The sequence below is a fragment of the Salmo trutta genome, chromosome 32 (assembly GCF_901001165.1).
Source record: "Salmo trutta chromosome 32, fSalTru1.1, whole genome shotgun sequence".
NCBI lineage: Eukaryota > Metazoa > Chordata > Actinopteri > Salmoniformes > Salmonidae > Salmo > Salmo trutta.
In genome coordinates, this window is record NC_042988.1 from 2,829,855 (window position 1) to 2,974,033 (window position 144,179).

Consider the following 144,179-nt stretch of genomic DNA (forward strand, 5'->3'; position numbering starts at 1 on the left):
ATCATCCTCTTTTACCACTTTACCAAATCTTTCCCAAACATGACTTTTCTGGCCCTCCCTTCTCTCTATTTTTAACTCTCCATTTGCAGCTTTTCTCTTGAATGAACCACTGACATTGTCCTTTTTGCCTCAGTGGATGACATTAACTTTTTCTAACCATTGCACAAAGCATTTGGCGATTGGGTAGGCTATTTGGCACTTGTAAGCCTATGTCAGGCCCTAAAGCTTAGGCTTACCGCACTAATGCAAGATAGCCTAAAATAATGAACGAAAAAACTATAACCCGTAGCCTATAGATATATTTATTTATTTAAGGAATTGTTCTCTCTTTATTCCATCCTCCCGCCACCCACCCACCCACCCTTCATCAACACAATATTTTATGACCCTAAATCTGCCGCCCTGCGGATATAACCTCGGGGACTGCGGGTTATGAGTCAAGTATGCAGGAAAATTATGACTGGTGTGCAACCACCTATTAATATGTGAAGTGTTCCTTATTGTTCTCACACTGTGCGAAAAAATGAAATTGGAATGATACAGAGAAGATAGGATGGTAGTGAAGGGAAGTCGGGAATTTGAACAATAAAAACAATTTCCAATTCTTGAAGTATTACTGAAATAGTTTTTTATTACTTAAATAATGTAATGTAAAGTATTTTTGGTTATTCAATGGTTCTTGCTACATTCAAGTTTAAACAATCTCTTTCTATCCACATCTTTTTCTTACTTTCTCTCACTGCCAGAAATGTAAGAATTTGATCCAAGGAGATTCATGCAGTATCGTTTCACCGCGCATTTTCTGACCCTAAGGGAGATAGGAGCAACATAAGTCTATCCCTTTGATATTGACTTTTATATCTGTAAAATGAGTGAATAATGAGTCATTCAAGTAGCAGTTAATCAATGTGAGATGTGGATGTGTCTATGTGAGCATGTGTATGTGTTATGTTATGAGTTTTTGTGTTAATGTAGGAGTGAACATTGTGTTAATGTAAGTACTGATGATGTAGCTGAAATTGTGTGTGCCTGCATGTGACTGTGAATGACTGTACTGTATGTCTAAGCTCTGTGTGTATATTAACGTCTGTCTGGCGTTCTCTCTCAGACTAGAGTTTACGGTGGGCAGCAGGGTAGTGAGCTGTTTCGTCTGATAGAGAGGCACGACTTCAGAGACCTGATCCTCAAGACCTTTTGACTTTGAGATCGGCTACTGCAACCCCTACAGCAGGAACACCTGTGAACACATCTACAGTCTACCTGACCTGGAGGCAGACATGGGTGAGTACACACGCACATTATATGCATGCTCACTAGAGATGCAACGGTACACAGTATGTTGTCAAACGGTTCGGTACGCCCCCTACGGTTCAATACGCACACGTGAACCGTGGAATTACGATATGCCTGTCATTTTCCTATAATTACCAAAATGTGTTTATTGCGTTGCAGACTACACGCACGTTGTACATTCAAATCCACATAATTAGACTTGCAGCTTGTGAACAGGCTTGGCAGGCAACTGCTTGGGGCACCAGGCCGTTATGGGGCTCCTGAGGGCTGACAAACTTTAATCCACAGCAATGTCTCAAAATGTGGCAACCCCCCTTAAACCCCCCTTAATTAAACAACCAATTGACGATTTGCAATGACATCTCAGTAGGAAACCTCCCTAAATGGGCCCCATGAAGAGATGGGAAACTAAAAACGAATATTCTCTCAGCTACAAGGTGATAATGTTGAGCGCCAGCGAGACCGAGAGAAGCAAATTTGAAGAAGCACTGCCGTCTTTCAAATCCGCTGTGTGGGAACATTTTGGATTCAGCGTTCAATACGATGACGAGGGTAAGAAGACCGTAAACAAACAAGGTACAGTCTGCAAGCATTGCTTTGCCACTGTCGGCTACTCGAGTGGAAACACTTCTAGCATGATGTGTCGTTTACGTCGCCCTCACCCGGCCATATCCTTTGCAGGTGGAGTTGGAGCAAGTAGAGTCCACTCGTTAGCGAAAACACAACACTCTCGCTGCTGCCTTCCAACAACAAAACATAAAGAAATAACAAAAGCAGTGTGAGTATTCATAGCCAAAGATTGTATTGCCTATACAAGTATGTACCCTGTTTATTTAAAATAGAGAAGGCAAAGCACCTACAGGTTGTCAAAGCTAAGAAGCACTTTTAATTTTGTTTGTTTTCTCCCCTTGACTCCCCCCTAGCCAGTCACGCTGCCATCTTCTGAATGGAAAGTTTTATTTGTCTATAGGAAAAATAAAAAGTTCATTGTTTAAAGGGTGATGTGTTTTATTTATTTTTTCTTAAATATAAAGATACCGTACCGTTACCGTGGCCCACAAATCGTGATACATACCGAACCGTGAGCCCACTGTACTGATGCATCCCTAATGCACACACATACACACTGCTGTGCTCTAGTCAGTGGCATAGGAGGTCGTTTTTTTTATCCCTAAACATAGCACACCAAACCATCAAGTCACCTGCCCGAGAGTTCAGTAAGGTACAGTACATGGAAATCAAATTATATGCATAAAGGTGGTTGATTCTTATTCCAATTAAAATGTTCCATTTGTGTTCTAGAATAAGATATTAAATACAAACACACATGCAGACTGGCCTAGCTAACTTAGATTTTCCATTTGGTTGTCTGGTGTGCTGTTGCCAAATTTCTGCCCTGCTAGAGCTGCCCCAGTCAACTGTAAGTGCTGTAATTGTGACGTGGAAATGTCTAGGAGCAACAACGGCTCAGCCACGAAGTGATAGGCCACACAAGCTCCCGGAATGGGAGTGCTGAAGCGGGTAGCGGGTAAATATCATCTGTCCTCGGTTGCAATACTCACTACCGAGTTCCAAACTGCCTCTGGAAGCAACATCAGCACAACAACTGTTCATCTGGAGCTTCATGAAATGTGTTTCCATGGCCGATTTGCCGCACACAAGCCTAATATCACCATGCGCAATGCCAAGCGTCGGCTGAAGTGGTGTAAACTCACTGCCATTGGACTATGGAGCAATGGAAACAAGTTCTCTGGAGTGATGAATCACGCTTCACCATCTGGCAGTCCGACAGACAAATCTGGGTTTGGTATTTTATTAGGATCCCCATCAGCAGCTACTCTTCCTGGGGTTCACATAAAACATAATACAGAATGACATAATATAAAACAGTAATAGACAAGAACAGCTCAAGGACAGAACTACATAAAAAAAATTAAAGGCACACATAGCCTACATATCAATGCATACACAGAAACTATTTAGGTCAAATAGGGGAGAGGCGTTTTGCCATGATGTGTTGCTTTATCTGTTTTTTGAAACCAAATTTGCTGTTTATTTGAGCAACATGAGATGCCAGGAGAACGCTACCTGCCCGAATGCATAGTTGCAACTGTAAAGTTTGGTGGAGGAGGAATAATGGTCTTGGGCTGTTTTCATGGTTCGGGCTCGGCCCCTTAGTTCCAGTGAAGGGAAATCTTAACGCTACAGCGTACAATGACATTCTAGACGATTCTGTGCTTCCAAATTTATGGCAACAGTTTGGGGAATGCCATTTCCTGTTTCAGCATGACAATGCCCCGTGCACAAGGCAAAGTCTATACAGAAATGGTTTGTTGAGATCGGTGTGGAAGAACTTGACTGGCCTGCAGAGCGCCATGACCTCAACCCCATCAAACACCTTTGGGATGAATTGGAATGCCAACTGTGAGCCAGTCCTAAACACCCAACATCAGTGCCCGACCTCACTAATGCGCTTGTGGTTGAATGGAAGCAAGTCCCTGCAGCAATGTTCCAACATCTACTGGAAAGCCTTCGCAGAAGAGTGGAGGCTGTAATAGCAGGAAAGGGGGGACCAACTCCATAATAACCCATTATTTTCGAATGAGATGTTTGACAAGCAGGTGTCCACATACTTTTGGTCATGTAGTGTATGTATTGCGTTCTCTCCGTAAATCCCCAGCTGTCTTCCTCTGTTTTAATCTTCCTTATAAACATCCTCTATCTAATCTATTTTTAGAAACACAATACTCAACAGGTTGGAATTCTCCCCGGGGGGTGTCAAACATCAGTCCCAGCAAACAGGAAGGAGTGGAACCCACTGTTTCAGGACCTCATCACCCCCCGCTTTCCATACTTTGCCCCCATTCATATCCTCTCTCAGACCCTCTATTGATTATTTATTACATTCCATCCCTCCTCTCTCCTTCATCTTGTCTGGCCCTTTACAGCGGTGACACAAAAAGATACACATCTCTCTGCTTTGAATGAAAAATGCGTGGTGAATACTGTTACTGTCTGTGTCGTGGGTTCTGCTGAATTCATGTGGGTATGTGTATGACACAGGGTCAGTTCTCTTGCCGGTTTGCCGTTGCCGCTGTACGCCGATGATATCATCGTTTGACATCAATTTGGACATACTCTATGAAGACGTTTGAACTCTTGAACTTATCATCCCCAGATCAGAGGCGGGGTGTGGGTTCGATGCAGTGTGGGACAGCTCCTTTTCAGGATGGGGTATATAGAGCAATATACAGGACAAGCTGTTTACATGTCCACCTTCTAAACAAGTGCTCTGCAGAGTGAGAGGAAACAGAAAGTGTATGTGTGTGTGTTTACCAGAATGGAGTGGATGAGAAAATGAACCCAGAAAAAAAGGGTGGGGTGGGGCTGTTGACTATAAGTGCATCCTATTGATCTATACAGTATGTCCATCCATGCGCAGGCCCAGCCTAGTCTCAGGGGATGTTGCAAGAGAAAAACAGACAGAGACAGAGCTCTGCTAAAGAAGCATCTTCAACTATTCTGAGGAACTGTTCTCCATCTTGTGCTTTCTCTGCTTACTCCGGAAAAAGGTTGTTTATATCTATTTATTTATTTATTTGATTCATCAGAGTTATCCAGAGAGCTGCAAAGGTTTCAGGTTGAGTAGCCTACGAGAAGCCAGCGGTCATGACTGCTTAAGTGGTCACACACACTGTGGAATGAAACGGACATCCTGTGTAGCCCATCTTTATGAGAGGTCGTGGTGAGCAAACGCATTTTCAGGTTAGTTATGTGTTATAATCGTCTGCTCTTGGTGAGCGGAGCAGGGCTCCTTCTAACAATCTCCATCGGGCTGTGTGCCCCAACAGCTGACCAGTACTCTCGTGGAGTGGTAAGTAGGAAACCCTGCACTCTTTTTCCAGTCCAATAATGACAACCAATTTAGTAACCTTCATTATTTGCATTTATGACATTCCCTCAGATTCATATGACATGTAAGATGTACACATTAGATATTAAATACGTTTTTATACATAGGCATTGTTCAAATATCCAGATTGGCATACTATGTTCAATGCTAGTATTGGGACCCTACTAATGATTTACACTAGATCCATACTGCCATTTGCAATGAATTATTTGACTGTGGTGTTGCCCGTAAATGTTATGTTTCAGTTATGTATTTTAAATGTAAAGAAAACTCATGTTAGTTATGTGTTTTAAACAAAAGAAAAGCTCATTAGACTCAAATAAATGTGGGCTGGCTAATGTTTAGCAATAAATTGCATAAAGTTATGCATGTTTACAATATTCCTTGGAACTGAGGCCAGTGTATATGCATACTGGAGATAGTTTCACAGTGTGTGTGTGAGAGAGTGTGTGTACAAAGTGTGCACATGCATGTGTGTGTATGGTGTCATTCTTGAGCTGTCTTTTTGCACAAACATTTGTGTTTCTTCCACATATACACACACAAACGCACTCAATCACTTCTTTTAAAAAAATGCTTTCTTCACATTATTGTGAAAAATCTTCTGTAATATATAAAGGAATTAGGAATCACTCTGTGCATGTGTGTGTGTCTCTCTCTCTCTGTGGAGGACTGGCTGAGTCGGTATGGGTACCTGCCCCCTCCGGACCCCCGCACAGAGAGGCTCCAGACCAGGGAGGGCATCCAGAAAGCTCTCCGCCAGATGCAGAGGTTTGCTGGGCTAGAAGAGACAGGAACACTGGGTAAACTCTTTAGCATACTTTTGCATCCCTGAGTCTAATTATGTTTAATTGGAGAAACATTTTTTTTATTGCTAAATGGACAAAATACCTAAATGTTATTAAACAAAATATATATATATCGGACTGCAAAGTGAATAAAAGCAGCCAAAAGGTGCTCAGCATATGTGGGAACTCCTTCAAGACTGTTGGAAAATCATTCCAGGAGAAGCTGGTTGAGAGAATGCCTAGACTATGCAAAGCAGTCAAGGCAAAGGGTGGCTATTTAAAGAATCTCAAATCTCAACACTACTTTGGTTACTACATGATTCCATATGTTCTTTTAAAGTTTTGATGTCTTCACTATTATTCTACAATGTAGAAAATAGTAAAAATAAAGAAAAACCCCTGAATGAGTACATGTTCTAAAACTTTTGACCAGTAGTTTATATACTGTATATATATATATACACTGTATATATATATATATATATATATATATATATATATATATATATATATATATATATAGAGTGAGCCTGGATAACGTCATCTTTGTTTCTCCACCCTAACTGTTATTGTACACACTGATGAAAGAATAGAATATAAATATAAAAATATGAATGTCCTCTATCTCTCCCTCTCTTACTGGCCCCCCTCCCTCTCCTCCCTCAGACCATGCTACTCTTTCTCTGATGAAGACCCCTCGCTGTTCCCTGCCTGACATTGTCGGAACGGAAGACCTGAGGAAGAGAAGGAGGAAGAGGAAAAAGAGATATGCTTTGACCGGGCTGAGCTGGAAAAAGAATGATATCACCTGGAGGTATGATGTCGCTGAAAAATACTAGTTATAAACTGGTTGGTTTGATCTCTGAATGCCGTGGTATATCAGACCGTATACCACAGGTATGACAATAAATGACTGTTTACTGTTCTAATTACGTTGGTAACCAGTTTATAATAGCAATAAGGCATCTTGGGGGTTTGTGGTATATGGCCAATATACCAAGGCTAATGGCTGCATCCAGGCGTTGCGCCGTGCATAATAACAGCCCTTAGCCGTGGTATATTGGCAATATACTACACCTCCTCTGGTTTTATTGCTTAATTATACACCATGTTCTTTGACAATGTCTAGAACACCAGTTACCAGATTCCGAATGAATTTAGTTACCAGATTTCGAAACAACTCAGTTACCAGCTGTTTACGTGGCACATACTAGGCCATAATAATCTCCACTTGATTTAACATTTAAAAAACAGATGTGCTAGTTAAAAAGCTAAGATTTAAAGTGGGCTTCTTTTTTTAGAAATGGGTCTTGCCTGTCTCTAAATAGCAGGAAGCCAATTGTACAGTACATTCAACTTTCCTGCTAGTTCTTGACTATTGTGACACCATTCACCAGAATGCAGCAGCCATTACTCATAAACCTTTGGATACCATCTACCATAGTGCCCTTCATTTTATCAGAGGTGACTGTTTTAATGCTCATCACTGTATCCTGTATCAAAAGGTTGGCTGGTTCTCATTATTAAAATCCCGTAGATCACTTCATTACTCCCTTTTTGTTTCCAAAGCTCTACTACTAAGCTTCCGACTTACCTAACTTTTTAAAGTATAAAAGCATGAGATACCAAACCCGTTCACAGGATTGGTTAACTCTTGAGGTTCCTCAGGTCCTCACCGAACTAGGATAATCCTCTTTTAGTTTTAATACACCTCATTGCTGGAACCAACTACAAAATACAATATAATTGGATGTTCTGGTACAGCTCTGCAATTTAAAATATTGCTTGGGGACCTTCTTACTGAAGAATGTAACAGTTTTTCTAGAATATTTGTGTTGTGCTGTATTTTAGTTTGTTTTACATTGTATCGTATTTCGATTGATTTTGTCTTATGAACTGTACTATATTTGCAGGCAGGGCCGTTTACCAGGGTTTGAGTTTTAGTGAGGTCCGGAAAGAGAGGGATCTACAAACATAGCCTATTAGCTATACAATTGTAATGTTATACCCCTAAAAGGGGGGAAATATGATTCATTATTCACAATGACACACAGAATCAGCAACTGTTCAGTCAGTTGTAATGATGAATTGTATAAAAGCATCAGCCCTTCACATAGATATTTATTTTCTCAAATTACATAGCGTTCACGTTTCTATTCCTAGGCATTACTAATCAAGCTCCGCACAAACAGACATCAATGGAGCACACAGTCATTGCATTATCACATTCACATGAAATATTACAATATTAAGATTTTGTATTAATATCAGTGATGTAGTGGTAAAAAAAGTGGGTAATTAGTAAACTATAAACTCCAGTGGGCGATTGAGATAAGACGAACAACCATCGATACAAACTTCTGGAACTGTATTTTTACATTTTCATTTCATTTTAATGTAAACCCGTAGGGAAGATAGGCTATGTGGAGATGATCATATTGAAACATATATTCTTTTTTAAGTTCCTAATAGGGGTGTATCGGTTCACCAAACCCATGTTTCAGTAGGTATTGTGGTTTTGGGGTCACAGTTCGGTTTTGGTACAGAGGGAAAACAATGTTCAGCATTCACAATGTTCCTTGCATTGTCTGCTCTGACCGGATTGTTATATTGGGCAATGTAGGGCCCTCGAGTGGCACAGCGGTCTAAGGCACTGCATCTCAGTGCTAGAGGCATCACTACAGACACCCTGGTTCGATTCCAGGCTGTATCACAACCGGTTGTGATTGGGAGTCCCATAGGTGGCACACAATTGGCCCAGCGTCATCCGGGTTTGGCAGGTATAGACCGTCATTGTAAATAAGAATTTGTTCTTAACTGATTTGCCTAGTTAAATAAAGGTACAAACAAAAGTAACACTTTCACTCTGATGCTGCCTCGCACCATATGCGAGGTTGAAATTTACCAGTAGTGAATTTGTAAATACCAGTTGGATGCATTCATGTGATTTGAACTAGTTGAGAAACACAGATTGGCTAATGGCCAACAAGCTGTGTCAACCATAAACTAAAAGTACAGCTTTCAAGCTTGTAAACAAATTATAGAGTTTAAAAACCACGAATAGATTTATTTTTATAAATAATGTTTCGTTAATGCATTTACAGTGCCTTCAGAAAGTATTTACACCCATTATCTTTTTCCACATTTTCTGTTACAGCCTGAATTTAAAATTGATTAAATTGAGATTTTGTGTCACTGGTCTACACAAAATATCCCATAATGTAAAAGTTGAATTATGTTTTTAGAACTTTTTACAAATGAATACAAAATTTAAAGCTAAAATGTCTTGAGTCAATAAATATTCAATTCCTTTCTTATGGCAAGCCTAAAGAAGATCAGGAGTAAAAATGTGCTTAAAAAGCCACATAATAATTTGCATGGACTCATTCTGTTTACAATAATAGTGTTTAACATGTTTTTTGAATGTACCTCATGCGTAAAATAAGGTCCCTCAGTCGAGCAGTGAATTTCTAACACAGATTCAACCACAAAGACTAGGGAGGTTTTCCAATGCCTCGCAAAGAAGGGCCCCAATTGGTAGGTGGGTAAAAATAAAATAAAAAGCAGACATTGAATATCCCTTTGAGCATTAATTACACTTTGGATGGTGGATCAATACACCCAGTCACTACAAAGATACAGTCGTCCTTCCTACGTAACTCAGGTGCCGAAGAGGAAGGAAACCGTTCAGGGATTTCACCATGAGGCCAATAGTGACTTTAAACCAGTTACAGAATTGAATGGCTGTGATAGGAGAAAACTGATGATAGATCAACAATATTGTAGTTACTCCACAATACTAACCTAAATTACAGAGTGAAAAGAAGGAAGTCTGTACAGAATATAAATATTCCAAAACATGCATCCTGTTTTAAGGCACTAAATAAATGTACTTTATGTCCTGAATAAAAAGTGTTATGTTTGAGGCAAATCCAACACAACACATCACTGAGTATCACTCTTCATATTTTCTAGAATGGTGGTGGCTGCATCATGTCATGGGTATGCTTATTATCGGCAAGGAATAGGGAGTTTTTCTAGGATAAAAATAAATGAAATAGAGTTAAGCACAGGCAAAATCCTAGAGGAAAACCTGGTTCAGTCTGCTTTCCAATAGACACTGGGAGACATTCACCTTTCAGCAGGACAATAACATAAAACACTGGAGTTGCTTACCAAGACGACATTAAATGTTCCTGAGTGGCCTAGTTACAGCTTTGACTTAAATCGACTTGAAGGTCTACAGCAAGACTTGAAAATGGCTGTCTAGCTATGATCAACAACCAACTTGACAGAGCTAGAAGCAACTATTTGTCCAATGCCGTTGTAATCTACTGGGAATCCAAAATATCTTTATCAACTTGCTCTTTAATAGTGTAATGTTTTACACAATCGAAAGTCTCTCAGGCTATCACACAATGTTATGCAAATGAGTTGCTGTATGTGAGGATGCTGGAGCATGCTGAGGGAGAGTTTTTGGTGAGGCGATTGTGCGGCGGGTCAGTGCTGGGGTGCACTGTCTGTGTTCATCCAAATAAATTACAACTTGGTTATTTATGAGAAATCAGTGTCCTAGGACTGTTTACGCTAGTCAACAAACTACGTGTGATTTTTGGTGGCTTTACATGCTCGTTACAAATTGGTGGCAACGGTGGGATCAGCACGTGAACTAGCTAACAACTTACGAGCTTGGCTAATTTTAGCTGGTTAGCTGCATTGGAAAATGGAGGGAAAAGTTGAACAACCCGGGAACAGCAATCAACAACCACTGACCGACCAACAGCCGGTGGTGGATCACCCGGGTGCCATGGACAGTCGGATTGACCAGCCGGTGTTCATGTCAGAATCTTTCGAGGGGAAAGAAGATGAATGGACTGTTTGGATTTAACAATTTGAGTTAGCAGCGCAAGTGAATGGATGGTGAGCGGTAGATCGTTTGAACTTTCTCATGCTGTTGCTGAGGGGAAATGCGCAGAGATTTTGTAGTACTTTACCTCAGGATACCAAGAATGATTAGAACAGTGTGAAAGTGGCTTTGCAGAAGCACTTTGAGCCACCGGAACATGCTGACTGGAATCATGCATTTTTTCAGGACAGAAAAGGTAAAGTCGTTGAGTGCATTCATGACTTTGGGCATGATTTAAGCAGGCTAGCTTCAAAGGCTTATCCAGATTATAGCACGAGCACATGTAATTCGCTGGCACAAGATCATTTTATTACACACATTGGGTGCAGTGATCTGCGTATGCACCTGCGCAAGGCAGTACCAGAAACGTTGGAAGAGGCAATTAGTATAAAGCAGCAAGAAGATCAGATAAAGCAGCAAGAAATGATGGACAGTGAAGACACTGCACAATAAAAAGTGAACATGTGTGAGACAAGCAAGGTTACTCTGCCTTCAGTTGGAGACAATGTCAGAGTTCCAAAAGAGATGTTCGAGTCATTGTGTGAGAGCGTTGCACAGTTGCGGACTAATGTGCAGTATCTGGCAGCGAGGCAGCCACATGAGAGGCAGACATACCAAAGCAGCGGAGCGTTTCCAGAGTCTTCTACAGTAGCAACGACAAACGCCACGGGAGGATACAGACCGGACCAGGGAGAGGGAGATCTAGCTTCCCCGGGAGCGACAGAGGACGACCTACGTCGACCAATAGCAGGGCCTGCTGGAAATGTCATTGCACATGAAAAAAACTGTCCTTTCCTTTTCCATGTCAGCGCAGCATCGGATTCAACTACATGCACAGCTGACCAGTCCACAGCGAGAATTACATCAAGTGTGGTGGAGAGTGTGGTTTACCTGGAGTGCAAATTTGCTGACTCCGAGTATGAGGTCATGGTGGACTCGGGGTCCAGGTTTCCATGGTACACGAACAGGTATGGAGAAATACTACTGGAAATAAGAGTGGTACATTGCAACCATACCACAGCATGGTTAAAGTAGCAAATGGACAGTTTCTCTCAGTCTTGGAGACCTGGTCCACAGTCATGAACATTGAATCTGACCTGGGATTTTGTCATTGTTAGCAACGCAGACCAGTGTGTACTGATAGCGACAGACTTTCTGGTAAAATATGGGGCTGTACTTGACGTGAAAAAGAAAACGTGTTTTGGGGAAGCAGATTCCCTTTATTTTCAGTGGAGGGGCAGGGGGAGTGTGTTAAGTGGTGTTGATGAATGACACGATTATCCCCTCTAGAAGTGAAATGTTTATAACTAGTGAAGTTGAGGGTACAGTAAACAATGACAAAACTGAGGGTCTTCTTGAGCCCTGCGTAAAAGTCACTGATACTAGTAACCTGTTGGTAGTGTCGTGGAAATTCTACACTTAAATGAATAATTATTTATTATCAGCGCGCTGGAGATGTTCCAACCAACCCAATGCACCAAGTACACATGTCGATCAGGAGCTCTCCTGGGGCAGTCTCTTTAGGTATCTCATATAGATTGCAGCCAGCTAACTGAGGTGCAGCTGAGAGCTGTAAAGGAAATGGTGGGGAGGTATGTGGGAATGTTTAGCACTGGTGATTTTGACTTGGGCTGCACTAAACTAGTCCAGCATAGGATTGACACAGGGGACACCAGGCCTATCAAACAAGCATTGAGGCGGGTGCTTGTTCATCTGCAAGCAGAGTTTGACAAGTATTTGCAGGATATGTTAGAAAGGGGAATAGTTAACCCATCCAGCAGTCCATGGGCAGCACCAGTGGTGTTAGTAAGAAAGAAGGACGGCTCAATCAAGTTCTGTGCGGATTACAGAAGGTTAAATGAGAACACTGTAAAATATGCGTATCTATTTCCTAGGATCGATGAGACCTTGGACTCGCTTGCCGCTGCTCAGTGGTTTTCCACTTTAGACTTTGCCAGTGGTTACTGGCAAGTCGAGATGCACCCCGAGGATCGTTGCAAAACTGCTTTTATGACAATGAGAGGACTTTTCGAGTTCCAGATAATGGGGTTTGGGTTGACAAGTGCTCCAAGCAGGTTCCAGGGTCTCATGGACCTGGTTTTGGCTGATTTACAGTGGACAACATGTTTGGTGTACTTAGACGACATCATAGTGTTTGGTCGTACATTCCAAGAGCATGTGAAGTGTTTAGACAAGGTTTAGAGCATGCAGGACTTAAGGTGAAGCCATCTAAGTGCCATTTGTTCAGGTCACAGGTGAGCTATCTAGGACACATCACCTCGGCTGAGGGAGTGTCAACTGACCCCATGAAAACAGAGACAGAAGCTTTTTACGCCTGGCGTCATACTACAGGAGGTTCATACCAGATTTTGCAGCTATGGCGGAGCCTTTGTACAGATTGACAGATAAGGGGAAAATGTTTGAGTGTAACGCAGCATCTGAAGTTGCCTTTAACAAATTAAATTCCAAGTTTACCACATCCCTATACTTGCTTTCCCTGACCCAAATCTAGATTTCATAATGGATACTGACGCATGTGACACAGGCATAGGGGCAGTCCTCTCCTAGAAACAAGAGGGTAGATAGAAAGAGTAGTAGCATATGCCAGTCGGTCACTGTCAAAACAGGAGAGGAAGTATTCACCTACCAAAAAGGAGCTTCTAGCTGTGGTAGTGCTTCTTAAACATTTCAGACAGTTTTTGCTGGGGAGGAAATTTATAATGAGAACTGATCACAGCTCACTGAGGTGGCTGAGTAACTTCAAACAACCTGAGGGACAGTTGGCTAGATGGTTAGAGAAACTGGATCAGTTTGACTATGATATTGTCCACAGGCCAGGGAGACTGCACAGTAATGCAGATGGTGTGTCACACAACACACACAGACAGAGAGTAGACACAGCCGACTCATAGGAGGCCACTGTCAATCTGAGAGGCATCGTAAACAATCCTTAGGGTGTCACAATTGAGCCTGTAGGTTGGAACTCAAACAAGCCAGGCAGTCCCCACAAATGCAGCTTTCCTTTTGGATGCACAGGATAGAGACCCAGTGGTCTCCCAGTTAAAGACATGGAAAAACAGGGTAGAGCAGAGCTCCCTGTGGAGTTGCAATCGGAGCCAAAGTTCAGGCCTTTCAAACAACTGTGGGGGACATTACATGTGAAGAATGGGGTGTTATGCCTTGAGAGTCAAAACTATGAGACAGATGACACCATCTGGAGATGGGTTGTACCTAGGGCTGTTGCGGTCACGAAATTTCGTTAGCTGGTGATTGTCAAGCAAATAACTGTCGGTCTCACCCTAAATTGACCTTTAATTAACATTAACACATTCAGCATCTCCTGGCTTCCACACATAGCGTACAAGCCACTGATGCAGACCTTTGGAACATCTACATATTAAAAGTCTAATTAATCCATGTAATATAGCCTACACCTTCACAATAAATTCCATTATTTCAGAAGAAAATAATGGCATACTTTGAGTTGTCCTTATGTTAGGTCCTGATGTGGTTATGCCAAACAGCTGTGGGCTACACTAGTTAATTTAGCAGACAAGATTTGCTTAGAATTCATGTGGCATTCTTTTATATTATTTTATAGTATGAAGAAAACAATTGACCAAATATTTTCTCCAAACGATTTGAGAGAGTGCGCACATACGGCTATTCTGTGTTGAGCGGTTAACAAAGAAATAGGTTGTCACGTGAGATGACGCTGGAGAGACGAAGCAGGTACGGGGAGTAAAACATTTAATAAAGACGGACATGGAACGAGACAGGAACAGCGTCAGCAAACTAATACTAAAGACAAAAAACAATACAATGCAGCAGCGGGGAACAGAGCTGGTGTCACGGTTGTCGTCGGTGAAGGAGGACCAAAACGCAGTAGGTACGTGTATGCTCATCTTTGAGAATTTATTAACTTAAAAAAAAATGAACGTACAAAAATAACAAACAAACGAAACCACGAACAACAAACAGTCTGGCTAGCATAGGCTCAACACAGAACAATCACCCACAAATACCAAACACAAACACACCCTACTATATGGGACTCTCAATCAAAGGCAGATAGACAACACCTGCCTTCAACTGAGAGTCCCAACCCCAATTAACCAAACATAGACATACACTTACTAGACTCCACATAGAAATACTTAAACATAAACCAAAACCCGGAATTACTAAATCAACCACCCTTTTAACAAAAACACACCACCCTGAACCACATAAAACAAATACCCTCTGCCACGCCCTGACCAAACTACAAAAACAATTAACGTTATACTGGCCAGGACGTGACAGTTGGGGAACTGACAAATATAGGGGAGGAAATTAACAGGTGATAAGTGAGTCCAGGTGAGTCCAATAACGCTGATGCGCGTGACGAGGGAAGGCAGGTGTGCATGATGGATGGCAGGAGTGCGTGATGCAGGGCCCTCAAGCACCAGGGGGAGGGCAGAGCGGGAGCAGACGTGACATAGGGCGGGAGCAGACGTGACATACACCTAATATTCTTAATTTAGAGTTATTAATGTAACTTTAGTTGTTCTACAAACGTTGGGCTTTATGTTTTGATTTTTAAGACATTGTAAGGCTGAATGATGAGACTAATGATGATTTGAAAAAAGTCGCTTGAAAGGCATGAACTCTGCTTTGTTTTTTTGCGCAGGCTGTATTCACTCCAATAGTCTCTCATTCACAATTTGACAAGCACTTGATAATGCCTCAAATTTCACAGCGGCATCCCCTTTGTCGTAATACACCCTATAAAAAATCCATGCCTTTTGAGGCCTGGAGTGATGCGTTGTGCCCTTCTCCCTGAGTGCTGTGCAATCCAAAGTGCCTCTCACTCACATGGCTCTCCATCAGGTCTTTCTCACAGGCTACAAGTGAAGACAGACACATCGGGGACACAACTGTGCACGTCCTTATCCAATTCCGAGGTGCATATTGAAGATATTGGAAGAACTGTCTATCATTTACTTATCGTCAGCCAACAAGATGAGTAGGGCTAACGCACAGCAAAAGCACTAGCCTACTGTCCCCCATAGTACAAAAGTTGACCTATTCTGTGCGATAAATAAATATTCCAAACATAGTCTGGGACAGGTGTGGGGTGCAATAGATCCCAAATTAATACAGCCACTAGCATTCAAAAAAATGTGGCTGACGCAATAGATCAGAACGTTTAGCTTAAAATGTTGATTAACTATTAGACTATTTCTTCACATTATAAGCGCAGTAGGCTATACGTGTGAATGTTCCATTAGCGAGAAAACACCATTATCAAAAGTGACCTCAAATGCGATTATGCACATAATGCTTTCATTATAAAAGGTGCATTTATATGGTGAAAATGATCTTTCCCAAACTTGAAACTCATGCTCTGCTTATGTAAGCCAGTTAGGCTCTAAACCCCTTGTAAAGCGGATTAATTTTAAGAAGTTATTTGGCCACATATAGGCCTATGGGCTAGGCTACATGAGGTGTGCGAATATGAATCTAAAAAGTTTAGGAAAAAAAGCAGTTTCTTATGCTGGGCATCATTCACAAGTGATAATATATAATTCACATATAACAACACAGGGCGAGACCCAGATGCCGACACAGGAGGCAGATGGTCAGAGTCTCTGATATTTATTAGAATACAAGGGGCAGGCAGGTCGAGGACAGACAGAAGTTCATTAACCAGGTCAGAGTCCAAATGGTGGCAGGCAGGCTGAAGGGTCAGGCAGGTGGGCTCAGTGTCAGGGCAGGCAGAACAGGTCGGAACCGGGAGGGCTAAAAACAGAGAAAAACACGCTGGTAGGCTTGACAAGACAAGACGAACTGGCAACAGACAAACAGAGAACACAGGTATAAATACACTGGGCATAATGGGGAAGATGGGCAACAACTGGAGGAGGTGAAGACAAGCACAAAGTCAGGTGAAACAGATCAGGGTGGAGTAGAGACAAGCACAAAGACAGGTGAAACAGATCAGGGTGGAGTGGAGACAAGCCCAATAGTCACTCACCTACAAAAGGCCCAACAGACTATTCTTGATTTAATCTTTACATATACTAAATAATATATGTGTGAAATTTGTTTTGATTTAGAATGGACCATTATCATGCACCTGTCTCAAAACGGGCAGCGGGAAAAATATGCACTTAAATAGCGAATGGCATTTTTTATGACATCACAAAATAACAACCAAAATGACATTAGTGTTCTTTAGATCACCTCTGACCATTCCCCACGTTCTATGTTTGAAATATTGTTCCAATATTCGCTTTAGAACGTGTTAGAGTTTCGGTGGGAAAAGTCTGTTGAAACAAAGGCACATTCCTTTGGAGAGTGAGACCTGAATCTTCTACCTTGATTTACAAAAGGGCGTGAGTTTAACCACCATCAGTTTCCTCCTCCCCCTTCTGCGGGTAAGAGGGCGTGTGGTTGAAGTCATTCATTGCAAAACTGATCTGACCTATTTGGATCTTCACAGGACAGTCATGACAAGATAAACAATGTGCTTAATATTAGGAAAGTTGAGAAAAAAATATAGTAGGCCTAGTCTATAGAAAGCTGATGGGATCCTCCTTTTTTTATTAGGGGCCATCACTTTGTTTTCTCATGCAACTGCATATCCTATAGAAATATTGCACAACGTGAGCTCATTGGCTCTCATTAAGTGTTTGATTAGATTTTTGAATACATTTGCATTGATGTCAGAGTGATTAGAGGGACAATAAAGTGCTGAGTACCAAGCAGTTAGCAAATTTGATCAGCTACTAATCACCATCAGCAGCATCAGAGCTTGGAGAAGCCTAATTACCGTGACTAAACGGTCACATGGAATTTGACTGCCTTCATGACTCGTGACCGCCGGTGTGGCGATAATACGGTCACCGCAACAGCCCTAGTTGTACCAGATGAGCTCGTACATGAGATACTTACCCTCCGTCTGGCCACTCTACTATAATGGCTTGATTGGTGGAGTGCTGCAGAGATGGTTGTTCTTCTGGAAGATTCTCCCATCTCCACAGAGGAATGCTGGAGCTCTGTCAGAGTGACCATTGGATTCTTGGTCACCTCCCTGACCAAGACCCTTCTCCCCCAATTGCTCAGTTTGGCCCGGGCGGCCAGCTCTAGGAAGTCTTAGTGGTTCCAAACGTATTCCATTTAAGGATGATGGAGGCCACTGTGTTCTTGGGGACCTTCAATGCTGCAAAAAAATGTTGGTACCCTTCCCCAGATCACAATCCTGTCTCAGAGCTCTATGGACAATTCCTTCGACCTCATGGCTTGGTTTTTGTTCTGACACCCTCAACTTGGGACCTTTATATAGACAGGTGTTTGCCTTTCCAAATCATGTCCAATCAATTTAATTTACCACAGGTGAAGATTGATCAATGGAAACAGGATGCACCTGAGCTCAATTTCAAGTCTCATACCAAAGGGTCTGAAAACGTATGTAAATAAGGCATTTCCTTTTTATGAATTTGCAAAAATTTATTAAAACCTGTTTTTGCTTTGTCATTATGGGCTATTGTGTGTAGATTGATGAGGAAAAGTTTTTATTTTATCCATTGTAGAAAAAGGCTGTAAAAGTAACAAAATGTGGAAAAAGTGAAGGGGTCTGAATACTTTCTGAATGCACAGTAGGTTACCTTTCAGGGTAAGCTCCGCCCCTTCTATCTTTCAGAGGATTATGGAAAATCTGATGAAGGATCTTGATTGGATGGAATGAAAAGGAGCACCCTAGGAACCTACAAAAGGTCCTGCAACGTCTTCAGGAGAACGGACTCCAAGTGAAAAGTCCAAATGTCAAAAAAAGTCCAAATGTATCTAGGTCATGTGTTGGATAACAGAGGAATCCACCCATCCACAGAGAAAATCAAAGCTATCCAGGGGGCACCTGACACTACAAACGTGAAGGAGCTGAAGGCCTTTCTAGGTCTTGTTAACTACTATTGACGTCTTGTGCCACAGCAGAGCACAGTTCTAGCGCCACTGTACAGGTTGCTGAAAGACCAAGTGACTTGGCGTTGGAAACAACCGGAACAGGATACCTTCAACAAATGAAAAGAACTGTTAACGAATTACATTGAACCAACATGGAATAGACATTGAATTGACATCTGTGCCTCGTGAGTACCTCTTTTTTTGGCTTGTGACACATTGTACGGTATTGAAGCCATCATGCAGCACATTATGCTAAATAGAGATGCCCCAGTTGAGAAGAAATACTCACAGATTGAAAAGGAAGCCTTGGGACTAATCTATGGAGTAAAAAAGTTCCATCAGTATCTGTGGGGGAGACAATTTAACTTATTGACTGATCACAAACCCTTACTTACCTTGTTTGGGGAGCACAAGAGCCTCTCTACGATTGCATGCAGTGGTAGGCCCACATTTTGTTAGCGTGTGACTACTACCTGAGACCAGTGATGCCGGAATTGTATCAGCTCACATCCACACACTGCTAACAGAGCACTTCGAGGAAGCACCGCTGAACGCTACACAAATAGCCAGAGCAATACACATGGAGAGTGAGCTCTCAAAAGTCTACAAATATATCATGGAGGGTTGGCTTGAACAGGTTGACGAAAACTTGAAATTCTACACACGGAGGAATGAGCTGTCTGTTGAACGAGGGTGTTTCTTATGGGGCAATACACACAGGACACCAGGATATTGTAAAAACGAAAGCACTTGCTCGCAAATACTTTATGTCTGGTGGCCAAAACTATACGGAGAAGTGGAGCCGATCTGCAAGGAGTGTGAAACCCCATGACAGGTCTCGTTGCATCCATGGGAGTTCCATGGTGAGTGTTAAATGTTTACACAGACTGTGCCAGTCCATGTTTATGATAGTGGTTGACGCACACTCTAAACAGTTAGAAGTGTTCAGAATGTCACAAATCACTTCACATGCTACCATAACCAGACTGAGAAGTCGTTCTCATCATTCGTAATGGACAATGCGAAAACCTTCATGTCAAACGAATTCCAGACGTTTGTGAGGTAGAACGGAATCCTGCACTCCACCAGCACGCATGGACACCCAGCTTCAAGAAGGCTGGCAGAGAGGTATGTTCAGACATTCAAAAATGGTTTAATAAAGCTTGCCAGTACCACTCTGGACATAGAGGACAAGATCTCCTTGTTCTGACTGCAGTACCGCAGAACACCGGACTGCACAACAGGACAAATGCCTGCTGACCTGTTCTTGAGCAGACATGTTCGCACCAGACTGGATTTCATCAAACACAGCACAGCCAAAGCTGTGCTTCGCAGGAAGCACTACAAGCAAAAGTGAAACACAATTAAAATATTGTCACATAAATCGGATAGGTGCAGTGAAATGTGATGTTTTACAGGGTCAGCCATAGTTGTACGACGCCCCTGGAGCAAATTAGGGTTAAGTGTCTTGCTCAAGGGCACATCGACAGATTTTTAACCTTGTCGGCTCGAGTAGTCAAACCAGCAACCTTTCAGTTACTGGCCCGATGCTCTAACCATGACCAACGTACAGTGGAAAGGTCATTTGGAGTGGATGATGCTGTGTACCTGCGAAATACAACGGGAGGAGGACCGAGATGGATACCTGAGTTTGTCACACAACAGACAGGTCCAGTATCTTACAAAGTGATAGGCAGAGACACTGACAGTCCACATATGACACGTGGATCAGTTGAGAGCATGAGTTGCTACTGAAACACCATCTCAGGTGGTAACTGACTCTTTGACAGACACAACTGACACTGTACAGGTGAGACAAGAACATTTGATCGCAGACACACAGAGCCTGCGTTGCCCTTAAAGACTTTTACACACACGCATTCACACTGATGAGGTTGAAAAAAAGAGAAAAAATTGTTATGATGTGAAAAGATGTATGGACAAAGGTTGTAAGAAAAAGAAACATATATGATGTCAAACTGTTCATTGAAATGTTGAGTGTAAAAGATATGCTCTTTTAGTTGTTTACAGTAGAAGCATTTTTTTAACCTTCATTTAACTAGGCAAGTCAGTTAAGAAAAAAATCTTATTTTCAATGATGGCCTAGGAACAGTGGGTTCACTGCCTTGTTCAGGGGTAGAACGACAGATTTTTACCTTGTCAGCTCGGGGATTCGACTTTGCAACCTTACTAGTCCAAAGCTTTAACCACTAGGCTACTTGTCCCCCATTTAATAGGGATCATTTGTTACTGTTTCTCAGACTAAAAGGGGTAGATGATGTAGTGTATTAATTAGCCTATAACAACTACATGGTTCAATTATGGCATTACATTATAGGGTTGATAGTAATATTGGTACACACAGGTTGCCGTACCATAGTCAAGGTCAAAGTGCATTATGAGAATGCACATGTCAATTCATTCTGTTATTAAACTTGATGCTAAACAGCATGGCTGCATCTTGCCTCGTTAATATACCACAGATAGTTTACCAGTTACCGGAATCTTGTTTTTCAAAACTGCCGGCAGCTTGTTGCCAAAACATTGACAACAAATACATACTGACATAGTAAAATAAATAAAAGTGTGAAAAAATTATTAAAAAATTATTATTTCATTCTGATGATTGCCGGAGATCAAGGCTGATGTTTTACGTATTCCTAACCAATCGTTTTTTTTTTCTTTGCGTTGTTTGTAACTTTATTTTTTAACTTATTTTGTACATAATGTTGCCGCTACCGTCTCTTATGACCGAAAAGATCTTCTGGACATCAGGACTGCGATTACTCACCACGGACTGGCAGAATCCTTTTTTTCCTTTAACGAGCCCGACGTGAATGATATACTACTTCCCCGGGAACAGGCCCAGTTCCCCCTCATTTGCGTGAAGAGAAGGCGGAGAAAAAGGGGCCAAAGTGCGGGCTGCCTTCTGAGAATTCGTAGGTGATCGAATAAACCCCTACTTCCTTCCATTCTGCTAGCAAATGTGCAGTCTTTGGAAAATAAAATCGATGAACTATGCGGAAGATTAAACTACCGGGACATTCAAAACTGTAATATCTTATGCTTCACGGAGTCGTGGCTGAGCGACAACATTATCAACATACAGTTGACTGGTTATACGCTGTATCGACAGAACAACAGTGTCTGGTAAGACAAGGGGCGTCGGATTATGTATTTTTGTAAATAACAGCTGGTGCAATATATCTAAGTAAGTCTTGAGGTTTTGCTCGCCTGAGGTAGTATCTCATGATAAGCTGTAGACCACACTATCTACCTAGAGTTTTCATCTGTATTTTTCGTAGCTGTCTACATACTACTACAGACCAATGCTGGCACTGAATGAGCTGTACTCCGCCATAAGCAAACAGGAAAACGCTCAACCAGAGGCAGCACTCCTAGTAGCCGGGGACTTAATGCAGGGAAGCTTAAATCAGTCTTACCAAATTTCTATCAGCATGTTAAATAAGCAACCAGAGGGAAAAAACATTGGACCACCTTTACTCCACACATGGAGACGTATACAAAGCTCTCCCTCACCTACCATTTGGTAAATCTGACCATAATTCTATCCTCCTGATTCCTGCTTACAAGCAAAAATGTAAGAAGGAAGCACCACTGACTCGATCAATAAAAATGTGGTCAGATGAAGCAGATGCTAAGCTACAGGACTGTTTTGCTAGCACAGACTGGAATATGTTTCGGGATTCCTCCGATGGCATTGAGGAGTGCACCACATCAGTCACTGGCTTCATCAATAAGTGCATCGATGACATCGTCCCCACAGTGACCGTACATACAGGTACATACCCCAACCAGAAGCCATGGATTACAGGCAACATCCGCATTGAGCTAAAGGCTAGAGCTACTGCTTTCAAGGAGCGGGACTCTAACCCGGAAGCCTATAAGAAATCCCACTATGCCCTCCGACAAACCATCAAACAGGCAAAGCGTCAATACAGGACTAAGATCGAATCGTACTACACTGGCTCTGACGCTCGTTGGATGTAACAGGGCCTGCAAACCATTACAGACTAGAAAGGAAAGCACAGCCGAGAGCTGCCCAGTGACACAAGCCAACCAGATGAGCTAAACTACTTATATGCTCGCTTCTAGGCAAATAACACTGAAACATGCATGAGAGCACCAGCTGTTCCAGAGACTGTGTGATCACACTCTCCGCAGCCGATGTAAGACCTTTAAAAAGGCCAACATTCACAAGGCCCCCGGGCCAGACGGATTACCATGACATGTACTGCGAAGTGTCTTCACTGACATTTTCAACCTCTCCCTGTCCGAGTCTGTAATACCAACATGTTTTAAGGAGACCACCATAGTCCCTGTGCCCAAGGACACTAAGGTAACCTGCCTAAATGACTACTGACCCATAGCACTCACGTCTGTTGCCATGACGTGCTTTGAAAGGCTGGTCATGGCTCACATCAACACCATTATCCCAGAAACTCTAGACCCACTCCAATTTGCATACCGCCCCAACAGATCCACAGATGATGCAATCTCTATTGCACTCTACACTGCCTTTTCCCACCTGGATAAAAGGAACACCTATATGAGAATGCTATTCATTGATTACAGCTCAGCGTTCAACAACATAGTGCCCTCAAAGCTCATCAATAACTAAGGACCCTGAGACTAAACAACTCCCTCTGCAACTGGATCCTGGACTTCCTGACGGCCCGCCCCCAGGTGGTAAGGGTAGGTAACAACCCAGGGGCCCCTCAGGGGTGCGTTCTCAGTCCCCTCCTGTACTCCCTGTTCACTCATGACTGCACGGCCAGGCACAACTCCAACACCATCATTAAGGTTGCCGATGACACATCAGTGGTTGGCCTGATCACCGACAAAAGACGAGACAGCCTATAGGGAGGAGGTCAGAGACCTGGCTGTGTGTTGCCAGGACAACAACCTCTCCCTCAACATGATCAAGACAAAGGAGATGATTGTGGACTACAGGGAAAATGGGACCGAGCACATCCCCATTCTCATCGACAGAGGTGTAGTGGAGCAGGTTGAGAGCTTCAAGTTCCTTGGTGTCCACATCACCAACAAACTAACATGGCCCAAGCACACCAAGACAGTTGTGAAGAGGGCACAACAAAACCTCAAAGGTTCTACATCTTTACCATCGAGAGCATCCTGACTGGTTGCATCACTGCCTGGTATAGCAACTGCTCAGCCTCTGACCGCAAGGCACTACCCCCCCCCCCCTGCTTTTACACCGCTGCTACTCTCTGTTGTTTTCATCTATGCATAGTCACTTTAATAACTCCACCTACATGTACATATTACCTCAACTAACTGGTGCCCCCGAAAATTGACTCTATACCGGTACCACCCTGTGTATAGTTTCGCTATTGTTATTTTACTGGTGCTTTTTAATTACTTGTTACTTTTATTTATTGTTCTTACTCGTATTTTTTTTAAACTGCATTAATGGTTAGGGGCTCGTAAGTAAGCATTTCACTGTTGTATTCGGCGCATGTGACTAACACAATTTGATTTGAATCCCTCATATTACACACCAATGGTATTCACTAAGTTGATGGTTCATATTCTGAAGTGCCCTAATGGGCCACTAGATGTCTTGTGATAGATTACATAAAATCCTTGAAAGATAATTATGGTAGTTTACAGGTAAACCTAGAAAGTTTCCAGTAATATACCCTCCCTTTGCAACCCAAATCTCCTCTCATGCCCTCCCTCATCCTCCCCCACTCCAGTGTGCTCAGCTACCCCTCCCCCTCCCTGTCCCCCTCCCTCCACCCCGAACTGGTGGACCTCATCCTCACCTACGCCCTCCGTGTGTGGAGCAACCCCACCCCCCTCAACTTCCAACTTCTTCGCCCCTCCCGGAACCACCCCAACCAAGAGGGGGACTTCAGGGTGTCCTTCCCCAGCTCCTACCATGAGGACGGGTACCCCTTCGATGGCAGAGGTGGCACCCTGGCTCACGCGTTCTTCCCCGGGACGGCAGACATGGCGGGGGACACCCACTTTGACAATGGAGAGAGCTGGAGTTACGGGTATGGAGGTGAGGGAGAGGCTTAGGGCGTAACAGTGTGTACTTCTGTGAACAACATAATGAGATTTTATCTTTCCCTATCTATCCATCCATCCACCTCCTTTCCTCCCTACATCTCTTACTCTCTCTCCCTTTCTCTTCCCTCCCTCCATTTCTCTCTTCATCTTTGGCTCCCCCAACCACTGTCTCCCTTTTTTTCCCCTTCCTCCATTTCTGTCATTTTCCCTCTATCGCCAAATAGCCTATACCTACAGTATATGTATCATATCTGTACTGGTATCCCTTGTAAGTTATTGTTACAATTTATTTTTTTATTCTTTGTGTTATTATTTTTCTATTGTTTAAATTATTTTCTCTTTGCATTGTTGGGAAGGGCCGTAAGTAAACATTTCACTGTTAGTCTAAACCTGTTGTTTACGACGCATGTGACAAATACAATTTGATTTGAGATCTATTGTCTCTTTTTCTCTCCTCTCCATCTCTCTCAGATGACATTGGCACCACTGATCTCTTCACGGTAGCAGTGCATGAGTTTGGCCATGCCCTGGGCCTCTCACATACCTCTTCCAATCCCTCCATCATGAGGCCATACTACCAGGGGACTGTGGGGGACATCCAGAGCTACACACTACCTACAGATGACAGGCTGGGAATACAGGCTATATACGGTACACACCATAACAATCACACACAGTGCACACACACATTTGAAGTCTTTGTTTAGGTCCTCAACAAAGGGAAATGTTATAAAGACCCATATCCAGAGACACAGGAACACAAATGCTCAAAAATACTGAAATGGTATTTCATAGGAAAGAGAAGAACGTCTGCCACGCATCCCACTCCGGCCCCCACCACTCCCAAGCTACCTTTCCTGCCCAGTCCTCCATCCCCAAGACTAACACCACAGTGAGTGTATAACTAGGCAAATGCTACAAATACTACAACTTGTTATAGTTAAGATACTATATGAAGATACTATATGACAATATCATGAAAATATCATAAAGATACAGTACCCTCTCTCTACCGCCCCTTACAAACACAGCCCAGACCCTGCTCTGCCAGATCGCTGTGAGGGGAAATATGATGCCATTGCCAACATCAGAGGAGAAGTCTTCTTCTTCAAGGGTAAGAAGAACAACCATTTTTCATGTTAACTATAGAAAAGTGTATGGGCTTGGGACTGTCAGTGTCTGTGTGGTGCCATTTTCTCAAAATTTCCCCCCACGTGGTCCAGCCCCCTAGCAATTTGAGTTCCAGCCGATGACCTTCAGTCCCTCGCCATTTGAGTGACAGCTAGTAAAAGGAGAGAGAGAAATCATTTGAGTGATAGCTAGCAAGATGCACACACAGCAGAGAGAGAGAAAGACACAGGAACATTTCCTCTTGTGTGCTACCTATATCCTCCCACTAGAATCCACATACTTTAATGAGGACAGCTTCTCTATCTTGGAGGGGGAAATCAATAATTTTCAAGCCCAGGGACATGCACTAGTCTGTGGCGTCCTAAATTCCAGAACTGGAAAGGAACCTGACACCCTCAGCACACAGGGGGACAAACACCTATCTGGAGGAGACAGCATTCTCTCCCCTATATGCCCCCCTAGGCACAATTACGACAACATAACCAACAAAAACTCCTGTAGCTCTGTCGCACGCTGGGTATGTACATAGTCAATGGTAGGCTTCGAGGGGACTCCTATGGTAGGTACACTTATAGCTCATGTCTTGGCAGTAGTACTGTAGACTACTTTATCACTGACCTCAACCTAGTCTCTCAGAGCGTTCACAGTCAGCCCACTGACAACCCTATCAGATTACAGCAAAATCACAGTCTACTTGAACAGAGCAATACTCAATCATGAGGCATCAAAGCCAAAGGAAGTGAATAATATTAAGAAATGCTATAGATGGAAGGAAAGTAATGTGGAAACCTACCGAAAAACAAATAGGCAACAACAAATTCAATCCCTTTTAGACAGCTTCCTGGACAAAACGTCCCACTGTAATAGTGAAGGTGTAAAGTATATTTGACCTCTCAGCTTCCCTATCAAATCTAAAAATGTCAAACAGAAAACCGAAGAAAATGAACAACAATGACAAATGGTTTGATGAAGAATGCAAAAACCTAAGAAAGAAATTGAGAAACCTGTCCAACCAAAAACATAGAGACCCAGAAATCCTGAGCCTATGCCTTCACTATGGTAAATAATGAAAAAAACAATACAGAAAAAGAAGAAACAGCATGTCAGAAAGCAGCTCAATGTAATTGAAAAATCCATAGTCTAACCACTTGTGGGAAAATACTAAAAACAAACAATACGAAGAGTTATCTACCCAAAACAGATAGATAACTTCTCCAATCTTTTTGGTCGTATAACAAAGAACAAACAGCAAAAACATATACATGATCAAATACAACTCTTAGAATCAACTACAGTCGTATGAAAAGGTTTGGGCACCCCTGACAATTTCCATGTTTTCCATTTAGAAATAATTGGGTGTTTGGATCAGCAATTTCATTTTGATCTATCAAATAACTGATGGACACAGTAATATTTCAGTAGTGAAATGAGGTTTATTGGATTAACAGAAAATGTGCAATATGCATCAAAAACAAATTAGACAGGTGCATAAATTTGGGCACCCCAATAGAAAAATCACATCAATATTTAGTAGAGCCTCCTTTTGCTAAAATAACAGCCTCTAGACGCTTCCTATAGCCTCTAATGAGTGTCTGGATTCTGGATGAAGGTATTTTGGGCCATTCCTCCTTACAAAACATCTCCAGTTCAGTTAGCTTTGATGGTTGCCGAGCATGGACAGCCCGCTTCAAATCATCCCACAGATTCTCAATGATATTCAGGTCTGGGGACTGGGATGGCCATTCCAGAACATTGTACTTGTTCCTCTGCATAAATGCCCGGGTAGATTTTGAGCAGTGTTTTGGGTCGTTGTCTTGTTGAAATATCCAGCCCTGGCGTAACTTCAACTTTGACTGATTCTTCAACATTATTCATAAGAATCTGCTGATATTGAGTGGAATCCATGCAACCCTCAACTTTAACAAGATTCCCAGTACCGGCACTGGCCACACAGCCCCACAGCATGATGGAACCCCCGCCAAATTTTACTGTGGGTAGCAAGTGTTTTTCTTGGAATGCTGTGTTCTTTTGCCGCCATGCATAACGTCACTTGTTATGACCAAATAACTCAATCTTTGTTTCATCAGTCCACAGCACCTTATTCCAAAATGAAGCTGGCTTTTCCAAATGTGCGTTTGCATACCTCAAGCGACTCTGTTTGTGGTGTGTGTGCAGAAAAGGCTTCTTCCGCATCACTCTCCCATACAGCTTCTCCTTGTGCAAAGTGTGCTGAATTGTTGAACGATGCACAGTGACACCATCTGCAGCAAGATGATGTTGTAGGTCTTTGGAGGTGGTCTGTGGGCTGTTTTTGACCGTTCTCACTATCCTTCGCCTTTGCCTCTCCGATATTTTACTTGGCCTGCCACTTCTGGCCTTAACAAGAACTGTGCCTGTGGTCTTCCATTTCCTCACTATGTTCCTCACAGTGGACACTGACAGCTTACATCTCTGCGATAGCTTTTTGTAGCCTTCCTCTAAACCATAATGTTGAACAATCTTTGTTTTCAGGTAATTTGAGAGTTGTTTTGAGTCCCCCATGTTGCCACTCTCCAGAGGAGAGTCAAAGAGAACAACAACTTGCAATTGGCCACCTTAAATACCTTTTCTCATGATTGGATGCACTTGTCTATGAAGTTCAAGGCTTAATGAGCTCACCAAACCAATTGTGTGTTCCAATTAATCAGTGCTAAGTAGTAACAGGTATTCAAATCAACAGAAAGACAAGGGTACCCACATTTTTGCATAGCCTATTTTTCACATCTGATTTAATTTCATACAACTTAATATTGCTACACTAAAAATCATTGTCTGGACAATACCCCAGTACTCAGCTTTTATTAGAAAATGAATGGCATGCCACTGTGATCATTTTCTGTGACGACAGAGTAAATTATTATGCAGCCTCAGAGGGGTGCCCAAACTTTTTCATACGACTGTATTAAAGACTACCAGAACCCACTGGATTCTCCAATTACATTGAATGAACTACAGGACAAAATATGGTATCCTCAATGAAATGATAAAATATACAGACCACAAACTCCAATTGGCTATACTTAAACTCTTTAACATCATCATTGGCTCTGGCATCTTCCCTAATATTTGGAACCAAGGACTGATCACCCCAATCCACAAAAGTGGAGACAAATTTGACCCCAATAACTACCATGGGATATGCAACCTTGGGAAGAAAAATGCATTATCATTAACAGCAGACTTGTACATTTCCTCTGTGAAAACAATGTACTGAGCAAATGTCAAATTGGCTTTTTGCCAAATTACTGTACGCCAAACGGCACCCTAATTGACAAAGAAACAAACCAAAACAAAGGCAAAGTCTTCTCATGCTTTGCTGATTTCAAAAAAGCATTTGACTCAATATGGCATGAGGGTCTGCTATATTTATTTATTTTACCTTTATCTTTTTAATGTAAATTGATGGAAAGTGGTGTTGGGGGAAAAACATACAACATTATAAAATCCATGTACACAAAATGCGAAATGCTTGTGTTTCTAGTTCTGACCATGCAGTAATATCTAACAAGTAATCTAACAATTTCACGACAACTACCTTATACACACAAGTGTAAAGGAATGAATAAGAATATGTACATAAAGATATATGAATGAGCGATGGCCGAGCAGCATAGACAAGATGCAGTAGATGGTATAGAGTACAGTATATACATATGAGATGAGTAATGTAAGTTATGTAAACATTATATAAAGGGGCATTGTTTAAAGTTGCTAGTGATACATTTATTGCATCAATTTTTCATTATTAAAGTGGCTAGAGATGAGTCAGTATGTTGGCAGCAGCCACTCAATGTTAGTGATGGCTGTTTAACAGTCTGATGGCCTTGAGATAGAAGCTGTCTTTCAGTCTCTCGGTCCCCGCTTTGATGCACCTGTACTGACCTCGCCTTCTGGATGATAGCGGGTGAACAGGCAGTGGCTCGGGTGGTTGTTGTCCTTGATGATCTTTTTGGCCTTCCTGTGACATCGGGTGGTGTAGGTGTCCTGGAGGGCAGGTAGTTTTCCCCCGGTGATGCGTTGTGCAGACCTCACTACCCTCTGGAGAGCCTTACGGTTGCGGGCAGAGCAGTTGCCGTACCAGGTGGTGATACAGCCCGACAGGATGCTCTTGATTGTGCATCTGTAAAAGTTTGCGAGTGTTTTTGGTGACAAGCCGAATTTCTTCAGCCTCCTGAGGTTGAAGAGGCGCTGCGCCTTCTTCACCACGCTGTCTTCTTCTCCACTACTGTCCCGTCGATGTGGATAGGGGGCTGCTCCCTCTGCTGTTTCCTGAAGTCCACGATCATCTCCTTTGTTCTGTTGACATTGAGTGTGAGATATTTTCCTGACACCACTCTCCGAGGTCCCTCACCTCCTCCCTGTAGGCCGTCTCGTCGTTGTTGGTAATCAAGCCTACCACTGTAGTGTCGTCTGCAAACTTGATGATTGAGTTGGAGGCGTGCATGGCCACGCAGTAATGAGTGAACAGGGAGTACAGGAGAGGGCTGAGAACACAACCTTGTGGGGCCCCAGTGTTGAGGATCAGCGGGGTGGAGATGTTGTTTCCTACCCTCACCACCTGGAGGCGGCCCGTCAGGAAGACCAGGACCCAGTTGCACAGGGCGGGGTCAAGACCCAGGGTCTCGAGCTTAATGACGAGTTTGGAGGGTACTATGGTGTTAAATGCTGAGCTGTAGTCGATGAACAGCATTCTTACATCGGTATTCCTCTTGTCCAGATGGGTTAGGGCAGTGTGCAGTGTGATTGCAATTGCGTTGTCTGTGGACCTATTGGGGCGGTAAGCAAATTGGAGTGGGTCTAGGGTGTCAGGTAGGGTGATGACGTAAGTGAGTGCTTCATGATGACGTAAGTGAGTGCTACGGGGCGATAGTCATTTAGCTCAGTTACCTTAGCTTTCTTGGGAACAGGAACAATGGTGGCCCTCTTGAAGCATGTGGGAACAGCAGACGGGGATAAGGATTGATTGAATATGTCCGTAAACACACCAGCCAGCTGGTCTGCGCATGCTCTGAGGACGCGGCTGGGGATGCCGTCTGGGCTGGCTGCCTTGCGAGGGTTAACACGTTTAAATGTTTTACTAACGTTAGCTGCAGTGAAGGAGAGTCCGCAGGTTTTTGTAGCAGGCAAGTTGTTTAGTTTGTCTGGGAGCAAGACATCGTGGTCCGCAACGGGGCTGGTTTTCCTTTTGTAGTCCCAGATTGACTGTAGACCCTGCCACATACCTCTCGTGTCTGAGCTATTGAATTGCGATTCTACTTTGTCTCTATACTGACGCTTAGCTTGTTTGATTGCCTTGCAGAGGGAATAGCTAGACTGTTTGTATTCGGTCATGTTTCCGGTCACCTTGCCCTGATTAAAAGCAGTGGTTCGCGCTTTCAGTTTTGCACGAATGCTGCCATCAATCCACAGTTTCTAGTTGGGGAAGGTTTTAATAGATGCCGTGGGTACAACATCACGGATGCACTTGCTAATAAACTCGCTCACCGAATCAGCGTTATTCATCAATGTTATTGTCCGACGCTATGCGGAACATATCCCAGTCCACGTGATCGAAGCAATCTTGAAGCGTGGAATCCGATTGGTCGGACCAGCGTTGAACAGACCTGAGCACGGGCGCTTTCTGTTTTAGTTTCTGTCTATAGGCTGGGAGCAACAAAATGGAGTCGTGGTCAGATTTTCTGAAAGGAGGGCGGGGGAGGGCTTTGTATGCGTCGCGGAAGTTAGAATAACAATGATCCAGGGTTTTGCCAGCCCGAGTCGCGCATTCGATATGCTGATAAAATTTAGGGAGCCTTCTTTTCAGATTAGCCTTGTTAAAATCCCAGGCTACAATAAATGCAGCCTCAGATAAAACCACATACCTGCATCCAAAAGAAAATCAAACATTTGTAGAGCACATATGTTCTGCAAATCGTCGCCTCTTTCTACAACTGATGCACAATACAAGGGACTGGGATAATTTGAGGAGCTAGCCATCGTTCACACATACAATAGCCTGCAAATACCTTAGCTAGCTATTAACCACATGTTGAATTCAGATTGTTAATATAATCCTAAAAAGTACAGTTAAAAGTGCATCTTAACAATACCATCCACTTATGAGTAACCTCTAAATATACATTATTCATGAACAAAACACAGTGTGTATGACTTTGTGCTTCAAAGAATCAAACTTTTCTGAAGACGACAGACAAAGCATGCCTACCTCTCGTAGTGCATCAAAATGATTTGAGCACGCAGGGCAAAACGTAAGTACACACTCCCCTACTCCCAGGATGCAGGCATGCATAACAACAAATCAACATGCCATATTAATCTATGAACCTGGTGAAATTCACACAGTACTTTAACAACTGTTACACACGTAAGAAAGTGAAGACCCACATTGTTTTGAAAAAATATTTTTGCACTCTGAATAAACCCAACTTGTCATCTGATTGTATCCTGTGATTTCTTTATTCTGTATCTGCTAAAAATGTTTGTTTTTTACCACTTATACAGTGCGCAGGCTTTTAGCATAGCCCCTTTTACACCCCTGCTGGCTTACCCCTACTAGCTAACCACTTGCAGCCTTGAAACACATCACTTATTAGAAGTTCAGCACATCAGCGTTTCTCATACAAAATCAAAATAAACCTTTATCATCATAGTAGACATTGAACGTCTATAACCAAACTGGCTATAACTGTTGTTTGCCGATGGTAGCTATAGCTAGCCACATACTAGCCTCAGTGCTAATGTTACTAGCAGCAGTAACAGTAAATCCAGGTAAACTCAGCAATAAAAGAAACGTCCCTTTTTCAGGACCCTGTCTTTCAAAGATAATTCGTAATAATCCAAATAACTTCACAGATCTTCATTGTAAAGGGTTTAGACACTGTTTCCCATGCATGTTCAATGAACCATAAACAACTAATGAACATGCACCTGTGGAACGGTCGATAAGACACTAACAGCTTACAGACGGTTGGCAATTAAGGTCACAGTTATGAAAAGTTAGGACACTAAAGAGGCCTTTCTACTGACTCTGAAAAACACCAAAAGAAAGATGACCAGGGTCCCTGCTCATCTGCGTGATCTGCAAGGAGGCATGAGGACTGCCAGGGTAATAAATTGCAATTTCCGTACTGTGAGACGCCTAAGACAGCGCTACAGGGAGACAGGACGGACAGCTGACAGTGGCAGTGGCAGACCACGTGTAACAACACCTGCACAGGATCGGTACATCCGAACATCACACCTGCGAGACAGGTACAGGATGGCAACAACAACTGCCCGAGTTACACCAGGAACGCACAATCCCTCCATCTGTGCTCAGACTGTCCGCAATAGGCTGAGAGAGGCTGGACTGAGGGCTTGTAGGCCTGTTGTAAGGCAGGTCCTCACCAGACATCAGCTGCAACAACGTCGCCTATGAGCACAAACCCACCGTCGCTGGACCAGACAGCACTGGCAAAAAGTGCTCTTCACTGACGAGTCACGGTTTTGTCTCACCAGGGGTGATGGTCGGTTTCGCGTTTATTGTCGAAGGAATGAGCTTTACACCGAGGCCTGTACTCTGGAGCGGGATCGATTTGGAGGTAGAGGGTCCGTCATGGTCTGGGGTGGTGTGTCACAGCATCATCGGACTGAGCTTGTTGTCATTGCAGGCAATCTCAACACTGTGCGTTACATGGAAGACATCCTCCTCCCTCATGTGGTACCCTTCCTGCAGGCTCATCCTGACATGACCCTCCAGCATGACAATGCCACCAGCTCGTTCTGTGCAAGACAGGAAAGTCAGTGTTCTGCCATGGCCAGCGAAGAGCCCGGATCTCAATCAGCAGGCTGAGCACGTCTGGGACCTGTTGGATTGGAGGGATTAGGCCAGGGCCATTCCCCCCAGAAATGTCCGGGAACTTGCAGGTGCCTTGGTGGAAGAGTGGGGTAACATCTTACAGCAAGGACTGGCAAATCTGGTGCAGTCCATGAGGAGGAGATGCACTGCAGTACTAAATGCAGCTGGTGGCCACACCAGATACTGACTGTTACTTTTGATTTTGACCCCCCCTTTGTTCAGGGACACATTATTCCATTTCTGTTAGTCACATGTCTGTGGAACTTGTTCAGTTTGTCTCAGTTGTATGAATCTTGTTATGTTCATACAAATATTTACACATTAAGTTTGCTGAAAATAAACGCAGTTGACAGTGAGAGGACGTTTCTTTTTTTGCTGAGTTTATAATGGCTGACCCAACATTGGCTACCATGATATCCTGCAACTTATATCGGCCAATAAAGATCACAGTTCAGCAAAAATAAAGACATACCTTGAAACAAAAGATGACATTAATCCAATTGGTATTTGACCATTTATTTTTGCAAAACGTGCAGTGTTGATGGAGTTGTTGTAGCTTGCTTGCTAGCTAGCTAGCCTATTCCATCCCCAAACACCATGCTAGATCCGAGTGGGCCAGTTTGTTTTGCATGGACTGTTTTTTTTAAATCATCTACTAGCAACATAACATGACAAAACTCTTTGGGCAATTTAGTACCTACTTACCCAATTCGCCTCCATCACCGAAGCCACCAGCAGGCTGTTCCTTTCTTGACGTCAAAGCCCAATGTATTGTTGGTATAGGAGTTTTTGATAAATGTAAATCACATTGCGAAAATAGAGGTGTTTATCTTTTTTTTTTTTGCATGAAGACTTACAAAAATACAATACATTTACGTTGTTAGATTTGTGGAACACACTGTCTATCGTGCAACCTTTCCTTTATCACTTATCTAAAGTCAACTGTAACCCATACATTGTACACAAATACGTATGCATAGTGCATACACTTACTGTATACTGTACACCCAAAACATACACTTTCCCATTCTCTCTCCCCCAACCTGTGAACCTCCCTTTATTTTCTCTCTCTCCCTCTCTCAGGTGCTTTTTTCTGGCGTGCTCAGCAGTGGGGTTCTCTGGTGTCTTTCATCCCAGCATTGATCCACAACTTCTGGGTTGGGCTCCCCCTAAGGCTGGACCGGATCGACACAGTCTATGAAAGGAGCGACGGACACATCGTCTTCTTCATTGGTGAGATAGGCAAAAATATTCAAAAATATATAATGATATGTTATACCGTAAATATATAGTATTCTGAATTGTATATTGCTTACTGTTATGTTCTTGTGTGAGTAGTATATGAATGCCCAAATGAGCGTCTTCTATCTGTTTATGTCTGATAAATGATATATTTCAATGTGATTAATCTCTCTCTGGTTGTCCTCTGTCCTCTCTACTCTCTGTGCAGGAGCCCAGTACTGGGTGTTCAAAGACAGGGCCTCTTTGCCTGGGTACCCACGCTCCCTCGAGGAATGGGGCATGCGTACCATGGAGGGTCGGCCACTGGAGAGGGTGGAGGCGGTGTTTGTGTGGGCACACAATGGGAAAACGTACGTGTTCAGCGGAGGGGAGTTCTGGAGATTTGACGAAGGGGGGCAGGACAGGAAACTAGAGGGGGGGTACCCCAAAATGGCCTCCCTCTGGACAGGGGTGCCCTCTGACCCCGATGACATCATCAGCTGGGGAGACGGTAAGAAATACGCTAAGTTAGTGTTTGCACCTAATCACAGATCCAGGATCAGATTGACCTTTACCCAATCCAACCGTTTTACCCAGGGATGGGCAACTGGCGGGCCCCACATTTGTAGGCCCGCGGATCCATTTTTTTTAGGAACTCAGTTGGGGTCGCAACTTACTGTTGAGTGTTAGAACAATGAATACAAAAGGTGCTATTTCCAAATTTTGCATAATGTGGCAAAATGTGTAGAATTGCAGGAAATTAGCTGTAAAAGGGCAAATTATTTTTCCGGCCCCTGGGCAAAATGAGTAGAATTGCATGAAATGAGTTATGAAATTGTAAAATCTTCTCTCCACCACATAGCAAAATGCACCATGCTCTACCAACTGACCAATACAGGACCACACTACAGTCCTCTGAGAGAAGCTTTGTGGGTCCTTAAGCCATAGTAAAGGGTAGTTCTGGGGCACTTTATTACCAGTCAAATCTTTGGACACACCTACCTATTCCAGGGTTTTTCTTTATTTTTTATATTTTCTACATTGTAGAATAATAGTGAAGATATCAAAACTGAAATAACACATATGGAATCATATAGTAAGCAAAAAAGTGTTAAACAAATCTAAATATATTTTTGCCTTGATGACAGCTTTGCACACTCTTGGCAATTTGTCAAACAGCTTTATGGGGAATGCTTTTCCAACAGTCTTGAAGGAGTTCCCACATATGCTTAGCACTTGTTGGCTGCTTTTCCTTCACTCTGCATTCTAACTCATCCCAAACCATCTCAATTGGGTTGAGGTCAGGTGATTGTGGAGGCCAAGTCATCTGATGCAGCACCATCCCTCTCCTTCTTGGTCAAATAGCCCTTACACCGCCTGGAGGTGTGTTTTGGGTCATTGTCCTGTTGAAAAACAAATGATAGTCCCACTAAGTGCAAACCATATGGGTTGGCGTATCACTGCAGAATGCTGTGGTGGCCATGCTGGTTAAATGAGCCTTGAATTCTAAATAAATCACAGACAGTGTCACCAGCAAAGCACCCCCGCACCATCACACCTCCTCCTCCATGCTTCACGGTGGGAACCACACATGCAGAGATTATCCGTTCACTTACTCTGCGTCTCACAAAGACACGGCGGTTGGAACCATAAATCTCAAATTAGGACTCATCAAACCAAAGGACAGATTTCCACCGGTCTAATGAACATTGCTTGTGTTTCTTGACCCAAGCAAGTCTCTTCTTATTGATGTCCTTTAGTAGTGGTTTCTTTGCAGCAATTCGACCATGAAGGCCTGATTCACACAGTCTCCTCTGAACAATTGATGTTGAGATTTGTCTGTTACTTGAACTCTGTGTAGCATTTATTTGGGCTGCAATTTGAGGTCCAGTTATCTCTAAAGAACGTATCCTCTGCAGCAGAGGTAACTCTGGGTCTTCCTGTGGCAGTCCTTATGAGAGCACGTTTCATCATAGCGCTTGATGGTTTTTGCGACTGCACTTGAAGAAAGTTTCAAAGTTCTTGACATTTTCTTGAATGCTCTTCATGTCTTAAAGTAATGATGGACTGTCGTTTCTCTTTGCTTATTTGAGCTGTTCTTGCCATAAAATGGACTTTGTCTTTTACCAAATAGAGCTATCTTCTGTATACCACCCTTACCTTGTCACAACACAACTGATTGACTCAAACGCATTAAGAGGGGAAAAAATTCTACAAATTCACTTTTAACAAGGCACACCTGTTAATTGAAATGCATTCCAGGTGACTACCTCATGAAGCTAGTTGAGAGAATGCCAAGAGTGTGCAAAGCAGTCATCAAGGCAAAAGGTGGCTACTTTTAAGAATCTCAAATATAAAATATATATTGATTTGTTTAACACTTTCTTTTGTTACTACAGGATTCCATATGTGTTATTTCATAGTTCTGATGTCTTCACTATTATTCTACAATGTAGAAAATAGTACAAATAAAGAAAAGTCCTTAAATTAGTTGTTGTGTCCAAACTTTGACTGGTACTGTATGTGTTGTAGGAGTTATCGGAAGTTCCGACTGGGAAGTTTTGCTTGAATTACAAGTGGAAAAACAAGTATTTTTTGTTGTGACGTTTTACCAATGACCTTTCACCTTTTCAACCAAAAGATGAAAACAAATCAATTTGACAATTACAAACTTAGCATTGTGAATATATCCAGTTTGACCATATTGTCAATGTTAAGAAAGCTAGCTAACTTTATTACTAGCAGTATTAGCTAGCTTATCTAGCTACCTAAATCTTGTTGGTTGAATAATTGTTCCGACTTTAAAAGCACTTGAACACAATCATGTTGGACTTATAATTTCCCACTTCCCACAAGCACATGAATGCCTCATTTGTCACATGAATAGAATATAAATATATTATATGCAACTTTACTGAGAGTGTGATATTGGGAGATTCTGAATTGTGGAAAAGTCTGTCCTCTCCTTGACCCCTCCATCCTCCTCTCCTCTGTGACCCCAAAACTGATGAGTGGTGGAGGAGAGTGTCAATTTGTTAGTAAGCAAACGGAGGAGTATGCTCTCTTCCTCGATTACCTACTTCGGCAGAGGATGCACAAGAGTTTCTTCCCTGCAGCTAGCGCAGAAGTGTTTTAAAAAAAATCTACCACACCCTCTCGAAGGGGAAAAGCATGCACACATGTAAAAACTATACAGTAGTTATATAACCATTTTATTTTAGGATTCCTCCCCTGTAAATGTAATTTGCCTGATGACGCACAATTGGAGGAGAGTCTAATTTCATACAAGCGCATTTCTTTCAACGTTTCCTCTTCTCGCCTCCGCTCCTAGAATACCTTGACCTTTTTCAAAAGGAGGCGAGGATGGAGGAGAGGAAGCGAAGAGTCGAGCAACACCAATTGAGACTCTCCCAATATGTTTAGTTGACCACATCTCTCCTTGAAGTTCCATAAACCATACCACAATCACTCTCTTCCCTCTGCCCCTCAGGAGATGCTTATTTCTTCAAGGACACCTCCTACTGGGTGCTAAAGAGAGGTGGATTGGACCAGGGAAGTATCACTCCAAAATCCACAGCAGTGGATTGGATGAAATGTATGGTTGGTGGACCAACTCCCACCCACTTACCCAAGATGCCTCACCCTACAGGCAGAGACTGTGACCGGAGCAGAACTGTAACAATACAAGCATCTTATTGGCTAATCATAGTGTCTGTTTCCGTTTTGTTGTTAGTTTCTGTATGTTAGTGTTCACTTTTCTCAATGTCAACTACAATTACATTGATTTGGTGAAAATGAAATTAAAACGATAAAATGACAGACAGCAAGCAGGGTTCAGGAGTTGTGACGATTTCAGTGCTCAGAGGACTATAAGACATTTACAGTGTATTTAAGTATGTCCGTCTGGTCATTATGTCTTGTGATATGTCACCTGATATGATGTATGTCTTGTGATGTATGTTATCTGTACACCAAGTATCTGTCCTTTGTTGCAAAGACAATTTCCATATGGGATATTAAATTATACTATTCTATCCTATCCTGTGTAATGCCATGATTGGTTCAACTATTATTTAGTCGTTCTGAACTTAGCTTAGGGGCACGTTCAGTTGATTGAATATTTTGCTACGTTTGCGAACAAGAATACAGAGATGTTGGTAAAGATAGATATCTACAAAAATGATGTAAATCAAATCACCATGTATTTTTCATAAGCACAGGATACACATGGTGTACAAAGTACAATTAAATGCCTAATGCAGGTTCACCACTTAGATTGTAAAAAAATTAAGAAATGTAAATATAAAGGCAGAGATTTTTTTGGGCATAAACATATGAACAATGAGTCCCAAACACAAGATGTGTTGTGAAAATACTGAATGCAAACTGTGTAAATGAGCCCATATAGTTTCACAAACATATTTCATGATCCAAAAGCAAATGAGTCATCACTAACAAAAACTAATGATGATTAGCAATAGTGTTGGGGGTAACATTATATAGAACTCACTGTGCTAGCAGTGTCAATTCCCATGAAGCTACAAATGACTGGCGGCCTGAGATAAACAATGCTAGAACCATTCCATTCTAAACCGTCAACATGTGAGCTAACAATAGCTGAAACTTAATAGCCTAAAGCTAGCTAGAGATTGGCGAAGCTAAATATAGTTAGCATAAAGCTAGCGAACTGTTAAATGCTATTTTCTTTCAAATATAAACACTTTCAACACATTTTAATGTAACGTCGGAAGGGATTCAGACCCCTTGACTTTTTCCATATTTTGTTAGGTTACTGCCTTATTCTAAAATAGATCAAGGACATTCAGAGGTGTTGCAAAGCCACTCCTGCATTGTCTTGGCTGTGTGCTTAGGGTCGTTGTCCTGTTGGAAGGTGAACCTTCACCCCAGTCTGAGGTCCTGAGCGCACTGGAGAAAGTTTTCATCAAGGCTCTCTGTACTTTGCTCCGTTCATCTTTCCCTCGATCCTGACTAGTCTCCCAGTCCCTGCCACTGGAAAACATCCCCACAGCATGATGCTACCACCACCACCGTGCTTCACCATAGAGATGGTGCCAGGTTTCCTTCAGACGTGAGGCTTGGCATTCAGACAAAGAGTTCAATCTTGGTTTCATCAGAGAAGAGAATCTTGTTTCTCATGGTCTGAGAGTCCTTTAGGTGCCTTTTGGCAAACTCCAAGCGGGCTGTCATGTGCATTTTACTGAGGAGTGGCTTCCATCTGGCCGCTCTACCATAATGGCCTGAATGGTGGAGTGCTGTTTGGAAAACATGGTTGTCCTTCTGGAAGGTTCTCCCATCTCCACAGAGGAACTCTGGAGCTCTGTCTGAGTGACCATCGAGTTCTTGGTCACCTCCCTGACCAAGGCACTTCTTGGTCGGGCAGCCCGCTCTAGGAAGAGTCTTCTAAACTTTTTCCATTTAAGAATGAAGGAGGCCACTGTGTTCTTGGGGACCTTCATTTCTGCAGACGTTTTTTGGTACCCTTCCCCAGATCTGTACCTAAACACAATCCTGTCTCGGAGCTCTACGGACAATTCCTTCGACCTCATGGCTTGGTTTTTGCTCTGACATCCACTGTCAACTGTGTGTGCCTTTCCAAATCATGTCCAATTTAATTTACCACAGGTGGACTCCAATCAAGTTGTAGAAACAACTCAACGATGATCAATGGAAACAGGATGCACCTGACCTAAATTTCAAGTCTCATAGCAAAGGGTCTGAACACTTATGTAAATTAAGTATTTTTATTTTATATTTATTTGCAAACATTTCTCAAATGTAATTTAGAAAAAGTGGTCTGAATACTTTCCCAATGCACTGTATTTATGAAAAATATGTTGGATTATATTTTACTAACTACCATAGCATGCTGTCAAAATGTATTTTTGATTTATTTAACTAGGCAAGTCAGTCACGAACAAATTCTTATTTACAATGACGGCTTACGAAAAGGCAAAAGGCCTCCTGCGGGGCTGGGATTAAAAATAAAAAATATAGGACAAAACACACATCACAACAAGAGACACCACAACACTACATAAAGAGAGACCTAAGACAACAACATAGCATGGCAGCAATACATGACAACAACATGGAAGCAACACAACATGGCAGCAGCACAAAACATGGTACAAACATTATTGGGCACAGACAACAGCACAAAGGGCAAGAAGGTAGAGACAACAATACATCATGCGAAGTAGCCACAACTGTTAGTAAGAGTGTCCATGATTGAGTCTTTGAATGAAGAGATAGAGATGAAACTGTCCAGTTTGAGTGTTTTTTTGCCGCTCGTTCCAGTCACTAGCTACAGCGAACTGAAAGAGGAGCGACTGTAATCTAACATGGATAGGATGGTCACCTAAATCAGGGTTACTTTGGCAGCTGGGGTGAAAGAGGAGCAATTAAGATAGAGGAAACCAAGTCTAGATTTAACCTTAGCCTGCAGCTTTGACATGTGCTGAGAGAAGGACAGTGTACCGTCTAGCCAAACTCCCAAGTACTTGTATGAGGTGACTACATCAAGCTGTAAACCCTCAGAGGTAGTAATCACACCAGTGGGGAAAGGGGCATTCTTCTTACCAAACCACATGACCTTTGTTTTGGAGGTGTTCAGAACAAGGTTAAGGGCAGAGAAAGCTTTGTTGTAGAGCTTTTAACACAAAATCCAGAGGGGAGAATACTATAGACATCAAGAAAGCCAGTCAGTTGATTATTGACAAGTTTTTCCAACACTGTTGAAAAACAGGGAAAATGGAAATTGGCCTATAACAGTTAGGATCAGCTTGATCTCCCCCTTTAAATAAAGGACGCACTGTGGCTGCTTTCCAAGCAATGGGAACCCCCCAAGAGAGGAGAGAGATGTTAAAAAGGTCAGAGATAGGCTTGGCGATGATAGGGGCAGCAAGCTTAAAAAAGAAAGGGTATAAACCATCTGACCCAGATGGTTTTTTGGGGTCAAGTTTAAGGAGCTCCTTTAGCACCTCGGACTCAGCGACTGCCTGCATGGAGAAACTTTGTAGCGGGGCAGGGGAAAAGAGGGACCAGCATCGGGGATAGTCACATTAGAAGGGGTGGGAGATGAGGAAATGTTGGACGGACAAGGAGGCATGGCTGAGTCAAATAGAAAGCCTGACTTAATGAAATGGTGATTAAAGAGCTCAGCCATGTGCTCATTGTCAGTAACAACCACATTATCGACATTAAGGGACATGGGCAGCTGTGAGGAGGAGGGTTTATTCTCCAGGTCTTTAACCGTTTTACATAACTTCTTGGGGTTAGACCAACAGAGAGAGAACTGCTCCTTAAAGTAACTAACTTTGGTCTTCCGGATAGCCTGAGTGCACTTATTTCTCATTTGCCTGAACGAGCCAGTCAGCCTAACTATGCGTGTGCCGAGCCTTTTGCCAAATGGTATTCTTGAGGTGGAGTACATTGCCTTGCAAAAGTATTCATCCCCCTTGGCGTTTTCCCTATTTTGTTGCATTACAACCTGTAATTTACATGGATTTTTATTTGGATTTCATGTAATGGACATACACAAAACAAAACTTTTTGGTTAACAGTACAACTGAAAATATAAAAAAAGGAGGTCCAGGTGTCTTCGACAGAGGGGATAAAGCTGATTCTACATCAATTTACAGAGGCCAGATCATGAAGGAAGGCTTGTTCAAAGTTTTTTGGCAAGCGTCCATGACAAATCAGGACAGGTCGTTTCACTGAGCAGCCATTACGAACACAGGCTGTAAAACTGTGATCACTAAGGACATTACAGAAAACACCAGACTGATACCTATCAGGATTCTTTGTGAGGATAACATCAACGAGATTAGCCTTTCCTGGGTGTTTGGAGTCATACCTTGTGGGATTGGTAGTAATCTGAGAAAGATTTAGGGAGCCCCATTGCTTTAGGACTTGATCAGGTGGTTTAAGCATGTCCCAGTTTAGGTCACCTAACAGGACACATTCAGACTTAGTGTAAGGGTCCAGGAGAGAGCTTACGGCATTTAGAGTACAGGCCGGTGCTGATGGAGGACGATAATACCCAGCAACAGTCAAGAGCTATTTGAAAGTTGAATGCTTTAAAACAGCAAATCAAATTGTTTGGAGAAAGACTTTGTGGAGACAAGCAAGCACTGAAGGTGTTCCTTGGTAAAGATTGCCAGAGCACAAGTCAGAATTGGGGCTAGCAACAGTAGATGCACCAGGGTGTACATGCACATTTCCAGATATCATCAGCAGTAATACAATCAGGGCACGGCAGAGGACAGGGAGCGCTCTGTAGTGTTGATTTATGACATTTGAATGTGGATTAGATGGCAACAAGATCATATTGTACAGCAATTTCATCAGGTAACATGAATATAAAGTCGGCATCCCGAGTGTGGAAACAAACAGTCTGTCCCACGGTTGGGTAAACAAGCAAGTTCATAGTCAACAAAGCACACCGGAGTCATGAGGCAAATAGCATAAAGCACAAGATAAAATATATAATAACTTTGGGCTAGCCAAGAGTCACTGGCCCCAACAGTGCGTGTGCTGGAGGCGAGTGAAAGCTCGGGAGAGGGGGGAGTGTGGCGGGGGTACCTGTACCAGACAGGGGGAGACAGGCTAGGGCAGACGGTGAACAGATCGCCAGGTGGAATCCAAGCAGCAGTGCAGCAAGCAACGGGAGTAGGTGTCACACCCACTTGTGGGAAGATTTTTCGGGTTCCTTGTAGAAATTCCTAGCTAGCTAGCTAGCAAGTCTTTGTCCACCGTTTTTTTCCACGTGGAAAAGGAGGTCGTTAGCTAGCTGTATCTCTTTAGTGTTGGCGAATCGTCCTTTACGACATCCAAACAAAGTTGTCCTGTGGCTGTTATATTTTGGAGTTTGCGGGGAGGATATTTTCTGATGTGATCAAAGCAACAAAATAGTTTGAGGTAATTGACAATTGAAGCGTCCTTGCAGCATATCAGTTCAAATTAGAGATAAATCCAGGGGATACTGTATTGTAAGGACCTCTGCACAGATGGAGGGGGCTTCAAAGGCCTCTGCATTTGGGTAGGGGAGGCTGTGAAACTCTCCTGCCATTGTTGGGCTCAAGGGCTTTGACACCTCCACTTCACACCTGTGCTAATTGATCTGATCTGTCCTAGCAAGCTTGGTAGCCTTAACTTCGTATTCAGTCCTTATAAAGTGAAATATATAATTTATATTTATTTCTCTTCTTGCCTTTAAAAGTAACTTCTGACTAAACATTACTCAGTTCCAGGTTAGATGGTGTTTTCAGGTTTCTTGTGCTTCTTCTGCTGGTCGTTGGTTTGCCAGCGTATTCACTATCTAGGAAATAATAATCTTTGGTAGTAGGAATCCTTCCAGGTAATTTTGTCCAAAATTAGGTTGCAGGTTTGGAGTTTTGATTGAAGGTTATGTTGTGGAGGGTAGAATCCTATATATGTCCTTGCAGAAAAACAACACTTTATCTAGCTCTTAATCTATCTTTCTGTAAAAACATGCTGAAAATGCAGGAGCCCATCTGCTCATTAGCTCTCTCTGAATGTTTTACTCTGTGAAGTTCAAAATATTTAAATATATAAACATATGTGGAAATATATAAAAACAGTCACGCTGGACAAGTGTGCCTGCTAAATTACTAAAATGTTATCTACAGTCACCACACTTACTCATTTCATGCATTCTGTAATATTGCTATTAGGACTTTGGTTGGGAACAACACCCAACAGTATATCATGTCTGGATATATAATTGAATCCATGCAGGCTAAATAAACAGAACTTGAAACCTCCAGCAGATAAAGGAGATTGATACAAAAAGATTTTATTTTCACAATATCAAAAGTCAACAGTGAACCCTACAGAGATTTGTGGATCAATAGGCATCAACAAGGTAGAGAGAAAAGAAATAAACAGTTGTGTGTAGTGATCCCATTTAACCAGTTACTTTATTTTTGTTTGAGTGTAGGTGCATGCTGAGTAGCATTGAGAACAATGTTTTTGAAAACTGAGTTAGAGACAAAACACAAGCAAACAGTAAACTGAAATAGCAAACTGGAGCAAAAATCATTTTTGCAGTCCATCCTTTACACAACAGTTATACAAAAATCTAAGAAAAGAAAAATGTGTAAGAAATTATGCATATGGAAAATTCAACCCAGAAATGGGGTTCATTTCCTATATCTGCAGATTAAAAGACTATCTCCTTTCAAGTATCCCTCCATCTGTAGGACAATGTTCCCATTTTCAAATGTAAAAATACTACAAGATTAGGGGGAATGGCAAATACCAAACAACTCAATGGCGGCAAGAAGGGATAAGAGAAGTTAATAGGAGGGGAGGAAGAAAAAGGAGAACTCCGTGATGGCCATTTTAAAGAGCTGAAATAACAACAGTCATGGGCACAGTTTCAAACGGACCCAAAGCGGTCACAACTAAATACTTCATGATCTTCCGACCAAGGTCTGGACAGTATCAGCAGTATGGTAATAGCTCCACCTCATCCTCTGACAGGGTAGGTGGATAGAGGGCTAGGTAGAGTTTCTGCCATATTGCTCACACTGACACAGCTCTTTCATCTCTCCGGTGGGGAATCAAGAAGTGTCTAGAGCGGGGTTGGCAACCCTGGTCCTGGAGGCAGGCACTTCCTGTTTTTGATTAAACTGACCTGGAAGACCAAGTGTGTTGAATTTAGGCAATCACTGAACTGATCAATAAGCTTAGTAGCTCAGTGTGGCGCCTTGAGACAATTGTACAGTACCTGCAGCACTCCAGGAACAGGGTTGTCTACCCCTGGCCTAGGGGTCAGTTTGAAACAGAACCGAAGAGATTCAAGACACCAGAATCCATCCTAACATAAAGGGCGCGTTCCTCTGCCCAGGCATTGCTGACATGACAGATCTTACAACCCCTGGATAGGTATTTTAAGTATCAGCTAACCACATCAAGTTATAGCAAACGACGCATGAAGTTATAGCAATCGACGTGGCACGTAACCATTGGTTGATGCACGCAACGTCTAAGCAGGGGAACGCGACCAAAGGCTCCATCCATATTCCCTCCAGGGTAAGAGGTCACAGGAAGTAGTCTGCCACTGGCTTTTTGGAGGGAATGCCCCTGGTTTCCTGCGGAGCGGCTTCAAATATGATGAACTCCCTCTGCAGGTGCTCATCCAGCTCCAAGATGGCCGCCACATTACCACATCTGTTTGTCACAGAGAGAGAGAGAGAGAAGGGGGCAGGAAAGAGAGGTGGTTGCTATTGCGACCTAAACATTGTTATAAGCTAACAAAGCACATGCATACACAGCAGAGTTTGGCCATAAACTCAGCAGTCCAAATACAGAATATATAGGACGGGAGAAGAAAACAAGACGACAAGAGAGCAAGAAAAAGATGGAGACAGGACACAGACCTGTAGCAGTAGTTGGGTGCGGACCACACAGTGAGCACGGTCTCATTGAAGTGCCACTTGTATCCCTCCATGACCAGCTGGTGGGCCCTGCAGATCATGTGGATGTCGTTGGCTGCGTTGAACTGGGCCACCACGTCACTGCCAAACAGGTAGCCCGCCCCCCTTGGGCTCACACCCCACCCTGTGGTGTCTGGGAGAGAGAAGCAGAGAGACATTCTGGTTGTTACTGGAGTCGTCTCATTCCTTTTCGTTGGGGCATAGATGCTAAAATGTGTGACAAAGACTTGGAGGAATCTTCACCATCTTGCTTATAGCTACACATTTTTGGGGCAGAAGGTTATTTAGGGGGTTGTTTCTGGACAGTACCAGTATTTTACCTTCTGGGTCAGACCACAGCAGATCACACATGGGGCCGTCGTGAGGCACTTCCTGCTTCCTGTCGATAGTTCTGATTTGGTCCAGAGTTTGAATAGATGGAGAAAGGCCACCGTGCACACAGAATATCTACACAAAGAGAGTAAGAATCTACACTTTACAAAAACACAACATGTAAAGTGTTGGTCCCATGTTTCCTGAGCTGAAATAAAAGACCCCTGACATTTTTCATATGCACAAAAAGCTTATTTCTTTCAAGTTTTGTGCACAACTTTAGTGAGCATTTCTTCTTTGCCAAGATGATATGCCACACCTGTCAGGTGGATGGATTAAGAAGCTGATTAAACAGCATGATCATTAGACAGGTGCACCTTGTGCCGGGGACAATAAAAGGCCACCCTAAAATGTGCAGTTTTGTCACACAACACAATCTCACAGATGTCAAGTTGAGGGAGCGTGCAATTGGCATGCTGACTGCAGGAATGTCCACCAGAGCAGTTGCCAGAGAATTGAATGTTAATTTCTCTACCATAAGCCATCTCCAACATCTAGAGAATTTGGCAATACATAGAACAGGCCTCACAACCGCCGTGTATGGCGCCGTGTGGCGAGCAGTTTGCCGACGTCAACATTTTGAACAGAGTGCCCCATGGTGGCGGTAGGGTTATGGTATAGGCAGGCATAAGCTATGGACAATGAACACAATTTTTAAATCGATGGCAATTTGAATGCACAGAGATGCCGTGACAAGATCCTGAGGCCCATTGTTGTGCCATTCATCCGCAGTCATCACCTCATGTTTCAGCATGATAATGCACGGCCCCATGTCGCAAGAATCTGTACACAATTCCTGGAAGCTGAAAATATCCTAGTTTTTCCATGGCCTGCATACTCATAGATGTCACCCATTGAGCATGTTTGGGATGCTCTGGATCAACATGTATGACAGTGTGTTCCAGTTCCTGCAAACATCCAGCAACTTCACATAGCCATTGAAGAGGAGTCGGACAACATTTCACAGGCCACAAACAGCCTGATCAACTCTATGCGAAGGAGATGTTTTTGCCTCTTGCAGTGCAACACATTTTTTTCAAGGTATCTGTGAGCAACAGATGCATATCTGTATTCCCAGTCATGTGAAATCCATAGATTAGGGCCTAATGAATTTATTTAAATTGACTGACTTTCTTATATGAACTGTAACTCCGTAAAATCTTTAAAATTGTTGCATGTTGTGTTTATATTGTTGTTCAGTCTAGTTAAGGCCTTACACAATCCAGCTCCAGAAACAGTTTTCTTTAAAAACATTATTCTTCATACAGCACTAAAACATGTTTGCACCGATGATTGCGATCGTTACTTGCATTAATTACAGAGTTAACAATTACAAAGGAAAATTAGAGCTAGCAGGAAAGATATAAAGAGGGGAGATTGTAGCGAGTCATGCTGTTTCAGTGAGAGCTAGCTATTTAGCCATCTAACCATAACAATCTAGCCTGGTCCCAGATCTATTTGTGCTGTATTGTCAACTCCTATGTTCATTGCCACGTCCCTCCTTGGCATGACCATAGGAGTTGGTAAGATGGCACAAATAACAATCAGAGAGAAGCAGAGAAATATATGACTGAAGAGGCTGGGGAGCGCACCTTGCCGTCGATGATGGCAGAGAGGGACAGGTAATCAAAGATCTCGGTGCAGTATCTCCAAACAGTGACCGAGCCGTACTTGCGGAGGCACTCGTCATAGAAGCCGTAGACCTGTGTGATCTGCCGTGACTCGTGGTTCCCTCGGATCAGAGTGATCCTGTCTGGATACCGCACCTGTGGGAGGAGGAGGGGGTAAGTTACTTGTTAGAATGGGTCCTTCAGAGGGACCCTACTGGCTAAAAAGCAAATGAGAGGGGTGGTAGGTCCGACTTTGACCCATAGAGAGCTTAGGTTAGTAGTAGGGCTAGACACAAAGGGCACACGTCGCACAGTACAATGAAGAAGTATGCAAAAATGTCCAATCATTGCATTTCCTGAATTTACATACGTTTACATTTAATTAACCCCCACCTTGCATAGCATTAGAAACACTACTACAGAGGGGGTAAAACAATTGAATAGCTTTGATTTGGCTTCTCTCGATTTACCTTGAGTGCTAGCAGCAGCAGGAACGTCTCCACACTGTAGAAGCCTCGGTCCACAAAGTCACCCATGAAGAGATAGTTTGTCTCCGGAACATCACCCCCAACCTTGCACACACGCAATTGAAGTGTTAAATAATGACACAGCAAAAATGTCACAGTAGAATATGACATGTATGTAAATTACATGGAGTTTATGAAATTATGAAGCAAAATGGTGCATATGTTGAGTTTGGAACTGTACAGACACCGCACAAAGCAGCACTCAGAAAACATACAGAGGAAATGCAGGCAAAAGGAGACTGAACTTACTCTGAACAACTCCTTCAGGTCATAAAACTGTCCATGGATATCCCCACACACCTGTGATAGAAAAGGAGAATTGTAGGGAATTAAAGGGAAACAATTCAGGAAGTAAAGCTGAGCAAACATGTATTTAATCCACTAATACTAAACATGTGCTTGTAACATAGAAAAATATCTATTTTTTTCATTTTGATCTTGAACAACGTTTATTAGAGGTAAAGGTAGTGCTATCTTGAATTGCCATGGTAACGCCGATGTGTCATTGCATTGGTAGGAGTGAGCAAATTGTGAGTTTTGGCACAGAGACTGCAAGTGACTGCTGCCACCGGGAATTTTTGAGCTCAAGTTGTCTTTTTTATATAAATATTTTCATTGATAACTACAAACTAAAATACTCCTATTGACACTTTGAAGAGCATTTTTCATTAGGTATGAGCTAGACCTAGCTAACACAAACTGGCTAATGATTACGTTAGATATGAAGTGGTGCATGGTATACCGGTACCACGGTACCAAAACGTCATGATACTTATGGATACCAACATTTTAGAATACCATAGTACCGTTTCATATGATACTACCTGTGTTAATAACATTTAGACTACGTTACCCAGCAGGCTATGCAGGGGGGGTGGCTGAAGAATGCCTCGCATGGCTAAACAAGGAGTTTTCTAGCTTAAGTATATGTTCATTAAAAGTAGTTCAACCTACGCCCCGGTTAGTCATTATACAAGGAACAAACATAACATGGTGTAAAATTGGTAGTCGCTATGACGAGACAAATGAAAGCAGTTCTCTGCAAATTTCCGCGACAAAAATTTAACATTCTACCACAAGTCAAGTGACGTGAGTAGTCGAAGATGCTAGCTTGCAAGAGCGAGGACAACGAGCCGCAGCAGCAAGAGTGACAGCAGCGAGAGCGAGGCTGCATTGGAATCTGTTGATGAACAACATACTGAATGAAGTAAGAGAAATTGACATGGTTCCTGTTCTCCTTCATGGATTTCTTAGTCCTCCTACTCCTACGCAGTTAACAGGCAATCTAGCTGACAATTGTAAACGTTTCAAGCAGAGATTCAATATCTACCTCGCAGCCAGTGGAGCAGGGGGAGATGACAAATTGAAAGCTTCCATTTTCTGCATGTTATTGGAGAGGATGCATTGGACATTTACAATAGCTTTCAGCAAGACAAGGCAAACTTGACATTGACTGTGCTAATGGCTAAATTTGAGGAGTACTTTGTGCCATGCCAGAACATCACGTTTGACAGATACAAGTTTCTCTCTCATGATCAGAAACAGGGAGTCAGTTTTGACCAGTATTTGGCTGAGCTGCGCTGAACAAACTGAGCAAAACGTGTGAATTTGAAAATGTGAAAGACTCACTAGTGAAAGACAAGATAGTCTGTGGCGTACTTGATAATGGACTCAAGGAGAGATTTCTGCGTGAGCTGCTTTATCCAAAGTTGCTTTATCCAACTTTGGATAAAGCAGTGAATGTGTGTCCAGCAGCTGAAACCACCAGAGCACAAGCTAAAGAGCTGTCCAGGGATGAGACGTCAGTGTATGCAATAAAAAGAGAGGAGCACCACACACAACGCCTTACAAAACAAAAACACTACATGTTGAAAGTGTGGATTTAACCACAAGCAAAAAAAATTGCCCTGCATATGGCAAATCATGTAACAACTGTGGGAAAAATAATAATTTCTCAAAATGCTGCAAAGCTGAGACTACAAAGAAAAAGGTTCACACAGTCAAAGAGGAGATTGAAGAATTCTTTGTTGATTCTGGGGAAATAGGCAATGCAGTAAAAGCGGAATGGATTGTGCCATTGACTGTGAATGAAACTATAATACCATTCAAGCTTGATACTGGAGCACAGGTAAACCTGTTGTCGCTGGATGACTCCAAAACACTGAAGGTGAAGAGCAAAATACACCCAGTGAAAATTAAGGTTACTGGTTATACTGTGTAGCACGTACCTGTCAAAGGTAGCTGCATAGTAACTTTACAGCACAAAGGAAAACAGTTCAAAGCACAGCTGCTGATCGTTGAAAAGAGTGTACAGCCTATTCTAGGAATCAATGCATGTGAAAAGCTCAATTTGTTGAAAAGAGTGTATGTAGTGACATCACAGACTGAAAATGACCAAGAATCGCTATTGGCTGAGTATGAGGACGTGTTTGAGGTTCTTGGATGTTTACCAGGAGAACACAAAATATGTACTGATGACAAAATTACTCCAGTTGTGCATGCATGCATAAAAGTTCCATTTGCACTGAGGAAAAAGCTCAAGGAGGAACTCGGACGCATGGAAAAGATGGACGTTATCACTGGTTATTGTGGTGAAAAAGAACGACAATCTCAGGATATGTCTAGACCCGAGAGATCTCAACAAAGCAATCAAGAGACAGCATTTCAAGCTGCCAACAAGAGAAGAGTTAATGTCGCAGTTTGCTGGAGCAAAGTGGTTCAGTAGGCTTGATGCCTCATCAGGATTCTGGCAAATGAAGCTAGACGATGCAAGCTCAAGGCAATGCACATTCAACACACCTGAGGGCAGGTACAGATTTCTTCGTCTAACATATGGGATTCTCTCAGCGCCAGAGGTCTACCACAAGACAATACACATGATCTTCAAGCACATTCCAGGAGTGGAGACCATGATGAATGACATCGTCTGGGGGTCCACAAAAAGAACACGACGTGAGAGTGAGACAAGTGCTGGACCTGACATGGAAAGTCAATCTAAAACTTAACAAGGACAAATGCGAGTTTGGTGTGAAAACACTTACCTTCGTGGGAGACGTACTTTCAGAGGATGGAGTCAAACCAGACCTGAAGAAAACATCAGCCATCAACAACATGGAGCGCCCGAAGAACAAGGACGACGTGAGACGCTTCATGGGCATGATCACCTACCTTGCAAAGTTCATACCTCAACTGTCAGCAAAGTCCGCTCCACTCAGATGTCTTCTGGAACAGAAAAATTAATGAGAATGGTCCCATGAACAGAAAAACTGCTTCAAAAATATAAAGAAGACAATCACAGAAGAGCTAGTGCTCAGGTTCTATGATCCAGAGAAAACAAAATGATTTCTGCAGACGCGTCAGTTTAGCCTGGGAGCAGTTCTTCTGCAACAGCATCACGACACACGGCAACCCGTCGCTTATGCACCCAGAGCCTTGACAGGCGCAGAGACAAGGTATGCACAAATAGAGAAAGAACTACTGGTGAACACATACGCGTGCGAAAGGTTTCACCAATACATCTACGGACAAGACTTCGAAGTAGAAACCGACCACAAACCATTGGTGTCAATCGTGTCTATGCCACTGAATGATTGTCCAATAAGAATCCAAAGAATGTTGATCAGACTGCAAAAGTATGACGTGAAGATGATCTACACCCCGGGAAAGTTCATGTTCGCTGCCGACACTTTCTCGAGCAGTCGACAAGAAAGAGAGCTTCGACGCACTGAGATTCAGGCCTACGTCGACATGATCGTAGCATCACTTCCTGTGTCTTCTGAGAGAATGGAGCAGACCAAAAGCAAGGCCGCAGCTGACCAAATAATGATAGAGTTGAAAGAAACAACACTGATAGGATGACCTGCACAGGAAAACAACTGCAAGGAGAATACAGGATTACTGGATGTGCAGAGCAGAACTCACCGTTGTGGATGACAGTGTTCAAAGGCAACAAGATTGTCATTCCCATGACACTACGCAAAGAAATGCTACAGAAAATACATGAGGGCCACTTGGGTGAGGAAAAATGCAAATGACGAGCACGAGAAGTAATGTACTGGCCATAAATGAACCAGGAAATCAGCCAGACCACTGCTTCATGTGAACTGTGTTTGACCTACAGGCCAAAGCAGCAAGCAGAGCCGCTAATGCCTCATCCAGTACCCAACAGACCCTACTACAAAGTTGGAGTTGACCTTTTTGACTGCAATGGCAAAAGTCACATTGATGTTACCGACTACTGCTCAAACCACCCTGAAGAAGCAACACTGCCAACTACCTCCAGCAAAGCTGTAATCACCTACCTGAAATCAGTCTTTGCAAGACATGGGATTGCATCTGAACTGTACTTGGACAATGGCCCGCAGTTCTCAAGTTCCGAATTCCGATCGTTCGCTAACAACTGGGGATTCTGACACAACACCTCCAGCCCCAACGGCTTAGCAGAGTTCAGTCAAAATTGTCAAAGGTCTAATGAAAAAGGCACACGATGGAAAGGAGGATTTCCCAAAAAATCTGTGTGTATGTGTTTCTGCACAACGGACTTTCACCTGCACAAATGTTGATGGGACGTCGCATCAGAACCAACCTACCCATCCATGAGGACTTGCTAACACCCAGAGGTGCTCACAAAGTCAAACTCGCAAAGGAAAAACAGAAAGACAAACAAAAACAGTGACACGACAACAGTGCAAGACACTTACCTGAACTGAAACCTGGAGATCATGTACGACTCCGAGACATCACTACAGAAACCTGGATCTAAGGCTTCAGCCATTCACTCAAAGGACTGAGGATCATCAGGAGGATACCGCTGAAGCGTCAAATGCCTTTAGCAATGGACAATTAATTCAGAACACCCTGACTGACAACGAACGCTGTCCAAATGTTTCAGGAAGCACTTCAGCAGAACAACCAAAAAGGACTGTCAGAGCCCCTGAAAGGCTTATTGAAAATTGCTGGTGGTTGAATTGCAGGTGGTTGAAGAATGCCTTGCATGGCTAAACAAGGCGTTTTCTAGCTGAAGTATATGTTCATTAAAAGTAATTAAACCTACGCCCCGGTTTGTCATTATACAAGGAACAACCATAACACTACCAACATTTTCGGCCCTACCAATCTAAAAAGAACCCATTGGCACCTGTAATTTCTGTAAAAGAAAATGTCTGCAGCAGCAACTAGTCTCTTGTTAGCGCCGGTTAATGCGCATATCACGTGGCAGCAGTAATCCACCAGCCGCATCCCTTTCCAGCAATCACTCACAAGCTTCTCTCCATCCTCTCTTCCTGCACATCTGTTCCTCAGTTTTTAAAATAAAATTTAGCCCTGATGGCGAGGGGGGATGCAGACACTGATCAGTCTTCTGTTGTTACATTGGAGTAGCGCGCAGAGTGAGCAAAGTTGATAGGCCTACATTCTATATAATTTAATTCCTGGTATAACCAAGAGCACAGGCCAGTCTGATAGGCTCTGCAAGTTCGCTGTCACGCAGCAGTGCCAGAGAGGAAAAACAGCTTTGCGACAGTCATACTTGCAGCTTAACAGCAAAGAAAATGACTTGTCACTAGCTCAAAAGGGTGAAAAAAAATATGACTCACATTACTGGAGCAACCTTTTTCTTCCTCTGCGATTTCGAAAGCATTTGATATCATTTCACAAACCATGTGGCGGGCTGTTAAACTAATCCCGGGCCGCTAATTATTGTTTTGATGAACAACGTTCAGTCATGTCACCTAGCTAGCTAACAACCTGGTAACTTGATAGTAAGTCTTGGCAAATTTGATTAGCACAGGAAGGAAAAGGGTCTGCTACTCATGAGATGTGCTTCAAAAGGTAGGATTAAAATAGGCCTAATGGAAGTCTAAACTATCAAAAATCTCTTTCTGGTGCTCCTTACATTGTTTGGTGCCTAACGTTTTTAAAGTTGGGAGCAGTGTGTATGTGTTTCTGGGAGAGAGTTTATGAGCGAGAGAGCGTGTGTGAGGGAGGGAGAGTGTGTGTCTTAATTGAAGAGTAAAGGTTTCATGCAGTGTTTTCCCCCTTACTGTCACAATGACATGCAGACCATTATGCATGTATATTCCTTCCTCCCATCCCTCCAGTCAAATCACAGGCAGGCCTTTGCAAATATGAGAAAATTTTATTTATTCTACAGTGAACAGTGTGAAGTAAATTCAATATGTTGTATTGCGTAGATGTGTGAATATCAGTGACATGTTTTGTGTAGCACATGTGCATAGCGTTTAGAAAACGGGAACAAGTGTCGGGAATGGGGCGAACAGGACGCTAGGCCACTGAATCCCCCGGTATCGTGACAAAACTAATATGAAGCTAGCTAGCTGGCAGGCAGAAGTGAGGGCTGCTGCAGGATTGCTATTTACCAGTAAAATGTATGACCCCCATATAGCTAAAACATAGCTAGATATCTAGATAAGTGTATTTTTTATCTGTGATGCTATGATTGCTAAAAATGGTAAGCCTGCTGGCTGTTGATTCCAAGAATTAATGTACCCTAAGCCCGAAGCCTTTCGCTGATGATGGCTAGCTTTAATGACTTTTGAAAGCTCAGGCTGGTAGTCAGATGGCAACTAAATCATCCTGGTCTAACTGGTTTGTGACTTTGCGACTTACAGGCATAAACTATCATATTATTTCTCTAAAAGTCAAATCAAATGTTATTGGTCACATACACGTGATTAGCAGATGTTATTGCGGGTGTAGCAAAATGCTTGTGCTTCTAGCTCTGACAGTAATATGTAACAAGTAATATCTAAAAAATTACACAACATATACCAAAACACACAAATCTAGGTAGGAATGAATTAAGACTATATACATATGGATGAGCGAGGTCAGAGCGGAACGGACTAAGATTCAGTAGAATAGTATAGAATACAGTATATACATATGAGATGAGTAATACAAGATATGTAAACATTATTAAGTGAATGAGATACCGTAGAATAGTATAGAAAACAATATATACATATGAGAAGAGTAATGCCAGATATGTAAACCTTATTAAAGTGACTAGTGTTCCATTCCTTAAAGTGGCCAGTGATTTATAGTCTATGCCTATAGGCAGCAGCCTCTAATGGGCTAGTGATGGCTGTTTAACAGTCTGATTGCCTTGAGATATAAGCTGTTTTTCAGTCTCTCGGTCCCAGCTTTGATGCACCTGTACTGACCTCGCCTTCTGGATGGTAGTGGGGTGAATAGGCAGTGGCTCGGGTGGTTATTGTCCTTGATGATCTTTTTGCCTTCCTGTGACATCGGGTGCTGTAGGTGTCCTGGAGGGCGGGTAGTTTGCCCCGGTAATGCATCCGGAAGACCGCACCACCCTCTGGAGAGCCTTGCGGTTGTGGGTGGTGCAGTTGCCGTACCAGGCTGTGATACAGCCGGACAGGATGATTTTAATTGTGCATCTGTAAAAGTTTGAGTATTTTAATTGACAAGCCAAATTTCTTTAGCCTCCTGAGGCTCTGTTTCACCTTCACTACACTGTCTGTGTGGGTGGTCCATTTCAGTTTGTCAGTGATGTGTTCGCCAAGGAACTTGAAGCTTTCCACGTTCTCCACTGCAGACCGGTCGATGTAGATAGCAGAGGGTGCACCCTCTGAAGTCCACGATCATCTTTGTTTTGTTGACGTTGAGTGAGAGGTTGTTTTCCAGGCACCACACTCCCACATCCCTCACCTTAGGCTGTCTTGTCATTGTTGGTAATCAAGCCTACTACTGTTGTGTCATCTGTAAACTTGATGATTGAGTTGGAGGCGTGCTTGGCCATGCAGTCATGCGTGAACAGGGAGTACAGGAGGGGGCTGAGCAGCCACTCCTGTGGGGCCGCAGAGTTGAGGATCAGTGGAGTAGAGGTGATGTTTCCTACCTTCACCACCTGGGGGCGGCCTGTCAGGAAGTCCAGGATCCAGTTGCACAGGGCAGGGTTCAGACCCAGGGCCTTGAGTTTAATGATGAGCTTGGAGGGTACTATGGTGTTGAATGCTGAGCTATGTCAATAAACGTCTCGTGTTTGAGCCGTTGAATTGCGGCTCCACTTTGTCTCTATACTGACGTTTTGCCTGTTTGATTTCCTTGCGGAGTGAATAACTACACTGTTTATATTCTTCCATATTCACATCCTGCGAATGCTACCATCTATCCACGGTTTCTGGTTTAGGTAGGTTTTAATAGTCACACTGGGTACTACATCTCCTATACACTTCCTCCTAAACTCAGTCACCATATCCGTGTATGGGTCTTGTTTATTTTCGCAAGCTGCCCAGAACATATCCCAGTCCACGTGATCAAAACAATCCTGAAGCGTGGATTCCGATTGGTCAGACCAGCGTTGAATAGTGCGAAGCACAGGTCCTTCCTGTTTAAGTTTCTGCCTATAGGACGGGAGGAGCAAGATGGAGTTGTGGTCAGATTTGCCGAAAGGCGGACAGGGGAGGGCCTTGTAAGCATTCCGGAAGTTTGATTAGCAATGGTCGAGAGTCTTAGCAGCGCGAGTAGTACAGTCGATATGTTGACATAACTTCGACAGCCGAGTCCACAGATTTGCTTTGTTAAAATACCCAGCTACAATAAATGCAGCCTCAGGATATGTGGTTTCCATTTTGCATAAAGTCCAGTGAAGTTCCTTGAGGGCTGTCGAGGTAACGGCTTGAGGTGGGATGTAAACGGCCGTGGCGATGACAGAGGAGAATTCTCTTGGGAGATAATATGGTCTGCATTTAATTGTGAGGTATTTTAGGTCGGGTGAACAAAAGGGCTTGAGTTCCTGTATGTTTCTAGAATTACACCATGAGTCGTTAATCATGAAAAACACCCTTCTGTTTCCCGGGGAGATATTTATTCCTGTCTGTGCGATGTACTGAGAATCCTGCTGGCTTTACTGGCTCCGACAGAGTATCCCGAGAGAGCCATGTTTATGTGAAACAAAGTATGTTACAGGCCCCGATGTCTCTCTGGAAAGAAATCCTTGCTCTAAGCTCATCAACTTTGTTATCGCGAAGTCTAAGCCTTTCAAGGGAGGTTCTACTAAGCTAACATATGGAATTGTTTAACCTGTTAGGGCTAGGGGGCAGTATTTACATGGCCGGATAAAAAACGTACCCGATTTAATCTGGTTACTACTCCTGCCCAGTAACTAGAATATGCATATAATTATTGGCTTTGGATAGAAAACACCCTAAAGTTTCTAAAACTGTTTGAATGGTGTCTGTGAGTATAACAGAAAACACCCTAAAGTTTCTAAAACTGTTTGAATGGTGTCTGTGAGTATAACAGAACTCATATGGCAGGCAAAAACCTGAGAAGATTCTGACCAGGAAGTGGCCTGTCTGACAAGTTGTTGTTCTTCTTGCCTCTGTTTATTGAAGACTGAGGATCTTTGCTGTAACGTGACTTTTCCTACGGCTCCCATAGGCTCTCAGAGCCCGGGAAAAAGCTGAACGATATCGAGGCAGCCCCAGGCTGAAACACATTATCGCTTTTGACAAGTGGCCGATTAGAGGACAATGGGCTTAGGCGCGTGCCCGAGTCGACCCCGTGCTTTATTTTCTTTCGTCTGTTTACCTAATTGCAGATTCCCGATCGGAATATTATCGCTTTTTTACGAGAAAAATGGCATAAAAATTGATTTTAAACAGCGGTTGACATGCTTCGAAGTACGGTAATGGAATATTTAGAAATCTTTTGTCACGAAATGCGCCGTGCTCGTAACCCTTATTTACCATTCGGAAAGTGTCTTGAACGCACTAACAAAACGCCGCTGTTTGAACATAACTATGGATTATTTGGGACCAAACCAACATTTGTTATTGAAGTAGAAGTCCTGGGAGTGCATTCTGACGAAGAACAGGAAAGGTAATCAAACTTTTCTAATAGTAAATCGGAGTTTGGTGAAGGCTAAACTTGCTGGGTGTCTAAATAGCTAGCCCTGTGATGCCGGGCTATCTACTTAGAATATTACAAAATGTGCTTTCACCAAAAAGCTATTTTAAAATCGGACATATCGAGTGCATAGAGGAGTTCTGTATCTATAATTCTTAAAATAATTGTTATGCTTTTTGTGAACGTTTATCGTAAGTTAGTAAATTCGCCGGAAGTTTGCGGGGGGGTATGCTAGTTCTGAACGTCACATGCTAATGTAAAAAACTGGTTTTTGATATAAATATGAACTTGATTGAACAGATAGGACATTATGTTATACAATACATGCATAAGATTGTCATCTGATGAAGATCATCAAAGGTTAGTGCTGCATTTAGCTGTGGTTTGGGTTTATGTGACATTATATGCTAGCTTGAAAAATGGGTGTCTGATTATTTCTGGCTGAGTACTCTGCTGACATAATCTAATGTTTTGCTTTCGTTGTAAAGTCTTTTTGAAATCGGACAGTGTGGTTAGATTAACGAGAGTCTTGTCTTTAAAATGCTGTAAAATAGTCATATGTTTGAGAAATTGAAGTAATAGCATTTCTAAGGTATTTGAATAACGCGCCACGGGATTCAACTGGCTGTTGAGTAGGTAGCCCAGAGAGGTTAAGGAGAAGTGTATCTATAATTCTTTCAATGTTTATGATGAGTATTTTTGTAAATTGATGTCCTCATTCACTGGAAGTTTTGGGAGGCAAAACATTTTCTGAACATCACGCGCCAATGTAAAATGGGGTTTTTGGATATAAATATGAACTTTATTGAACAAAACATACATGTATTGTGTAACATTGAGTCCTGGTAGTGTCATCTGATGAAGATCGTCAAAGGTTAGTGATTCATTTTAGCTGTATTTCTGGTTTTTGTGATGCCTCTCCTTGCTTGGAAAATGGCTGTGTGGTTTTTCTTGTCTCGGCGCTGTCCTAACAATCTAATGTTATGCTTTCGCCGTAAAGCCTTTTTGAAATCGGACAATGTGGTTGGATTAACGAGAAGTGTATCTTTAAAATGGGATATAATAGTTGTATGTTTGAGAAACTTGAATGAGATTTTTGTTGTTTTGAATTTGCCGCCCTGCTATTTCACTGGCTGTTGAATAGTGTGTCCCGCGGGTGGGACGCTAGCGTCCCACATTTCCCAGAGACGTTAACTACCACGTTTTCTGTGCTTAACTATGTAGAATATTGGCCTGTTGGAAAATACAACTCCCTACTACATCGCACAGTTCAGGCTTGATCTGATATATCTACACAAACTGCATATCGAGCTTACAGAAAAACGAGTCTCCCCTTTCCATAGTGGGGTCATAATAGTTTGTAGCCCAAACAGTTTGGACGCTACAGATAGAAGTTGGCATATGGGCGGTACTGACTTCAGACGAGTCCATGTGGCTTCTGGTGGTCGTAGAGCAAAACAGTGAACATCACTGTGCTCCTGAGTCTCATCTTTCCATTTTTCAAACCCGTTTGGACGCTACAGACGTTTTCATGAGAAGAGATGGAATGTCTCCTGTTCTGACAAACAGCGCTGTAGCTCTGCCACTTTCCACTGTGGCAGAGCTTAAACTGAATGATTTTGATGGGAATTTGTGTATTATGTTAGATTGACTCACGGGTGCATCAATAGATTTAAGGATAATGATGTTACATGTTTGCTCAAAACCTTTGGATAATAAAATGTAATTGTCACCTTGCAAGCCGATTGATAACTTGTACAACTCCCTTCCATTCATTGTTCCATTTTTTATGTGCTGAAGGGTCATCATTACTTGGGGAAGATGAGGATGAGATTCAAATGGACGAGCAGGAGGAAGTTTGAGCCACCACGTGATACTGCTGCCTCTGCCAAGCTTTTTGACTAGAAGGTAACTGTCAATGATTATTGTTATGTACTATTAGGCCTATATATAAACTAGGTCTATGTTTATTTTTTAATTATTTTTTAAACACTCACTCTCTATGTAACACTGTGGTGCACTGTCAGCTCTCAGACCTTTGTGTTGAGGACGACACTATAGACATGTCACCTGTGCACAAAGCAGTCAATAGTTGAACCCACAGTAACAACGACAGGCAGGGGCTGAAGAGACTGGACAACATGCTGCAAACAGTGCTGAGGGACAATCACACCCTCGCAGGACAGATACATAGATATACATACCATATATACTTAGGTACTAGTGAAGGGACTCCTAGTCTTCACCCAATAGCTTAGATTGTCACTGGTCATTTCCCCTTTCTTGCATATTTTTAATTTGTTCCCATTTTGACTCTTCGTGTATTAGGCTATAGGCCTAGTGGAATATTTGTAAGAAGAATTTTAAGTTGTAAAAGCAAATTGTTATTATATGCTTAATTCTTGTATTTTGTAATTCCAGTAAAATTTTGATCACAATATCCCAAAGATGAATGTTGTATATAATGTTATGGTTATGATAGCATGATGTAACTTGCACTTTGTTTTCAGGGTGGAATGAGATCATGTACTCCCTTAACTTTATGGAAAGATGTATTTTTCTTATGTATGCGTCTTTCCTTATCAAATGTAAGACTAAATGCCATTTGTAATATGTTTTGGTGCATATATGCATTTACTATACTATCCAAATAAGAAAGTGTCTGATCGCAGAACATTACATAAAATTCTAGAAAAATTTCACCGATAATTAAACAGCTGTAACTCATTCACAGTTAAAAGGTATTACTAATCAATTGTAAATTTCGGTGTTCCTCAAGGTTCCGTTCTAGGACCACTATTGTTTTCACTATATATTTTACCTCTTGGGGATGTCATTCGAAAACATAATGTTAAATTTCACTGCTATGCGGACGACACACAGCTGTACATTTCAATGAAACATGGTGAAGCCCCAAAATTGCCCTCGCTAGAAGCCTGTGTTTCAGACATAAGGAAGTGGATGGCTGCAAATGTTCTACTTTTAAACTCGGACAAAACAGAGATGCTTGTCCTAGGTCCCAAGAAACAAAGAGATCTTCTGTTGAATCTGACAATTAATCTGGATGGTTGTACAGTCGTCTCAAATAAAACTGTGAAGGACCTCGGCGTTACTCTGGACCCTGATCTCTCTTTTGAAGAACATATCAAGACTGCTTCAAGGACAGCTTTTTTCCATCTACGTAACATTGCAAAAATCAGAAACTTTCTGTCCAAAAATGACGCAGAAAAATTAATCCATGCTTTTGTTACTTCTAGGCTCGACTACTGCAATGCTCTACTTTCCGGCTACCCGGATAAAGCACTAAACAAACTTCAGTTAGTGCTAAATACGGCTGCTAGAATCCTGACTAGAACCAAAAAATTTGATCATATTACTCCAGTGCTAGCCTCCCTACACTGGCTTCCTGTTAAGGCAAGGGCTGATTTCAAGGTTTTACTGCTAACCTACAAAGCATTACAAAGCTTGCTCCTACCTATCTTTCCGATTTGGTCCTGCCGTACATACCTACACGTACGCTACGGTCACAAGACGCAGGCCTCCTAATTGTCCCTAGAATTTCTAAGCAAACGGCTGGAGGTAGAGCTTTCTCCTATAGAGCTCCATTTTTATGGAATGGTCTGCCTACCCATGTGAGAGACGCAGACTCAGTCTCAACCTTTAAGTCTTTACTGAAGACTTATCTCTTCAGTAGGTCCTATGATTAAGTATAGTCTGGCCCAGGAGTGTGAAGGTGAACGGAAAGGCTGGAGCAACGAACCGCCCTTGCTGTCTCTGCCTTGTCGGTTCCCCTCTTCCCACTGGGATTCTCTGCCTCTAACCCTTTTACAGGGGCTGAGTCACTGACTTACTGGTGTTCTTCCATGCCGTCCATGGGAGGGGTGCGTCACTTGAGTAGGTTGAGCCACTGACGTGGTCTTCCTGTCTGGGTTGGCGCCCCCCCCTTGGGTTGTGCCGTGGCGGAGATCTTTGTGGGCTATACTCGGCCTTGTCTTCGGACGGTAAGTTGGTGGTTGTAGATATCCCTCTAGTGGTGTGGGGGCTGTGCTTTGGCAAAGTGGGTGGGGTTATATCCTGCCTGTTTGGCCCTGTCCGGGGGTATCATCGGATGGGGCCACAGTGTCTTCTGATCCCTCCTGTCTCAGCCTCCAGTATTTATGCTGCAGTAGTTTATGTGTCGGGGGGCTAGGGTCAGTCTGTTACATCTGGAGTATTCTCTTGTCTTATCCGGTGTCCTGTGTGAATGTAAATATGCTCTCTCTAATTCTCTCTTTCTTTCTTTCTCTCGGAGGACCTGAGCCCTAGGACCATGCCTCAGGACTACCTGGCATGATGACTCCTTGTTGTCCCCAGTCCACCTGGCCATGCTACTGCTCCAGTTTCAACTGTTCTGCCTGCGGCTACGGAACCCTGACCTGTTCACCGGACGTGCTTGTTGCACCCTCGACAACTACTATGATTATTATTATTTGACCATGCTGGTCATTTACGAACATTTTAACATCTTGACCATGTTCTGTTATAATATCCACCCGGCACAGCCAGAAGAGGACTGGCCACCCCTCATAGCCTGGTTCCTCTCTAGGTTTCTTCCTAGGTTTTTGGCCTTTCTCAGGAGTTTTTCCTAGGGAGTTTTTCCCAGCCACCGTGCTTCTTTCACATGCATTGCTTGCTGTTTGGGGTTTTAGGCTGGGTTTCTGTACAGCACTTTGAGATTTCAGCTGATGTACGAAGGGCTATATAAATAAATTTAATTTTGATTTGATTACTCTGATTTCATGCTATCAATCCTTACAAAACAAGAAAGACTCAATATACTCTAAGTGTTTCTTTACCTTCATTAGGAAGTTGTGTAAATTGCAGTTGTTTGGTAAAAAAAGTGTATGACATTTTCACAGGTGTTTTTTCTTGACTGATTACCATTTGATTTAGGTCATATCATTTGAAAGGGCTGTTTCTCACCTTTCAAAATATGTAGCATGTTTTCATAATGGTTTGACACCAGAAAAGTATGGCTCATTTAGGTATGCATGATCTCAGTAAATTCAGGAATTTCAAAACTCTCCTACCGATGATGAACAATGCCAATATGGCGATTTACAATTAAGGCTGGTTTAGTCTGTCTATCGACATGTCTGTAGACAATTGTCTTAGCGACATCATGAACATTCTATCGTCGTCCGACATCAAACTTTATACTTATGAAAAAGTATAAAGACAAAACAGCCTCTGCATGACATCAGCACCCCAGTGCTCCAAAGTATACTTTCTCTATTTTAACACCAATAAAACCCATCCGTTTAAAAATGAATTCAGTAAATGTCAACCTAGCAAGCCAGGCAACTAAAAGCTATTTCCTAAACAATGTTTTGGTTCGTTGTCTAGCCAGTTCAAATAATGACCAAAGTATAGCTGACAACGTCTACACTTTAGTTACTTGTTATCCATTATTACAGGAAAGTAAACCAACATAATTATTTATAAGGTAATGGCAAGCTTACAGAAAATAGCTTAGTGCCATAGTGTGACAAAATAAAAATAGGTCATTCTGAGAATTTTAGAATTGCATCATCATCATAGGAGGATTTGGTCTGGTTGCTGTGACAGTACGGTAACCACATCAACGGACACTGCGAGTCACAGAGAAGTAAACTTTTTTCACATCTGTGCGACAAGGAAACTGACAGTCGCAGTGACGGTCTACAGACATTCCACCTGAGTATAAATCAAATGTTGTTTTGACCAGTGACACTGGTCACATTCTTATTGCCTACAAACATGTCGTTAGACCAAGTATGAACTAGACTTCACAGTTAACTGGTGTTCTAAAGCCTAGTGTTTCCATTCCCCTTTAATGTATTCAGCCATCCAACATTACACGTAACATGAGGGCTCAGATTGGGAAGTGCAAATAATGGCAGTCTAGGCAGATCTACGAAGTAATCAAGATGTCTTCTATTCTGAAAATACTCACAGTAACTGGAGAATCCACCCTCTGTACGTTACTCTCCTCTACCAGAATCTCCCTGTAACACAAACAGACGACAGGCTTAGTGATGAAGACTTAGATAGTATCAGAAATGGTAAAGTAATATGGGCTTTGTGTTTAATTACCTGGCCTTGGCACACAGTGCTTTGACTTCATTTTCCTTGATGAGTTCACAACGCCTAAGTTGTTCTATCTGTCTGTCCAGATCACTGATGTCCCCCATTGTCACACACATATGGAGCGAGAGGCTCACACACAATCCTCACTCTGGGGTCTGGAGGAGTCACCTACAGGGCCTCGCAAACACAGAGTGTGTATTCTTCACACAGTCACCCTGGTCCGAAAACACACACTCTCGCTGTTCAGGCGGCTCTAGTCACAAAGAGAGAGCGGCAGATTGGTGCAATAGAGGGATCTATGGAAGAGTAAGAGATTACATTTTTTAGAGCATGGTAACATGTAGACCTTGTTATATGTCTGTTCTGTTCAGTGCGAGGGCTTCAAATAGTGGAAACCCCAATAAACTAACTAGCTTAATAGTTAGCTTTACTTGCGAAGTTTGCGAGTTAGCTAGCATGAAGTGAGTTCAACATTAACATAATAACGTTGGTTAATTGGTAACGTTAGCTCAGTCAGCTAGTTGGCTGGTCTTTTCATTAAGGTTGGTATTATGGCTATATTTGTGTTCATATTTAATACTCAATTCTCTTTTCTACCTTGAACTGCGTTGTTAGGATTAGCTAACCAGTTAGCTAACAATCTTGGCCTGTTTATCAGGTACTTACGAAATGCTAACGTTGCTTAGCTAGCTAATTTAGCTTGCTAGCTAGCTGTTACCAATGTTTTCTAATCGAAACGGCGTAATCCAAAACTAACATCAATACCTTTGAATATTGGGGAAGAAGAACTCGAGATACATACATATAGCTGTTTTATTCCACGTAAAAGCAATTTTTTCCGCTCCACCACGGTTATTATATTTTTTTCACCGGTTCACCAAACCACCGCCGGACGGGCTCTCTCTGCAACTTCCGCTGTCGGGGACGCGCATTTCGCAGTCATGAAACGGGGGGGAATTTTTCAGTTTTTAAGCAAATTTCCGACAATTCTACATGACCAATGCTGTGTTCTTATGCTGAAACATGATAACAAAATCAATGGGGACCTGACTGTCTACATATATTTTCTACATACTTTCTATTTGGTTTTAGTCGTTTTAAGTTTCCACTGAAATAGTTTTTCCCATCCTGAAAATGTCAAATAACAATATTAATTTGCTATTCACAAACAATTTCATCCCCATTGATGTATATGAACCCTCGATTGCATTTTCTATGTATTGGCCAATGAGAGGCTTTGAAGCCATTGGCACTCCCCAGAAGGAATGGATGGAATTCTACAGCATTTGAATTGAATGTTTCAAGGACAATATTACATGTATTTAAGTATTTTCTGTTGTTGTCGTGCGGACACTAACATTAGTACTTAAAAAATATATATACTTTAAGGAAAATGTATATATATATATTTTTGTTTTGTTTAGCGCACACAATATAATGAACAAAAATATAAATGCAACATGCAACAATTAAAAATATTTTACTGAGTTACAGTTCATGTAAGGAACAGTTCATGTAAGTCAACTGAAATAAATAAATTAGGCCCTAATCTATGAATTTCACAACTGGGAATACAGACAGATATGCATCTGTTGGTCACAGATACCTTAAATAAAAAAGGTAGGGGCATGGATCAGAAAACCAGTCAGTATCTGGTGTGACCACCATTTTCCTCATGCAGCGTGACACATCTTCTTTGCATAGAGTTTATCTGGCTGTTGATTGTGTCCTGTGGAATGTTGTCCAACTCCTCTTCAATGGATGTGCGAAGTTGCTGGATATTGGCAGGAACTGGAACACGCTGTCGTACACGTCGATCCAGAACATCACAAACATGCTCAATGGGTGACATGTCTGGTGAGTATGCAGGCCATGGAAGAACTGGGACATTTTCAGCATCCAGGAATGGTGTACAGATCCTTGCGACATGGGGCCGTGGATGATCACGCTGAAGCATGAGGTGATGGCGGCGGATGAATGGCATGACAATGGGCCTCAGGATCCCGTCTCAATAAAATTAAATTGCGTTTGTTATCCGTAGCTTATGCCTGCCCATACCACTACCCCACCACCACCATGGAGCACTTTCTTCACAACATTGACATCAGCAAACCGCTCGCCCCCACACAACGCCATTCAAGTGGTCTGCGGTTGTGAGGCCGGTTGGACGTACTGCCAAATTCTCTAAAACGATGTTGGAGGCGGCTTATGGTAGAGAAATTAACATATTTTCTGGCAACAGCTCTGTGTTGTGACAAAAATGCACATTTTAGTGGCCTTTTATTGTTCCCAGCACAAGGTGCATCTGTGTAATGATCATGCTGTTTAATCAGCTTCTTGATATGCCACACCTATCAGGTGGATGGATTATCTTGGCAAATGAGAAATGCTCACTAACAGAAATTTGAGAGAAATAAGCTTTTTGTGAATATGGAAAATTTCTGGGATCTTTTATTTCAGCTCATGAAACACTTTTACATGTCGCGTTTATATTTTTGTTCAGTGTATCATTTAAAAGTATGCATTAAGGTGTCTGTAATATAATAAAAGTGAAACAAACAAATGTAGACGTACATTTCTATAGCTTCCAAAATATTTCTTACATTGTGGGGGAGTGCCAACATGGAGGCGCAGTGGCTTCAAAACAGAGCCCCCTTTTCGCCATCTAGTGTATATATATTCAGACCCTTCCCTTTTTCCAAATGTTATAACTTTGTAGCCTTATTCTAAAATTGATCAAATAAAAATAAATCAATCTACACACAATACCCCATAATGACAAAGTGAAAACAGGTTTTTAGAAATTATATCAATGTATTAACAATAAAAAACGAAAATAACTTATTTACAAGTATTCAGACCCTTTTCTAAGAGACTAAATATTTCCCTCAGGTGCATCCTGTTTCCATTTGTTATCCTTGAGATGTTTCTACAACTTGATTGGAGTCCACCTGTGGTAAATTCAATTGATTGGACATGATTTGGAAAGGCTCACACCTGTCTATATAAGGTCCCACAGTTGACAGTGCATGTCAGAGCAAAAACGAAGCCATGAGGTCAAAGGAATTGTCCGTAGAGCTCAGACAGGATTGTGATAGAGGCACAGATCTGGGGAAGGGTACCAAAAAAATGTGGACGCATTGGCCTCCATCATTCTTAAATGGAAGTTTGGACCCACCAAGACTCATATTAAAACTGGCTGCCCGGCCAAACTGTGCAAGCAAGGGAGAAGGGCCTTGGTCAGGGAGGTGACCAAGAACCCAATGGTCACTCTGACAGAGCTCCAGAGTTCTTCTGTGGAGATGGGAAAACCTTCCTGAAGGACAACCATCTCTGCAGCACCCCACCAATCAGGCCTTTATGGTAGAGTGGCCACACGGAAGCCACTCCTCAGTAAAAGGCATATGACAGCCCGCTTAAAGTTTGCCAAAAGGCACCTAAAGGACTTTCAGACCATGAGATACAAGAATCTCTGGTCTGATGAAACCAAGACTGAACACTTTGGCCTGAATGCCAAGCGTCACGTCTGGAGGAAACCTGGCACCACCCCTTCGGTGAAGCATGGTGGTGGTAGCATCATGATGTGGGGATGTTTTTCAGCGGCAGGGACTGGGAAACTAGTCAGGGTCGAGGGAAAGATGAACGGAGCAAAGTACAGAGAGATTCTTAATGAAAACCTTCTCCAGAGCATTCAGGACCTCAGACTGGGGTTCACCTTCCAAAAGGACAATGACACTAAGCACACAGCCAAGACAAAGCAAGAGTGGCGTCAGGACAAGTCTCTGAATGTCCTTGACTGGCCCAGCCATGGCCCGGACTTGAATCCAATCAAACATCTCTGGAGAGAACTGAAAATAGCTGTGCAGAGACGCTCCCCATCCAACCTGACAGAGCTTGAGAGGATCTGCAGAGAAGAATGGGAGAAACTCCCCAAATACAGGTGTGTTGAGCTTGTAGCGTCATACCCAAGAAGACTCGAGGCTGTAATCGCTGCCAAAGGTGCTTCAACAAGGTACTCAGTAGAGGGTCTGAATACTTATGTAACTAATATATATATATATATATATATATATATATATATATATACACACTGCTCAAAAAAATAAAGGGAACACTAAAATATCACATCCTAGATCTGAATGAATGAAATAATCTTATTAAATACTTTTATCTTTACATAGTTGAATGTGCTGACAACAAAATCACACAAAAATAATCAATGGAAATCCAATTTATCAACCCATGGAAGTCTGGATTTGGAGTCACACACAAAATTAAAGTGAAAAACCACACTACAGGCTGATCCAACTTTGATGTAATGTCCTTAAAACAAGTCAAAATGAGGTTCAGTAGTGTGTGTGGCCTCCATGTGCCTGTATGACCTCCCTACAACGCCTGGGCATGCTCCTGATGAGGTGGCGGATGGTCTCCTGAGGGATCTCCTCCCAGACCTGGACTAAAGCATCCGCCAACTCCTGGACAGTCTGTGGTGCAACGTGGCGTTGGTGGATGGAGCGAGACATGATGTCCCAGATGTGCTCAATTGGATTCAGGTCTGGGGAACGGGCGGGCCAGTCCATAGCATCAATGCCTTCCTCTTGCAGGAACTGCTGACACACTCCAGCCACATGAGGTCTAGCATTGTCTTGCATTAGGAGGAACCCAGGGCCAACCGCACCAGCATATGGTCTCACAAGGGGTCTGAGGATCTCATCTCGGTACCTAATGGCAGTCAGGCTACCTCTGGCGAGCACATGGAGGGCTGTGCGGCCCCCCAAAGCAATGCCACCCCACACCATGACTGACCCACCGCCAAACCGGTCATGCTGGAGGATGTTGCAGGAAGCAGAACGTTCTCCACGGCGTCTCCAGAGTGTCACGTCTGTCACATGTGCTCAGTGTGAACCTGCTTTCATCTGTGAAGAGCACAGGGCGCCAGTGGCGAATTTGCCACTCTTGGTGTTCTCTGGCAAATGCCAAACGTCCTGCACGGTGTTGGGCTGTAAGCACAACCCCCACCTGTGGACGTCGGGCCCTCATACCACCCTCATGGAGTCTGTTTCTGACCATTTGAGCAGACACATGCACATTTGTGGCCTGCTGGAGGTCATTTTGCAGGGCTCTGGCAGTGCTCCTCCTTGCACAAAGGCGGAGGTAGCGGTCCTGCTGCTGGGTTGTTGCCCTCCTACGGCCTCTTCCATGTCTCCTGATGTACTGGCCTATCTCCTGGTAGCGCCTCCATGCTCTGGACACTACGCTGACAGACACAGCAAACCTTCTTGCCACAGCTCGCATTGATGTGCCATCCTGGATGAGCTGCACTACCTGAGCCACTTGTGTGGGTTGTAGACTCCGTCTCATGCTACCACTAGAGTGAAAGCACCGCCAGCATTCAAAAGTGACCAAAACATCAGCCAGGAAGCATAGGAACTGAGAAGTGGTCTGTGGTTACCACCTGCAGAACCACTCCTTTATTGGGGGTGTCTTGCTAATTGCCTATAATTTCCACCTGTTGTCTATTCCATTTGCACAACAGCATGTGAAATGTATTGTCAATCAGTGTTGCTTCCTAAGTGGACAGTTTGATTTCACAGAAGTGTGATTGACTTGGAGTTACATTGTGTTGTTTAAGTGTTCCCTTTATTTTTTTGAGCAGTATATATATATATATATATATATATATATATTTTTTTATTATTCATTGAGGTATTGTGTGTGTGTGTTGAAGAAAAAAAACAATCTAATACATTTTAGAATAAGGCTGTAACGTAAGAAAATGTGGAAAAAGTCAAGGGGTCTGAATACTTTCCGAATGCACTGTAAATCTTTGGTCATCCCACGACCCAGTTGGGCTGGGTCGACCCACAGTTTGGGAACCAGGCAACTTCCGCTGTCGGGGACGCACATTTCTTAGTCATGAAACGGGAGGGGAAACCCTGGCTGAGAGTACTTTAGCACCTCAATGTAATTTGCGAACCGAAGTGGGCACCGATCCACATTGTCTGTTTAAAGTTAGATTACTTAATTGAAACAATAACAAAGCGGCCTGGAGAAATGTAACCACGCTCAAATTTAGACAGAGCTATGGATGCAACGCCTTGACTATCCACGATATCAAAATGATCTTTTTAACCATGTTTTGAAGCTATAAAATACAGTGAGGAAAAAAGTATTTGATCCCCCTGCTGATTTTGTATGTTTGCCCACTGACAAAGAAATGATCAGTCTATAATTTTAATGGTAGGTTTATTTGAACAGTAAAAGACAGAATAACAACAAAAAAATCCAGAAAAACGCATGTCAAAAATGTTAGAAATTGATTTGCATGTTAATGAGGGAAATAAGTATTTGACACCATCTCAATCAGAAAGATTTCTGGCTCCCAGGTGTCTTTTATACAGGTAACGAGCTGAGATTAGTAGCACACTCTTAAAGGGAGTGCTCCTAATCTCAGCTTGTTACCTGTATAAAAGACACCTGTCCAGAGAAGCAATCAATTAATTAGATTCCAAACTCTCCACCATGGCCAAGACCAAAGAGCTTTCCAAGGATGTCAGGGACAAGATTGTAGACCTACACAAGGCTGGAATGGGCTACAAGACCATCGCCAAGCAGCTTGGTGAGAAGGTGACAACAGTTGGTGCGATTATTCACAAATGGAAGAAACACAAAATAACTGTCAATCTCCCTCGGCCTGGGGCTCCATGCAAGATCTCACCTCGTGGAGTTGCAATGATCATGAGAACGGTGAGGAATCAGCCCAGAACTACACAGGAGGATCTTGTCAATAATCTCAAGGCAGCTGGGACCATAGTCACCAAGAAAACAATTGGTAACACACTACGCCGTGAAGGACTGAAATCCTGCAGCGCCCGCAAGGTCCCCCTGCTCAAGAAAGCACATATACATGCCCATCTGAAGTTTGCCAATGAACATCTGAATGATTCAGAGGACAACTGGGTGAAAGTGTTGTGGTCAGATGAGACCAAAATGGAGCTCTTTGGCATCGACTCAACTTGCTGTGTTTGGAGGAGGAGGAAGGCTGCCTATGACCCCAAGAACACCATCCCCACCGTCAAACATGGAGGTGGAAACATTATGCTTTGGGGGTGTTTTTCTGCTAAGGGGACAGGACAACTTCACTGCATCATTTGACGGGGCCATGTACTGTCAAATCTTGGGTGAGAACCTCCTTCCCTCAGCCAGGGCATTGAAAATGGGTCGTGGATGGGTATTCCAGCATGACAATGACCCAAAACACACGGCCAAGGCAACAAAGGAGTGGCTCAAGAAGAAGCACATTAAGGTCCTGGAGTGGCCTAACCACACTCCAGACCTTAATCCCATAGAAAATCTGTGGAGGGAGCTGAACGTTCGAGTTGCCAAACGTCAGCCTCGAAACCTTAATGACTTGGAGAACATCTGCAAAAAGGAGTGGGACAAAATCCCTCCTGAGATGTGTGCAAACCTGGTGGCCAACTACAAGAAACGTCTGACCTCTGTGATTGCCAACAAGGGTTTTGCCACCAAGTACTAAGTCATGTTTTGCAGAGGAGTCAAATTATTATTTACCTCATTAAAATGCAAATCCTTTTATAACATTTTTGACATGCGTTTTTCTGGATTTTTTTGTTGTTATTCTGTCTCTCACTGTTCAAATAAACCTACCATTAAAATTATAGACTGATCATTTCTTTGTCAGTGGGCAAACGTACAAAATCAGCAGGGGATCAAATATCACTGTAGTTTACATTCACATTGTTTTCAAACATTGGGAGTAAACAAGCCTATAGTTCGGGTTCTGACGGGGTACAATAGTTGAACTAAGCTCATATGGCATTTATAAGTTATATTCCTCAATAATCAGTGGGTATATACAGGTGAAGTCGGGTTAGGACATCTACTTTGTGCATGACAAGACATTTTTCCAACAATTGTTTACAGACATTATTTCACATAATTCACTGTATCACAATTCCAGTGGGTCAGAAGTTTACATACACTAAGTTGACTGTGCCAATAAACAGCTTGGACAATTCCAGAAAATGTCATGTCTTTAGAAGCTTCTGATAGGCTAATTTACATAATTTGAGTCAATTGGAGGTGTACCTGTGGATGTATTTCAAGGCCTACCTTCAAACTCAGTGCCTCTTTGCTTGACATCATTGGAGAATCAAAAGAAATCAGCTAAGACCTCAGAAAACAAATTGTAGACCTCCACAAGTCTGGTTCATCCTTGGAAGCAATTTCCAAACGCCTGAAGGTACCACTATCATCTGTGCAAACAATAGTATGCAAGTATAAACACCATGGGACCACACAGCCGTCATACCGCTCAGGAAGGAGACGCATTCTGTCTCCTAGAGATGAACATACTATGGTGTGAAAAGTGCAAATCAATCACAGAACAGCAAAGGACCTTGTGAAGATGCTGTAGGAAACAGGTACAAAGGTATCTATATCCACAGTAAAACAAGTCCTATATCGACATAACCTGAAAGGCCGCTCAGCAAGGGAGAAGCCACTGCTCCAAAACCGCCATAAAAAAAGCCTGACTTTTTGCAACTGCACATGGGGACAAAGAGCATACTTTTTGAGAAATGTACTCTGGTCTGATGAAACAAAAATAGAACTGTGTGGCCATAATGACCATCATTATGTTTGGAGGAAAAAGGGGCTTGCAAGCCAAAGAACACCATCCAAACCGTGAAGCATGGGGGTGGCAGCCTCATGTTGTGGGGGTGCTTTGTTGCAGGAGGGACTGGTGCACTTCACAAAATAGATGGCATTATGAGGTAGGAAAATTATCTGGATATATTGAAGTAACATCTCAAGACATCAGTCAGGAAGTTAAAGCTTGGTCACAAATGGGTCTTCCAAATGGACAATGACCAAAAGCATACTTCCAAAGTTGTGGCAAAATTGCTTTAGGACAACAAAGTCAAGGTAGAAGAGTGACCATCACAAAGCCCTGACCTCAATCCTATAAAAAAATGTGTGGGCAGAACTGAAAAAGTGTGTGCGAGCAAGGAGGCCTAAAAAACCTGACTCAGTTACACCAGCTCTGTCAGGAGGAATGGGCCAAAATTCACCCAACTTATTTTGGGAAGCTTGTGGAAGGCTACCCAAAACGTTTGACCCAAGTTAAACAATTTAAAGGCAATGCTGCTAAATACTAATTGAGCGTATGTAAACTTCTGACCCACTGGAAATGTGATTAAATAAAAGCTGAAATAAATCATCCTCTCTACTATTATTCTGGCATTTCACATTCTTAAAATAAAGTGGTGATTCTAACTGACCTAAGACAAGGAATCTTTACTAGGATTAAATATCAGGAATTGTGAATAAGTTTAAATGCATTTGGCTAAGGTGTATGTAAACTTTCGACTTCAACTGTATAATTAAATTAAAAGTCAAAATGGATGTAGCAACTAAGGATTCTAGCTTTAATTATGCAATTTCTTATTTAAAAACAAAGTAGGCCTACAGAACAATAAACCACACATTTGATTCAAAATCAAATCTTTAATCACTTGTTGAATCTAAGGTCAGTTTTCAAAAGTTACAATAAAATCTAACATTGATCCTAAAAGCCCACCACATGTAAACACTGTTAGTAGAGTTAAGTTAGCGCATTCACAATTGTATAACAGTAACCAATACCTCAACAATAGCAGCGAAGAAAACGTTAGTGCTTACATTTTTTTTTTTATGTTAGCAGGATACTAGATATTGGAATGTAGTGAAAAGAGAAATATATTAAAACATAAAATCCTGATAATTATCAAAGGCACATTGACAAATGTTGTCTTTGGTGATGGCAGAAAAATATTAAAGTTAGTTGGCTAGTGACCATTATCTTTCGAAGTGATTTGAAACTTGTACCAGTCATAACAATGTGATTTCTAAGTAAATGGAGGAATCTGCCACACACCCAGCAAGGTTGCTAAGGTGCAGGAAGATGTGTCTGAACAGACCTATAATTTAAGCAAAAATGTAACACAATAATTATGCATCCCAGCTACAGTCTTCTTCAGACCTCCAAGGAAATACCAAGCACTTCAAAACATGATACTACCCCTTTTGCACTTCCCACCAGTCTTTCTCCCTCTACAATCTCTTATAGTGAGCAGAAGTATCTGTGGACTGGGAAAGCTATGAGGCCGGAGATGGCGATGCCCAGACTGTCTCCTACACTAGCTGTCGCCATGGCAAACTCCCTCTGTCGGTCTCCAGTCTGCAGGGAGAGAGGGGAAAGGTAAGCGGAGTGGCATGCAAACACACACAAACATGTCCGATGGCTGACCCTCCAGCTAATGTTATATATTGACATACACACAACCTTATATGCAGGCTGGCTGACAAACAAACACACACACACACCCTGGTGACTGACCTCCTTGCTGATGAAGTAGAATGTGTTGACGTATGCAGCTCCTCCCAGCAACCCCTCATAGAGGACTATCACAAACACCAGCCACGCACTGGGCAGGAACTGGTAGTACACCGACAATAACAGCAACACCCCGTTCACACACTGAGGGAAACAGAGCAACACCGCGTTCACACACTGAGGGACCAGGGCCCGTATTCACAAAGCATCTTAGAGTAGGAGTGCTGATCTAGGACGATAAAATGACATGGACGGGGGGACCCGATCCTAGATCAACACGCCTACACTGAGACGCTCTTTATGAATAAGGGTAGAAAAGGTAGTGGTGGGGATGGTGGGGGGAGATAGAGGGGAGGAAGAAGAAAATATAAAGCCAGGTGGAGAGAGATAAAGATCAGAGAAAGTTATAGCTCCACCACTAGGTCTGTTACGATGACCGTAGTACCACAACACCGGCAATCACGAGTCATGACCGCAATCAAATTCCACATGATCGTTGAGTCACGGTAACTATGCTTCTCCAAAAGTGCACTCTGTTGTTGCTGATGGTCATTAGTAGCCTACCAAACTTGCTAACAGCCAGTCACTAATGACCTGGTACTCAGCTCTCTATTGTCCCTCTAATTACTCTGACATAAATGCAAATGCATTCGAAAAATCTAATCAAACACTTAATGAGACTAATATCCCAGTAGCTTTAAATGGCATATCTGTCCAAATGAATATATTTCCATGGCTGAATTTCTGTAGTTCAATGGCTATTTGGATAAAATCATAGTGCAGTTTCTAAATGTATATGGCAGGATAAGCAAGCCCTGATCGAATGAAAAGGACTATCCGTACCAAACTTTAAATTGTATTTCCAGGCACCAGCATTTCGTTACATCCTAAATTGGTTTAGACATGATTCTTCCGCCCCGTTGCTGAGTATAGAGTGAAATATGGTGTCTCCCATTGCCCTGGAAGAGGTGGTCTTCACTGATATATCCCTTAAACAAATGTAAACTACGGTTTGATCCTATTATTGATCACACCATTTCTATATGGTGTCAAATTGAAAAACTATATAACTGGGATTCAAAATGACATGCCCATACTCCAATATTTCACAATAACGCCTTGTGATCTGGACGGTGGCCTTTTGCATCCCCCCCCAATGGTCCAAATGTGGAATCCATACCCTTGCTGATATCATGAATAGTAATGGTTTGTGAACATTCCAAGAATTGAAAGACAGATACATACCAGGCAAATCTTTTTTCTATATTTACAATTTAGTTCAGCTTTGCTGGCCTATGGAGTCCCTTGGGAAACCCAACTACCAAACCATCCAATGCTGGGATTTATAAATAAATGATCTGGGCTCCTGAAAGGATTGATCTCTATAATATAGAAAACTTTTGGAAAGCTCATATTCTGAGCTAGTCATAAAAAATGGTCCACAGATCTAATTGAATCGGAACAACCCTTTAACTGGAACAGAACATTGAAAAATATGACTTTGGCATCCTGTAATCTGAACCATCAATTTATACATTAAGTCTGTTCACAGACTGTATTTAACACCAAGGAAACGTTTTACGATTAAATTGACCCCAACTCCTAGCAATTCACTGTGTCCCCTAAATTAGGTAGGCACATTCCTCCATATGTGGGTGTACCCTGCAGTTAAATGCTTCTTGGGCAAAGATACAAAATGAATTTAGAAGTGCATGAATGTAAATGCAATGCTTTGCATCTATTATGTTACTTAATGATGATACCTTCTTGAATCTCTCAATCAGAGATGATTAATGCTGACAGGCAACACTGCCGCAAAATATGTTGGATCTTACCGGGCAATCACCTCACTCTCTCCTAATTCGCCAGTGGATACAGTTACTTTTAGAAGTTATAACATAATTTGTATTTATTATGGATCCCCATTAGCTGCTGCCTTGGCATTGGAAAACCTTCCTGGTCTTTGTGGTTAAATCTGTTTGAAATTCACTGCTTGACTGAGGGATCTTACAATTATCTGTATGCGTGGGGTACAGAGATGAGGTAGTCATTTAAAAAATCATGTTAAACACTATTATTGCACACAGAGTGAGACTATGCAATTTATGTGACTTGTTAAGCAAATGTTTACTCCTGAACTTATCTAGGCTTGCAAAGGGGTTGAATACTTATTGACTCAAGACATTTCAGCTTTTCATTTGTAATTAATTTGTAAACATTTCCAAAACCATAATTCCATTTTTACATTATGGGGTATTGTGTGTAGGCCAGTGACACAATCTCAATTGAATCCATTTTAAATCCAGGCAGTAACACAATACAAGTAGAAAAATCTAAGGGGTGTGAATACTTTCTCAAGGCACAGTACCAAATAAAAATGGCCTAGAAAGAAAGCATCCCGGAGTCGCCTTTTCACTGTTGACGTTGAGACTGGTGTTTTGAGGGTACTATTTAATGAAGCTGCCAGTTGAGGACTTGTGAGGCGTCCGTTTCTCAAACTGGACACTAAATGTACTTGTCCTCTTGATCAGTTGGGCACCGGGGCCTCCCACTCTTTCTATTCTGGTTAGAGCCAATTGCCACAGATGTCTCAAGTTTTTAGGGAGAATGCAATTGGCATGATGACTGCAGGAATGTTCACCAGAGCTGTTGTCAAATAATTAAATGTTAATTTCTGTACCATAAGCCACCTCCATTGTTTTAGAGAATTTGGCAATACGTCCAACCGGCCTCACAACCGCAGTCCATGTGTATGGCGTCGTGTGGGCGAGCGGTTTACTGATGTCAACGTTGTGAACAGAGTGCCCCATGGTGGGGTTATGGTATGGGGAGGCATAAGCTACGGACAACGAATACAATTGCATTTTATCGATGGCAATTTGAATGCACAGAGATACCGTGATGAGATCCTGAGGCCCATTGTCGTGCACGGCCCCATGTCGCAAGGATCTGTACACAATCACTGGAAGCTGAAAATATCCCAGTTCTTCCGTGGCCTGCATATTTCCCAGTTCTTCCGTGGCCTGCATAGTCATCAAACATGTTATCCGTTGAGCATGTTTGGGATGCTCTGGATCGACATGTACGACAGCGTGTTCCAGTCCCCGCCAATATCAAACAACTTTGCACTGCCATTGAAGAGGAGTTGGACAACATTCCACAGGCCACAATCAACAGCCCAACTGACTCTATGCAAAGGAGATATGTCACGCTTCATGAGGCAAATGGTGGTCACACCAGATACTGACTGGTTTTCTGATCCAGCCTCTTTATTTTAAAGGTATCTGTGACCAACATATGCATATCTGTATTCTCAGTCATGTGAAATCCAAAGATTAGGGCCTAATGAACTAATTTCAATTGACTGATTTCCTTACATGAACTAACTCAGTAAAATCTTTGAAATTGTTGCATTTTGTGTTTATTTTTGTTCAGTATATTATTTAGTATGTAAAGACAACATTACATTGAGAAAAGTCTAATGGGCGAGAATATTATCACTTGTGAATGATGCCCAGTCTAAAGAAAAACAGCGCATGCATTATTTTTCAACTTTTTCAGCTCATAGGCCTATATGTTTTGATAAGGTTTGTATCACTGTTTGTATCATGGCCAAATTACTCGAAGCGTAGCCTATAAGCCTAGGACCCCTAGAACAGGGTTGGAGAGCCCATAGCCAACAAAACTTAGTGAAACGTGTTCTTATAAGCCCAGTCATTGCACCATGGCGTGAACAGAGTTTTGACTGGCCACTATTTAAAAGAGGATCCCAGCTTTTTTGTGATGCTATATTTATTGCTCAATTCTTAAAATCAAGCACATTAATCCTCTTTATGACCAGTGTAGCCTACCTGGCATATAAAAAAATAAAATATCGCACATAACGTTCTTCCTATTTGAGTGCAGGCTATGGATTATTTTTTTTGTGGGCCATTCTAAATGTAAAAAAATGCACAAATATGTAAACACCAGATTACATTGAGAATAGTCAGATGGGTGAGAATATTATCAAGTACTTGTCAAATTGTGAATTAGAGACTGATGAAGTGTGTGCAAAGCTGTCATCAAGGCAAAGGGTAGCTACTAACAAGAATCTCAAATATAAAATATATATATTTGTATAACACTTATGTTTACTACATGATTCCGTATGTGTTATTTCATAGTTTTGATGTCTTCACTATAATTCTACAATGTAGAAAATAGTAAAAAGAAAAGAAAAACCCTGGAATGAGAAGGTGTCCAAACTTTTGACTGGTACTGTATCTCATCTATTGTTCACTCACCTGCAGCAGAGAGAGAGCCCAGATTCTCCTGAACTTCACACAGCAGAGAGAGGATCGCGAGACCAACACCCCCACCTGGTACAGTGTCTGGTACCTGAACACACACACACACACGGGAAGATTAAGCTTTACACCACTTAATCATACCATTACTAATGAGAAATATGAATCTTTATATGGCACTAAAGTAAAAAAAGATATACAGTTGAAGTCGGAAGTTTACATACACCTTAGCCAAATACATTTTAACTCAGTTTTTCACAATTACTGACATTTAATCCTAGTAAAAATTACCTGTTTTAGGTAATTTAGGATCACCACTTTATTTTAAGAATGTGAAATGACAGAATAATAGTCAGAGAATGATTTATTTCAGCTTTTAGTTCTTTCATCACATTCCCAGTGGGTCAGAAGTTTACATACACTCAATTAGTATTTGGTAGCATTGCCTTTAAATTGTTTAACTTGGGTCAACATTTCGGGTAGCCTTCCACAAGCTTCCCACAATAAGTTGGGTGAATTTTGGCCCGTTCCTCCTGACAGAGCTGGTGTAACTGAGTCAGGTTTGTAGGCCTCCTTGCTCGCACACGCTTCTTCTGTTCTGCCCACAAATTCTCTATAGGATTGAGGTCAAGGATTTGTGATGGTCACTCCAATAACTTGACTTTGTTGTCCTTAAGCCATTTTGCCACAACTTTGGAAGTATGCTTCTGGCAATTGTCCATTTGGAAGACCCATTTGCATCCAAGCTTTAACTTCCTGAGATGTTGCTTCAATATATACAGATCATTTTCCTCCCTCATGATGCCATCTATTTTGTGAAGTGCACCAGTCCCTCCTGCAGCAAAGCACCCCCCACAACATGATGCTGCCACCCCTGTGCTTCACGGTTGGGATGGTGTTCTTTGGCTTGCAAGCCTCCCCCTTTTCCCTCTAAACATAACGATGGTCATTATGGCCAAACAGTTCTATTTTATTCAGACCAGAGGACATTTCTCCAAAAAGTACAACCTTTGTCCCCATGTGCAGTTGCAAACCGTAGTCTTGCTTTTTTATGCCGCTTTTGGAGCAGTGGCTTCTTCCTTGCTGAGCGGCCTTTCAGGTTATGTCGATATAGGACTCGTTTTACTGTGGATATAGATACTTTTGTACGCGTTTCCTCCAGCATCTTCACAAGGTCCTTTGCTGTTGTTCTGGGATTGATTTGCACTTTTCACACCATAGTACGTTCATCTCTAGGAGACAGAATGCGTCTCCTTCACGAGCGGTATGACGGCTGCGTGGTCCCATGGCATTTATACTTGCGTACTATTGTTTGTACAGATGAATGTGGTACCTTCAGGCGTTTGGAAATTGCTTCCAAGGATGAACCAGACTTGTGGAGGTCTACAATTTGTTTTCTGAGGTCTTGGCTCATTTCTTTAGATTTTCCCCTGATGTCAAGCAAAGAGGCACTGAGTTTGAAGGTAGGCCTTGAAATACATCCACAGGTACACCTCCAATTGACTCAAATGATGTCAATTAGCTTATCAGAAGCTTCTAATGCCATGACATAATTTTCTGGAATTTTCCAAGCTGTTTAAAGGCACAGACAACTTAGTGTATGTAAACTTCTGACCCACTGGAATTGTGATAAAGTGAATTATAAGTGAAATAATCTGTCTGTAAACAATTGTTGGAAAAATGTATTGTGTCATGCACAAAGTAGATGTCCTAACCTACTTGCCAAAACTATAGTTTGTTAACAAGAAATTTGTGAAGTGGTTGAAAAACGAGTTTTAATGACTCCAACCTAAGCCCACGTAAACTTCCGACTTCAACTGTATATATTCTGAATGGTACTGACCAGCGATACTGCTCTGCATGGGAGAGATAGAAGTTTGGGAAATATAGGAGTTCCAACTGTAAAGAAAGTTGAAAAATTAGGAAATGAGTTCTACTGTAACAAGAAGTTGGGGGTCATCCATACTATACAATGAGAATGGAAGTGATGGTGAGAATATCAACTAGTTGCAGTGACACTATAAACTGCCAAGGGGCGACAGAGGCCTACTCACCAGGCCCTGGTTGATAAAGTACTCCGCGAAGTAGACAACTCCTAACGGAACCACAAACCTCAGCAGACCCTGAGGGGAGGCGGTAGAAATGATATTAGCAGATTGGCAATAACACATATAATACTGGAGAACATCAAGACTGAGTAAAACGTACTAGGCCAGGGTTAAACTGATTATTTAGCACGTGAAAATGAAATTAAAGTAAAGCTGTTCTGTGTATTTCGCATTGGGGAAATTAGTTTGTATCGACTGGGAAATAAGGATATTTATGAGATTTTGGCCTGGCTTACCCTGGCCTGGGCCAACTTTGAGAGAGTATAACTTTTTAATCTGAAAATGGTACAGACCAAGTCCACTTTTCTAAAATGACTTCAAACTCACTTTAATGATGTTTAGTTTCTCAATACATGTCAGTGGTCCAGTGACCTTGTCTTCTGTTATATTCAGAAGGAAGAGAAGATGGGCTGTTTGGTTAATCAATGTCCTACAAAATATTTTACAATTAAAATGTAATATTTCACTACTAAAAATATCTTGTGTTAAACATCCGTATTACCACACATCACTTTCCTCAAAATTCTTTACCTTACCACATGCTGACATGATAAACACACCTTCAACACCTTTCTCCCGCTCCTCCTCTTCAGTGTCATCCAATAGGGGCCGCCTGCTCTGCGAGTCTCCGCCCCTCACAGACTCCACCTCCCTGCACTTCCACTGTGGGAAGGATGGGGGGAAGACTAGCAGGAAAAAATAGCTGAGGGGAAAGTGGGGGGAAAGGAAGATAAAGAGACAAAAGGGGGATGAAGGGTTCAGATAAACTGACAGAAAAGGAGAGTGATCCTTTCCCACTCACCTAACAACAACACATAACTTATCACATCAACATTGTTTATGGGACCGATCAGGGGTGAAAGTATACAGAACAAAAATATAAACGCAACATGCAATTTCAACGATTTTACTGAGTTATTGTTCATATAAGGAAATCAGTCAATTGAAATGAATTCATTAGGCCCTAATCTATGGATTTCACATGACTGGGCAGGGGTGCAGCTATAGGTGGGCCTGGGAGGGCATAGGCCCACCCACATGTCAGCAAGGCCCACCCAATCTGAATATGTTATTCCCCTCCTAAAATGCCTTTATTACAGACAGAAATACTCTTCAGTTTCATCAGCTGCCCGGGTGGCTAGTCTCAGAAGATCCCGCAGGTGAAGAAGCCGGATGTGGAGGTCCCGGGCAATGGCTGGCATGGTTACACTTTGTCGGCGGTTGTGAGGCCGGTTGGACGTACTGCCAAATAATGCACAACATTTTAGAGAAATAAGCTTTTTGCGCATATGGAAAATGTCTGGGATCTTTTATTTTCAGCCCATGAAACATAGGACCAACACTTTACATGTTGCGTTTATATTTTCGTTCAGTATAGAACAAATTTCTTCCCGGTATGGGACCTCCTATGTGTGCATGCGCTTGTCAAACCATCACTTCAAAGGGCTCCTTTACTAGACTACCGACACACGCTCATCCACTCACAACATATTTCCAGCCTCCAAACAGTGGTGAATGGAAAGAGACATCGGTTACACAAAACACACAAAACAAAATGTAATGACATTTGGCGATTTAGGCACCCACTGCTGTCCTCACGCGCCTCGGCCACTCATCTCTGCCTTGGCAAAATGTTAGTGTTCTCGTGGAACCACATCGCAGTTTTGAGCGTAGGCTATACCAGCATTTGCACAATTTTCATGCCGCTGACTTGCGGTAATGATAAATAGTGGCGTAATAGCCTACAGTTTCATTTACATTTTACTTGAATTATTGTGATAGGCTCGTGTTTCTGGTACGGCGTACCCCCACTATTTATTTTGCCAGGACGCCATACCAAACTACCTTACTTTCACACCTGGGACTGACCTGATCACCATGGCTACAGGGACGACCAGCATGACGAGCAGCGTGTTCCTGGGCGAGAGGCCAGCCTGCGTGAGAGCAGAGTACAGCAGAGCCCCGGCCACACCTGCTCCACCGGTGCCCGAGCCCCAGCCCCCCAACACATCTCTGAGAGGGCGGATAGAAAGAGACATGGGGTGAGAGTGTCGGGAAAAACTATGAGAGGGGGTTGAGTGAGAATCCCTTTTATGTTAAAAAAAGAGCTGCAAAGTAAACAACTTACTGAACTGTAAGTAAATCAGAGAGATAGTCTACCTGCTAAAGAAGACAGTGAGAGAGAGGAAGGAGAGCTCTCCCAGTCCAGCGCTCACACTGGCAAAGATCACACCTAAAAGATACACAGTACTTTAATATGGATGCAAATATGTACTCTAATACGATACACATAATAATAGGGTTTCAAAAATGAATGGTTAAAATACCGTCTCACAGCATATAGAGTAAGGGTGAAACAATTGTAATACAGTGCCTTATGAAAGTATTAATTTCCCTTGAATTCTTTCCACATTTTGTTACAGCCTGAATTCAAAATGGATTAAATAAAATAAGTATCACCCATCTACACACAATACCCCATAATGACAAACTGAAAACATGTTTTTAGAAATGTTTTGTTAATTTATTGAAAATGAAATACAGAAATCTAAATGTCCTTTTCTTCTAGGATTTTGCCTGTGCATAGTTCCATCCTGTTTCTTTTTTATCCTAAAGTACTCCCCAGTCCTTAATGATTACAAGCCTACCCATAACATGTTGCAGCCAACACTATGCTCGACAATATGGAAAGAGGTACTCAGTAATGTGTTGTATTGGATTTGTCCAAAACATAATACATTGAATTCAGGACAAAAATGTAATTGCTTTGCCAATTTTTTTTCTCAGTATTACTTTAGTGCCTTGTTGCAAACAGGATGCATGTTTTGGGATATTTGTATTCTGCACATGCTTCCTTCTATTCACTCTGTCAATTAGGTTAGTATTGTGGAGTAACTACAATGTTGTTGATCCACCCTCAGTTTTCTACTATGACAGCCATTAAACTCTTTAAAAAAAAGTCACCATTGGCCTCATGATGAAATTCCTGAGCGGTTTCCTTCTTCTCCGGCAACGGAGATAGGAAGAATGTCTGTATGTTTGTAGTGACTGGGTGTATTGATACACCATCCAAAGTGTAATTAATAACATCACCATGCTCAAAGGGATATTCAATGTCTGCTTCTTTTTTACCATCTACCAATAGGTCCCCTTCTTTGCGAGGCATTGGAAAACCTCCCTGGTCTTTCTGGTTGAATCTGTGTTTGAAATTCACTGCTTGACTGAGGGATCTTACAATTATCTGTATGTGTGGGGTACAGAGATGAGGTAGTCATTAAAAAAATCATGTTAAACACTATTATTGCACAGAGTGAGACTATGCAACTTATGTGGGGCGGCAGGGAAGCCTAGTGGTTAGAGCGTTGGGCTAGTAACCAAAAGGTTGCAAGTTCAAATCCCCGAGCTGACAAGGTACAAATCTGTCGTTCTGCCCCTGAACAAACCCACTGTTCCTAGGCCGTCATTGAAAATAAGAATTTGTTCTTAACTGACTTGTCTAGTTAAATAAAGGTAAAAAAAAAGAAAAATGTGACGTGTTAAGCAAATGTTTACACCTGAACTTATCTAGGCTTGCCATAACAAAGGGGTTGAAGACTTATTGACTCAAGACATTTCAGCTTTCCATTTGTAATTAACATAATTCCACTTTGACATTATGGAGTATTGTTTGTTGGCCAGTGACAAATTCTCAATTTTAAACTCAGGCTGTAACACAACAAAATAGAAAAGGGGTGTGAATACTTTGAAGTCACTGTAAGTCCTACCTTTCTTGTGAGTTGAAAGGGTCTGTCTGGGATTGGTACATTATTTTTAAACTATATACAGCCATGGATTCTTGAAGAATACTTATAAATGCTTCATGAGCTTAGTTCAACTGTCCTAACCCATCAAACCCCCAAATGTAAGTCTGTTTTACTTCATTGTTTGTAAACAATGTCATTGTAAACAAATAAGGTTAAGATTCAAAACATGGTTAAAACTACAGCGCCTTCAGAAAATATTCATACCCCTTGACTTATACCACATTTTTGTTGTGTTACAGCCTGAATTCAAAATAGTTTCTCACCCATCTACCTCATAATGACAAAGTGAAAATATGTTTCGACATTTTTGCAAATATACTGCTCAAAAAAATAAAGGGAACACTTAAACAACACAATGTAACTTCAAGTCAATCACACTTCTGTGAAATCAAACTGTCCACTTAGGAAGCAACACTGATTGACAATACATTTCACATGCTGTTGTGCAAATGGAATAGACAACAGGTGGAAATTATAGGCAATTAGCAAGACACCCCCAATAAAGGAGTGGTTCTGCAGGTGGTAACCACAGACCACTTCTCAGTTCCTATGCTTCCTGGCTGATGTTTTGGTCACTTTTGAATGCTGGCGGTGCTTTCACTCTAGTGGTAGCATGAGACAGAGTCTACAACCCACACAAGTGGCTCAGGTAGTGCAGCTCATCCAGGATGGCACATCAATGCGAGCTGTGGCAAGAAGGTTTGCTGTGTCTGTCAGCGTAGTGTCCAAAGCATGGAGGCGCTACCAGGAGACAGGCCAGTACATCACGAGACGTGGAAGAGGCCATAGGAGGGCAACAACCCAGCAGCAGGACCGCTACCTCCGCCTTTGTGCAAGGAGGAGCAGGAGGAGCACTGCCAGAGCCCTGCAAAATGACCTCCAGCAGGCCACAAATGTGCATGTGTCTGCTCAAACGGTCAGAAACAGACTCCATGAGGGTGGTATGAGGGCCCGACGTCCACAGGTGGGGGTTGTGCTTACAGCCCAACACCGTGCAGGACATTTGGCATTTGCCAGAGAACACCAAGATTGGCAAATTCGCCACTGGCGCCCTGTGCTCTTCACAGATGAAAGCAGGTTCACACTGAGCACGTGACAGACGTGACAGTCTGGAGACGTCGTGGAGAACGTTCTGCTGCCTGCAACATCCTCCAGCATGACCGGTTTGGCGGTGGGTCAGTCATGGTGTGGGGTGGCATTTCTTTGGGGGGCCGCACAGCCCTCCATGTGCTCGCCAGAGGTAGCCTGACTGCCATTAGGTACCGAGATGAGATCCTCAGACCCCTTGTGAGACCATATGCTGGTGCGGTTGGCCCTGGGTTCCTCCTAATGCAAGACAATGCTAGACCTCATGTGGCTGGAGTGTGTCAGCAGTTCCTGCAAGAGGAAGACATTGATGCTATGGACTGGCCCGCCCGTTCCCCAGACCTGAATCCAATTGAGCACATCTGGGACATCATGTCTCGCTCCATCCACCAACGCCACGTTGCACCACAGACTGTCCAGGAGTTGGCGGATGCTTTAGTCCAGGTCTGGGAGGAGATCCCTCAGGAGACCATCCGCCACCTCATCAGGAGCATGCCCAGGCGTTGTAGGGAGGTCATACAGGCACGTGGAGGTCACACACACTACTAAGCCTCATTTTTACTTGTTTTAAGGTCTTTAAATCAAAGTTGGATCAGCCTGTAGTGTGGTTTTCCACTTTAATTTTGAGTGTGACTCCAAATCCAGACCTCCATGGGTTGATAAATTGGATTTCCATTGATTATTTTTGTGTGATTTTGTTGTCAGCACATTCAACTATGTAAAGAAAAAAGTATTTAATAAGATTATTTCTTTCATTCAGATCTAGGATATGTTATTTTAGTGTTCCCTTTATTTTTTTGAGCAGTGTATATTGAAAATGAAATACAGATATCTAATTTACATAAGTATTCACACCCCTTTGCTATGACACTCCAAATTGAGCTCCGGTGCAAACAATTTCCTTTGAACATCCTTGATATGACACAACAACTTGATTGGAGTCCAGCTGTGGCCAACTCAGTTTGGACATGATTTACAAAATAAGAAAACTCTATAAAAAAGGTCCCACAGTTGACAGCTCATGTCAGAGCAGAAACTATACCATGAAGTCCAAGGAACTGTCCATAGATCGCCGAGATTTGTGATGAGGCATATATCTGGGGAAGGGTATAACACAATTTCTAGAGTGTTGAAAGTTTCCAAGAGCACATCATTGCGAAATTGAAAAAATATGAAACCACCCACACTCTGCCTAGAGGTGGCCGTCTGACCAAACTGAGCAACCAGGCAAGAAGGACCTTGGTCAGGGATGTGACCAAGAACCCAATGACCACTCTGACAGAACTACAGAGTTCCTTGTTTTAGATAGGAGAACCTGCCAGAAGGACAACGGTCTCTAGAGCACTTCCCCAATCTGGGATTTATAAGAGAGTGGCCAGACAGAAACCACTACTTAGAAAAAGGCACAACAGCACACCTGGAGTTTGCAAAAAGACATGAAAGACTCAGATCATAAAGTAAAGGATTCTGTGGTCTGATGAGACAAAGAATGTACTCTTTGGCCTGAATGCAAAGCACCATGTCTGGAGAAAAGAATATTTGAAATTTGTCAAAAGCCTATTGGATGACAACTTGTTTTTAACCAAGAAAGAATCATTTATAACTGACTTTCTCCAACATAACATAGGTACTGCAGATCCCCTTATTGTATGGGACACTTAAATGTGCCTTTAGAGGCCATGCAATTCAACACTCATCTAAAAAAAAAAAAAAAGCAACTTAGGCCAAAAGAGTTCATATTAACAAAGGAAATAGCAGGACTAACAGTACAGATAGATAGCAATAAAAACTGTACCATAGAGGCACAGAATATGTTAGAGGGAAAACAAAAACAAATAGATTAACTTATTCAAAAAAGATCAAGTGTAATATATTATTAAAAAAATAAAGCGAACTGAATAAAATGGGGGGGGAAATGCTCCAAATTATTTACATAGAAATAAAAAATAATTTACTGAAACTTGTTAAATGAGTCACCCATGTTCCACAAAACAATACTTTGAAAGAGGAAGTAAAGTACTTCAAGCATATGTTTTCGTTTCAGTCTCCTCCATCCCCATTAACCGAAGTTAACTGTAAGGATTTATTTTTTCTATTAATAATGGAAAATTAACAGCTGTACAGAAAGACTCATGAGAAGGCCAGAGACACTTTTAGCATGTTTTAACCACTCCTATAAAAATTGTAGATGATCAGATACTCAACAAGGTCTGATTTAATTATTATTTAAACAGGACCCAAGTGGTAAATGTAAAGACCCAAGCCATTGAAAAAAATTGGAGGCCCCTTACACTTCAGTGTTGTGATGCAAAAACGACAGTAAAATGCATAGAATTAGAAAAGGTATTGTCGGATATAATTCATCTTAAAATCAGACCGTTTTTTCATTTATTTATTTTTTTACATGGATGATACATTAAAGATAATATAAGACAAGTACTGGAAACAATAGAACACTATGAAACATCTGGGAAAGCTTGTATGACTATAAAATGTAAATAGCTGCCAGGAATATTTCATTTTGGAGAATCTCTTATACAATGGGTTAAAGTTATGAACAGTGCATTTGGAAAGTATTCAGACCCCCTACATTTTCCAGATTTTGTTAGGTTACAACATTAAGTATTCATACCCTTTACTGAGTACTTTGTTGAAGCATATTTGGCAGCGATTACAGCCTTGGGTCTTCTTGTGTGTGAGATGCTAAAAGCTTGGAACACCTGTATTTGGGGAGTTTCACCCATTCTTCTCTGCAGATCTCAGGTTTAAGTCCGGGCTCTGGCTGGGCCAATCAAAGACATTCATAGACTTGTCCCGAGGCCACTCCTGTGTTGTCTTAGCTGTGTGCTTAGGGTTGTTCTCACGTTGGGAGGTGAACCGTCACCCCAGTCTAAGGCCCTGAGAGCTCTGGAACAGGTTTTCATCAAGGATCTCTCTGTACTTTGTTCCGTTAATCTTTCCCTCAATCCTGACAAGACTCCCAACCCCTGCCGCTGAAAAACATCCCCACAGCATGATTCTGCCACTATCACGCTTCACCATAGGGATGGTGCAAGGTTTCCTCCAGACGTGATGCTTGGGATTCAGGCCAAAGGGTTCAATATTGGTTTCATCAGACCAGAGAATCTTGTTTCTCATGGTGTGAGAGTCTTTAGGTGCCTTTTGGAAAACTCCAAGCGGGCAGCCATGTGCCTTTTACTAAAGGAGCGGCTTCCGTCTGGCCACTCCACCATAAACGACTGATTGGTGGAGTGCTGCAGAGATGGCTGTCCTTCTGGAAGGTTCTGCCATCTCCACAGAGGAACTCTAGCGCTCTGTCTGAGTGACCGTCGGGTTCTTGGTCACCTCCCTGACCAAGGCCCTTCTCTCCAGATAACTCAGTTTGTCCGGGCGACCAGCGCTAGGAAGATTCTTGGTGGTTCTAAACTTCTACCATTTAAGAATGATGGAGGCCACTGTGTTCTTGGGGACCTTCAATGCTGCAGACATTTTTTGGTACCCTTCCCCAGATCTGTGCCTCGACACAATACTGTTTCAGCGCTCTACGAACAATTCCTTCAACCTCAAGGCTTGGTTTTTACTCTGACATGCACAGTCAACTCTGGGACCTTATATATAGAGAGGTGTGTGCCTTTCCAAATCAATTGAATTTACCACAGGTGGACTCCAATCAAATTGTAGAAATATATCAACGATGATCAATGGAAACAGGATGCACCTGAGCTCAATTTCTAGTCTCATAGCAAAGGGTCTGAATACTTATGTAAATAAGGTATCCGTTTTTAAGTTGAAATAAATGTGCTAAAATTTCTAAAAACATGTTTTCGATTTGTCATTATGGGGTGTTGTCTGTAGATTGCTGAGAATTTTTTAAAATTGATTTAATCAATTTTAGAATAAGGCTGTAACGTAACAAAATGTGGAAAAAGTCAAGGGGTCTGAATACTTTCCGAAGGCACTGTATATATATATACACACACACACACACACACACACACACACACACACACACACACACACACACACACACACACGATTGGACACACCTGATTCCTGGGTTTTTATTTTTACTATTTTCTATTTTCTTCACAATAGTGAAGACATCCAACACTATGAAATAACACACATATGGAATCACTTAGTAACCAAAAAAGGGTCTAAAAAAATCTAATCTTTTAAAATATTTAACTACCCACCCTTTGCCTTGATGACAGCTTTGCACACACTTGGCATTCTCTCAACAAGCTTAATGAGGTAGTCACCTGGAATGCAATTCCATTAGCAGGTGTGCCTTGTTAAGTTCATTTGTGGAATTTATTTCCTTCTTAATGCGTTTGAGCCAATCAGTTGTGTTGTGACAAGGTAGGGGTGGTATACAGAAGATAGCCCTATTTGGTAAAAGACCAAGTCCATATTATGGCGAGAACAGCTCAAAAAAGCAAAGAGAAATGACAGTCCATCATTCATTTAAGACATGGTCAGTCAACGCGGAAAATTTCAATAACTTTGAAAGTTTCTTCAAGTGCAGTCGCAAAAACTATCAAGTGCTATGATGAAACTGGCTCTCATGAGGACCGCCACAGGAAAAGGAAGACCGAGTTACCTCTGCTGCAGAGGATAAGTTCATTAGAGTTACCAGCCTCGGAAATTACTGCTCAAATAAATGCTACACAGAGTTCAAGTAACAGACACATCTCAACATCAACTAGTCAGAGACTGCGTGAATCAGGCCTTCATGGTCAAATTGCTGCAAAGAAACTACTACTAAAGGACACCAATAAGAAGAGATTTGCTTGGGGCAAGAAACACGAGCAATCAACATTAGACCTGTGGAAATCTGTCCTTTGGTCTGATGAGTCCAAATGTGAGATGTTTTGTTCCAACCGCCGTGTCTTTGTGAGACGCAAAGTAGGTGAACTGATGATCTCCGCATGTGTGGTTCCCACCGTGAAGCACGGAGGAGGAGCTATGAGGGTGTGGGGGTGCTTTGCTGGTGACACAGTCTGTGATTTATTTTGAATTCAAAGCACAACTAACCAGCATGGCTACCACAGCATTTAGCAGCGATACGCCATCCCATCTGGTTTACACTTAGTGGGAGTATCATTTCTTTTTCAACAGGACAATACCCAAAACACACCTCCAGTCTATGTAAGGGCTATTTGACCAAGAAGAGTGATGGAGTGCTGCATCAGATGACCTGGCCTCCACAATCACCCGACCTCAACCCAATTGAGATGGGTTGGGATGAGCTGGACTGCAGGGTGAAGGAAAAGCAACCAACAAGTGCTCAGCATATGTGGGAAATCCTTCAAGACTGTTGGAAAAGCATTCCAGGTGAAGCTGGTTGAGAGAATGCCAAGAGTGTGCAAAGCTGTCATCAAGGCAAAGGGTGGCTACTTAGAAGAATCTCAAATATAAAATATTTTGATTTGTATAACACGTTTTAGGTTACTACATGATTTTATGTGTTATTTCATAGTTTTGATCTCTTCACTATTATTCTACAATGTAGAAAATAGTAAACAATAAAAACCCTTGAATGAGTAGGTGTGTCCAAACTTTTGACTGGTACTGTGTGTGTGTATATATATATATATATATATATACACACACACTGCTCAAAAAAATAAAGGGAACACAAACAACACATCCTAGATCTGTATGAAAGAAATAATCTTATTAAATACGTTTTTCTTTACATAGTTGAATGTGCTGACAACAAAATCACAAAAATAATCAATGGAAATCCAATTTATCAACATATGGAGGTCTGGATTTGGAGTCACACTCAAAATTGAAGTGGAAAATCACACTACAGGCTGATCCAACTTTGATGTAATGTCCTTAGAACAAGTCAAAATGAGGTTCAGTAGTGTGTGTGGCCTCCACGTGCCTGTATGACCTCCCTACAACGCCTGGGCATGCTCCTGATGAGGTGGCGGATGGTCTCCTGAGGGATCTCCTCCCAGACCTGGACTAAAGCATCCGCCAACTCCTGGACAGTCTGTGGTGCAATGTGGCGTTGGTGGATGGAGCGAGACATGATGTCCCAGATGTGCTCAATTGGATTCAGGTCTGGGGAACGGGCAGGCCAGTCCATAGCATCAATGCCTTCCTCTTGCAGGAATTGCTGACACACTCCAGCCACATGAGGTCTAGCATTGTCTTGCATTAGGAGGAACCCAGGGCCAACCGCACCAGCATATGGTCTCACAAGGGGTCTGAGGATCTCATCTCGGTACCTAATGGCAGTCAGGCTACCTCTGGCGAGCACATGGAGGGCTGTGCGGCCCCCCAAAGAAATGCCACCCCACACCATGACTGACCCACCACCAAACCGGTCATGCTGGAGGATGTTGCAGGCAGCAGAACGTTCTCCACGGCGTCTCCAGACTCTGTCACGTCTGTCACATGCTCAGTATGAACCTGCTGTCATCTGTGAAGAGCACAGGGCGCCAGTGGCGAATTTGCCAATCTTGGTGTTCTCTGACAAATGCCAAACGTCCTGCACGGTGTTGGGCAGTAAGCACAACCCCCACCTGTGGACGTCGGGCCCTCATACCACCCTCATGGAGTCTGTTTCTGACCGTTTGAGCAGACACATGCACATTTGTGGCCTGCTGGAGGTCATTTTGCAGGGCTCTGGCAGTGCTTCTCCTGCTCCTCCTTGCTCAAAGGCGGAGGTAGCGGTCCTGCTGCTGGGTTGTTGCCCTCCTACGACCTCCTCCACGTCTCCTGATGTACTGGCCTGTCTCCTGGTAGCGCCTCCATGCTCTGGACACTACGCTGACAGACACAGCAAACCTTCTTGCCACAGCTCGCATTGATGTGCCATCCTGGATGAGCTGCACTACCTGAGCCACTTGTGTGGGTTGTAGACTCCGTCTCATGCTACCACTAGAGTGAAAGCACCGCCAGCATTCAAAAGTGACCAAAACGTCAGGCAGGAAGCATAGGAACTGAGAAGTGGTCTGTGGTCCCCACCTGCAGAACCACTCCTTTATTGGGGGTGTCTTGCTAATTGCCTATAATTTCCACCTGTTGTCTATTCCATTTGCACAACAGCATGTGAAATCTATTTTCAATCAGTGTTGCTTCCTAAGTGGACAGTTTGATTTCACAGAAGTGTGATTGACTTGGAGTTACATTGTGTTGTTTAAGTGTTCCCTTTATTTTTTTGAGCAGTGTATATATATATATATATATATAGATTGGAAATGATGCAGACAATTACATTGACAGAAGCCACAATCTGCAATATTAAAGCTAATCTACCCCCACAAAAACAAAAAAGTATCGACTCAGGGGTGTGAATATTTATGTAAATTACATATTTCTGTATTTCATTTTCATTAAATTCTTAAAACATGTTTTCACTTTGTCATTAGATGGGTGAGAAATATGTAGATGGGTGAGAAAATGATATATTTAATCCATTTTTAATTCAAAATGGAAAGATGTGAATCCACAACAAAATGTGGAAAAAGTTCAGAGCTGTGTTCGAATACTCATACTAACCGCACTATATGTGATGTGAATTGACTATATATAGTATGGTTATTGGTCATAGTATGGATATAGTTAGTAAGCCAAAGGTTCACGGATGTCGGACTAAATTCGCCAAAATACGAAGTTACACGCAGAGGACACCATTTCTGTACTTTTAGGGCCCAAAATGCAATTCTTCAGGAAATGGGCGTGGCTCCACAACATTTTCAAATTTGAAGAAAATGGCGGAAAATATGCAGCCGAAGTCCGACGAGAGCGAATACAAATTCATTGAACTAACTAATGACAAATGTTAAGAAAATGTTGAGCAATGTAATAAAGTAATGACTTGTCAAATAAGTTACGTTGCACGTTATGTTGGCTGACAATTTGTTAGCTACGCTATCCTTACAAACCGCATAGCATTACAGCAAGATGTACCGGTATGTTAGCTAGTTACCTAACCTTTGTTGGATACTAATACATCGAACTTGCAAGGCAGTATATTAACTAACTAACCAACGTTTATAGACTTAATTATTCACATCATTCTTAGCTAAGTGGTATAGTCGTTGTGCGTTTCCATGGACATTTTAAATTCTGGCTATCTACTACGATTTCAGAGCACTCTCGCTCGCCGTTGAATATGGCCGGTGTCAGTAAACATTGGCAAAAAAAAAAGCGTAATAAATTGTTGCCAGCAACACAGTTACAGTCACCAACGCTCTGGGTAACATGAAAACAGCCTAACCAGCTCTGCTATGGTGAATAAAATGGTCAGAGTGAGGTGTTCTCTCATTTGTGTCTGGAAGTAGCTAGCCAATGTTAGCCAGTTAGTTTGGGTTCTTGACTGCAGTTGAACGCTTGGATCAACCCAACTCCTCGGCCAGAGTGTCCAGCGTGAGCTCTGAACACTCAGAGCGAAACGCTCTGGATTTACAATCTGACAACGCTCTGGATTTACGAACGCCCAGTACGCACTCTGGAACTGCAGATTGAATTTACGAACACACCTGAAATCGTAAAATGTTTAGCTAGTAATTTGTTACGCTAACGAGCTACGATACTGTCTGTTTACAGTATAATAAAATGAACTAATAGTAAATAGTATATACTCATTAAGTATGTAGTATACAGTATGTTTGTATGGGTTTTCGAACACAGCAAAGGTGTATGAATACATTCTGACGGCACTGTATAATTTTGATCTCATGGACGCACAACTGTCTATGAATTAACATTTACATTTCTCCAGCCACATTCCTCTGTTTACCAAAACAAGTGGCGTGGGGTGACTGCTTTGTTATTTTTCGAATCCTATATTTACCCTTTAATATACACATGACCGAAAGGTTGCTGGATTGAATCCCTGAGTGTCGTTCTCCCACAGAACAAGGCAGTTAACCCACTATTCCCAGGAACCACTGCTTTTAAATCAGGGCAAGGCGACTGGAAACATGACCGAACACAAACAGTGTAGCTATTCCCTCCGCAAGGCAATCAAACAAGCTAAGCGTCAGCATAGAGACAAAGTAGTCACAATTCAACGGCTCAGACACGAGAGGAATGTGGTACGGTCTACAGTCAATCACGGACTACAAAAAGAAAACCAACCCCGTCGCAGACCCCGATGTCTTGCTCCCAGACAAACTGAACAACTTCTTTGCTCACTTTAAGGACAATACAGTGCCACTGACACGGCCAGCTACCAAAACCTGCGGACTCTCCTTCACCGCAGCCAACGTGAGTAAAACATTTAAACGTGTTAACACTCGCAAGGCTCCCGGCCCAGACGGCATCCCTAAACGCGTCCTCAGAGCGTCCCCAGCTGGCTGTTGTGTTTACGGACATATTCAATCTCTCCCTATCCCAGTCTGCTGTTCCCACATGCTTCAAGAGGGCCACCATTGTTCCTGTTCCCAAGAATGCTAAGATAACTTTGCTAAACGACTATCGCCCCATAGCACTCACATCTGTCATCATGAAGTGCTTTGAGAAACTGGTCAAGGATCATATCACCTCCACCCTACCTGACACCCTAGACCCACTCTAATTTGCTTACCACCCCAATAGGTCCACAGACAACGCAATCACACTGCCCTAACCCATTTGGACAAGAGGAATACCTATGTAAGAATGCTGTTCATCGACTACAGCTCAGCATTTAACACCATAGTACCCTCCAAACTCATCATTAAGATCCAGACCCTGGGTCTCGACCCCGCCCTGTGCAACTGGGTCCTGGACTTTGACAGGCCGCCCCAGGTGGTGAGGTTAGGAAACAACATCTCCACCCCGCTGATCCTCAACACTGGGGCCCCACAAGGGTGCGTTATCAGCCCTCTCCTGTACTCCCTGTTCACCCATGACTGCGTGGCCATGCACGCCTCCAACTCAATCATCAAGTTTGCAGACGACACTACAGTGGTAGACTTGATTACCAATAATGACGAGACTGCCTACAGGGAGGTGGTGAGGGCCCTCGGAGTGTGGTGTCAGGAAAATAACTCACACTCAACAAGACAAAGGAGATGATCATGGACTTCAGGAAACAGCAGAGGGATCACCCCCCTATCCACATTGACGGGACAGTATTGGAGAAGGTGGAAAGTTTTAAGTTCCTCGGCGTACACATCATGTACAAACTGAAATGGTCCACCCACACAGACAGCGTGGTGAAGAAGGAGCAACAGCGCCTCTTCAACCTCAGAAGGCTGAAGAAATTTGGCTTGGTCACCAAAAACACTCAAACGTTTACAGATGCACAATCAAGAGCATCCTGTCGGGCTGTATCACCGCCTGGTATGGAAAATGCTCCTCCCACAACCGCAAGGCTCTCCAGAGGGTAGTGAGGTCTGCACAACGCATCCCTGGGGGCAAACTACCTGCCCTCCAGGACACCTACACCACCAGATGTCACAGGAAGGCCAAAAAGATCCTCAAGGACAACAACCACCCGAGCCACTGCCTGTTCACCTCGCTATCATCCAGAAGGCGAGGGCAGTATAGGTGCATCAAAGCGGGGACCGAGAGACTGAAAAACAGCTTCTATCTCAAGGCCATCAGACTGTTAAACAGCCATTACTAACATTGAGTGGCTGCTGCCAACATACTGAGTCAAATCTCTAGCCACTTTAATAAAAATAAAAAAATTGATGTAATAAATGTATCACTAGTCACTTTAAACAATGCCACTTTATATAATGTTTACATACCCTACATTACTCATGTCATATGTGTATACTGTACTCTATACCATCTACTGCATCTTGCCTATGCCGTTCAGCCATCGCTCATCCATAAATTCATATGTACATATTCTTATTCCTTTACACTTGTGTGTATATGGTAGTTGTTGTGAAATTGTTATATTACTTGTTAGATACTACTGCATGGTCGGAACTAGAAGCACAAGCGGTTCGCTACACTCGCAAAAACATCTGCTAACCATGTGTATGTGACCAATAAAATTTGATTTGATTTAGGCTGTCATTGAAAATACGAATTTGCTCTTAACTGACTTGCCTAGTTAAATAAAGATTAAATAAAAATGATTAAGAAATCAGCTATTAACAGAACCGCTGACTGGCTGATAGATGCGTCCCCATGGTTACCATATCAGTGAGATAGTGTCTGGTTTCAGGGGAAATGTCAGATCTGCAATGTTCTAGGAATTAAAATAGTGATCAATGATCATATCATTTTTCAAATGTTTACGTCCCCATGCACAAACATAGGCTTACACACACACACACACACACACACACACACACACACACACACACACACACACACATTACCCAAAATGCTTATCCACACGGTAGAAGAGAAGGACACCACAAGGAAGCTTGCAATCGCTGTTGCAACGCATACCAACACTCGGAAACTGTGGACAAAAACACAACCTCCAAATTGACATGTGCACTCAAATTGCCAAACCGTTGCAAACTCAAACAAACTGGTAATGTAGGATAATATTGTTCCTGTATTATGTTATGATTAGCAAAAGCTAAGATACGGCCATTGACACCATCTTATTACAATGTTAATTTACTGTAAGAAAAAGTATTCAAAGACAACTGGGAAAACACCGTCTGTCCTTCTCTTACCCATAAGGGACTTTGTGGATGAAGAATGGAGCAGAGAACTTGATTAGGAGAGTGGGAAGAATATCAGCCAACAAAACAGCCTTGGAGAGGGAGACAGAGGTCACACACATGTTAACCAGGCAGGATCAGGCTGGTCACTTTAATAATGTTTACATACTGCTTTACTCATTTCATATGTATATACACTGTATTTTAGTCAATGCCACTCCGACATTGCTCGTCCTAATATTTATACATTTCTTAACTCCATTCTTTTACTTTAGATTTGTGTGTATTGTTGTGAATCATTAGATATTTCTGCACTGTTGGAGCTAGGAACAAAAGCAATTCGCTACAACACCCGCAATAACATCTGCTGAATAAAATTTTATTTGATCACACACACTTTCACAGCTGCAGTGCATCTCTATTTACCGCGGCAGAAACTGGGCTGCAGTCGTAGCGACTTTTTCCACCTTCAACGTCTAAGGCAACTGTGGATGGGGTCTGAAGAAGAAGGAAATGGAGAGAGAGAGAGAATGAAAGAATATTGCCAATATAGTACTTTGACACTAACAATACATACGAATGTTACGGTGATACAGCATTCTACAACCCATTCTTACAGGTGATGTGGAGTTGTGAGACCCTTGTTGTTTTAAGATGTCATGGGCTGCACTCAGCATCACCACGTACGCAAAGTTATTGCACAACCCCAGCAACCTGAAGACAAGGGTCAGGAGGAAAGGTGGGAGACACAATGTTGAATTTGAAATAATTAATTTCTATTGCCTGCATTTCAGAACATTCAGTGCAGGGAGGGGGGGCAAGCAGAGATGGGGGGGGCAAGCAGAGATGATAAGTGTCAGTGGGCCAATGAATGATAGCAAGTTCACTGAGGCTACGCAATAATGTTGTAGGGCAAACTAAGGATAAGATGTAGCCAGCGTTCCTATATAGATTAAGACACCGCGGAGCCAGTGCAAGATATGGCTTGGAAAACGAACCTCAATCTAGGGATGACAATTGCGTTATACTACGAATTGTCCCAACTGCTATACCGAGTAGATGGAACGACTGCTAATGTTTAAGTAAACTGCAGTTTCTTTCCTCATGCTAGCTAGCAGAATCCACAGCAGCCATTTTAGAATTCCATAATGGCTGCTGTGGCTACATACATACTTATCACTGGGGCCAGACAGAATCTACAAGGAGTGGTTTAGTCTTTACAACATATAGTGCCTTCAGAAAGTATTCACACCCCTTGACTTTTTCCACATTTTGTTGTGTTACAAAGTGGGATTAAAATGTATTTAAAGTGTCCTTTTTGTCAACAATCTACACAAACTATTCTGTAATGTCAAAGTGGGGGGGAAAAAAACACTAATATAAACTACTTAACCAAAGGTATGTGGACACCTGCTCGTCGAACATCTCATTCCAAAATCATGGGCATTAATATGGAGTTGGTCCCCCTTTTTCTGCTATAACAGCCTCCACTCTTCTAGGAATGCTTTCTTCTATATGTTGAAACATTGCTGCAGGGACTTGCTTCCATTCATCCACAAGAGCATTAGTGAGGTCGGACACTGATTTTGGGCGATTAGGCCTGGCTCGCAGTCGGCGTTCCAATTTATCCCAAAGGTATTCGATGGGGTTGAGGTCAAGCCTCTGTGCAGGCCAGACAAGATCTTCCGCACCGATTGACAAACCATTTCTCTATGGGACCTCACTTTGCGCACGGGGGCATTGTCATGCTGAAACTGTTGTCACAAAGTTGGAAGCATAGAATGTATGCTGTAACGTTAAGATTTCCCTCCACTAGAACTAAGGGGCCTAGCCCGAACCATGAAAAATAACCCCAAACCATTCTGCCTCCTCCACCAAACTTTACAGTTGGCACTATGCAATGGGGCAGGTATCGTTCTCTAGGCATCCGCCAAACCCAGAGTTGTCCGTCAGACTGCCAGATGGTCAAGTGTGATTCATCACTCCAGCTGACGCTTGGTATTGTGCAAGGTGATCTTAGGCTGGTGTGAGGCTGCTCGGCCATGGAAACCTATTTCAAGAAGCTCCCAATGAACGATTATTGTGCTGATGTTGCTTCCAGAGGCAGGTTGGAACTCGGTAGTGAGTGTTGCCACTGAGGACAATTTTTATCAGCTACACGCTTCAGCACTTGGCAGTCCCGTTCTGCGAGCTTGCGTGGCCTACCAATTCGCAGCTTAGCCGTTGTTGCTCCTAGATGTTTCCAATTCACAATAACAGCACTTACAGTTGACCGGGGCAGCTCTAGCAAGACAGAAATTTGACAAACTGACTTGTTGGAAATGTGGAATCCCATGACAATGCCACGTTGAAAGTCACTGAGCTCTTCAGTAAGGACATTCTACTGCAAAGGTTTGTCTATGGAGATTGCATGGCTGTGTGCTCTATTTCATACATCCGTCAGCAACGGGTGTGGCTGAAATAGCCAAATCCACAAATTTGAAGGCATGTCAAAATACTTTTTTATTTCTGGGTAAGTCTCTAAGAGCTTTCCGCACTTGGATTGTGCAACATTTGGCCATTCTGTCTTTCAAAATTATTCAAGCTCTGTCAAATTGGTTGTTGATCATTGTTAGACAACCATTTTCAGGTCTTGCCATAGATTTTCCTGAAAAACTCCCCAGTCCTTAATGATTACAAGTATACCCATAACATGATGCAGCCACCACTATGCTTGAAAAAAATGTATTGGATTTGCCCCAAACATAACACTTTGTTTTCTTAACAAAAAGTGAATTGCTTTGCCACATTTTTTTCAGTATTACTTTAGTGCCTTGTTGCAAACAGAATGCATGATTTGGAACATTGGTATTCTTTACAGGCTTCCTTATTTTTACTCTGTCAATTAGGTTAGTATTGTGGAGTAACTACAATGCTGTTGATCCATCCTCAGTTGTCTCCATTCACAGCCATTAAACTAACTGTTTTTAAGTTACCATTGGCCTCATGGTGAAACACCTGAGCGGTTTCCTTCCTCTCCGGCAAATGAGTTAGGAAGGATGCCTGTATCTTTGTAATGACTGGGTGTATTGATCCACCATCCAAAGTGTAATTAATAACTTCACCATATTGAATGGGTGCTTTTTACCCATCTAAGAATAGGTGCCCTTCCTTGAAAGGCATTGGAAAACCTCCCTGGTCTTTCACAGTTGAATCTGTGTTTGAAATTCTTTGGAGATGTCACGACCGACCCTGGTTCGATCCCAGGCTGTATCACAACCGGCCGTGATCGGTAGTCCCATAGGGCGGCGCACAATTGGCCCAGCGTTGTCCGGGTTAGGGGAGGGTTTGGCCGGGGTAGGCCGACATTGTAAATCAGAATTTGTTCTTAACTGACTTGCCTAGTTAAATAAAGGTTAAATAAAATACAATTATAGGGTGTTGTGTGTAGGCCAGTGACAACAAATCTCAAATGAATCCATTTTAAATTCAGGCTGTAAGAACAACATGGGTAAAAAGTCAAGGTGTGTGAATACTTTCTGAAGGCACTGTAGCTAGAATGCCCTATTCCATCAATAGCATCGAGTACTTAACATGCACACCAATTATTCAATATTCAACTGATTTTGGCATAAGGCCGAGTATGGCATTAGTCATGTAAACACCTTACTCTGCTTATCTATATCGGCGTAAGGTCATAATCGACGTAAGCCTACGCCGATTAAAACACTTAGTTTTATAAGCAACCTTTCGAATTATAAACACATATAAACAGCTTCATCGGCGATCATTGGTGCATTTTATCTGCGCATGTGCCAGCACCGGGTAGCGCGAGTGAGTTCGGAAAAACATGCATCTTATAAATTGTTTTCACAAACAAACTTTATACAGTATGTCCGAAATCCGAATCAAATTGTCTAAGCAAAAACAACATGGTCACTGTGGTAGAATGTTTATCTTGATTGGCGAATTTCTGCATTTATCAAAAGTCCCATCAGCAGCCTGATTTCACGTGTCGATGTACACAGGAGTATTAGGGAAATCTTTATTCTTGCAAAGCATGTAAACGTTTTAAACGAACTATTGTATTAACCTGACTATCCACAGTAATCGCAAGATTGTGTGCATGTAACCGTGTTCACTGTAGCTAGCTAAATAGGATTGATTCAAATAACGTTACATTTAAATAAATCAAATATGGGTAGCTAGGCTCGTTTCTGATTTCACATCACATTCACCATAGTAGAACATAATCTCACAGCTAAACTCACCAAAAACCAGTCCAATTTCTCCAGCGCGAACTACGACCTACAGACAGTACAGAGACAAGGTGTTAATAAAATAACCAAATTAAATATAAATAGCTAAATAGCATACTAGCTAGCCAGCCACACAGCAGTGTGATCCGTCTGGTCAGTGTTAACAAATCACAAGTGTGACACACTATTTACCCTCACTGTCAGATGGCATATCTGGGTCTGCATTGACGCTGACTGCTTGGTCCATGATTAAAAACGAATTAAATCGAATATTAAAGAGCAGCTACATAAACAGCTAACGAACGTTACTCTTGCACAGCTGTCGAATAGCTAGCAATCTGGCTAGCTACTTCCTCAATGTTATCTTGTGGTGTTCCGCAAATTTCCATAGGTCACAGATTTGACAGCATTTTTTACAGAACTTGAGGCAGACAGGCGAATGTTATAGCTAACTGACTAGTATAAAACGATTTTCTTATTGATTTCATTTTTGTTCATAGGTGTTTACTACATGTCAACTTCGGACCGATTCAAGGCAAACAACAAATCATCGCGTGTAGCAGCGAAATATCCCCCCCTTGAAACTACTACCGCACACTGCTGGTTCCGCATATAAGCAAATAGAGTACCACAGTATGAGTCATAATACTCATAAAACCAAGAGGTCAAACAGGGAAATGGTTCCAATCGGTTTTCCACCATTCATTTTTCCCATAGGGAATTTTAAAACACTTAAAATACGGGCTATAATTTGTATAGACTTACCCTGACATGACGTTTAGATAACAATGCATCTCTCTAGGCCAAGGTTACTTTTTTTGACAAAAACTTTTCAGCTGCTGATGTAATGATGTCTAGCTTCTTGGACTTCTTGGACACTTGTACAATACACTTAATAACTGTGGCTATACAGTTGAAGTCGGAAGTTTACATACACCTTAGCCAAATACATTTAAACTCAGTTTTTCACAATTCCTGACATTTAATCCTACTAAAACTTCCCTGTCTTAGGTCAGTTAGGATCACCACTTTATTTTAAGAATGTGAAATGTCAGAATAATAGTCAGAGAATGATTTACTTCAGCTTGTATCTCTTTCATCACATTCCCAGTGCGAGAGAAGTTTACATACACTCAATTAGTATTTGGTAGCATTGCCTTTAAATTGTTTAACTTGGGACAACGTTTCAGGTAACCTCCCACAAGCTTCCCACAATTCGTTGGGTGAATTTTGGCCCGTTCCTCCTGACAGAGCTGGTGTAACTGAGTCAGGTTTGTAGGCCTCCTTGCTCGCACACGCTTTTTCAGTTTTGCCCACAAATTTTCTATAGGATCAGGGCTTTGTGATGGCCACTCCAATACCGTGACTTTGTTGTCCTTAAGCCATTTTGCCACAACTTTGGAAGTATGCTTGGGGTCATCGTCCATTTGGAAGACCCATTTGCGACCAAGCTTTAACTTCGTGACTGATGTCTTGAGATGTTGCTTCAATATATCCACATAATTTTCCTACCGCATGATGCCGTCTATTTTGTGAAGTGCACCAGTCCCTCCTGCAGCAAAGCACCCCCACAACATGATGCTGCCACCCCTGTCCTTCACGGTTTGGAAGGTGTTCTATGGCTTGCAAGCATCGCCCTTTTTCCTCCAAACATAACGATGGTCATTATGGCCAAACAGTTCTTTTTTTGTTTCATCAGACCAGAGGACATTTCTCCAAAAAGTACAATCTTTGTCCCCATGTGCAGTTGCAAACCGTAGTCTGGCTTTTTAATGGCAGTTTTGGAGCAGTGGTTTCTTCCTTGCTGAGTGGCCTTTCAGGTTATGTCGATATAGGACTCGTTTTACTATGGATATAGATACTTTTGTACCCGTTTCCTCCAGCATCTTCACAAGGTGCTTTGCTGTTGGTCTGGGAATGATTTACACCTTTCGCACCAAAGTACAGTCATCTCTAGGAGAAAGAACGCGTTTCCATCCTGAGTAGTAGGTAGGACGGCTGCATGGTCCCATGGTGTTTATACTTGCGTAATATTGTTTGTAAAAATGAACGTGGTACCTTCAGGCATTTGGAAATTACTCCCAAGGATGAACCAGACTGGTGGAGGTCTACAATCTTTTTTCTGAGGTCTTGGCTGATTTTTCTTGATTTTTCCATGATGTCAAGCAAAAAGGCACTGCGTTTGAAGGTAGGCCTTGAAATACATCCACAGATACACCTCCAATTGACTCAAATGATGTTAATTAGCCTATCAGAATCATCTAACGCCATGACATAATTTTCTGGAATGTTCCAAGCTGTTTAAAGGCACAGTCAACTTAGTGTATGTAAAGTTCTGACCCACTGGAATTGCGCCTGCCATATCAGTTCTGTTATACTCACAGACATTGTTTTAACAGTTCTGGAAACCTTAGAGTGTTTTCTATCCAAATGTACCAATTATATGTATAGCCTAGCCTCTGGGCCTGAGTAGCAGGCAGTTTACTTTGGGCACGCTTTTCATCCAGAGGTGAAAATAGTGCCCCCTACCCTAATGAAGTTCAAAGGCACAGTCAACTTAGCGTATGTAAACTTCTGACCCACTGGAATTGTGATTATGTGAAATAATCTGTCTGTAAACAATTGTTGGGAAAATGACTTGTGTCATGCACAAAGTAGATGTCCTAACCGACTTGCCAAAACTATAGTTTGTTAACAAGAAATTTGTGGAGTGGTTGAAAAACGAGTTTTATTGAATCCAACCTAAGTGTATGTACATTTCCGACTTCAACTGTAAATGCTACAAAATCCACCTTCTTCGCAATAAGTATATCTAGATCACTTGATTGACGTATAACATTTGCAACTGATTGAGGTGCATCCAACGCCACATCCTCTCCAACACTGTGGCCTCTTGCCCCTTCAACTCTTTTCATTTTCACAACCTCCACATAGGAGATTTGCTGTACAGCCCTGATCCTTGACATCTCAACCTCTTTCACCCTAACAGGGCACTGAGGGAATTCAGGAATATGATCCCCACCACAGTTGCAACATTCAATAACGTCTGCAAACACTTGACACGTGGCCAAACGTTTTACACTTCTTGCATTGCATCAGGTTTTGCACAAACAGTCTCACAAAGTATCTTATACAGTGCATTCAGAAAGAATTCAGACTCCTTGACTTTTTCCACATCTTATTACATTGCAGCCTTATTCTAACATGAATAAAATATTTTTTTCCCTCATCAATCTACACACAATACCCCATAATGACAAAGTGAAAACAGGTTTTTAGAAATTTAGCAAAATTATTACAAATAAAAAACAGAAATACCTTCTTTACATAAGTATTCAGACCTTTTGCTATGAGAATTGAAATTAAGCTGTTTCCAATGATCATCCTTAAGCTGTCTCAACAACTTGATTGGAGTCCACCTGTGGTAAATGCAATTGAATGGACATGATTTGGAAAGGCACACACCTGTTTATATAAGGTTCCACAGTTGACAGTGCATATCAAATCAAATCAAATTGTATTGGTCACATACACATGTTTAGCAGATGTTAATGCGGGTGTAGCAAAATGCTTGTGCTTCTAGTTCTGACAGTGCAACAATATCTAACAAGTAATATCTAAAAAATTACACAACAAATACCTAGTACACACAAATCTAAGTAAAGGAATGGAATTATAAATATATGGATGAGCAATGTCAGAGCGGCATAGACTAAGATACAGTAGATAGTATAGAATACAGTATATAAATACGAGATGAGTAATACAAGACATGTAAACATTATTAAAGTGGCCAAGGATTTCAAGTCTGCGTATGTAGGCAGGAGCCTCTCTGTGCTAGTGATGGTTAACAGTCTGTACAGACCTCGCCTTCTGGATGATATCGGTGTGAACAGGCAATGGCTCTGGTGGTTGTTGTCCTTGATTATCTTGTTTCCCTTCCTGCGACATCGGGTGCTGTAGGTGTCTTGGAGGACTGGTAGTTTGCCCCCGGTGATGCGTTGGGCAGACCGCACCACCCTCTGGAGAGCTTTGTGGTTGTGGGCTGTGCAGTTGCCGTACCAGGCAGTGATACAGCCCGACAGGATGCTCTCAATTGTGCATCTGTAAATGTTTGTGAGGGTTTTAGGTGACAAGCCAAATTTCTTCAGCCTCCTGAAGATGAAGAGGCGCTGTTGCGCCTTCTTCACTATACTGTCGGTGTGGGTGGACCATTTCAGTTTGTCAGTGATATATACGCAGAGGAACATAAAACTTTCCACCTTCTCCACTACTGTCCCGTCGATGTGAACAGGGGGGTGCTTCCTCTGCTGTTTTCTGAAGTCCACGATCATCTCCTTTGATTTGTTGACGTTGAGTGAAAGGTTATTTTCCTGACACCACACTCCCAGAGCCCACACCTCCTTCCTGTAGGCTGTCTCATCGTTGTTGGTAATCAAGCCTACTACTGTTGTGTCGTCTGCAAACTTGATGATTGAGTTGGAGGCATGCATGGCCACACAGTCATGGGTGAACAGGGAGTACAGGAGGCTGCTGAGCATGCACCCTTGTGGGGCCCCAGTGTTGAGGATCAGCGAAGTGGAGATGTTGTTTCCTACCTTCACCACCTGGGGGCGGCCCATCAGGAAGTCCAGGACCCAAGTGCACAGGGTGGGGTTCAGACCCAGGCCTGGAGCTTAATGATGAGCTTGGAGGGTACTATGGTGTTGAATGCTGAGCTATAGTCAATGAACAGCATTCTTACATAGGTATTCCTCTTGTCCAGATGGGATAGGGCAGTGTGCAGTGTGATGGCGATTGCATCGTCTGTGTACCCATTGGGGTGTTAAGCAAATTGAAGTGGGTCTAGGGTGACAGGTAAGGTAGAGGTGATATGATCCTTGACTAGTCTCTCAAAGCACTTCATGATGACAGAAGTGAGTGCTACGGGGTGATAGTCATTTAGTTCAGTTATATTTGCATTCTTGGGTACAGGAACAGTGGTGGCCATCTTGAAGCATGTGCGGACAGCAGACTGGGATAGGGAGAGATTGAATATGTTCGTAAACACACCAGCCAGCTGGTCTGCGTTTGCTCTGAGGATGCGGCTAGGGATGCCGTCTGTGCTGGCAGCCTAGCGAGGGTTAACACGTTTAAACGTCTTACTCATGTTGGCCATGGAGAAGGAGAGCCCACAGTCCTTGGTAGCTGGCCGCGTCGGTGGCACTGTGTTATCCTCAAAGCGGGCAAATAACGTGTTTAGCTTGTCCGGAAGCAAGACGTCGGTGTCTGCGACGTGACTGATTTTCCTTTTGTAGTCCGTGATTGTCTGTAGACCCTGCCATCTCCTATACATTTCTTAATTAAATCAGTAACCGTCTCAGTGTACACTTCAATATTATTCTCTGAAGCTACCCGGAACATATCCCAGTCCGCGTGATCAAAACAATCTTGAAACGTGGATTCCGATTGGTCAGACCAGTGTTGAATAGTCCTTAGCATGGGTTTTTCCTGTTTGAGTTTCTGCCTATAGGAAGGGAGGAGTAAAATGGAGTCGTGGTCAGATTTGCCAAAAGGAGGATAGGGGAGGGCCTTGTATGAATCCCGGAAGTTGGAATAACAATGGTTGAGTTTTTCCAGCACGAGTACTACAGTCGATATGCTGATAGAATTTAGGTGGCCTTTTCCTGAAATTTGCTTTGTTAATATCCCCAACTACAGTAAATGCAGCCTCAGGATATATGGTTTCCAGTTTGTATAAAGTCCAGTGAAGTTCCTTGAGGGCCGTTGTGGTCTCGGCTTGAGGGGGGATATACGCTTCTGTGACAATAACCGAAGAGAATTCTATTGGGAGATAATATGGTCGGCATTTGATTGTGATGTATTCTAGTTTGGGTGAACAAACGGACTTGAGGTCCTATATGTTATTACAATCATACCTGTCGGCGGGATGAACTGTTTATCCAGATGGCTGGACCGACTCCGACAGTATATCCCGAGAGAGCCATGTTTCCGTGAAACAGAGTATGTTACAATCCCTGACGTCTCTCTGGAAAGAAATCCTTACCCTAAACTTCTCTGTTTGTTATCCAGGGACTGAACATTAGCGAGTAATATACTCGGAAGCGGTGGTTGGTGTGCGCGCCTCCTAAGTCGGACTAGAAGACCTTTTCGAGTCCCTCTTTTTCAATTGCGTTGTTTTGGTCAGCCTCTGGAATCAGTTCAATTGCCCTGGGTGGTGGGAACAAAGATCAGCTTCGGGAAAGTCGTATTCCTGATCGTAATGCTGGTAGTGCTGGTGTGTTACCGCTGCTCTTATATCCAAAAGTTCTTCCCAGCTGTATATAATAACACATAACATTTTCTTGGCTAGCAATGTAAGAAATAATACATAAATTCACAAAATACTGCAAAGTTTCCTAAGAACTAGAAGCGAGGCAGCCCTCTCTGTCAGAACCATCTTATCTCAATATCAGAGCAAAAACCAAGCCATGAGGTCTAAGGAACTGTCTGTAGAGCTCCGAGACAGGATTTTGTCGAGGCACAGATCTGGGGAAGGGTACCCAAAACATGTCTGCAGCACTGAAGGTCCCCAAGAACACAGTGGCCTTCATCATTCTTAAATGGAAGAAGTTTGGAACCACCAAGACAGGAAGGACAACCATCTCTGCAGCACTCCACCAATTAGGCATTTATGGTAGAGTAGCCACAGATGGAAGCCACTCCTCAGTAAAAGACACATGACAGTCCGCTTGGAGTTTGCCAAAAGGCACCTAAAGGACTCTCAGACTATCATAAATAAGATTCTCTGGTCTGATGAAACCAAGATTGAACTATTTGGCCTGAATGCCAACCGTCACGTCTGGAGGAAACCTGGCACCATCCCTACGGTGAAGCATGGTGGTGGCAGCATCATGCTGTGGGGATGTTTTTCAGTGGAAGGAACTGGGAGACTAATATGGATCGAGGGGAAAATGAACAGGGCAAAGTACAGAGAGTTCCTTGATGAAAACCTGCTCCAGAGCGCTCAGGACCTCAGACTGGGGTGACGGGTCACCTTGCAACAGGACAATGACCCTAAGCACACAGCCAAGACAAAGCAGTGGCTTCGGGTCAAGTCTTTGAATGTCCTTGATTGGCCCAGCCAGAGCCCTAACTTGAACCCGATTGAACATCTCTGGGGAGACCTGAAAATAGCTGTGCTGCGACGCTCCTCATCCAACCTGACAGAGCTTGAGAGGATCTGCAGAGAAGAATGAGAGAAACTCCCCAAATACAGGTGTGCCAAGCTTGTAGCATCATACCCAAGAAGACTCAAGGCTGTAATCGCTGCGAAAGGTGCTTCAACAAAGTGCTGAGTATAGGGTCTGAATATTTATCTAAATGAGATTTCCATGTCTATTATTTATTTTTTAGCAAACATTTCTAAAAACCTGCTTTTTCTTTGTCATTATGGGGTATTGTGTGTAGGTCAGTTTTAGAATAAAAACTCAAGTGGTCTGAATACTTTCCAAATCCACTGTTGTCACGAGAATTCTGTTCCCAATGTTCATAAACTGAACTTCAATTAAACTACTCAGTCTGCACCCCAGAGTTTGTAAGATTCTGGTTAAATGACACAGACGGAGGCCCAGCTTACAATAGTCAATAATGTTTATTCACGTGAGCTCTGAATATCATACAATGTACACAGCCTTTTATACCTAGCATTTGGTCATACCATATGTCATACCCCTTACAAATGCCCCTCCTCTTCTTTAACACTGTCAATGCTTATTTACAAGTCTTCTCCATCACATACATTGCTTATCATATCCTGCCCCATGTTACATAATCTACTGCAAGCCTAAAGGTTTCTCCCCTCCCTGGGTGGGGAGACCTTCTTCTTGTTATCAGTTTCACAGTGGTCATAAGTTGTCTGCTGTCTGTTAACAGTTTCCTTTTCCTTGAATGTCTTACTTACATTGCTAAATAGTAAAGTCTTAGCATGTCAAATGCACACACAGTTATATAATTAGTCTTATAATCACTCAGTTATACATTTTCAGGGTGGAATCATTTAGTCAAGACCTTAAACATATACATTATTTTATCAATCCACCCTATTGACTAAATATTTCACATACACTATAACACATCTATTGTTATTGGATTCAGAAATGTCACACACAATCAAACTAAATCAAAGAAAACAAATACATGTACTTTCATCACATACTTATCTATGACTGTTCTAGGCCTGTATCCAGTCATAACTGTTCGGATTAGGATTTTCGTTATGATCTTCATTTAAAGAAACAGTCTTCCTAAACATTAAAGATGGTCTCATCTAACATGGGCTCCTCGTAATTGAAGGAATCCTCCACCAAACTCGGCGGCATGTATTTATCGTCCCACTGGTCTGAACTTGGGATCGGTCCGTATATCACCATCTGCTCCGTCATCGATCTCTCCAGAGCCCTGGAAATGAGACCTCTTGCGCAAGGGACCAAACAACAACCAGATAATATCAACACAGTCATACAGGTGAAAGCAGCCCACAACACAGTGATTACAACATTTGTCCATCTTCCAAACATACTATTGAACCACCCAGTCAGTGAGGCATCCACCCCAGAGTTCTCTGCTAACTCGTGAGCCAAGGTGGTTAACCTCTTCGCTATAGGGGGCAGTATTTTCACGGTCGGATGAAAAACGTACCCAAATTAAATGGCCTACGACTCGGGCCCAGAGTCAAATATTTGCATATTATTAGATTTGGATTGGAAACACTCTGAAGTTTCTAAAATGGTTTGAATGAAGTCTGTGAGTATAACAGAACTCATATGGCAGGCAAAAACCTGAGAAAAATCCAACCAGGAAGTGGGAAGTCTGAGACTTGTAGTCTTTCAGACCATTTTCTATTGAAACTACAGTGTCTGTGGGGTCAACTTGCACTTCCTAAGGCTTCCACTAGATGTCAACAGTCTTTACAAAGTTGTTTGAGTCTTCTATGGTGAATTCTGACCGAATAACAGCCGGTTCAAGCAGTGGACTGTCTGAGGTCATGTTGTTACTTCATGCGCAATCACGCATGGATAGCATTTTTTTTTCTTCTTCTGTAATGAATACGCTATTGTCCGGTTGGAATATTATCGATTGTTTATGTTAAAAACACCCTACGGTTTGATTGTAAACAGCGTTTGACATGTTTCTACAAACGGTAACGGAACTTTTGAGCTTTTCGTCTATTGATTTGCGCCCCCGTCTCGTGCCTTTGGAATAGTGTTCTGGACGGGCCAACAAAACTGAGGTATTTGGAAATAAATTATGGACTTTATCAAACAAATGAACATTTCTTGTGGAAGTGGGAGTCCTTCCGAGTGCATTCCGCCGAAGATCAGCAAAGGTAAGAAAATATTTCTAACAGTATTTTAGAGTTTTGATGACGCCGTGGCTTGACGGCTAACTGTATAGCTTGCATTGATGCCGGAGACTGTACTCAGAATATTGAACAATGTGCTTTCTCTGTAAAGTTCTTTTGAAATCTGACACAGCGGTTGCATTAAGAGGTAGTATATCTATAATTCTTTAAATAATTGTTATATATTTTGTCAACGTTTATGATGAGTATTTCTGTAAATGAATGTGCACATTCACCGGAAGTTTTGGAGGCAAATAATTTTCTGAACATCACGCGCCAATGTAAAATGCTGTTTTTGGATATAAATATGAACTTGATCGAACAAAACAAAACATACGTGTATTGTGTAACATGATGTCCTAGGAGTGTCCTCTGATGAAGATCGTCAAAGGTTAGTGCTTCATTTTAGCTGGATTTTAGGAAAATGGCTGTGTGGCTTTTCTTGTTTAGGTGGTGTCCTAACATAATCTAATGTTTTGCTTTCGTTGTAAAGCCTTTTTGAAATCGGACAACGTGGTTGGATTCAGGAGAAGTGTATCTTTAAAATGGTGTAAAATAGTAATATGTTTGAGAAATTGAAATTATTCGATTTTTGATGTTTTGAATTTCGCGCCCTGCTGTTCCATTGGCTGTTGGCTGTTGGCTAGGGGTCCCGCTGGTGGAACGGGGTCCCGCTGGCGGAATGACTAGATGCAAGAAGTTAATCGGGCCCCATGTCTAAGTGGATCCCCGGTTAAGTTCTCACTTCTACAATTCAGTTTTCATCTATACCTGCCTATAGCTTTTAACTATGCTGCTCTCCACTCAGTAACTGTTATCTAACCATTCTGTATCACTTTTATCTTCTCTCAATCCTGGCTTATTATGAGATTCTTACCTTCTGCTCTCTATCTTGCTCTCCTCCTGGCCCCCCTCCTCTTCCTACTAGTGTGGGGGCGCCCTTCTCCTTCTGCCTTTCTATCTGTCTGTCGCTCAGTCCACCTGCTGTCCCCAGTCCACCTGGCCATGCTGCTGCTCCAGTTTCAACTGTTCTTGCCTGCGGCTATGGAACCCTGACCTGTTCACCGGACGTGCTACCTGTCCCAGACCTGCTGTTTTCAACTCTCTAGAGACAGCAGGAGTGGTAGAGATACTCTCAATGATCGGCTATGAAAAGCCAACTGACATTTACTCGAGGTGCTGACTTGTTGCACCCTCGACAACTACTGTGATTATTATTATTTGACCATGCTGGTCATTTATGAACATTTGAACATCTTGGCCATGTTCTGTTATAATCTCCAGTCAGCGCCAGAAGAGGACTGGCCACCCCTCATAGCCTGGTTCCTCTCTTGGTTTCTTCCTAGGTTTTGGCCTTTCTAGGGAGTTTTTCCTAGCCACCGTGCTTCTACACCTGCATTGCTTGCTGTTTGGGGTTTTAGGCTGGGTGTCTGTACAGCACTTTGAGATATCAGCTGATGTAAGAAGGGCTATATAAATACATTTGATTTGATTTAGTAATCTCTAAGATTATTACATAGGTAAGTAAGTTTCTCGATACTCTCAATGATCCTGGTTCACCACCGATGTAATATATCCCTGTCCTGTTGGCTTAGAATATGTCCTAAATACTTAACATAAGCCTACCATTATTAAACTTATTCTTGCTATCTCTATAACCTTATTCAACAACAAAATATAATAATACTATTATATAAATTTCACAGCTTTGTTGTGTTAAATTTCTTACACTGCATACAACAACAGCTGACTACCTAAGGGAAAATAAACTTATCTAGATAATGTATAAAAATACCACTACTTGTCAAAAGATATTTAAATAACATAATTTGATCAAAATCACAAATCTGAACAACTCCACAAAGGAAAATTATTGTACCCTTATGGTCATAGGGAAATAGACTTAAGGTAGCCTACCCTTAGTCCAAGGCTATACTTTTTCTGTCGTCTCATTGGTTCAAATTACAAATATGTCTAAGAACTTTAAACTCTATCATAATTATCAATTACACAAATCACCTTAAAATCAGTATTACAAATGACCTTAAATTCGTTATCCAAATGGCCCTCCCATGAGGCTGATCAGACCACAAAGGAGAGCCATGATAGAGGTCAAAAGTCATACTACCCTTTCAAAACAGTGTTTCTTATTATATTAGACAAAGTAAAGAAAAACCACCACACATTTTCTACATGTTGGATCCCAGGTTCCCAGAACATTCCCTTACCAAAATAATTCACGTGTTTAATTAAAACTCAGAAAATAAAACTTCTAAAATTCCATATGTGTGCATGCCCCTTTAAGATATCGTGGCCCTTCAGCCAATGGAAATCTCACCAAACCCAAAAGAAATAGTACACACAAATCCAAACATAGTATTTTAAAAACACCAACAAATAGTTATACACTATTTGTTGTGTGTGGGTATTTGCTAACCCTAGTTAAAAACAAACAAAACATTTCCAGGCCTTTTCAAATTGGTAGAAATATGCCTCTCTCTCACTCGCTCCCTCCAAGATTACAGCCCTAGGAAACCTTCCAAAAAGAGACAATGAAACACTTATTTTCCCAGAGAAAAAACACAAACACTTGGTCAGCATTCATTATACTACACCGATTCCGAAACCCAAAAGTTGACTACAAACAAAACCTAATAATAATGATAATTTCATTGTACTCCCTCTAATCATTAGTTTTAACCATTAAGGAAGTTTATGTGTACTTAATTGAAAATGCTTGGATACAATACTGTACTTCAAATCTATGAAACTCCCCTACTTAATATACTACTTGACTAATTTGGCCCACGCTTGCTTTACAACATTAAAACCCATTCAATCTGCGAAGTTTGCCAATGAACATCTGAATGATTCAGAGGACAACTGGGTGAAAGTGTTGTGGTCAGATGAGACCAAAACGGAGCTCTTTGGCAACAACTCAACTCGCCATGTTTGGAGGAGGAGGAATGCTGCCTATGACCCCAAGAACACCATCCCCACCGTCAAACATGGAGGTGGAAACATTATGCTTTGGGGGTGTTTTTCTGCTAAGGGGACAGGACAACTTCACCACATCAAAGGGACGATGGACGGGGCCATGTACCGTCAAATCTTGGGTGAGAACCTCCTTCCCTCAGCCAGGGCATTGAAAATGGGTCGTGGATGGGTATTCCAGCATGACAATGACCCAAAACACACGGCCAAGGCAACAAAGGAGTGGCTCAAGAAGAAGCACATTAAGGTCCTGGAGTGGCCTAGCATGTCTCCAGACCTTAGTCCCATAGAAAATCTGTGGAGGGAGCTGAAGGTCCGAGTTGCCAAACGTCAGCCTCAAAACCTTTAAGGACTTGGAGAAGATCTGCAAAGAGGAGTGGGACAAAATCCCTCCTGAGATGTGTGCAAACCTGGTGGCCAACTACAAGAAACGTCTGACCTCTGTGATTGCCAACAAGGGTTTTGCCACCAAGTACAAAGTCATGTTTTGCAGAGGGGTCAAATACCTATTTCCCTCATTAAAATGCAAATCAATTTATAACATTTTTGACATGCGTTTTTCTGGATTTTTTTGTTGTTATCCTATCTCTCACTATTCAAATAAACCTACCATTAAAATTATAGACTGATAATTTCTTTGTCAGTGGGCAAACGTACAAAATCAGCAGGGGATCAAATACTTTTCCCCTCACTGTATATACTGTACTCTATACCATCTACTGCATCTTGCCTATGCCGTTCGGCCATCGCTCATCCATATATTTATATGTACATATTCTTATTCATTCCTTTACACTTGTGTGTATATGGTAGTTGTTGTGAAATTGTTAGATTACTTGTTAGATACTACTGCATGGTCGGAACTAGAAGCACAAGCGTTTCGCAACACTCGCATAAACATCTGCTAACCATGTGTATGTGACCAATAAAATTTGATTTAGGCTGTCATTCAAAATAAGAATTTGCTCTTAACTGACTTGCCTAGTTAAATAAAGGTTAATTAACCTCTCTAGGGTAGGGGGCAGTATTTGCACGGCCGGATAAAAAACGTACCCGATTTAATCTGGTTATTACTACTGCCCAGAAACTAGAATATGCATATAATTGTTTGATGTGGATAGAAAACACCCTAAAGTTTCTAAAACTGTTTGAATGGTGTCTGTGAGTATAACAGAACTCATATGGCAGGCAAAAACCTGAGAAGATTCCAAACAGGAAGTGCCCTCTCTGACCATTTCTTGGCCTTCTACACTCTCTTTATTGAAAACTGAGGATCTCTGCTGTAACGTGACACTTCCTACGGCTCCCATAGGCTCTCAGAAGGCGGCAGAACGTTGAATGATGACTTTGCAGGCCATGCCTGAAAAACAGTAGCGCATTTGGTAAGTGGTCGATCTGAGAACAATGAGACGGGGGCGCGCGTGCATGTGAAGAGTCCATTTTAGATTTTCAGTCTTTGAACGAAAACAGGGTTTCCCAGTCGGAATATTATCGCTTTTTTACGAGAAAAATCGCATAAAAATTGATTTTAAACAGCGGTTGACATGCTTCGAAGTACAGTAATGGAATATTTAGCAATTTTTTGTCACGATACGCGCCGGGCGCGTCACCCTTCGTTACCCTTCGGATAGTGTCTTGAACGCACGAACAAAACAGAGGATATTTGAACATAACTATGGATTATTTTGACCCAAACCAACATTTGTTATTGAAGTAGAAGTCCTGAGAGTGCATTCTGACGAAGAACAGCAAAGGTAATCCAATTTTTCTTATAGTAAATCTGAGTTTGGTGAGTGCCAAAATCTGAGTTTGGGTGTCAAAATAGCTAGCCCGTGATGGCGAGCTATCTACTCAGAATATTGCAAAATGTGCTTTTGCCGAAAAGCTATTTCAAAATCGGGCATAGCGATTGCATAAAGGAGTTCTGTATCTATAATTCTTAAAATAATTGTTATGTTTTTTGTGAACGTTTATCGTGAGTAATTTAGTAAATTCACCGGAAGTTTGCGGTGGGTATGCTAGTTCTGAACGTCACATGCTAATGTAAAAAGCTCTTTTTTGATATAAATATGAACTTGATTGAACAAAACATGCATGTATTGTATAACATAATGTCCTAGGAGTGTCATCTGATGAAGATCATCAAAGGTTAGTGCTGCATTTAGCTGTGGTTTGGGTTTATGTGACATTATATGCTAGCTTGAAAAATGGGTGTGATTATTTCTGGCTGGGTACTCTGCTGACATAATCTAATGTTTTGCTTTCGTTGTAAAGCCTTTTTGAAATCGGACAGTGTGGTTAGATTAACGAGAGTCTTGTCTTTAAAATGGTGTAAAATAGTCATATGTTTGAGAAATTGAAGTAATAGCATTTCTAAGGTATTTGAATATCGCGCCACGGGATTCCACTGGCTGTTGAGTAGGTGAGACGATTTCGTCCCACATACCCTAGAGAGGATAAAAATTATTAATTAATCAGCTAAATCAGCTATTAACAGAACCGCTGACTGGCTGATAGATGCGTCCCCATGGTTACCATATCAGTGAGATAGTGTCTGGTTTCAGGGGAAATGTCAGAGCTGCAATGTTCTAGGAATTAAAAGTGATCAATGATCATATCATTTTTCAAATGTTGCCGTCCCCATGCACAAACATAGGCCTACACACACACACACACACACACACACACACACACACACACACACACACACACACACACTACCCAAAATGCTTATCCACACGGTAGAAGAGAAGGACACCACAAGGAAGCTTGCAATCGCTGTTGCAACGCATACCAACACGCGGAAACTGTGGACAAAAACACCTCCAAATTGACATGTGCACTCAAATTGCCAAAACGTTGCAAACTCAAACAAACTGGTAATGTAGGATAATATTGTTCTTGTATTATGTTATGATTAGCAAAAGCTAAGATACGGCCATTGACAACATCTTATTTCAATGTTAATTTACTGTAAGAAAAAGTATTCAAAGACAACTGGGAAAACACCGTCTGTCCTTCTCTTACCCATAAGGGAGTTTGTGGATGAAGAATGGAGCAGAGAACTTGATTAGGAGAGTGGGAAGAATATCAGCCAACAAAACAGCCTTGGAGAGGGAGACAGAGGTCACACACATGTTAACCAGGCAGGATCAGGCTGGTCACTTTAATAATGTTTACATACTGCTTTACTCATTTCATATGTATATACACTGTATTTTAGTCAATGCCACTCCGACATTGCTCGTCCTAATATTTATATATTTCTTAACTCCATTATTTTACTTTAGATGTGTGTATTGTTGTGAATTGTTAGATATTTCTGCACTGTTGGAGCTAGGAACAAAAGTATTTCGCTACACCCGCAATAACATCTGCTGAATAAAATGTAATTTGATCACACACACTTTCACAGCTGCAGTGCATCTCTATTTACAGCGGTAGAAATAGGGCTGCAGTCGTAGCGACTTATTTTTCCACCTTCAACGTCTAAGGCAACTGTGGATGGGGTCTGAAGAAGAAGGAAATGGAGAGAGAGAGAGAATGAAAGAATATTGCCAATATAGTACTTTGACACTAACAATACATACGAATGTTACGGTGATACAGCATTCTACAACCCATTCTTACAGGTGATGTGGAGTTGTGAGACCCTTGTTGTTTTAAGATGTCATGGGCTGCACTCAGCATCACCACGTACGCAAAGTTATTGCACAACCCCAGCAACCTGAAGACAAGGGTCAGGAGGAAAGGTGGGAGACACAATGTTGAATTTGAAATAATTAATTTCTATTGCCTGTATTTCAGAACATTCAGTGCAGGGAGGGGGGGCAAGCAGAGATGGGGGGGGCAAGCAGAGATTGATAGTTATCTAGCGGAATAAACTAAGTTTGAGCCTATTCCTGGAATCATTGAACCACTGTAGTTTACATCAATTTTTATTTCTAGTGGTGGCTAGAAAAGTTATATTTTAGCGTTTTAGTGTTTCAGTGAATTGTTAGTGAGGGAGGCCCTGCTCTCTCGCTTCCTCAGTTGTTTAGTTAATTTTCATGCCAATCTCCTTTGCATTAGCGTAGCCTCTCCTGTAGCCTATCAACTATGTGCCGGTCTATCCCTGTTCTCTCCTCTCTGCACAGGCCATACAAACGCTTCACATCGCGTGGCCGCTGCCACTCTAACCTGGTGGTCCCAGCGCGCACGACCCACGTGGAGTTCCAGGTATCCGGCAGCCTCTGGAACTGCCGGTCTGTGGCCAACAAGGCAGAGTTCATCTCAGCCTATGCTACCCTCCTGTCCCTCGACTTCTTGGCGCTGACGGAAACATGGATTACCACAGAAAACACTGCTACTCCTACTGCTCTCTCCTCGTCTGACCACGTGTTCTCGCACACCCCGAGAGCATCTGGTCAGCGGGGTGGTGGCACTGGAATCCTCATCTCTCCCAAGTGGACATTCTCTCTTTCTCCCCTGACCCATCTGTCTATCTCCTCATTTGAATTCCATGCTGTCACAATCACTAGCCCATTCAAGCCTAACATCCTTACCATTTATCGCCCTCCAGGTTCCCTTGGAGAGTTCATCAATGAGCTTGACGCCTTGATAAGTTCCTTTCCTGAGGATGGCTCACCCATCACAGTTCTGGGTGACTTTAACCTCCCTACGTCTACCTTTGACTCATTTCTCTCTACCTCCTTCTTTCCACTCCTCTCCTCTTTTGACCTCACCCTCTCACCGTCCCCCCCACTCACAAGGCAGGCAATAGGCTTGACCTCATCTTCACTAGATGCCACTCTTCTACTAATCTCACTGCAACTCCCCTCCAAGTCTCCGATCACTACCTTGTATCCTTTTCCCTCTCGCTCTCCTCCAACACTACTCACTCTGCCCCTACTCAGATGGTATTGCGCCGTCGCAACCTTCGCTCTCTCTCTCCTGCTACTCTCTCCTCTTCCATCCTATCATCTCTTCCCTCTGCTCAATCCTTCTCCAACCAATCTCCTGATTCTGCCTCCTCTCCTCCCTTTCTGCATCCTTTGACTCTCTATGTCCCCTATCCTCCCGACCGGCTCGGTTCTCCCCTCCTGCTCCGTGGCTTGACGACTCATTGCGAGCTCACAGAACAGGGCTCCGGGCAGCCGAGCGGAAATGGATGAAAACTAGCCTCCCTGCAAACCTGGCATCTTTTCACTCCCTCCTCTCTACATTTTCCTCCTCTGTTTCTGCTGCTAAAGCCACTTTCTACCAATCTAACTTCCAAGCATCTGACTCTAACCCTAGGAAGCTCTTTGCCACCTGCTCCTCCCTCCTTCTCCTCCTCACCCCTCCTCCCTCTCTGCAGATGACTTCGTCAACCATTTTGAAAAGAAGGTCGACGACATCCGATCCTCGTTTGTTAAGTCAAACGACACCGCTGGTCCTGCTCACATTGCCCTACCCTATGCTTTGACCTCTTTCTCCCCTCTCTCCAGACGAAATCTTGGGTCTTGTGACGGCCGCCCGCCCAACAACCTGCCCGCTTGACCCTATCCCCTCCTCTCTTCTCCAGACCATTTCCGGATACCTTCTCCCTTACCTCACCTCGCTCATCAACTCATTCTTGACCGCTGGCTACGTCCCTTCCGTCTTCAAGAGAGCGAGAGTTGCACCCCTTCTCAAAAAACCTACACTCGATCCCTCCGATGTCAACAACTACAGACCAGTATCCCTTCTTTCTTTTCTCTCCAAAACTCTTGAACGTGCCGTCCTTGGCCAGCTCTCCTGCTATCTCTCTCAGAATTACCTTCTCGATCCAAATCAGTCAGGTTTCAAGGCTGGTCATTCAACTGAGACTGCTCTTCTCTGTGTCACGGAGGCTCTCCGCACTGCTAAAGCTAACTCTCTCTCCTCTGCTCTCATCCTTCTAGACCTATCTGCTGCCTTTGATACTGTGAACCATCAGATCCTCCTCTCCACCCTCTCCGAGTTGGGTATCTCTGGCGCGGCTCACTCTTGGATTGCGTCCTACCTGACAGGTCGCTCCTACAAGGTGGCGTGGCGAGAATCCGTCTCCGCACCACGTGCTCTCACCACTGGTGTCCCCCAGGGCTCAGTTCTAGGCCCTCTCCTATTCTCGCTATACACCAAGTCACTTGGCTCTGTCATATTCTCACATGGTCTCTCCTATCATTGCTACGCAGACGACACACAATTAATCTTCTCCTTTCCCCCTTCTGATAACCAGGTGGCGAATCGCATCTCTGGCAGACATATCAGTGTGGATGACGGATCACCACCTCAAGCTGAACCTCGGCAAGACGGAGCTGCTCTTCCTCCCGGGGAAGGACTGCCCTTTCCATGATCTCGCCATCAAGGTGGACAACTCCATTGTGTCCTCCTCCCAGAGTGCTAAGAGCCTCGGCGTGACCCTGGACAACACCCTGTCATTCTCCGCTAACATCAAGGCGGTGACCCGATCCTGTAGGTTCATGCTCTACAACATTCACAGAGTACGACCCTGCCTTACACAGGAAGCGGCGCAGATCCTAATCCAGACATTCGCCTGTCTGCCTCAAGTTCTGTAAAAAATGCTGTCAAATCTGTGACCTATGGAAATTTGCGGAACACCACAAGATAACATTGAGGAAGTAGCTAGCCAGATTGCTAGCTATTCGACAGCTGTGCAAGAGTAACGTTCGTTAGCTGTTTATGTAGCTGCTCTTTAATATTCGATTTAATTCGTTTTTAATCATGGACCAAGCAGTCAGCGTCAATGCAGACCCAGATATGCCATCTGACAGTGAGGGTAAATAGTGTGTCACACTTGTGATTTGTTAACACTGACCAGACGGATCACACTGCTGTGTGGCTGGCTAGCTAGTATGCTATTTAGCTATTTATATTTAATTTGGTTATTTTATTAACACCTTGTCTCTGTACTGTCTGTAGGTCGTAGTTCGCGCTGGAGAAATTGGACTGGTTTTTGGTGAGTTTAGCTGTGAGATTATGTTCTACTATGGTGAATGTGATGTGAAATCAGAAACGGGGTTTAAAACAAGTTTAAGCTGTAAAAGAGACCCCTGTAGTTTCCTAAAATCAGACTCCAACTGCATTAAAGCTTAGTCCGCTGTTGGAGCAATAGAGTACATCACTGTGTCATCTGCATATAAATGGAATTTACAATATCTGACATCATCACCAATGTTGTTTATATAAAGTGAGAACAATAGTGGGCCAATTATTGAACCCTGAGGGACCCCTTTAAGTAACTGTAAGGAGTCAGACTTGACCCCGTCGACCATGACGGCCTGAGTTCTATCTTTAAGATAGTCATAAAACCATCGGCCTTCCCTGTAGCTCAGTTGGTAGAGCATGGTGTTTGCAACACCAGGGTTGTGGGTTCGATTCCCACGGGGGGCCAGCACAGGAAAAAAAAAAAAATGTATGAAATTGTATGAAATGTATGCATTCACTACTGTAAGTCGCTCTGGGTAAGAGCGTCTGCTAAATGACTAAAATGTAAATGTAATTCATCACTCCAGCTGATGCTTGGCATTGCACAAGGTGATCTTAGGCTGGTGTGAGGCTGCTCGGCCATGGAAACCTATTTCATGAAGCTCCCAACGAGCAGTTATTGTGCTGATGTTGCTTCCAGAGGCAGATTGGAACTCGGTAGTGAGTGTTGCCACTGAGGACATTTTTATCAGCTACGCGCTTCAGCACTCGGCGGTCCCGTTCTGTGAGCTTGTGTGGCCTACCAATTCGCAGCTTAGCCGTTGTTGCTCCTAGATGTTTCCAATTCACAATAACAGCACTTACAGTTGACCGGGGCAGCTCTAGCAAGACAGAAATTTGACAAACTGATTTGTTGGAAAGGTGGAATCCCATGACAGTGCCACGTTGAAAGTCACTGAGCTCTTCAGCTCTACTGCAAATGTTTGTCTATGGAGATTGCATGGCGGTGCGCTCTATTTTATACATCCATCAGCAACGGGTGTGGCTGAAATAGCCAAATCCACAAATTTGAAGGAGTGTCCAAATACTTTTTATTTCTGGGTAAGTCTCTAAGAGCTATCCACACTTGGATTGTGCAACATTTGCCCATTCTGTTTTTCAAAATTACTCAAGCTCTGTCAAATTGGTTGTTGGTCATTGTTAGACAAACATTTTCAGGTCTTGCCATAGATTTTCCTGAAAAACTCCCCAGTCCTTAATGATTGCAAGCATACCCATAACATGATGCAGCCACCACTACGCTTGAAAAATATGTATTGGATTTGCCCCAAACATAACACTGTTTTCTTAACAAAAAGTTAACTGCTTTGCCACATTTTTTTTTTTTTTATCTAACATTAAGCACAGGAATTATCCCTAAGGTGTGGAAAGCAGCTTTTGTTCTGCCATTACATAAGGGAGGTGACGGTAGTGATTTGGATAACTATCGACCCATCTCTAGGCTCCCTTGTCTGGCAAAGATCCTAGAATCTATAGTCAACAAACAGTTACAGTCTTTTCTTTCTGCTAACAGTATTCTTAGCACCAATCAATCTGGTTTTAGATCTAAACACAGTACTACATCGGCCACTATGCTTGTTGTAAATGATATTGCAAATGCCTTAGATGATAGAAAGCACTGTGCTGCGTTGTTTGTAGATTTGTCAAAAGCTTTTGACATTGTAGACCATGCTATCCTTTTGAGTAAGCTGTCATCTATAGGAGTGGGCACGGATGCCGACGTAAGCCTACGCCGATTAAAACACTTGGTTTTATGAGCAACCTTTCGAATTATTAGGACATATAAACACCTTAATCTGCGATCATTGGTGCATTTGATCTGCGCATGTGCCAGCACCGGGTAGCGCGAGTGAGTTCGGAAAAACATATGGTCACTGTGGTAGAATGTTTATCTTGATTGGCGATTTTCTGCATTTATCAAAAGTCCCATCAGCAGCCTGATTTCACGTGTCGATGTACACAGGAGTATTAGGGAAAACGTTATTCTTGCAAAGCCTGTAAACGTTTTAAACGAACTATTGTATTAACCTGACTATCCACAGTAATCGCAAGATTGTGTGCATGTAACCGTTCACTGTAGCTAGCTAAATAGGATTGATTCAAATAACGTTACATTTAAATAAATCAAATATGGGTAGCTAGGCTCGTTTCTGATTTCACATCACATTCACCATAGTAGAACATAATCTCACAGCTAAACTCACCAAAAACCAGTCCAATTTCTCCAGCGCGAACTACGACCTACAGACAGTACAGAGACAAGGTGTTAATAAAATAACCAAATTAAATATAAATAGCTAAATAGCATACTAGCTAGCCAGCCACACAGCAGTGTGATCTGTCTGGTCGGTTTAACAAATCATAACTACATAACTATCATAACTATTGGCCACCAGGTGCAAACCTGGTGGCCAACTACATGAAACGTCTCACCTCTGTGATTGCCAACAAGGGTTTTGCCACCAAGTACTAAGTCATGTTTTGCAGAGGGGTCAAATACTTATTTCCCTCATTAAAATGCAAATCAATTTATAACATTTTTGACATGCATTTTTCTGGATTTTTTTGTTGTTATTCTGTCTCTCACTGTTCAAATAAACCTACCATTAAAATTATAGACTGATAATTCCTTTGTCAGTGGGCAAACATACAAAATCAGCAGGGGATCAAATACTTTTTTCCCTCACTGTACATATGAGATGAGTAATGTAGGGTATGTAAACATTATATAAAGTGGCATTGTTTAAAGTGGCTAGTGATACATTTATTACATACATTTTTTCATTATTAAAGTGGCTAGAGATGAGTCAGTATGGTGGCAGCAGCCACTCAATGGATGCGTTGTGCAGACCTCACTACCCTCTGGAGAGCCTTACGGTTGTGGGCGGAGCAGCTGCCGTACCAGGCGGTGATACAGCCCGACAGGATGATCTCGATTGTGCATCTGTAACAGTTTGGGAGTATTTTTGGTGACAAGCCAAATTTCTTCAGCCTCCTGATGTTGAAGATGTGCTGCTGCGCCTTCTTCGCCATGCTGTCTGTGTGGGTGGAGCATTTCAGTTTGTCCCTGATGTGTACACCGAGAAACTTAAAAAGTTCCACCTTCTCCACTACTGTCCCGTCGATGTGGATAGAGGGGTGCTCCCTCTGCTATTTCCTGTAGGCCACGATCATCTCCTTCGTTTTGTTGACATTGAGTGTGAGGTTATTTTCCTGACACCACACTCCGAGGGCCCTCACCTCCTCCCTGTAGGCCGTCTCATCGTTGTTGGTAATCAAGCCTACCACTCTAGTGTCGTCTGCAAACTTGATGATTGAGTTGAAGGTGTGCATGGCCACGCAGTCATGGGTGAACAGGGAGAACAGGAGAGGGCTGAGAAGGCACCCTTGTATGGGGCCCCAGTGTTGAGGATCAGCGGGGTGGAGATGTTGTTACCTACCCTCACCACCTGGGGGCGGCCCGTCAGGAAATTCAGGACCCAGTTGCACAGGGCGGGGTCGAGACCCAGGGTCTTGAGCTTAATGACGAGTTTGGAGGGTACTATGGTGTTAAATGCTGAGCTGTAGTCGATGAACAGCATTCTTACATAGGTAATCCTCTTGTCCAGATGGGTTAGGGTAGTGTGCAGTGTGATGGCGATTGCGTCGTCTGTGGACCTATTGGGGCGGTAAGTAAATTGGAGTGGATCTAGGGTGTCAGGTAGGGTGGAGGTGATATGGTCCTTGACTAGTCTCTCAAAGCACTTCATGATGACGGAAGTGAGTGCTACGGGGCAATAGTCATTTAGCTCAGTTACCTTCGCTTTCTTGGCAACAGGAACAGTGGTGGCCCCCTTGAAGCTTGTGAGAACAGCAGACTGGGATAAGGATTGATTGAATATGTCCGTAAACACACCAGCCAGCTGGTCTGAGCATGCTCTGAGGACGTGGATGGGGATGCTGTCTTGGCCGGCAGCCTTGCGAGGGTTAACACGTTTAAATATTTTACTCATGTTGGCTGCAGTGAAGGAGAGCCCACAGGTTTTGGTAGCGGGCCGTGTCAGTGGCACTGTATTGTCCTCAAAGCGAGCAAAGAAATTGTTTAGTTTGTCTGGGAGCAAGACATCGTGGCCTACCATCTATTTTGTGAAGTGCACCAGTCCTTCCTGCAGCAAAGCACCCCCACAACATGATGCTGCAACCCCCTGCTTCATGGTTGGGATGGTGTTCTTTGGCTTGCAAGCCTCCCCCTTTTTCCTCCAAACATAATGGCCATTATGGCCAAACAGTTCTATTTTTTGTTTCATCAGCCCAGAGGACATTTCTCCAAAAAGTTTGATCTTTGTCCCCATGTGCAGTTGCTAACCGTATCTGGCTTTTTTATGGCAGTTTTGGAGCAGTGGCTTCTTCCTTGCTGAGCGGCCTTTCAGGTTATGTCGATATAGGACTCGTTTTATTGTGAATATAGAAACTTTTGTACCTGTTTCCTCCAGCATCTTCACAAGGTCCTTTGCTGTTGTTCTGGGATTGATTTGCACTTTTCGCACCAAAGTACATTCATCTCTAGGAGACAGAACGTGTCTCCTTCCTGAGCGAAATGACAGCTGCCTGCTCCCATGGTGTATATACTTGCATACTATTGTTTGTACAGAAAAAATTAATAGGAAATTACTCCCAAGGATGAACCAGACTTGTGGAGATCTTCAAAAAACAGTCTGAGGTCTTGGCTGATTTCTTTTTTTTACCATGATGTTAAGCAAAAAGGCACCGAGTTTGAAGGTAGGCCTTGAAATACATCCACAGGTACACCTCCAATTGACTCAAATTATGTCAATTAGCCTATCAGAAGCTTCTAAAGCCATGACATCATTTTATGGAATTTTCAAGCTGTTTAAAGGCACAGTCAACTTAGTGTATGTAAACTTCTGACCCACTGGAATTGTGATACAGTGAATTATAAGTCTGTAAACAATTATTGGAAAAATTACTTGTGTCATGCACAAAGTATATGTCCTAAATGACTTGCCAAAACTATAGTTTGTTAGCACGAAATGTGTGGAGTGGTTAAAAAACAAGTTTTAATGACTCCAACCTAAGTGTATGTAAACTTCCGACTTCAACTGTAAATGTACTAGCTAGCTAGCACTGTAGTAGTACCTAATATAGGATACTTGAATCAGCTGTTATAGATGAACTTTATGACGATGAGCTCCTGCATGTGCTCCAGTATTAAATTTGTCCTCCAGTGGCCACAAAAACTCCTCCAGCCATATCTGGAACTCCAAAACAGACAGACAAGCTTGCAGACAGACACACACACACAGTCTGAGAGCTGGGTAAAATAGACGAATGCAAAACAAATGTTGCTCATGCCGAGTGGCGCAGCAGTCTAAGGCACTGCATCTCAGCACTAGAGGCGTCACTACAGACCCTTGTTCGATTCCAGGCTGTATCACAACCGGCCATGATTGGGAGTCCCGTAGGGCGGCGCGGGTTTGGCCAAGGTAGGCCGTCATTGTAAATAAGAATTTGTTCTTAACTGACTTGCCTAGTTAAATAAAGGTTCAGTAAAAATTCTCAATCTGCCCTCTGCACGCGGTGCCATGGTGTTGCCCAACATTGCCATCATTATCATGTTGTCAAATGGATGGCAATATTGTCAGTAGTTAGCAAAGTTTGTCAAAAATAGCGAGCTAGCAATGCTAATGTTAGCTAGCTAAAATCCAGGGGCCTCTGCTCAATCTTAACTGGCTAGCTAGCTAACATTATACTGCGTCTAAAGTCAATCTGGTGACAACAAAATGATGACAAAAGGTTTTCCTCCTAACTATTTGCCCCATTTTGCAATGTCATTGTATTTTTAAGCCACTGTAATGCACTTTTGATGAAATCAGCGCTCAATGACATTGCATTGAGTAAAATGCTCAATGAATCAGACATGCTTCTCAGATAGGGGTTTGCTTGTTCTTGAGAAAAGCCATAGCTAGCTAACATAGTGATCTCCTCGAGAGTAACTAATTTCAGTGCATCATTCATATAGCTTACTAGCTTCCGTAGTCAGTTCTCTGACATAGAAATTATATAATCATAATCCTGTTCGCTAATTGTTTCTATGCACCTTCCAAATCTGAAATGACAAAACAAAAAGGACACTAATCTTGTTCCCAGAGACTTCCGCCCAAATGCGCACTCCATGGGGCTCAATAATTTGAAATGAACACCTGACTGTTTGGGTCACAACATATCCCACTTGGATGCATTTAAGATGCATTAGTTTGTATCCATGAAGCTGCCATGTCACCATGTTGATCAAGAAGGAATAACTCTATGTCAAGGAGGTCCTATTGTTTTTTCAGTCTGTAGGACCTTAGAGAACTCATAATTCTCTGTAATGTACATACACTAATGACAACACCATCTATATTTGTCAATGGCACAAACCGAAGAGGAACTAAAAGTTGGTCCTCAAGAAAACTGGCCATAATGTCAACCTGTACATGAGAGGAAGCCAAGCTTGCCGAGTATCCTATGCTAACGTTTCATCATAATACAGGCTATTTCTCATAACATGCAACCGGATTATTTCATAATAACGGCATCTTTCTCGTTATAACGTGATCTTTCTCATAATAACAACATCTTTCTCGTAATAACGAGAAAGATGTTGTTATTCACTCTGTCTTACTCCTCCCTGTCTTACTGTCTTACTCCTCCCTGGGCCTGCTGTTTCAACATAGCACCAAGAACCTGTCTGCCTGTCTCCCTCTTTTCTCGCACTCTTTACCATTTGTAGTGTGTGAAACTACACAATGTCTTGCGGGAACCTCCACAATGTTATTACAATACAATATTTCGATACATTATTTCAATACATTGTAAAAAGAAATGCTGTATTTTCCATCACTACTGCAGCCAGGTGCAAATTGTAGGAGGGAAACAACCAATAAATAACTTTGCTTGTGTGGCTCCTTACCACAATCAGTCAGTATGGCAAAAATAATCTCTGCTTTGAGGGCCTTATAAATAATTTTTGCAGAGAGAGAAGCTAGTGTGGAAGGAGCGTCTTCACATTTGTCATCTGGATGGCGTTGAACACAGATTGGAACAGAGGGATTCTCCAGAGGAGACAGCTCTTTCTCGAGGAGCTGGGCAAGGCATTGGTAAGAACTCAAATTCAGAGGAGGCAACATATCACAAGGACCCAAACATCTGCAGTGAATTTGATTTGTTCAAGATAAACATGATTTATTCCACCTATGTCTTCATTATAATAGATTTTTTTTAACAAAAATCTAATTTTATTTTAAAAAACGAATAGCACTTTTATTGATGAATGTTATATAGCAGAGGTAAATGGCAAATGTTAACCATGTATGCTGTCTACATTGCTTGTAATTGATATAAGTCGACATCTAAGAATTAAGTATTTTTACGTAAATTGTTATGGCTGTATTGTTAAAAAAAGAAAAAATGTTGTGGGTCCATCAGACCAGCGGACATTGGGTGAATAACAAAAACATGAACACCACACAAGGGTTAATAAACCCTGTCTGGTCGTGATGCACTAGTGTAGTCATGTAAGATTCTTAATGGGCTGAGAGAACTTGAACATACAACTTAACCTCAGAGCACAACAACGACAAAGGTCTACAGTGACCAGTTTACATTATGAAAACATTCCTTTTCAAAAGAAGTCTGAATCATATTATGTAAACATATTATGTGATTCTTCATTGGAAACGTAAGGAAGATCTAGGTTCTGAAACAATTCAGCTGAGGCATATTTATCCAAAGTAATATCAGATTTATATAGTATAGAGTAAAAATAACCAAATCGCATTGATTTCCAATGGATTAGTTAACAGGTGTGCCTTGTTAATAGTTCATATTTGGAATTTCGTTCCTTCTTAATGTGTTTGAGCCAATCAGTTGTGTTGTGACAAGGTAGGGGTGGTATACAGAAGATAGCCCTATTTGGTAAAAGACCAAGCGGGGTGGCAGGTATCCTAGAGGTTAGCGCGTTGGGCTAGTAACCGAAAGATTGCTGGATCGAATTCCTGAGCTGACAAGATAAAAATCTCTTGTTCTGCCGCTGAATAAGGCAGTTCACTCACTGTTCCCCAATAGGCTGTCATTGTAAATAACAATTTGTCCTTAACTGACTTAACTTGCTAAATAAAGGTTAAAAAAACTATTATGGCTAGAACAGTTTAAATAAGGAAAGAGAAACGTCAGTCCATCATTACTTTTAGACATGAAAGTCAGTCATTACAGAACATTCAAAGTTTCTTCAAGTGCAGTCGCAAAAACCGTCAAGCGCTATGATGAAACTGGCTCTCATGAGGATCCCCGCAGGAAAGGAAGAGTTACTTCTGCTGCACAGGATAAGTTCATTAGAGTTAACTGCACCTCAGATTGCAGCCCAAATAAATGCTTCACAGAGTTCAAGTAACAGACACGTCGTAAAAGCAACTGTTCAGAGGAGACTGCGTGAATCAGGCCTTCATGATCGAATTGCTGCAAAGAAACCCCTACTAAAGGACACCAATAAGAAGAAGAGACTTGCTTGGGCCAAGAAACACGAGCAATGGACGTCAGACCGGTGGAAATCTGTCCTTCGGTCTGATGAGTCCAAATTTGAGATTTGGTTCCAACCGCTGTGTTGTTGTGATACGCTGACTAGGTGAACTGATGATCTCCGCATGTGTGGTTCCCACCGTGAAGCATGGATGAGGAGGTGTGATGGCTGTTACCGACAAGTGAGGTCTCAAACTAATGGCTGGAATAGAATAAAAGGAACGGTATCACACACATCAATCACATGGAAACCACGTTTGATTTCGATCAATTCATTTCATTCCAGCCATTATAACGATACTATCCTCCTATTACTCCTCCCATCAGCCTCCTCTGATACAAACGCACGTGATCACCAACACTACACTAGATCAACAGTTAGCATGGCTTTGGAACGTCAAGCTACTTTACCTGTCTGTCCTCCTTTTTCTCTTCCATGTTCAAACCCTTCTTGACTTCCTTTGGTTTGATCACAGTGTATCTCGTGGCTGTCTGCTTTAGCTTACTTGTCACACTGCTTTTTTCTCTATTTCTCCTCACCTCTATACTCCTTTCTTCCTCTTCTTCGTTATCTCTTATCATCTCCCATAGGTCAGAATCCACCTTCATTAGGCAAATCTCCTGGATGAACTTCTCCACCTTTTTTCTCAACCGTTTCTTTTGCGTTTTTCTCCCCCAAAGACTGAGCATCCATCTTGGCCCCACTCTTAATCAGTTTCAATTCTTGGGTGACACTGATCAGCTTGGCCTTCATATATTCCATCACCTGCTCAGCCTCTGAGTTAAAGACGTCCCATACCATCTCGTCTGGGCATGGCGGTAGATCCTGTACAGTTAGGGTCTGAGTCTTGAACTGAACGTGTTTCTTCACAACCTGCCTTCTGTACTTTGAAGCAGCAGGACGAGGGCTGCCCTCTGGTCTGATTGGCTGGAATGGCTTCTTCTTGGCATCATTGTTTGGCACAGTGACTCTGGCTCTAATGGGAGGAAGTGGCATCTTGGCGACCATATTGGCTCCATGGACTGCCTTCAATGGCTTGGCGCTATGGAGGTATATTTCTTTCACCACGTAGGTTTGATCCCTCTTGGTACGGATGGGTTGCAGTGGCTTCCGGATGGGAGGAACAGTAGCCTTCCCTGACTGCTGAGATGTTGGAGCTACATTCAATCCTTGACTCTTCCCATTGCAGATGGACCTCTTTTTCTGCAGTACTGGGATTCTGGAGGGAGGATGTGGTTTCTTTTCCACAGCCTTCAAACTGGCAAGTCGCTGCAGAGTACCCTTTCTTTCTTCAGTCAACTCCAGTACTGGGATTCTGGAGGTGTTTAAACTGTTTTGTTAGAGCGCTGGAAACTTGTCAGTGGCCTTGGGTTGAGATGCCATCAAGACCCAGTTCAACTCGGAGGAGCAGTAGACCAAGGTGCTCAACTTCATGTTGACCAACCTCAAGTGGGGCCTGGCGTGGGTGTCGTCTCAGTTTTACAACCGATAGAGGAGGAAGATGACAACTCACCCTCGTTGTGCCCCTTGACCCTTCTAAAACCACCATTTTGTCACAATGTGTGACTCTCAAAAGTTCTTCTTCTACAATGCTCTCCTTGCTTAATTATGATGTTTTGAGAGGGTGGGGAGAAGACTGGAGGAAGGACTTTTGAGATTCACCACTGGTGTGAGTTCCAATCCAATAAGTCTTGTTTCCTTGTTTGATTTCCATATTGACCATTTGAAAGGACAAGATAAAACCTGTTAAATTTTATACATTCAAGTGCGCCTAGACTCGTAGGTGTTATGAAGGGAGCTATCTGAGACTTTTGGAGCACATTCCAGGATTGAGTCCTAATGGTAGGTAGGTAAAAAAACTAACAGACATTGAATATCCCTTTGAGCATGGTGAAGTTGATAATTACACTTTGGATGGTGTATCAATATACCCAGTCAGTACAAAGACATAGGCGTCCTTCCTAACTCAGTTGCCGGAGAGGAAGGAAACCGCTCAGGGATATCACCGAGGCCAATGGTGACTTTAAAACAGCTTAACGGAAATGATAGAAAACTGAAGATGGATCAACTACTGTACATTATAGTTACTCCACAATACTAACCTAAATGACATAGTGAAAAGGAAGTTTGTAAAGAATAAAAATATTCTAAAACATGCATCATGTTTGCATTTAGGCACAAGTAATACTGCAAAAAATGTGGCAATGACATTGACTTCATGTCCTGAATACAAAGCGTTATATTTGGAGCAAATCCAACAACAAATAACTGAGTACCACTCTTCAAATTTTCAAGCATGGTGATGGCTACATGCCTGTCATCGTCAAGGATGTTTATGATGAAAATAAACTGAATAGCGCTAAGCACAGGCAAAATCCTAGAGGAAAACCTGGTTCAGTCTGCTTTACAGACACTGGGAGATATTCAACTTTTAGCAGGACAATAACCTAAAATACAAGGCCAAATATACACTGGAGTTGCTTACCAAGACGACATTGAATGTTCCAGAGCGCCCTAGTTAGTTTTGACTTAAATCGGCTTGAAATTCTATGGCAAAACTTAAATGGCTTTGTAGCAATGATCAACTACCAACTTGACAGAGCTTGAAGACTAACATGCAATCCTGGTGTGAAAAGCATTTAGAGACTTACCCAGAAAGACTCTCAGCTGTAATCGCTGCCAAAGGTGATTTTAACATGTATTGACTCAGGAGGTTGAATACTTACGTAATCAATAAATCAATCAATCCATCTATCTATACATTTTGAAGAACTTTTTTTATACAAATGTTATAATTGGAAATATCCTTTTACATAAGGCGTTCTGTGTGGGTCCATTATTGGCATGTTCATATGTGTAATGGACTTGAAAAAACAAATCATACAGTGATATGGACATTAAATACTGCCACAAGCCTCCTTGTCTACATTTAAATCTACACCAAGAAGTCACTTGTAGTAAAAGGATTGCCTTGTTGAATTTGCCAATGAACAAAAGCACAGCATAATCCCGATGCCAAAGCTTTCGGTAGACACTTGGTGCGCCCTGCGAGTGGAGAGACAGAACAGACAAGGCAAACATTCTAATGCTGTTCCAATGCATCGTGAAATTAAACCATCTTCATCTTGTCAGCACAGTAAAAGAAAAACTATTAAAACATAATAAATGTACATTTCTACATAAAAATGGGCATTAGACCGGTGGAAATCTGTCCTTGGGTCTGATGAGTCCAAATTTGAGATTTGGTTCCAACCGCCGTGTCTTTGTGAGACGCGGAGTAGGTGAACGGATGATCTCCGCATGTGTGGTTCCCACCGTGATGCATGGATGAGGAGGTGTGATGGCTGTTACCGACAAGTAAGGTCTCGAACTAAAACGTACATGAACACACTAACCGCTGGCTACTATATGGAGACAAACAACAAAATTTTTTTAATGAGCTGTGAAAAAAAGAGTGAACTATTTTCCAATGCTCATTAGACTGGCCCAAGCCAACCCCAGTAAATAAGCCATGTTGTATATGGTACATTCCACTCTCTCTTTCTTCTTGTATGTGTAGGCTACCACTGTACTGTACAGGGGGCCTGCGCTTTTTCTGGGACAACAAGTTTGACCATGCCATGGTGGCCTTCCTGGACTGTGTGCAGCAGTTCAAGGAGGAGGTGGAGAAGGGAGACACGGGATTCTGCCTGCCCTACAGGTCAGTCAACTAGTCTAGCAGACATCATCGAATTATAATTGTAATCAGCTATGGATTATGTCGAGAGACCAAGGATTAAGCTGTCAAAAGCTGACCAACTTCAGTTATGTGTAAATTTGGTAAGTTAAACCACTAAATTAATTAGTTTATCTTTCTTCATTTTTCCAATTCATACAAAAAATCACTCCTTTTCATATTCAGATTTGACAAATACGTTCCCTTGTTTCTTAATATTTCATTTATTCTACTTTCCTGCACTAGTAACACATCTGACAGAATGATTTAGCTGAGTATTTGGATTTTATTTTATTGAGGTGTTTTATACAGGTGTTTCTGTAGATTTGAGGAACTGCTGAACACTGTTGGTTTAGACGTTTCTGTATACAATACTGCCTCCTAGTAGTACTGCCTCTTATTGGAACCCTCACAGATTCCAAGGTAGAAGTCCTAATTTGGGCAGCAGGTGGTTTAGCAGTCACTGTATGTCTGTCTGTTCATTCCAAAATACAAAAGAGCGACAGACTCAGGTCCCTTGGTGCATCAGACCACGGATCGCTTCACGTAGCCAGCCAGTTCAGTGCCTTTGAGCCGGTGCTTGGTGGAGTCATAGACCCCCCGTCTAGAGCTCTTGGAGGAGAGCGTGGCACAGATCTCGCTGTGCTTCTCCAGGCGACTAGGATCAAAGCACCGGCCGCAGTGCTCACACTGCTTCAGCTTGGAGTTGGCTGCACTCATCCCAAATCGACGTTTCAACACCACCTGAATGAATGGATGTTATCAGATGGGCCAAATAATGGGCAGCTGGGCAACAAAGACAAGATATACAATATGTACAAACCAGACGAGGCTGATGGAAGGAGCTCATTGTAATGGGCTCATTGTAATAGCTGGAATAGAATAAAAGGAACGGTATCACACACATCAATCACATGGAAACCACGTTTGATTCCGATCAATTCATTTCATTCCAGCCATTACAACGATCCTATCCTCCTATAACTCCCCCCATCAGCCTCCTCTGATACAAACGCACGTGATCACCAACACTACACTAGATCAACAGTTAGCATGGCTTTGGAATGTCAAGCTACTTTACCTGTCTGTCCTCCTTTTTCTCTTCCATGTTCAAACCCTTCTTGACTTCCTTTGGTTTGATCACAGTGTATCTCGTGGCTGTCTGCTTTGGCTTACTTGCCACACTGCTTTGTTCTCCATTTCTCCTCACCTCTTTATTCCTTTCTTCCTCTTCTTCGTTATCTCTTATCATCTCCCATAGGTCAGAATCCACCTTCATTAGGCAAATCTCCTGGATGAACTTCTCCACCTTTTTTCTCAACCGTTCTTTAGCGTTTTTCTCCTCCAGAGCCTGAGCATCCATCTTGGCCCCACTCTTAATCAGTTTCAATTCTTGGGTGACACTGATCAGCTTGGCCTTCATATATGCCATCACCTGCTCAGCCTCTGAGTTAAAGACGTCCCATACCATCTCATCGGGGCATGGCGGTAGATCCTGTACAGTTAGGGTCTGAGTCTTGAACTGAACGTGTTTCTTCACAACCTGCCTTCTGTACTTTGAAGCAGCAGGACTAGGGCTGCCCTCTGGTCTGACTGGCTGGAAAGGCTTCTTCTTGGCATCATTGTTTGGCACAGTGACTCTGGCTCTAATGGGAGGAAGTGGCATCTTGGCGACCATATTGGCTCGATGGACTGCCTTCAATGGCTTGGCATTATGGAGGTAGATGTCTTTCACCACGCAGGTTTGATCCCTCTTAGTATCGATGGGTTGCAGTGGCTTCCGGATGGGAGGAACAGTAGCCTTCCCTGACTGCTGAGATGTTGGAGCTACATGCAGTCTTTGACTCTTCCCATTGCAGATGGACCTCTTTTTCTGCAGTACTGGGATTCTGGAGGGAGGATGTGGTTTCTTTTCCACAGCCTTCAAACTGGCAAGTCGCTGCATAGCACCCTTTCTTTCTTTAGTCAACTCCAGTACTGGGATACTGGAGGTGTTTAAACTGTTTTGTTTGAAAGTTGGAAGCTTCTCAGTGGCCTTGGGCTGAGATGTCAGGGCAGGCTGAACGCAGTTGCTTCTGGCAGCTCCAAGATTCCCTGTTAAAGCATTATCTTCCTGTAGCGGCCGCAAGAATCTCCTCATCATCAAGGAGATTGACAGTGGCATTCTTCTAACCTCGTTCTGCAACTAAGTTTTTGTCAAGTAGCACTTTCGAGATTTTATGGTGATCTACTGTGTTAACTATATCTCAGGACGATGTTGCTAGATTGCTGAAAATAGAACACTAGTATCCAAGACAATCAGACACCGGAATGTTCAAACAGAACATTTGGAATTTATTGATCAGTTGTGACATCATAATTAAAACAATCCCTTATTTTAAGTGTTTCTAAAATTCCCTATGGGGAGAAATGAATGGTGGAAATACGGTTAGAACCATTTCCTTGTTTGACCGCTATGTTTTATGGGTATTATGACTCATACTGTGGTACTCTATTGTACTTACACAAATAACTGGAGTTGGTCAGCTTTTGACAGCTTAATCCTTTGTCTGTGCATGATCATTTGCCTCCAACTAGTCACTAGCATGAGAAATCTGCAGATTATTTTGTTTTAGTTTACTGGCCTTAGATTTAAAAAAATGTGGGTGTTAGCAGTTGTAGATGTTGCCAGTTTCTTTCATACCCCTCAATAAATAAACACTTGGGGGTTTGAGTTTTAGCACAACTTTTTCTGTTATGGTTCAGGATGGATGTCGAGAAGGGTAAGATTGAGGCATCGGCGGCTCCTACTCCATCAAGACCCAGTTCAACTCAGAGGAGCAGTGGACCAAGGCACTCAAGTTCATGTTGACCAACCTCAAGTGTGGCCTGGCGTGGGTGTCGTCTCAGTTTTACAACCGATAGAGGAGGAAGATGACGACTCACCCTGGGTGTGCCCCTTGACCCTTCTAAAACAACCATTTTGTCACAATGTGTGACTCTCAAAAGTTCTTCTTTTACAATGCTCTCCTTGCTTCCCTATGATGTTTTGAGAGGGTGGGGAGAAGACTGGAGGAAGGACTTTTGAGATTCACCACTGGTGTGAGTTCCAATCCAATAAGTCTTGTTTCCTTGTTTGATTTCCATATTGACCATTTGAAAGAACAAGAAAAAACCTGTTAAATTGTACACATTCATGTCCGCCTAGACTCGTAGATGTTATGAAGGGAGCTATCTGAGACTTTTGACTTTATTCGTTCGTTTTTTTACCCACCTACCATTAGGTGCACTTCTTTGCGAGGCATGGAAAAACCTCCCTTGTCCCTTCATGCTTGCGCATAACAAAGGGATTGAAAACTTGTTGACACAATATTTTAAATGTATTAATTTGTAAAAACCTCTAGAAACATAATTCCACTTTCACATTATGGGGGATTGTGTGTAGGCCAGTGAAACTCAATTTAATCCATACAACAAAATGTGGAAAAAGTCAAGTGGCGTGAATACTTTCTGAAGGCACTTCGAGATTGGCTCTTCAGGCAGTCATTGGGTTGCTAGCCTTGTACGTAGCACGTAGTTAGCTCTGTATGGCTGTGTATATTTGAGTTTTACCCGTTAGGCTATTGTGCTTTCCTCTGGTAAACAACACACCTATGCTCAAGCGTGAAATCAGGTTTCACAATATACTAAAATAACTTTTCTTTATTATTTAAGTAATGTTGGAATGTAGATTGTTATACTGCACAATTTCCAATGAATGAGAATTATCTTTGACGTAACTCCTTGCTAACAAACCACAAAGTCATACCAAAAGTCGGTGTAATGGTTTATATGCATTTCTATTAAGTCTCTCTCTCTCCATTTTGGGGGAAAGCCTCATGGAAAAATATGGACAACCATCCAAATAACAAAGCAAACTCCCAGTCCAATATCCAAGAAAATATTTAAATCTGATCAAATCAGTCAAAAGTGATGATCCTAGTGAAAAGTACTTCTTTCTTTCACTTGACAGTTAGACGTGTGTAAAATGTAACAGTGTTGTATCAGCCAGGCATGCCTTCATCTTTGGTCATCTAAAATAGAAACTCCCCATTCATTTGAGCCATTCCAAAAGGGGGGGGGGGCAATTGATTCTATTATTGGGAAATATATAGAGTTCAACATATGATACAACTCAAGCAACAATTTGTAAAAAAGTATTTCTCTCAAAACATGAAATGGAATGGATATGTAGGAAAATTGTGCCGACAGATAGGGCTGCCATGCTTCTAGCTTACAAGCATTTCGCTACACCCGCAATAACATCTGCTAAACACATATATGTGACAAATACAATTTGATAAGAGCTGTTTGGTTTTCCCGAAAACAGGTATGCACACACACACCCAACACACTGTGACTTCAGTCTGTTTTCCTATGACCCTGTGAGGCAGCCCACTGGACAGGCCAATCAAGTTCTTTATCTTCTTTGTGGCAGGGGTGTGTGTTTGTACATGTACGTGGGCAGCCATTGGGTCCTACAGACAAGCCATAGACTGGCACTGCCCCTTCATGTCTTAGGAGGGGTGGGGATAGGGAGGGCACTTCAGTTATTACTCCTACATCTTTTAGTCTGTTTTTACCCCCTCCATCCTCCTTCCCCCATCCCCCTATCCAGAAGGGAGGGCATTTGAGTAATGTGGCGTTGGGCACCTCAGTTCGAGGCACTGCTGTTGTATGCGCTGGAGGTGGAGGGTGTGGAGCCCGATGCCAACGGCCCATGTCCGGTGGCCAGGGCCTTTTGGAAGGGGGGCATGAGGAAGGGGTCTTGGGCCAGCTGCAGCACGTCGATGCGCTCCTCCTTGCGGTAGGCCTGGTAGCGGCGGATGAAGGCCTGACGGAGAGAGAGAAAAAGGAACCGAAGTGAGATATTTATTTGTTTTTTAGGGGGTAGATCAGCTTTAATATACATAGAGATTGTGGCTTCCATCAATGTAATTGTCTGCATCATTTCCAATCCCCCAATAGATAGATAGATAGATAGATAGATAGGTAGATAGGTAGATACACACACACACACACACACACACACACACACACACACACACACACACACACACACACACACACACACACACACACACACACACAGTACCAGTTAAGAATTTGAAGACACTACTCATTCAAAGGCTTTTCTTTATTTTTACTATTTTCATTGTAGAATAATAGTGAAGACATCAAAACTATGGAATAACACATTTGGAATCATGTAGTAACCCAAAAAGTGTTAAACAAATCAACATATATTTTAGATTCGACAAAACAGCCAAGCTTTTGCCTTGATGACATCTTTGCACACTCTTGACATTCATTTAACCAGCTTCATGAGGTATTCACCTGGAATGTATTTAATTAACAGGTGTGCCTTGTTAAAAGTTCATCTGTGGAATGTCTTTCGTTCTTAATGTGTTTGAGCCAATCAGTTGTGCTGTGACAAGGTAGTGGAGTTATACAGAAGATAGCCCTATTTGACAAAAGACCAAGTGGGGTGGCAGGTAGCCTAGTGGTTAGAGTGTTGGGCTAGTATTGAAAGGTTGCTGGATCAAATCCCTGAGCTGACAAGATAAAACTCTCTTGTTTTGCTGCTGAATAAGGCAGTTAACTCCCTTTTTTGCTGTCATTGTAAATAACAATTTGTCCTTCAATGACTTGCCTTGTTAAATAAAGGTTAAAAATAAACAATTATGGCAAGAACAGTTCAAATAAGGAAGGAGAAATGACAGTCCATCATTACTTTTAGACATGAAAGTCAGTCATTACGGAACATTCAAAGTTTCTTCAAGTGCAGTCGCAAAAACCATCAAGCGCTATGATGAAACTGGCTCTCATGAGGATCCCCACAGGAAAGGAAGAGTTACTTCTGCTGCACAGGATAAGTTCATTAGAGTTAACTGCACCTCAGATTGCAGTCCAAATAAATGCTTCACAGAGTTCAAGTAACAGACGCGTCTTAACATCAACTGTTCAGAGGAGACTGCGTGAATCAGGACTTCATGGTCGAATTGCTGCAAAGAAACCACTACTAAAGGACACCAATAAGAAGAAGAGACTTGCTTGGGCCAAGAAACACGAGCAATGGACATTAGACCGGTGGAAATCTGTCCTTGGGTCTGATGAGTCCAAATTTGAGATTTGGTTCCAACCTCCGTGTCTTTGTGAGACGCGGAGTAGGTGAACGGATGATCTCCGCATGTGTGGTTCCCACCGTGAAGCATGGATGAGGAGGTGTGATGGCTGTTACCGACAAGTGAGGTCTCGAACTAAAACGTACATGAACACACTTACCGCTGGCTACTATATGGAGACAAACAACAAACATTTTTTAATGAGCTGTGAAAAAAAGAGTGAACTTTTTTCCAATGCTCATTAGACTGTCCCAAGCCAACCCCAGTAAATAAGCCATGTTGTATATGGTACATTCCACTCTCTCTTTCTTCTTGTATGTGTAGGCTACCACTGTACTGTACAGGGGGTCCTGCGCTTTTTCTGGGACAACAAGTTTGACCATGCCATGGTGGCCTTCCTGGACTGTGTGCAGCAGTTCAAGGAGGAGGTGGAGAAGGGAGACACGGGATTCTGCCTGCCCTACAGGTCAGTCAACTAGTCTAGCAGACATCATCGAATTATAATTGTAATCAGCTATGGATTATGTCGAGAGACCAAGGATTAAGCTGTCAAAAGCTGACCAACTTCAGTTATGTGTAAATTTGGTAATTTAAACAACTAAATTAATTAGTTTATCTTTCTTCATTTTCCCAATTCATAAAAAAATCACTCCTTTTCATATTCAGATTTGACAAATACGTTCCCTTGTTTCTTAATATTTCATTTATTCTACTTTCCTGCACTAGTAACACATCAGACAGAATGATTTAGCTGAGTATTTGAATTTTATTTTATTGAGGTGTTTTATACAGGTGTTTCTGTAGATTTGAGGAACTGCTGAACACTGTTGGTTTAGACGTTTCTGTATACAATACTGCCTCCTAGTAGTACTGCCTCTTATTGGAACCCTCACAGATTCCAAGGTAGAAGTCCTATTTTGGGCAGCAGGTGGTTTAGCAGTCACTGTATGTCTGTCTGTTCATTCCAAAATACAAAAGAGCGACAGACTCAGGTCCCTTGGTGCATCAGACCACGGATCGCTTCACGTAGCCAGCCAGTTCAGTGCCTTTGAGCCGGTGCTTGGTGGAGTCATAGACCCCCCGTCTAGAGCTCTTGGAGGAGAGCTTGGCACAGATCTCGCTGTGCTTCTCCAGGCGACTAGGATCAAAGCACCGGCCGCAGTGCTCACACTGCTTCAGCTTGGAGTTGGCTGCACTCATCCCACATCGACGTTTCAACACCACCTGAATGAATGGATGTTATCAGATGGGCCAAATAATGGGCAGCTGGGCAACAAAGACAAGATATACAATATGTACAAACCAGATGAGGCTGATGGAAGGAGCTCATTGTAATGGGCTCATTGTAATAGCTGGAATAGAATAAAAGGAACGGTATCACACACATCAATCACATGGAAACCACGTTTGATTCCGATCAATTCATTTCATTCCAGCCATTACAACGATCCTATCCTCCTATAACTCCCCCCATCAGCCTCCTCTGATACAAACGCACGTGATCACCAACACTACACTAGATCAACAGTTAGCATGGCTTTGGAATGTCAAGCTACTTTAACTGTCTGTCCTCCTTTTTCTCTTCCATGTTCAAACCCTTCTTGACTTCCTTTGGTTTGATCACAGTGTATCTCGTGGCTGTCTGCTTTGGCTTACTTGCCACACTGCTTTGTTCTCCATTTCTCCTCACCTCTTTATTCCTTTCTTCCTCTTCTTCGTTATCTCTTATCATCTCCCATAGGTCAGAATCCACCTTCATTAGGCAAATCTCCTGGATGAACTTCTCCACCTTTTTTCTCAACCGTTCTTTTGCGTTTTTCTCCTCCAGAGCCTGAGCATCCATCTTGGCCCCACTTTTAATCAGTTTCAGTTCTTGGGTGACACTGATCAGCTTGGCCTTCATATATGCCATCACCTGCTCAGCCTCTGAGTTAAAGACGTCCCATACCATCTCATCGGGGCATGGCGGTAGATCCTGTACAGTTAGGTTCTGAGTCTTGAACTGAACGTGTTTCATCACAACCTGCCTTCTGTACTTTGAAGCAGCAGGACGAGGGCTGCCCTCTGGTCTGACTGGCTGGAAAGGCTTCTTCTTGGCATCATTGTTTGGCACAGTGACTCTGGCTCTAATGGGAGGAAGTGGCATCTTGGCGACCATATTGGCTCCATGGACTGCCTTCAATGGCTTGGCACTATGGAGGTAGATGTCTTTCTCCACGCAGGTTTGATCCGTCTTGGTACGGATGGGTTGCAGTGGCATCCGGATGGGAGGAACACTAGCCTTCCCTGACTGCTGAGATGTTGGAGCTACATGCAGTCCTTGACTCTTCCCATTGCAGATGGACCTCTTTTTCTGCAGTACTGGGATTCTGGAGGGAGGATGTGGTTTCTTTACCACAACCTTCAAACTGGCAAGTCGCTGCAGAGCACCCTTTCTTTCTTCAGTCAACTCCAGTACTGGGATTCTGGAGGTGTTTAAACTGTTTTGTTTGAAAGCTGGAAGCTTCTCAGTGGCCTTGGGCTGAGATGGCAGGGCAGGCTGAACGCAGTTGCTTCTGGCAGCTCCAAAGTTCCCTGTTAAAGCATTATCTTCCTGTAGCGGCCGCAAGAATCTCCTCATCATCAAGGAGATTGACAGTGGCATTCTTCTAACGTCGTTCTGCAACTAAGTTTTCGTCTAGTAGCACTTTCTATATTTTATGGTGATCTACTGTGTTAACTATATCTCAGGAGGAATCTGCTAGATTGTCTTGGATACTAGTGTTCTATTTTCAGCAATCAGACACCGGAATGTTCAAACAGAACATTTGGAATTTATTGATCAGTTGTGACATAATATTTAAAACAATCCCTTATTTTAAGTGTTTCTAAAATTCCCTATGGGGAGAAATGAATGGTGGAAATACGGTTAGAACCCTTTCCTTGTTTGACCGCTATGTTTTATGGGTATTATGACTCATACTGTGGTACTCTATTGTACTTACACAAATAACTGGAGTTGGTCAGCTTTTGACAGCTTAATCCTTTGTCTGTGCATGATCATTTGCCTCCAACTAGTCACTAGCATGAGAAATCTGCAGATTATTTTGTTTTAGTTTACTGGCCTTAGATTTTTTTTTAAATGTGGGTGTTAGCAGTTGTAGATGTTGCACCAGTTTCTTTCATACCCCTCAAGAAATAAACACTTGGGGGTTTGAGTTTTAGCGCATCTTTTTCTGTTATGGTTCAGGATGGATGTCGAGAAGGGTAAGATTGAGGCATCGGTGGCTCCTACTCCATCAAGACCCAGTTCAACTCAGAGGAGCAGTGGACCAAGGCGCTCAAGTTCATGTTGACCAACCTCAAGTGGGGCCTGGCGTGGGTGTCGTCTCAGTTTTACAACCGATAGAGGAGGAAGATGACGACTCACCCTGGATGTGCCCCTTGACCCTTCTAAAACCACCATTTTGTCACAATGTGTGACTCTCAAAAGTTCTTCTTCTACAATGCTCTCCTTGCTTCCCTATGATGTTTTGAGAGGGTGGGGAGAAGACTGGAGGAAGGCCTTTTGAGATTCACCACTGGTGTGAGTTCCAATCCAATAAGTCTTGTTTCCTTGTTTGATTTCCATATTGACCATTTGAAAGGACAAGATAAAACCTGTTAAATTGTACACATTCAAGTCCGCCTAGACTCATAGATGTTATGAAGGGAGCTATCTGAGACTTTTGGAGCACATTCAAGGATTGAGTCCTAATGGTAGGTAGGTAAAAAAAACTAAC

General features: G+C 42.5%; 3 protein-coding genes and 2 long non-coding RNA genes across 9 annotated transcripts; 2 read left to right on the plus strand and 3 right to left on the minus strand.

Annotated features, from left to right (window-relative positions):
- Positions 1-1,113: 1,113 nt before the first annotated feature.
- Positions 1,114-2,289, plus strand: LOC115170585 (uncharacterized). 3 transcript variants are annotated; one of them, XR_003871063.1, is made up of 3 exons: positions 1,114-1,869; positions 1,975-2,071; positions 2,221-2,289. It is a non-coding gene; the product is annotated as an uncharacterized LOC115170585 (long non-coding RNA). The 3 variants fall into 3 exon arrangements; XR_003871061.1 differs by having other exon boundaries at positions 1,975-2,289; XR_003871062.1 differs by having other exon boundaries at positions 1,114-1,845; positions 1,975-2,289.
- A 1,598-nt stretch (positions 2,290-3,887) lies between these two features.
- mmp25a (matrix metallopeptidase 25a) lies at positions 3,888-39,174 on the plus strand. The gene is made up of 10 exons (XM_029727065.1): positions 3,888-5,167; positions 5,877-6,009; positions 6,661-6,808; positions 24,589-24,899; positions 25,379-25,558; positions 25,703-25,799; positions 25,939-26,021; positions 34,998-35,147; positions 35,365-35,646; positions 38,626-39,174. Exons 1-10 carry the CDS (start codon positions 5,066-5,068, stop codon positions 38,880-38,882), a joined length of 1,743 nt encoding a protein of 580 aa, XP_029582925.1. The 5' UTR covers positions 3,888-5,065; the 3' UTR covers positions 38,883-39,174.
- A 5,774-nt stretch (positions 39,175-44,948) lies between these two features.
- Positions 44,949-66,053, minus strand: LOC115170775 (serine/threonine-protein phosphatase 4 catalytic subunit B). 2 transcript variants are annotated; one of them, XM_029727066.1, is made up of 9 exons: positions 65,932-66,053; positions 65,136-65,425; positions 64,996-65,047; positions 49,377-49,427; positions 49,071-49,172; positions 48,583-48,756; positions 46,939-47,065; positions 46,562-46,751; positions 44,949-46,352 (listed from the first exon to the last, which is right to left on the minus strand). In XM_029727066.1, the coding sequence occupies exons 2-9, from the start codon at positions 65,243-65,245 to the stop codon at positions 46,223-46,225; spliced, it is 936 nt and encodes a 311-aa protein (XP_029582926.1). In that variant the 5' UTR covers positions 65,246-65,425; positions 65,932-66,053; the 3' UTR covers positions 44,949-46,222. The 2 variants fall into 2 exon arrangements, with proteins under 2 accessions (XP_029582926.1, XP_029582927.1); XM_029727067.1 differs by having other exon boundaries at positions 65,895-66,053.
- Positions 66,054-74,642: 8,589 nt separating this feature from the next.
- On the minus strand, positions 74,643-103,249 carry cln3 (CLN3 lysosomal/endosomal transmembrane protein, battenin). Of its 2 annotated transcripts, none has more exons than XM_029727069.1 (15): positions 102,830-103,249; positions 102,650-102,686; positions 99,017-99,113; positions 98,826-98,897; positions 98,412-98,491; positions 98,103-98,188; positions 84,083-84,155; positions 83,792-83,935; positions 82,483-82,625; positions 82,250-82,302; positions 81,869-81,937; positions 81,658-81,713; positions 79,812-79,905; positions 75,529-75,669; positions 74,643-75,369 (listed from the first exon to the last, which is right to left on the minus strand). In XM_029727069.1, the coding sequence occupies exons 1-15, from the start codon at positions 102,882-102,884 to the stop codon at positions 75,253-75,255; spliced, it is 1,317 nt and encodes a 438-aa protein (XP_029582929.1). In that variant the 5' UTR covers positions 102,885-103,249; the 3' UTR covers positions 74,643-75,252. The 2 variants fall into 2 exon arrangements, with proteins under 2 accessions (XP_029582929.1, XP_029582928.1); XM_029727068.1 differs by having other exon boundaries at positions 82,459-82,625.
- Positions 103,250-118,465: 15,216 nt separating this feature from the next.
- On the minus strand, positions 118,466-124,315 carry LOC115170586 (uncharacterized). The gene is made up of 3 exons (XR_003871064.1): positions 124,208-124,315; positions 118,644-118,740; positions 118,466-118,524 (listed from the first exon to the last, which is right to left on the minus strand). It is a non-coding gene; the product is annotated as an uncharacterized LOC115170586 (long non-coding RNA).
- Between the last annotated feature and the right edge of the window lie 19,864 nt (positions 124,316-144,179).

Coding starts and splice junctions, on each gene's coding strand:
- mmp25a (XM_029727065.1), top strand. CDS start 5,066: ATGTGTTATAATCGTCTGCTCTTGGTGAGCGGAGCAGGGCTCCTTCTA. Junction 24,900..25,378: donor CTGGAGTTACGGGTATGGAG/GTGAGGGAGAGG, acceptor CATCTCTCTCAG/ATGACATTGGCACCACTGAT. Junction 35,647..38,625: donor CATCATCAGCTGGGGAGACG/GTAAGAAATACG, acceptor TCTGCCCCTCAG/GAGATGCTTATTTCTTCAAG.
- LOC115170775 (XM_029727066.1), bottom strand. CDS start 65,245: ATGTGTGTGACAATGGGGGACATCAGTGATCTGGACAGACAGATAGAA. Junction 49,428..64,995: donor GGGTGGATTCTCCAGTTACT/GTGAGTATTTTC, acceptor TTTCTATCACAG/GTGTGTGGGGATATCCATGG. Junction 47,066..48,582: donor CTGCCATCATCGACGGCAAG/GTGCGCTCCCCA, acceptor CTCTTTGTGTAG/ATATTCTGTGTGCACGGTGG.
- cln3 (XM_029727068.1), bottom strand. CDS start 102,884: ATGGACCAAGCAGTCAGCGTCAATGCAGACCCAGATATGCCATCTGAC. Junction 81,714..81,868: donor ACTTTATCAACCAGGGCCTG/GTGAGTAGGCCT, acceptor CTTTCTTTACAG/TTGGAACTCCTATATTTCCC. Junction 75,670..79,811: donor GGGCTCTCTCTCTGCTGCAG/GTGAGTGAACAA, acceptor TGTTTCCCTCAG/TGTGTGAACGGGGTGTTGCT.